Genomic DNA, 105,000 nt, shown 5'->3' with positions numbered 1-105,000 from the left:
ACGAGCCCGTCCTCCGATTTCTACCTCCACCAGCCTCCCCTGGATTGCAGTGACAGGAGCTATAGCCTAGAGATAAGGACGTGCTGTACAGTGAGAGAACAGAGAACACACGCAATTGATTGTACTGTGCTGTTCTGTACACACTCACAACAAAGGTCAAGTGACAGGCTCCATTAGCTGGTGACACAGTAATGTGGCTAACGCTGTTGATTCACTATTGTGGTAGCCAGCTGTGAGGAGGCTGTTCTATATCCTCACAGGTCTCAAAAGCTCCTTTCTCTCACAAACACACAATTATGTGTGTGACAATTAGCGTTAGCCACATTAAATGCCATAAATGTGAATGTAAATGTAATGTGTGTAATGTGTTGCTGTTGCTGTGTGTGGTAAACCATGGAAACTGAATAGGCATTTTAAAATGTTTCCTCTAAAAATAGACAATAAGTCTTGAATTTGACAATTTATGTCAATATGTATGCTCAATATGAATAGATAACCCCACTTTCATGCTTATGAGGAGACATGAACATGATCTTATCTGTGTTGACTATTTACCGCGGGAAAAAACCCTTCTCTATTTCCATGTGTCGTAGTAAAGGTCTACACTGAACACATATTGTTTACATTATATTCCATAATCTGTCTTGCGACCATTATTCATGCTAACAGACCTATTGTCCACACCCCTGCTCTACGCTGATAGGCCTTGATAGTAAATACCTTATGAACAATGGCTCTGACGTTTAAGATCATTTAGCGTGAGAAAATGTTGATGCTGAAAAGTACATGTAATCTGTAGTGTTTTAAATGTGTCCATTAATGACGTATATCTATCAGGGGAGGCTGGTGGAGGTAGACAATCGGAGGACGGGGCTCATTGTAATGCACGGAACGGAATGAGGAATGGTATCAAACACGTGAGAACCACTGAGAACATTGCAGGACCAAAAGAGAATATTACTAGTACCTATCCATACCCCCTACTTCCACAAACATAACTTTTATTTGTAGACAGAAATGTCATGAGATGCTCTCTCTGAATATATGCAAATGAGTGTGCATAGTACACACATCCATCTCCAAATATTAAACTGCATATTTGTGTAACCAACCACATGGTGTCACAGAAGAGGTCCAGCTCTCTCTTGAAACAGAGATTCTATCTCAATGAGACTAACCTGGATAAATAAAGCTTAAATGAAATAGATCTTTGTTGTCTTCTCTCTTCTCACACAAACTACGGCAAGAAACAATCTAATGTTTGTGAAAAATGTCTGTTTACTTAAACTCCCTATTCACACAATACATTCTCAATGGGCAAGCCTATTGTGTAGGACAGACTGACGGAAAACCAGTGCAAGGCATACTGCAAACATTTACATTACATTACATTTATGGCACTTAGCAGACGCCTTTGTCCAAAGCGACTTACAACAATACATTTGTTTAAGTAAGTGAATCATCTATCCAACAGTCATCATAAGACAAAGTAATCAATACTCACACCAGGGGCCATAGGCAGTCATAATGCCAGTAGGCTATATATATATATTTAAAAAAAAGTCAAACAATGCCTAGCCCGCCGTACTTGAACTTTACCAATCACAATTACATAACACTAAAGGCAACAGGAATGACAGAGTGACAATGTGATTCACTCAAGCTGTTGCTTTCTCTTGCGACATGGGTGGTGGGTGGCTGATGGCTTCCTAATTGAGCATACATTAGCATTAATGCGTTAGCAGAATGTCGGGAAGCCTGGTGTTCTGTTCTAGTGATAAATAGAACGGCCGTCACAAATGGAATAGAATCTTCTCTCTGACTGTTACCAAGCTGGATAATGAAGCCCTGAGAGCTCTAATGGACTACAGACGCATGTAAACATCAGAGCAACAACAGGCGTGGTGAATTACTCACACTTACAATCACTCAAGCCCAAACGTGTATGACAAACAAAAAGTGATATGAAAGTCTGTTTGTCATACTAGACATTATGAACTAATTCCCAATCTGTTGTACCGTAAATAGAACAAGCATGTTGTTGTTTCGTCAAAAGGTTACAAAACTAAATGTCAACGTGTCTCGAATTGACACTTGACCACAGAGTGGTGTATAAGCGGGTTGTGGACAAGCGTGGGCTGAAAGGACAATTACTCGGCCTTTTGGAGTGTGTGACATCTATTCTCAGAACAGACAAGCACTTTTTTTCCATTTCCATTTCTACTTCTAAATGACATCATAGATCAATACAACACGAGGGTTGGGCATGATCGGACGAGAGAGGTTTTCCTGAGTGGGTCGTCTCGTTGACCCTGAGCTCTGTTGAAGGAAAGAGCTCAGAGAACACTGCACATTGAACAGTGGGTACTACTACTGTGTACACAGGCCTGCCTTCCTTCCAGCGAGCCAGGCAATGTGTATTCAGTCTGTTTAAAGGACTCTGACAGCTACAAGCCTTCTATGGAGATGGCTGCGTGGAGCTGGATAGTTACAGAGACACACAGACCAGCTGTGTGTCTGAGACACAGTCAAATATGGCTCCTGACAATAAGCAGATTATACTGTTGGCATGAATTAAGGCAGGCCCATCTCAGAGGAGCACACTGATTATCCCCGCATGCCAGACTCATAAGCTGTGGAAAGAGAGAGACCACACTTCCGTCTGATTCTCCTCTCAAATATGGTCATGTTCATATGACTACAGAAATGTCATATCAAACGGTTTTTGTGTTAATATAACATCTATCTTCCAGACTCTCTATTTCTCACAATAGTAAATCAAAGTTCAATTATATTATACTCTATTCTATCTAATCCAGGTCTATCTTAAAGCCTAAAGCTGCCATCTTAAAGTTCATGTTCCTGAGAAATAGGAAAAGAAACACCACTACACAACTAGAAAAACAAGTTCAACACAGATAATTCTGTTCTAAAGTATACAGTACTGAGCCAAGAGTGTTGAAGCCAAACACAGTACACCCTCAGTCTGTATGAATCATCGGGCGAATGTCTAACACCAGTATCATGTGTGACCAGAACATGCTGGTGCCTTCAGGGGAGACGTGAAAGGCTCTGAATCTCATCAGACATGGACAGAGGGAAGGTTATTATGATATGAGGGACAGAGGAGGCTGGGGGAGGTAGAAATCGGACGACGGGCACATTGTAATACATGGAATGGAATTAGGAATGGATTTCATCCCATGCATCACAATGAGCCCGTCCTCCGATTTCTACCTCCACCAGCCTCCCCTGATGAGGGGGGTTATGTTATCTTTTCTAGACGTTTGTGTTGTTCAGCCTCAGAGCATGTCTAAAATATACCACACAAGAGGAAATGACCTTTAGAAATGTGTCTCACATGATCACAAACAAGACTAACCCATTGCAGTGGGCCTACATCCCTAAAAAGCTGCCTTCACAATCTCACTACCACTTAGTTATTGATAAGACCAAGCTGAAGGAATTTCACCCTTGTGAAATAAGATGTCTTGCAGCTCCAAAAGCGTTTAGTCAAGCAACAACTTTATTGTCCAGGCAAAATAGTATTGTATGGTACACCAAGTATACCGGGTAATGAAAGGCAGCTCAGATACAATTCCATGTTTGAGAGGCACACACTATATACGCAGGTGTGGCTACCCTGGAGGTGGACAGTGGTTAACAATGACAGGGGGCAGGTCAGTAGTGGCCTGTGCATGTCAATGAAAGGAGAACAACAGGATGCTGTCAGTCAGGATCAGGCAATCAAGTTGTTGGTCCTGCCTATCAATAGCCAGGCAACCCGCTGGTCCTGTTTATCAATAGCCAGGCCAGTTCTCATGTGACTGACTAGCAGACCCCTTTCTTATCCTAATGCCTGCAGATACATAACCATAATTAATATGAGACAGCACAGCCCAGCCCAGAGCCCGGAGAACCGAGCTCTGGGCTCTATTGCACAGGGTCAGCCCCCAACAGGCATCCCTGGAACAGTTAGGGGTTAAGTGCCTTACTCAAGGGCACAACGGCAATGGTGGTAGGATACCTTAGATATGATGCCAGCAACCCTCCAGTCACCAGCTCACATCCGGCCCCCTCCCAAGGTGGGGATCGAACCAGCTGTCTAACCTCTAGGCTACCTGCCGCCCTAAGCATAAATATAAACACGGCATTTAAGAAATCTTTTTTTCTTAACATGTAACTAATAAATAAATGAATTGGAAAAAATGAATTGTTAACTCACTCAGTGTGAGTATTACTGTACTGCATTACTTACAAACTGTATTATTAACTTAAATAAACAAGACATTACAAGGTCAAACAAAATGACCTTATTTCACTACTCCATATGGCTTTATGTCTAATACATTAGGCTGCACAACAACTTTGGCTGTGTGAGGCCGTCTGAGGCTGTCTGATACTCTGTGAGGCGGTCTGATGTTGTTGAAAGAGAATCATATTAAAGTGCTGTGTGTCTGTGTCAGACTCCTGTCTGAATGCAGCAGCAGACAGTGCTGAGCACTGTGAAAGCCTGGGTCAATATCTGTGATCAAATAACCACCTGGTGTGTACAAGTAATGGACAGAGATCCCTCTAGACTGCCATCCTGCATTTAGGATGTTTTCTATCAGATTAGTCTGCAGTTGTAGATGAAATAATCAATGTAGTTATTTTTCAACTTCAGGTCTGGGACATACTACAGTTCGTCCTCCAAACATCATTATGTACTCTAGACTATTACTGTGGGTTAATAACACGTAGGCTACTACATTTTTACAGTAACATGAGTTTTCTCCGTCAACCATGAGCAGATGAGTTCAGACTAAATTGGTAAAATAATAATAATAATACAAATAATTCCTTGGCCTATCAGCAGTGGTCTTAAATTGATAAGAGTTTCTTTATCAAGAGCGTTCTTTCACATTGCACTAAGGAGGATGTGTGTGTAATTACAATGTAACTACCGCTACCTGTAATTACTGTGTAGTTAGTACCAGTATCTGTCTGTATAGTAGGCATATTCATGAATATACATAAAGCCTAATCATGCAGCATTCAAACTAAGCATACTCACTTCCAAAGTATCCCCCAAATGTTCTAAAGTGATGTTGCCCTTGCTCTTGCTCTCGTTGTCACTGAGGACATCGTCCTCGGATTCTACAATAGAAGACCCCGTTGAGGAGATACTGGAGTTGGACAGCTTCCTTCGCAGGGGACCGTTCACATCACCCCACTCCTCCTGCTGGATCTCCCGGGAGCAGCCACCTCCCTCCGGGGTGAGGGTCACCTGCGGTACGCAGCGCACCTCCATCGCAGTCCGTGTTTGAGTTGAGTTGAACGCAGGTTGTCCTACCGCCGCCACCGAGGAGCTGACTTGTCCCGCCACCTGGGAGAGTTCATTGCAGATCTCTGATAATGTACGGGTCGTTTTACGCTCTTTAATTGATCCTTCGTTAATCCCAGCCCCTGATAGTCCAGCCTCCTTGGACGACTTTCTCCTTTCCTTCGGCATTCGACTGACTGACGAGCGCGCGATGGAGCGCAGTCGTCTCGCAATTATCCAAATGTGATTCTACCGCGCGACGTCAAATCTGGTCATCTCACACACTATACTTTAGATAAGACTTAATGTGGTCAATATTTCTAACTATTGCAATCAAATCTATGCTGTTTACTTTCCGAGTTAGAGAGAGAAACCTATAAGACGCACTCGGCGGTCCTCGCAGCCACCGTGCTTACTGGTTGGTGTATTACTATGGGGAAGCCCTCGCCAACCGTACCGCGCTCACAAAGCGTCAGCGCGGTTCACCATAGACAACAAGGTTGATCTTCCGCATTGGTTGCAATTCGCCTCGCTTCCTGACTGAATGGTAGCAATTGGCCGACCTAAGCCTTTTACTTTGAGTTTTTGATATACTTCCTCATTCAGTCTGGCACTTCTGTGTACAGTCTGTCCCTGGCTGTCTCAGATCCTACTAACTGCGCACCATCAGCAAGCTTCACAGCAGCAGCAACAGATAATATGGAAGACAACACCGTCTCTGGTCAGGCATACGCAGAAGTCTATGTTACACACACCTGAACAACTCAGCGCAGCTGAAGTAGAGCCATTCTGTCAAGAGAAGAAATAAACCAAATAAAATAGAGATTCAAAACTGACTGAGGAGCTGTTTGGATACATTTTACCTATAACTGTATATAACTAACTGTAGTGTACGCCCATCTATCAAACTGATACAAAATATAGAACATAAGATAGACAACGTTATAGACAGGTCATTTAGATACAATACATTTATTTGTGGTTTACTTAGGCTACCAGAAGAAAATGAAATGGGAAAATCGTGAGAATGAGTAGCCTGCGTCTAGCTTGCCATAGAGTCTATATTAAGGACAACCAATTTCCCATGTTTGTATGGTAGTTATGACAGACATTGCAGAATAATATTTGTCTGTCTCAAGCGCTGGCCCCAAGCCACCTATGCACCTGCCATGGAATGTACCATTTTTTATTTTCCGAGCATCCCACTCCGGCCCACAGGGCGGCGGTAAAGTACCATGTAAAAGCTAGTAGATCCACTTTCCCACCGTAGACGAACAGTGGAATTCCCTTCAAAACAGAGTTCGTAGCTACGCTTCACACCAGCTAGGCAATTGTGTAATTATACGACCTTCTTTTGGATCTTGCCAAACCAAAGCTCCAGTCTTGCAATAAACTACTGCAATGTTTGCAGTGAGGAGTGCATTGCGTCTCGGCTTCAGAATCTCCGCGCCCGTGGTGTCGAGACGGGGATGCGCTAATGCTATCCCGGTGGACGACATCGTGAACGGGCTCACCGAGGAGCAAATACAGGTAGATAGCCTTGCCAAGTGTGAAAGTTCAATGTTTATGTAAGCGGGAGGGACTAGATCAACCGTTAATGCTTTGTCAGTCGACAAACACTGCTCAAAGTCAGCTTTCTGTGGAAAGATATGAATTAACTCATCAGAAGGTTGTCAAAGGACGCGAGAAGCTAGCTGGCTAGCAGATGACACACTTGTTAGCAGCTATAGCCCGTTATTATCTGACAGCCTGTGCATATCTGTGTAAAACTAAAGCCAAGTTTGGCTTGCCAACTAGCTACTGCAATGTACGTGCAATATACAGTACTGTCAACATGAATAAAGCACCAGACACGCTGGCATGTTCACAACTATGGAGTGACAGTGACGTTTCAAGATTGTGTTACTGAACAGTCAGAGATTAATGTGTTGAAAAGGCTAACAGCTGGGTTGCCAGACCAACTGATCAGATGAACATCAGATGGGCATACAGTGTGATCATGGAAAGTAAGGTTAAATGAGTTCAGAGAGACAGCGTGTGGACGGAGAGAGAGACGAGGGGTGGGGTGCGTGTGCGGTCTTTAATTGGGTGAAAGGTGATGTGACGCCGTTCTCTTCGAAATGGTCATTGGTCATTTAAGAGAACGCCGAAAACAACACCGTAAGATATGAATATTGTGTGACAACAAGGTCAAATTGAGAACAAGGTCTCTTGGATGGGAGCCCTGCATACACATCATTTACAACAATTACAAAAATACAAGATTATAAAACACGGTCAGGAAAAGCAATGACATTTTTCAACGAAGAGGTCATCGATCAAAATGTTAAATAGCCTGTAACAATTTAGGCCCACCTGTGTTTTTATCGAGATGACATCTGTTGGTGGCAGGCAATTTCCTGTGTTTTGTAGTATTCTAAACATAAGAAGATAATATGTTGACACTAATATTCAGGTTGATGATGTCTTTTTTTCTTTCTTGTCCAGCTCAGACAGACAGTGCAGAGGTTCTGTGCAGAGAAGTTGGCCCCTTTCGCTGATGAGATCGACAGGAACAATGAATTTCCAGGGATGCGGGTAATATGCTGAAACCTACAGTACTTGTCTTCAGCTTAATACTTTGAAGTGGATTACTGCAAAAGCTGCCCCAGACATAAAACAAGTAAACATTGATCCTACCGTAATGCATGGTTTATTCAATTGACCTAAGAATGCACATGTTTAGGTCAGGGGAGGCTACGGGAGGCTGGTAGAGGCAGAAATCGGAGCACAGTATAATGCATGGAATGAGGAACGGTATCAAACACGTGTGTTTGATACCATCCCTCATTCTATCCCATGCATTACAATGAGTCCCTCTTCTGATTTCTGCCTCCACTGGTTTAGGCATACTCGATGCTTTGCATACACTTGCATATGTGTACCTGTGGGCTAGACCTGCATTGCAAACAGGACAACCTAGGTGATTGTTTGTGATGTTTAGTTTAGGTTGATGATGTTGACATGGTAAGTAAATAGTAAGTATAATATGTTATTTGTCATGCAGGAATACTGGAAGGACATGGGTGAAATGGGACTTCTTGGCATCACTGCGCCAGGTAAGGGATTAGTTTAAAGTGCAAGACTACAAGGACATTGTATTCAGTTTAAGTAGTCATCATTGTTATATAAAATTTTCTTTTAAGTTATATGCCATGTGTGATTCTAAATACTGTTTTGAGAAAATGAAATTGTATGTGTGTGGTCTTTCAGCAATAGCAATTGCTGAATCTTTCAATGATTACTACAGCATCTTCATAATTGTATTTCTCTTGCAGCGGAGTACGGCGGCTCAGAGTTGGGCTTCCTAGACCACGTGATCGTGATGGAGGAGATGTCACGGGTATCAGCGGCCGTTTCCCTGAGTTACGGGGCGCACTCCAACCTGTGTGTCAATCAGATGGTTCGCCATGGCTCCCAGAAACAGAAGGAGAAATACTTGCCCAAGGTGGGAATCATTCATGTCTCTTGTTGCACATTAATGCCGCACACATTAGTACTGTAGAGTACAGTCATTGATTAATTAGTCATCTGATTAATACGTTTTATTTTATTTAACTTTTATTTAACCAGGTAAGTCAATTGAGAACCAATTCTCACGACTAAGAGCTCAACATTGCAAAGACATTAGAACATAAAACAACAGCTTGGGGCTGTTGCCATGATAGCATACTCTAAACCAGGTTATGTTGCTGGAATTGGGGGCAATTAAAAAATAACTGAATTTGTTACTAGAAAACCAAATTGTATTGCTCTTAAACAGACTTTGCAGACTTTGCACTCACCTGAAATGCACATCAGGAGTCAACAGACAGTCAAAGAGGGCCTTAATTAAAGTGTTTCTTTCTTCTCACAATCGTTGTTGGCCTAAATGATTGAATTAGGACTGGTTGTGCTCTTAAACAGAGTTTGCACTCTTCCAAAATGCACTTATCAGGAGTCAACGAGATACAGACAGTCACAGAGGGCCAATATAACCAGTGTGTTCACTTCCCACCCTCATTGTATTGTCCCCACTCTTGTTGTGTCTGTGCCCAGCTGATGACAGGGGAGCATGTAGGAGCCTTGGCCATGAGCGAGCCCAACGCTGGCTCTGACGTCGTCTCCATGAAACTGAAGGCAAGGAAGCAGGGTGAGCTCTCCGGTCTAGAACATTCTCTCCCATGTCCCCCTTCCCCTAATGGTTTCTGTGTATGAACCACTATTTAAAAGTGTTTGTTTCAGCATCACTTACCTCAGTCCCTTGTCCTGATATTAGAAACTCGCCAAATACAGAGGATTGAGTGATTGATCAGACGGTTGATTGAGTTATTGATGTTTATTTTCCTTCAAGAAGACATTTTTAGTTTCTGACCTTTGATTGGCGTCTCTGCTGACACTGCTGACGGTCTCCTCTCTGTGTTGCTGTAGGAGACTATTACGTTCTGAATGGTGGAAAGTTCTGGATCACCAACGGCCCGGACGCAGACGTCCTGATTGTGTACGCCAAGACAGACCCAGAGGCTGTGTCCCGCGGCATCACGGCATTCATCGTAGAGAAGGCAAGTATTCGCTAGTATAGAAACACAAGGACATGGGTATAGAATGGAGACTGTTAACCTTTCAGCAGCATGGCCTTTATAATGACAAGTCTCTAGAATCACAAGTATTTGCCATCGGAAATTAAACCGACTAGGGGAGGCTGGTGGAGGTAGAAATCGGGCTTATTGTAATGCATGGAATGGAATCAGGAATGGTATCAAGCGGGCTTATTGTAATGCATGGAATGGAATGAAGCAACCAGACCTGAACCAAACACATTCCTTATTTGGGTTTTGATACAAAGGACTTCACCAGTTGTGGATGTGGCCCAGTTTGTGCACAGTGCTGAAAATGACCTGTCTAAATTGTCCCCATCTTGTGTTCCCCACAGGGCATGCCTGGTTTCAGCACGGCACAGAAGCTGGACAAACTGGGTATGAGGGGCTCCAACACCTGTGAGCTGGTCTTTGAGGACTGTAAGATCCCAGAGGAGAATGTTCTGGGTCCTCTCAACAAGGGCGTCTACGTGATGATGAGTGGCCTGGACCTGGAGAGACTAGTACTCTCGGCTGGACCTATCGGGTAAATCAATACTCTTGAATCAACATTCATAATGTACATTTTCATTTCCAATTTCCATTTTGGGGTTAATTATTATTCATGTTGGGTCTTTTTGAGTTTATAAAAAAATGCCAAATTATGAGCATATTGTTTGTAATTCTGTTCTTCACTGGTGGAAATGCTTTCTTCTTGCAGCATCATGCAGGCTGTGATGGACTTCGCTGTTCCCTACCTCCACGTCAGAGAAGCTTTCGGACAGAAGATCGGACACTTCCAGGTGAGAAACGCAGTGCAATAAGAGAGGCTACTCAAATCCCAGCTTTTTCAGACTAATTCATGTTTCTACCCTGAGAATTACAAGGCCATGGAGACTGCAGGCTCATTATGTTCTGGAATGAGATTTGAAGTGGGGGAGAATAATTGAATGCCATTCAAGGGTTCTTATGACTGAAGAGATGTGACTCTGGTGCCCCTTTCCTGAATAATTCATTCATTCATTTATTTCACACTTTTTTTTCTTCTCTTCTAACCCACCAGTTGATGCAGGCCAAGATGGCCGACATGTACACGCGGCTGAGTTGCTGTCGGCAGTATCTGTATAACGTGGCCCGAGCCTGCGACAAGGGACACTTCAGCTCCATGGTCAGTTGTCTCAACGCTCAACCACCATTCTGTGTGATTTGCTTTCTTCTGATCGATCAGCAATTCCTGTTTTTCAGACACGTCATCTACTGTATTTGTACATGATTGAAATTGACCTCATGTATTTTTTCCCGATTTGCTGAATAAGATATATTATTAGATCTAGTTTCTATGATGTTCTGCTGGCCAGTGTTGATTTGTGGTTTCACTGCAGGACTGCGCTGGTGTAATCCTGTATTGTGCTGAGAACGCCACACAAGTCGCCCTGGATGGGATTCAATGTCTGGGTGAGTGCCAAGCAACCCTCCCTGCATGCACCGCAGAGAAAAAACAACCCTGAGGTATCTCGAGGAACTGAAGTAACTGACATTTCTTTTCTTTGGTCCAATAACTGGAGTCATCGCCCAAGTCGCCCCTGCTGTATCTCTTTGTAGTAACACCGTTGGGACTTGTGTAATAACATAAAATGCTAAACTCCATGACAGTGCTACACACTTTTTTAACTGCAATGTTTCAGTGTTGTATATACTACACTGTTAGAGTATCTACAGTACTACACAGGTTACGGGTTACATCGAAATAGAGCCAACTGAATGTCAAGTGTTTCCTCAGTGTTAAACGGTGGGAAGAGGCAGGCTTGTTTGTGAATGGATTATTACATTTTTATGACGCAACAACATTTTTCTAAACCACCACCACATTCCCCTCCCTCCAGGTGGTAACGGCTACATCAACGACTACCCCATGGGCCGCTTTCTCAGAGACGCCAAGCTCTACGAGATCGGAGCGGGCACCAGCGAGGTGCGCAGGATCGTCATTGGTCGGTCCTTCAACGCCATGTACAAGTAGGCGGAGGCTGAAGAGGAAAGTAGAGAGCAGACAAACTAATTGACTGACTGGATCACCACACGCGCACACACACATACACGCACCCACCCATCAAGGCCTTACATGAGCTACTGCTGTAGTCAAGATGAGCAGTGATGAGTTCCCAGTAAGCTTTGTAGAGGTAAGATCACCTTACTCTAAGTCCATTGCAGGGGAGGCTGGTGAAGGTAGAAATTGGAGGACAGGCTCATTGGAATGAATGGAAAAATGATGTTAGTGCTATGACGCTTTTGGAAGACTCAACCCAGAACAGTTCTTGTTGAAGATGGAGGATGATTGTCTGACGTTGACCTGGATCTGTGCAGCTCAGTGTAGATGTGATGAATAGGCCAATCTCCTGGCAGCAAACAATTACATTAAACAATAAATCAGCACGTATCATACATGGAAAGAATAGGAAATCTTGTATTGGGGAAATGTGATCATTTTATTTGTGTATTATTTTACCTTTATCAATAGTGTATATTGTACATATACAATATATATATATATATATAGTGACATACCCTTACTGTGTCGGAATTGTGGATGAATTTAATAATAAAAAGGTTTCTGTTGAAGCAGTAAAATATAAGATACATGATTCTTTCTAATCACTCTTTCCAATCATGACTAAATACAGTCTTAAGTATTTAGGATTATTCTACCTGCTTTCCGTTTCTAAGCTCTTGCCTTCTGTTGGTTTCCTGGGGTATATTCACATGGTTACACACACATTGGGTTAGCATTAACAACTTCATGAAAACACACTGTACCTTTTTATCTTTTCCATGATTTGTCACTCATTGTAAACTTTGGATTTTGTATATAACTTTACCTGTCAACAGTATGGATTTCCCTAGTCTATTCACCTTGATGGTGTTGAGCTGTGTAGAAAACCACTTCCATCAATAGATGGAAAAGTGAAAATGTTTCTGATGGCAGCAGCAGGACAAGTGTGCTGGTACTGATTACTGATATTTCTATTGTAGAACCTGTTTGTTCGTTTTGGGAGCAAACATATTCAACTGTTATACCAACTGAAAACTGCCTTGCAGGGGAGGAGAAAACTCCTTCCAAAGTTTTGTCAACCCTTAAAAGGAATTAGTTTTTAACCATATGATATGGATCAATGATGATTTGTTTGTTTTGTTTGTTTGTGTAGAATAAAATAACTTCAATTTTGCACCTTTTCCATTATCCTCACTGACCCCTCACTGATATGTTTCTAGAGTAATGTCTTCATCATAAGCATTGTGCCCTTGTGCCTCCATAGATGAGATAACAATCAATGTTTTTGTTTTTTAAGGGATTAGTAAATATTCTATTAGTAAATAGAATTTAAGTTCTATCCAATAGCGTTGCTTGCATAATTTCTAGTCCCTTTGTTTCCCCCTGTCCCAGCCTTCCCCTGACATGAAAAGAAAATGTTAATTATAATTATAGGTAGAGATGACAGTCTTTATTACAACTCTGAGACATGAATGGTATCACATTCTCATTTGTTATGGATATGCGAAGGACATTAGTGGTCTACCTCTGCCCCTGTGTGATGTGTGTAAGCTTGTCAGTTTACTTCAAGCTATGCATGGGCTACCTACTGTAATCAATGCGCTGTCAAATCAGCAGTTATCCTCATTGAACATGTTCAATATGAGAATTCGTCATTTTAGAGGGCAGATGTTTCTATTACGGTGTAAAGTGACACGTGTAATGATGAAAATATACTTTATAGATGCAGTTAGACAGAAGGAAGGAGGAAGCCTGTGATAGTTATATGTTGAGGCTAGCCCAAACAGCCACAGTAGTAACCTCAAACCTTCGACATGATTTGTGCTGCTGCTTCTCTCCCTACCATCTCCCTCTCCCACTCCCTCCCTCTACCACTATCTCACTCCCTCATTCACTCCCTCTCCCACTCCCTCCCCCACTCCTTCCCTCTCCTACTCCCCCCTTCTCCCACTATCTTCTTCTCTTACTCTCTCACTCCCTCCCCCACTCCTTCCCTCTCCCACTCTCTCACTCCCTCCCTCTCTTTCACTCCTAGTTCGTACATCCTCTCCTCTCATATTGTCGAGGAAAGCTGAAACAGCCACAACTAGATTTGAAATGAATTGTGCTGCTTTTCTCCCTTCCTACCATCTCCCACTCCCTCCCTCACCCCCCCCTCTCTCTCTCTCCCTCCCTCTCACTCTCTCTCTATCTCTCTGTCCCTCTTTCTCACTCCTTCTCCCTCCCTCCCTCCCTCTCTCCTGGCTCTTACATCCACTCCTCTCATATTACACAAGCCTTTGACCAGCGCCTGTTCCTTTGTGCTTCTCTCAGCGTTCTAGAACAGAGGAAAGTGCTCTGTCCATCAGTAATGGAGTGCTGCTACTTACACCTGCCTCAATCAGAGACAGTCAGCGTGTTCCCACTACTCCCATAACTCCCATTACAACCCTCTCAGCTCGGAAGGCTATCATGACCTGACTTATCCCTGACCCGGAATGATGGAGGTGGTTTGGACCGAGAAAGAGTTGAAATTCTTATTTGCTCTGGAAAAGTGCTTTCCTCCTCTTTGGTGTCCTCCCAGGTGTTAACCACTGATTGAACCCACATGTTTTGGTGTCAACCAACCACTGGTTTATCTTGTATGTTCTGAGAGACTTCCATGACATCCGGCCAAACCACTTTTTCTCCCTCAGTCTGAGCCATAGCATCATCTGCATGTGTAAGAAGTACAGTCTCAGGGGCTTGATTCACTAAACGTTTCCTTTTCTTTTTTTTAAATATAAAATAACACCAAAAACAGAACTGAACATGAAACAGTCTTCATTTGTATATTGTATCCCAATAGGAAATAAAAACAGGTTGAATTTGCCCTCAGTCTGTACAGTCTTTTCAATTAATGATATATAACCATTGATTCTTGAAGAATATAACTTAGACATGCTTTATGAGCTTAGTTCAACTGTCTTACCCCAGCAGAACCCAAAATATAAGCATGTTTTACTACATTGTTTGTAAACAATGATATTGTAAATAAATGCTGTATAGCTTTAAAACATTTGATCTCATGGATAGTCAGTCCTTGCATCCATAGCTCCAACTATGAATTTGTGAGTGGTGACATTTCTACAGCCACATCCCTCAGCTGTTTAACAAAAAAAGTGGTGGGTGACCGCTTTGTTGTTGTTTGAATCCCAGATTCCCCTTTAAAGGAGCAGGGTGTAAATTTGTCGGAAATCCGCCACCTCAGCGAAATTCAGTTTCAAGCTCCAAACGTCTTCCCTAATAATAATATAAACCCCCGAAATGGATTTGCAGTGTCGGACATAAGCTGTTGTGTTTCTGCATGTGCGCACGATTCTAAGAGGCAGCCACCAGAGACAGAAAAGTGAAAATCGGTGAGTCCACTCCCCTAGAACACCCCTGGCCAGTAACAATATGTTTGTATACAAACCGAGTATCTGGTAGGACACTCCATTTTAGAAAGCACTTCCGCAGGACCAAAACAGCCTTCATAAATGAAATATTTATTTCAAGGGATCTCATTCCCTGATTGCTACCGATTAAACATAGTCATCCCAACCATTAGGACGCTTTTAGAAAGCTTGAATGTTACATACTGGACCTTTAAACATTTGACATTTACAAATGTTTCTCCCATAGTCATACACCAGTGCTATGCAATACAGTCCTGAGAGCTCCATTTCTTATTTCCTTTTATTCAGACCCTGTAGACCAATGACACCAGGTGAGTGAGCCCCTCTGACCAATGACCAATCTATTACACTAATGGACCAATACATGCGTCCCGTTTAAATGTCCGTGGCCCTTTAAGAAACTCCATGTTTTCGCAACATGTGATGCGTCAACATAAAAAGCGGATGATGCTGTTATGTAAAAAATAAAAGCCAAAAGTGAGTCGTGGTCCGTTGAACGGCAGGTAAATGCTCTTGTGTTTCATTTCTTTCCCCCACTAATATCTGAGTAGAAATGGCAAAAAGGCAGCAGTTATGCGGGTTGCTGTCCGTCGCCGCTTCACAGTTTTACAGAGGGTCTGTAACTGGATGGAACTAGATCTCTACGCAACTCCACGGTGCTTACTGTATGTTTTTCCTATACATTACATGCGGATACATGGGCTCAGTACACCTGACATTGTGGTCTTTTTTGTCGTATGAATAACTACTGTAATCGCACTTTTATACGGACTTCTTCTTACCGGTCGTTTTGTTTTAGTTGTGCGTTTCTTTTGACACTTTTTGCGCAGTTCTGGCGCACCGAGTTTATTTCGTTTTCCTTATTGAGTCTGACAAGGAAAAGAAAGCAGACTGACAGAAAGGCCAGTGACTGTAAGTTATTTTAAAATATATATATTTTGGAGTAGATTTGATCACACTGAGGAGTTGCTTCAGCTGTGTCATCATCAACTCAGCCCGTACTTGACAGGTTGACTCCGAGGGTTCATATGGGTGCGCAATCATTGTTTTTTGATCATTTCATTCGTTCATTTCATCAGTTCATCATTCCAGTCTTCCACACCTTCACACGTGTGTGCCGTAGGCAAATTGCAACATATTGAACAAGCACTTGATTCCAGATGACATCCGTGTCAACCTTCGTATTACAGGTTGCAACATTGTGTCCATGATAACACTCAACATTGTATTAATGCAACCACTCAACATTGTATCAATATCAACTGTAACCCTACAGGGTTAATGCATTGTAACAAAACCGAAATTCAGTTTCTACAGTACACTACAGGATGATAACTTGCCCATCAGACAGGTAAAAAATCTTTGATTTTGATTTTGTATCCTGCATAATTTTATTACCTTAAGTAGATGTTTTCAGTTCTGAATTGAAGATGTATTTATTATTTCTCATGTTCACAGTACTTTTCAATGTCACACATTAACAGCTCAATGAAATGGAACAAATGTGGGATAGTATGGACTATGGAGACTGTGGCCAGATGAATGGCCTAACCCTCACCACCAGCCTCTGCTCTGACACCCTCCATTCCAAATGAATGAGGTTCTTTTGACTATTGAATCAGTTTTCTATTGAAACACAACATGTGCAGATAAATACACGTTTCCCAGTGAGAGACAAAAGCCATGGACATTTCGTGCCTGTTGTATTTGCATCCCTTTTCCTCAGTTGCAAGATGTTCTCCTCAGTTACAGTACGGTGACGGTATTATCTGCTCCGTCTGCTCATCAGTTAATGCTAAGTTTTCATCCTCTTCAAATCTCACTTCAGTTAATGTGACCGCCCACAGATAGCTCATCTCATCCCTTTTATGAATGCCAGTGGTATTGGAGTCCTGGTGGAATACTAATGCGTCATAGAGGGAAGGACTCTGGAGAACCCTGAGATGTAGAACACTTCACAGTTCTGTCTCTGTGGTAAAACCATAGAATGAGAATTAGAATGAGAATCATTCTAATTCTAGAATCATTCTACTTCTAGGGCTAAACCTTGATTGACCCTTCTGCTGGAATTCAAAGTCATAGATAAAATATTTAAAGCATTTCGGTGTGAGAGATACTCCTTGAGTAAGCAACATGTTGTTAACCTTTCCCCCTCTTTCACGTCAATAAAGTCAACATCTCGACATTTCAGTAAGGTTGTTGTGTCGAGTGGTTGCAATAAATCACATTGAAAGTTCTCCGTCTTGAACACATTCAGCTCTCCTATGATTTGTCGAATGTAACTTGTTTCATATGGCCATTCAGAACCACCAACACATCAGACATCCAGCCACACTCTTTGGCTCAGTGCCAGGGGGCCACAGCTGTGAAATTTACTGGTCTTGTTTCGAGGAAGGAGGGAGGGGAGAGGAGGGAGGGGTAGAGAGAAGAGAACGGTCCCGGAGACCAGCCACCGAAGTCAGCTGTCAGTAGATCCACAGCTGCAGAAGATGTGAAGATTAGAGAGAAGGAGGAGGCGAGGGGAGGGGGGGGGGGGTCTCCTGCCTCTGTTATCACACGCCATTGTTGACTCTGAGGAGGGGCAGTAAATCCTGGTTAGGAGAGGCACAGATCCCTCCTGGTGACAGGGCGGCGTCAAACTGCCTCAGGAGGCACGGAGCACATGGCACTAAGTGTCCTTCAGTGAGACAGATGCTGAGAGTATGAATGAAACCCGGCACCTCCGGCCACATCTTGTGTCGGGACGCAGACAGCCACGGTTCTATCAGTGGGTCATTGTTCCTGATCTGTGAGAGGGCATGTCAAAGTTCTAGAGCAGAGAACCAGTCAAGTGAACTGAGATTGGAAGGAACCAGATTGGAACTGACGGGGAGAAATTGCCTTTGTCGGATGTGTTTTTTTTAAGTTTTGCCGTTGCAACTCAATGAGATCTAAAGTGTTTTGTTGAAAGACTCTTCTTTCTCTCTGTCAGTCTCCCTGGCATGATGCCTTGTATTCCCTCTTTTTCTCTCTCTTCTCTCCTCTCCTCTCTTGCTGAAGGCATGAATTCAGAGTCTGTTGTTGTGTGATCATTGACACACTCTCTCTCTCTCTCTCTCTCTCTCTCTCTCTCTCTCTCTCTACTTCTCTTTCTCTCTCTCTCTCTCTGTCTCTCCTTCTTTGTCTCTCTCTCCTTCTCCTTCTCTCTCTCTCTGTCTCTCTCCTTCTCTCTCTCTCTGTCTCTCTCTCTCTCTCTCTCTCTCTCCCTCTCTCCTCTCCTCTCCTCTCCTCTCTTTTGAAGAGGAGCCGAAGCAGCAGCAGCAGCTAACTAGACTTCCTGTGTCGTCTTCTATCTCGTCTGATCTGAGGTTGTGAACTGTCAACTCCAGATCTGTACGGCAAAGTGTACAAATGAGAGTACGTCTGCTGTCTGCCTGTCTGCTTTGGTGAAAGTCACATAACGTTTGAGGGATTGCTGTTTCGGAAGCACTTTACAGTACATTAAGTTGCTCTGTTGAATAACATTGTACTCCAATGCATTTTATAAGCTTTTGAAATGTCTCGTTGGATCTCATGCAACTTTGACTGACAAATGGCTATTCATTCATTTCTATGTTTCTTTTTTCTTTCTCTTAACTGAAATAGATAGATTTTAGAATAGTAAAATTCAAGATCCATCAAATATTTTAGTGAGGAATTCTGTTGTGGGAGAAATGTCTATTCCCCATCAGTAATAGCAGAGATTAAGAGACCCCACATTTGCACAAATTAAGCATTTTCCATTGATTTAAGAAAGGATAGGGCCCAAGTGTTAAATGTCTTGCTAAGAGAAGAGCCAAGTGCACAGAATACAATTACGGTGCTGAGTCAGTGAGTTTAGGAGGTCACACTCGCGGTAGCCTGCCTACTTAGCTTCCACCAGTTTCACGCTCCATTAAGTCAGACACACAGGCAGTTTACAGATGTTAATTACACACTCCCAAAGTTGATATTGATGAGGCTAATTAAGGGCTACAGTACCTCATAAGTGCTATTTTGACATTATATCATCACAGTGAAATCACCATCAAATTGCATAATTTTCACTCAGTAATGATCAAGCTATTTGCTATGCTGAATCTCTGTTTTCTGTCGGAATCACTTTTTTGAAAATATCATTTTAAGGTATATTTGTTCCACTGTTAAATATAGGTTACTGTACAGAGAGGCTCATGTCCATGTGCTCATCTTACCGTCTGTTTGGGTACAGTGTTTTGATTAATAGTGGTTTTATTATACACAAAAGCTTTATCTCAAAGACGTTTATGAAATCTATTGCCAGATAATTCCATGGTTATTGTGTGATTGTCAGTTGTGTTGGTCAGGACTGTAGTTAGGAGCACATGATCTCAACGTCGCAATTCAGAGGCAATGGAATCAAACAGTGAGGGATGGAATAAATGTATGGACATATGGACTTCAAATAATTGATGGATGGACATTGAATACAATACATCATGAACTGAGTTTTGCTCCTCTGGGGAGGCGTTATAAACGTGCTTTCATTGGATGAACAAGATGTCAAGACAGGAATACCATCGTTGCCATTGGTTTAAATTACACAACATTCAGTTGAGTTAAACCGGAGTTGCTCCGATGAGGGTCGAGTCAGGAAGAGGGTACGGTACCACATTTTAATTCTACATAATTGAGTTGCTTCAAAGTTTTAACTTGCTATCGATTTATCCAGTATTGGCTTTGGTATGACACTGTCAGGTGATTGATGCTGCAAGTTTGGAGAAGTAGTTGGAGAAAATCCCGACGTTTGAAGAGATGCATGATGATACGGAGAGTATCTTCTTGATGGGCCGTTAATTTATCTTACCGCTTAACTTCGATAGATTCCAATAATGTGTAAATGTTGACTATCGAGACGGTGTTGTTGCTCGATGTCCCAGCGCGACAGCGGACTCGCGAACGCAGCGCATGAATATTATCTCCAACATGCCACTTCGGAACTAGGTCACCGTTCCACCGTGTTACCGTGATGCCGTGTCTCAGCTGTGTTTGGTCCGCGTTTTATTTCTCAATTAAACGTCGACACATTGGTAAATCTATCATTTATACGGGAGCTTTGTAACCTGAATGAAGAGTGGATTTATTTAATCCGAGACGAACATCTAACGGGACGCAAGGCAAGGTAAACCATATTCTATCAACTCATAGGCTATAGGCTATTGGATTTAAATGTGTTGTATTAACTAGGTTATAACCGCTTTATTACGCTTGTCGCCACAGTGACCATGGTGTGGCTGTTCGTCGCTGGTCATCGTCCTCTCGGACCGTTACTTCTAATATTATAGCCAGCCGACCATCCTGCTATAGTCCTCCACCTCGATGCAGAACTCAAGGATTGAGAGCAGATCCGTAGGCTGCTGTACATGGTCAATTACCTTGTATAGTCCACCCTGGCTTCATTTTATCCCGTTTAATGCATACAATGTATTCGACTAATTGGTGAGCTGATACTGAACGCTCATTGAACCGTTAATGGGAGTTAATCAATTGTTAATGTGATTCGGGGCTCATGGTGCCTCGTGCTCATGGTGGTGGTAGTGGTGGTGAATTGGTCCGGTAAACCGTTCTGATTTCAGAGCGAATCTGGATTCAGTGATACGCCCTATGAGAGCTGAACTGTAACGCAATATTGATTTAGTCATCATATCCATGGTGCTTCCGCCTCTCTCCCATGTTTATTATTCTTATGAGGGTTTACATGGTGCCCTTTCTCAAAAATAGATAGATTATCATCAGTCGTGTCCAGGCTGTCCGAGTAGGACAGTGTTTGTCATCGTTTTCAAAGAGCGCAGATATTTTCCCCGCAACACGCACCCGACTTTTAGTCTGATGGACAGAGGTAAACTAAATTCGTTTAACTTTGTTTGTAGTGTGCCTGGCTACCACAACTGTACATTTTGGTTTGCACATCTAATCTCGTGGTCCGAATGCAAATAAACACAAAACAAAGGGTGTTGACACAGTTTATCTTCCTGTAAATGTTGTCTTCATAATTACCAACGTGCTTATTAGTTAAAATGTTGTCTCTGTAAACACAGATTTATTTGTAAATGTTTGATAATTTCTCCATCTTCAAAAGGGTAACTACTTCACGTCTTTATTCTCAATATATGGTCTGTTCCTGTGTCAGGCATTATACTTGGGATTGGAAAAAAGGCTATAAACTCTTAGACACATGTTTTGATTTCCATTTTTTACTGGAAAATCGTCATTTGGAAAAGCTGAACATGGTTGTTTGTGTATATCCACATAGGCCAGACACGAACAAACAATAGACAGTATTACAGTACAAAATACAGTATTTCTGTGGAATACAATGTTCTCCAATTACACGTTTCATTGATAGTAGGCCCTATACTCTCCTATATAATTGAAGCAACTTGATTTAATATCCATAGGCAGAAACTCAATACGTGTCTCCTTCTGTTCTCTCGTTATCTGTAAATTAAATTTGTCTCTCATTTTGGCCTATTGCATATCATGATTCACCGAGCTGGCCAGAAATAATGGCTGACCAAGTTGTGGGATGTTCGTAAACGGCAGGCAGGCTGAAAATGTCGTCCAGAATCAAGCCAGATGACCACTCAGGGCTGTCATTTAGAAATGAACTTCTGCAATAACAAAGCTGAAAAAAGTGAAGCTTTCTGTTAAGACTGTGGACTAGTTGAAAGGGAAACATTGTCCACCCCTGAGGTGTAGTTTGGTCCGTTTACAGTACCTTGTGAATGGGATAGGCTGTAAACAAAACCGTTTCTACTTGTAAGTCATATGATGATGGTGTGATATGTGATGTATTCTGCAAAGACCCACTTTGCAGAATCACAGACATGTGTTCAAGTATGTACAGTATGAGTCATGCCTTACTCTCATCTTGACTCAGTAGAGGGGAGGTTAAAAAAGGTTGTTGTTGTTTCGTTCTGAAAGTATGATGGTTAGGAGCTAGTGCAAGTAGAAAGGGATCTGAGGAATGCAGTCATCTGGTGAGTGGGGGGTCTTCTGTTTGACTGTTTTGCTGAACCACACTAGCACAGATGAGTAACCTTTTCCATGGGACCTACTGTAAAGACATGCATTAGCTATCGAGCCATTGTGTTGGCTTTAGCTCAGCAAGCTAACAAAGGCTTATTGTGCACCGATGTCCTGGGTTTGAACCTATTCAGTCACCTTGACGCTCCAAAAGGCATTAAGATCTTCTTATGATGTTTATGATCAGGCAATGATTATATCAGCTCAGAGTCTTTTACACAATTGCCATGTAGTCAGTATTGGAAAAAGTTTACAGTATTTGAATCCTGATTGAATAGGACTTCAGCATTGTGTGAGCCTGATCAATTCAGGTTTTATAAGCTTAGAGAGCTCACCAGCTGAAGTGGCACTTCTCTGGCGTGTCCATGACAGGGGAGGCTGTTGGAGGTAGAAATTGGAGGACAGGCTCATTGTAACACACCGGTGGACGGGCTCATTGTAATGCATACATGTTTGATACCATTCCTCATTCCGTTTCATGCATTACAATGAGCCCGTCCTCCAATTTCTACCTCCACTGGTCTCATTGTGTTTGCTAGTGAGCACTAACGTTTGAATGATCCTATGGGCTAGTGACTGTAGTGTCCATCCCTAGAGAGGGCACAGGATTTACCATTCTACTATGCCTCAGTTGATGTTCAAGAATCGTTGACCTCCTGAGAATATAGTTATAAGAAGATCAATACTTAAGCTTGTCATTTCACACCTCTTCTCAGGAATTAGATCGTCCCTTGAAGCGTTTTCCCCCATTGAATACCAAGCGAGAGAGACACTCAGATACTCCGTTCTCAGTCTGTTCGCATGGAAACTGAAGAGGCAATTGTGTAACAAGTGTTTGTGCACACCAATCTGGTTAAATGAAGCACAAACCATGAGTCACTCGACCATGATTGGGTATGCACCATTGGGATAGATAGTAGGGGAGGCCGGTGGAGGTAGAAATCGGAGGACGGGCTCATTGTAATGCATGGAATGAGCAATTGTATTAAACACACGTGCTTGATACCATCCCGGTTTGATACCATTCCTATCAAAACTGTACTTTTCTGTTCTGAATTCAAAATTAGAATTCGAAATCCCCTTAGGTGGAAGCACTGTATCATTTGTCAGTGCTGAATTCCAAATCAATCCCCAAGCCCCTACTCTCTAACTACTCTCCTGTGAATCTGTGAGGATTCGATAGTTAACTGCTGCTACCACCCTAGAGCCTAGGCAGTAGGTACCACACGTATTTGATACCATTCCTCATTCTGTTCCATGCATTACAATGAGCCCGTCCTCTGAATTTCTACCTCCGCCAGCCTCCACTGGAATATGTGTAAGCAGTAGTAGTTTCATCTTGCCTTCTGATTGGTTTGATGGAAATATTGCCATATTGCTTCCACCTATCAGTCGTCTCATCTACAGGAGTTGCTAGGGAGTAGGGGGCCGATTAGCACTGATGAATGATGCAGTGTTTCCACCTGAGGGAGAGAATTCCTCCTTTCAGATGGCTCTCCAGTAGAGTATGATGTGGACGTTTTACCCTTTTGATCGTGTGGCTAATTGAAAAATGCATCCATCCATCCATACAGACATACATGCAGTACATATCCCTTTTCTCCATGTTAATCGGTTTCTACAAGCTAAATCTTTAAGCCAATTACCACTAGCAGTGTGTCAGGCTAACCCCATGGCTTTCACAGGGAATTAGATGCTGCGGCCGCAGCCATATAAGGAAATCCCTATGGAGGCTAATGTTGTTAATGGGCATACATACATGCATGTCAGCATGTCAGCATCTGTCGAAACACATCAGCACCTGGTTGCTATCCACTAGCCACTCCTGTAGAGTAGATCTGAGAGGATTGGAAGGGTGTAAGCATGCATTAAGGTAATAGCTCCACCTTGTCCTGTGTGGTTAAAGAGCACATCCATTGGTGGGTTTACAGGGCAGGGAAAAGTCAGTATAGAATGAATAGAGCCCGAACACAAATACTTACCTGTATTAAACAAACAACCTTTCCGTCCGACAATGGATCTTCGTCGGGTCATTTCCCTGCTTCACCTTGCCGTCTGATGATCGTCAGCATGGACACTCCTCCATGTTTATTAGACTTCTATGTTCTCAGATCTCCACAAGTGTTTAGAGAGAAGGGAGAAGGGCGTCCGAGGTGGATTTGGGGTTGGGTGTGATACTAGAGTTATGCCACTCCGTTGATTTACTTTTGGTTTTGCAAGAGGCAGGGAAGACAGAGCCAGTCGCACGTGGGGATATATTTCTGACCAATTATCATGCAGTTATAGATTAGCGTTACTGACAGTTCTGTTGCTAGGATTGTGTCTTTCTCCTGCCGTTTCCCCTAGCAACGTGTGTGTAACACTAGAACGGGAGGCTAGGAAAGCTAGGACAGAGCGAAATAAAGTGACTTTTTAAGCCACGACAATAACTTTTAACAATCAAATGACTGCACAAAATGTTTCTACACACTTCAATGACATGAAAAACCGAATGGGAAAGTTAGGTTGGTAATCAAAATAATTTTGAGTGGAGTTTTTGTGGAATTTTTGTCCTGCCCTCCCATTTGTCTGACAAAACACAGTTTGGTCCCCTTGTTGAAAATAAGCGTCCAAAGAGGTGTCGACAAGATGGTGAATTTAAAGAGGCTTTGGTTGTGTTAATGTAAAACTTGCCCAACCCAAGCGTCTACCATTAGACCGAAAAGCCCCCCTAGTAGTCCTAGGGCGACGTTTTCGGGTTTACAAGGCAAGGTTACTCATCACACAAGTGTCTACTAAACTGATGACTGACCTCTGTGTCTCTCTTCCCCCCACAGGGCCTGTATGGAGGTGTGTGATGACCCATGCGTGGCAGAGAGACTCTCCGAGCAGACGTCACAGTGAACCCTGGGAGCTAATGACTGTGAGAGGTCTGTCGTATGCTGACACCATGAATGGAACCCTGGAGCCTGATCGCCCAACCAAGAGAGGGAGGCCCCGGAAGATAAATAGAGGCAGAGTAAAGGAGAGGAGGGATGACGGAGGGATGGAGGAGGAGAGGAAGCCGTATCCACTGAGGACCAGGACTCTGAGTGTGTGTGAGGGAGAGACCCTAGACTGTCGAGTTCTACTGACTCGCCTGGAGGAGAAGAGGCAGGAGGGAAGGGAGGAGAGGGGGAGGGGGATGAAGCAGAGGGAGAGGGGGATGAAGCAGAAGGGGAGGGGGAGGGGGTTGAAGGAGAGGGGGAGGGGGATGAAGCAGAAGGGGAGGGGGAGGGGGTTGAAGGAGAGGGGGAGGGGAATGGGAATGAAGGAGAGGGGGTTGAAAAGAAGTCAGGACAGAGGGATGTGCGCAAAGCAGAAAGGGGTGAAGGGTAGAGAGAGAGACCAGGGGAGGTGTGTGAAGGGGTGCGTAGAGAGGAGTGAAGATGAACAGAGCTGTAACTACCGGGTGCATGGAAAGACCCAACCCTCCAAGTCTAGACAGAAGACCGCTAGCAAAGCCTATAATCACCCAGCACCACAACCAAAACACACACAATCAAACGCCTTATGCACATCACCTGTCTTTGAGCCTCGCAAACGGAGGCTAGCCTCTCTCAACGCCGAGGCTGTGAACAGTTTACTGTTACATAAAGAGGAGCCTCACACATCCAGACTCGCAAGGAAACAACAACAACAACAACAACAACAACAACAACAACAACAACAACAACAACAACAACCCAATGGTGGCCCAGCTAAGGATGCAGATGTTTCAATAGAGGGACACAACACCCCAAGAGAACCGAAAGTCCTGAAATCAGACATCTGTGCAAGTCCTAAGAAACCCAAAAAGGCCAAGATGGAGTTTGAGGACGTCGACCTGTTAAGTCTGTACACCCCCACCCCCCGGCGGCAGGCGGGTCTCACCGCTGCAGCTCTGCTCAAGCTCACCAGCGCCCCCACTGGAGGCAAACGGCGGGCCAAGACCGACATCAAGCAAGTGTCTGACTCCAAGCAGGAGTGCGGCGCGAGGAAAGGAAAACAGCCACACTCCAGACTGACCAAACAGAAACTCAAACTCCACAGTCAGTCTCAGCCTCGGTTGACTCCGACCCCTCGATGCTGCAGTCTGTGTCAGAGGGGGTCCCTCCACCCTGAGGCTCAGTGGGAGGGGGCGCCCAGGGGGGGCCAGGGGGGGTTCATCAGACCTGGGTTCCAGTGCAGATCCATGCTGGGGGTGGGCTACCCCCGGAAGCCTGTGAAGGAGGAGCAGGCTGAGGCAGAGGTGACACCCTGCTACTGCTGCTCCCAGGAGAGGTCTGTGGAGTACTGTCACAGGCTGGCCTTGTTCCTGGACCAGAATAGCTACCAAGGGGAGGAGCCTGAGGGACACGCCCTCTCCAAAGGAGAGTACCTCCCCTCCCCCCACACCCTGGGCCACCCCCACCCAGCCTTAACCATCGGCCCCCACCCGTACCCCTGTTTCTCTGGCTACTATGTCCACTTTTCCCACCATGAAACTCCCTCCTCACCCCCCATGAGCGCCAGCCCCATGCCCTACCCCGCCTCCTCTGTGCCCCCCATCACGCTGTGCCCCGGGGAGGTCCAGAGACCCAAGCTGCGGCCCCCCCAAACATCCCCCCACCCCTCAGGAATGATCCCCCACCCAGTGTTCTGCAGCTCAGTGGGACCCTGTTATGGAGAACCCTGCCGGATCAGTGGCTACGCCTACAGAGCAGTACCAACCATCACCAACAGGGGGTGCTACAGCGCAGGGTGCACCAGCTGCAGCCACAACATCAAGATGGGTAAGAAAAAGAATACTTGTTAATTGATCATGTAGGGATAATGATAATGTGCAGTGATAATGCTAAGGGAAATAAATGCAGTGTGATGTAGCTGTGTGGTGATAATGATAATGTGCAGTGATGATAGTGGAAGTGTTCACCACCTGGGTGAGATGGCTCTGTGATCTATTTAGTCTGTCAAACCTGCAACCGTCTGAGAACACTAAACAGCCCCATTAGACCTTTTGAATTTACATTTTTGGAATTACAGAGATATGTCTCAGAGCGGATCAAGGGAGCTTCTATTTTCTCAGTTATGGTTGTAATTATTATTATTATAGTTATTATTATTATTATTATTAGTTTTTCATTTGAACAATCTCAAAGCGCATTATAGACTCTTAGCTTGTCTGTGGTTAGTTCTGTTCTGAGGGAATCGATGCTGAGCTGGTTTTGTGGTCAGTCAGTATGTGTGTGTCCAGGTCCACAGCTGAGCAGCGCTTTAGTCTCAACCTCATTACAGAGCTTCATTACAGATCATGATCGTCTATCATTGCACACTCAGGGGCGCTAGCGAAGCTATTAGCCGCGGTAAATTGGTATGTGGCCTGTTCTGCTGGCCTCTGTCACGCTGCCTTCCTCTGGAGTGACACACAAATTGACCCCTTTCCCCCTGAGAAGTGATTGAGCCGTCTGTTCTCTCCTCTGCTACAGCGATCTTTGAGATTGAGAACGAGTGTCTTATGATGTAATCTTGTTAAAGCTGTCATTTTAGCTGGCCTTATTGGTCAAGAGCTCTTACATTACACTGCTGTGGTTAACTCCTTAGGGGCACTTAAAAACTCATACTCTCACTCTCACACACACACACACACACACACACACACACACCACTCATACACTGCTCTTCATTTCAACCAGAAGAATCAATCGGTATGAGGAGCTGGTTCTTACTATCCATGTTGTCTTTTTATGGACCAAGCCTATCGGTCGATCTATGATGTCGTCATGTAAATCAGGGGAGGCTGGCAGAGGTAGAAATCGGAGGATGGACTCATTGTAATGCATGGAGTGGATTTCTCCTATTTCTACCCCTACCAGCCTCCCCTAATGAAAATACAGTTTCTCCTCCACTTTAGGTGTGATCTGTAATCAGAGTGCTATTTGGGAAAAACAAAACATGCCAGAAATTAATTGAAAGTGAATCAATACATACGAATCATTAAAACACTTCCATCTATAGGCAGTTTACTTGAAACATAGGCCTATTTTCAGAATCTTAGTTTTGTATAAATATTTTGAACTTTGTCAATTGTCATGGGGGCAATCATGCAACTTCTATTTCCAATATGTTAGCTGCAGTGGAGGCTGGCTTGAAGCGTTGTATGAACACTCTGTGCAGAGAACATTGAAACAATGTATCAACAAGCATTAAAACATGTGCCAACATTGCAACAGTGTAGCTTCTCAACGACGAAGCCCCAAGTTCCACTTTCCCGCGCCAGTTGGCGATTTCAAATGAGAGAGAAATCATCGGACTGTTAACAACACTAATTAGGCTAAAACATTAGGAATTAATTGGCCGTGTTTAGACATTAGGATCTGTTCTGGGAATGAATGTACAAACGGATATCAGAAGTGGGGATATACCGCGGGGGATAACAGGGACTGATCAGAGGAAGGGATGAGAGAAGCATGTGGGGGCGGGGGGGGCGGGGGGGGGATTTCAAAACTCCCATTTGGTTATTTCTTATTGCGTCTATTAGAAATATAATAATAATATATGCCATTTAGCTGACACTTTTATCCAAAGTGACTTACATTGCAGTGAGTGCATACATTTCAGTGTATATGGTCCCAGCAGGAATCAAACCCACAACCTAAGCGTTGTTAGCGCCATGCTCTACCAACTGAGCCACAGAGGACCACAAATATTACGGTAAAGATGGCCGACTTTGCCCCAATTGTACCCATTTTTGCCCATGCAAATTGGGCCCCCAGTCCGTAATGGCCTCTCCTAACCCATAACATCTCAACACTATTATTTGACACTGCTCGTCTGTAGCTCATCCAGCCATGACAATGAAATGGTCCTCTGAGTCTCTGGAGAGTAGTTGTATCCTACTGTGTCAGCTTGGTGCCTCACAGCTGTAACTAAGACAGTATCCAGAGAGACAGACAGTATCTAGACAGACGGACAGTATCTAGACAGACAGACAGTCTTCTCTCTCTTCTTCATTCTCTCTCTTCTCTTCTTTACTGGGCTTATAGAGACTGACTGGCACGTAATTACAGGGATTGAGAAGATGTGTCTGTGTGTGTTTCTCTGTGTGTGTGTGTGTGTGTGTGTGTGTGTTTCTCTGTGTGTGTGTGTGTGTGTGTGTGTGTGTGTGTTCATGGCACATGACTAGTTCAGTTCATGACCCACGGCATTCTATCCACAGAGGATTACTCATCCTTAGACGACCGCGGCCCCCCCTCCATCCCAGCGCCCCCCGCCCGTACCCGGCCCCTCTCGGGCTGCCCCGTGCCCAGCGTGCCTACCTCTGCCCAGTCCGTGCCCCACCTCCAGACGCCCCTCTCAGATCCCAGCCAACCCCAGGTCCCGCTGCAGGTGGCCAGGGAGTGCCCCCAGAGCGCCAAGCCTCCCAGCGGGTCTCGCTCTGGGTCTGGAGTGCGAGGCTCTTCAGTGTGCCCTCCCCATGTGAAAGACCAGCCGCTGCAGCTGGGCAGACAGGGGGGCATCACCAGCTCAGCTGCCAAGCAGCAGAGGATCAGCAGGCACAGGGCCACCAATGGATGGCTGCCCGTTGGAGTCCCCTTTGAGAAGGAAGTCTTCACTGTGGTATGTACTAGAAGAGGATACTAGTCATGTTGTAGACCTTGTAATGTTGCTGAGTGATACCATAGAATATTAAAATACAGCAGGAACAGAGATTAGAATTTGAATTGTCTGCCTCGAGTATTTATTTATTTATTTATTTTTTGCTGGTACGTTTTTATGCAGAGTTCTGAAAATGACACTTGTTTATATTTTTTCAAAACTGGCAAAGTTTATTTTTATATTGAGAACAGGAAGGAAGAATGTTCTAGTTCTAATCATAGACATCCAGTGCCCTGCGTAAGTAATGGGATGGTGAAGCACCTTTTCCTTCTTTTGGCTCTACACACCACAAGTTTGGACTTTAATCAAACAATGACTATGAGGTTAAGGTAGAGATTCTCAGCTTTTATTTGATGGCATTTGTGTACATATTGGTTTCACCATTCATAAATTACAACACTTTATGCATAGTCCCCCTATTTTAGGGTACCCAAAAGTAATGGGACAATTGGCTTGACAGGTGTTTCAGGTGTGTTCCGTCACATCATTTCTGCAGGCATAAGAGAGCTGTCAATGTCTAGTGTTGATTCTAGGCTTTGCATTTGCCTTTGGAGTTTGCTAATGGTGTCTGTCAACATGAGGACCAAAGAGGTGTCATTGAAAATCAAGGAAGCCATTATTAGTTTCAGATTTTTCAGCCTATCGGAAACATTGCCAAAACCTTAGGCTTGCCAAAATCTCCAGTTTGGAACATAGTTAAAAAGAAAAAAAGCACTGGTGAGCAAACGGGCTGGTAGACCATAATTAAGAAAACCCGCAAAACAACTGTCCCACAGATCAGAAACATTCTCTATGAGGTGGGCGTGAATGTGTCAGAGACTACCATCCACAGAATACGTCACCAGCCAAATTACAGACGTTTGACTGCAAAGTGCAAAACACTAGTTATCCTGAAAAAGGATGGTCAGGTTACAATTTGCTAAAAAGCCTGCAAGAGGTCTGAAAAAGGTCTTGTGGACAGATAAGATTAATATTATCATGTACCAAAGTGATTGTAAGAGGAAAGTTTGGAAAAAAGGATCTGCCCAAGATTTACAGCATACCACCTCATCTGTGAAACATGGTGCAGGGGCTATTAGGTTGTGTAGCTGCCACTAGAACTTGCTAACTTGTCTTAATTGATGATTGTAACTGCTGATGGCAGCAGCAGAATGTATTCTGAAATGTACAGAAACATCTTGTCTTACAAGCAAATGCGTCCAAATTCATTGGATGCAGCTTCATCGTACAGTAAGACATTGACCCAATACATGCTGCCATAGCAACTAGGGAGTTTTTCAGGGCCAAAAAGTGGAAAGGTCTTGACTGGCCAAGTCAATCTTCAGATTTAAATCCAATTGAACATGCATTTCATTTCCTGATGACAAACAACAACAGAAGATGGCTGCAGTACAGGCCTGGCAGAGCATCACCAGAGAATATACCCAGCGTCTGGTGGGGTCAATGGGTTGCAGACTTCAGGCAGTTATTGTACGCAACGGATTGTTGACCAAATAGTAAACATGAGTGCTTAATTTGAACAATCTGTCCCATTATTTTTGGTTACTCTAAAATAAGGGGGACTACGCATAAAAAGTGTAATTAATGAATGTGGAAACCAATATGTACACCATCAAAGAGTACTTAAATCCAAACTCCAGGAGTGTAGAGCCAAAAGAAGAAAAAAATGCTTCACTGTCCCATTACTTATGCAGGGCACTGTATGTCAATGGTTCTAAGTTGCAAAGGCTATAGCCTACCTAATTTTATTTTAAATGTACATTTTTGATCAATAAAACATTTGGAAAAGCAGTGTCTTCACACATTTTGAAAATCGATTAATCGAACAAAATACTAGATAGTTGCAGCCCTAATCTCTACCTAAATATTTGTTGGATGACATGGCAGTTATCATCCTCTAAACCCACTTCTTTAACACACGCATATGAACTCGATACAAAACTACTTTATTGTGCCCATGTGGGGAACTTCCATTGTTTCATTGCTCCCTCCCTCTCTTCCTCCTCACAAGAACATTCATCACTGGATTTATTTATTTATTACGTGTTTATTTATTAAGTATGGACTGTACACTGCAACTCTTAGCTGCCAGTGTTGTGCACCATGACAATAAACCATATTATATAATAAACCATAATTTATAATGTGGGGAACCTCTGATGTGTTTCAGAGTTTATTGTGTAGTGTATTGAATTGCATTCTGGGTGTGTTCCAGGGGGAGGAGTCGCTGGTACTGAGGAAGTGTTTTGAAGGCGTCCAGCGTGACAGTGAGGTCATCCGGGTCAGAGACACGGTCCTGCTGAGGTCAGGACCCAGGAAGAAGTCTCTCCCCTACGTGGCCAAAGTCTCTGCCTTCTGGGAGGAACCAGAGTCAGGTAGGGCTACGATGCTGCTCCCAACATACAGTATATCACACAGAGGGGAGGCTGGTGGAGGTAGAAATCGGAGGACGGGCTCATTGTAACAGAATGAGGAATGGTACCAAACACGTGTCGATCCGGTTCCTAATTCCATTCCATGTATTACAATGACAGCCTCCCCTCATATCACCTATGTACACTGCTGTATGTCACCTATATTTCAGATGGGACTGAAATGAAACAGATAGAAGTAGAATGTAAGCCATGTGACCAGAGAGCATTCGAATACAGTATAGACAAAGGCCTTATCCCTCACATGTGGATGAAATCTTATTATGCTAATTTGAATATGAATTTGAATTTGAATTTTCATTGATCAATAACCAACGAGGTGAGGTGTACAGCGTGATTGTTTGTACAGATTCTCAGTTGACAGTGAGCATTCAGTACAGAGCACTGATGTATGAGAGATATCCTCAATGGAGAATCATCATATCATTCACTAGGGGAGGCTGGTGGAGGTAGAAGAGAGTTTGATACCATTCCTCATTCTATTCCATGCGTTACGATGAGCCCGTCCTCCGATTTCTGACTCCACTAGCCTCCCCTGTAATCCACCCTCCTAATGTTGCCTCTGTGTGTTTACCCAGGAGAGATGATGATGAGCTTGTTCTGGTACTACCGGCCAGAGCACACACAGGGAGGACGCAACACCAGCACACACTGTGAGGTGAGGGATCTACACACACACACACACACACACACACACACACACCTCCCTGTCGTCGCCAATGTTTGCCCAGCACCCGCCTCACTCCAGCCCCAAACACAAGGCTTTTGCTTCCTTTAATTATGTATTTCCTGGAGAAATAGGCTGTACAGGCTTCCTGTTGTCAATATCCCCCAGGAACAAACACACTTTGTTTTCCGTCTAGCAATAATAAACCCCCCCCCCCCCCCCCCCAGCAGCCTCAGAGGGCTGAGAGAGCAGCACAGAACACAGCTAGCTGCCACTCTGGTGTTCTACAGGCTCTGTCTGTCTGAAGAGGGGGAACCAGCATGGATTAAATTAAGATTTGACTGCGTGAGATTTACGATTTCCCGTGACTGTGATTTTTTGGTAGGATTTTGGTCCCAGTGATAATAGCATCAGATAGATGTGGAGAGAGAGAGCGACTGTCTTGGATTATGTGAAGGATTTGTTTTGGATTATGTGAGAATTCATGCTTGCCCCCCCCCCCCCCCCCCCATGTCATTCTCTCTCTCTCTCTCTCTCTCACTCTCACTCTCACTCTCTCTCTCTCTCTCTCTCTCTCTCTCTCTCCCCCCCTCTCTCTCTCTCTCTCTCTCTTTCTCTAGAATGAGATATTTGCCTCCCGGCACCAGGATGAGAACAGTGTGGCGTGTATTGAAGACAGGTGCTACGTGTTGACACTAGCGCAGTACTGTAGGTAAGGTGGCGTCTGTTTGTGGACGGCCAGGTCGTTTGATAAGCAATGCGCCATGGGAACCACAGGCGGTGAATCATTTGTAATTGTTCACACTGCTTAAAGGGACACTTCACACATGTTTTAACATCACATTCATTATCTCCAGCACCATACCCGTGTCTACATAGGTATAAACGGGAAAAAACAACAACAAGATAAGCGATTTCTATAGTTCAAGAAATATATATAGAAAGTCAGATATTTTCAAAAAGCTACAAACTTCCAGCCAGTGGGAGTGTATAGACTGTAGAATATCACGGTTTTCATATATGTAGACACTGGTACGGTGCTGAAGATAATGAATGTGATGTTAAAAATGGGTGAAGTGTCACTTTTAATGTTGTCTCTATTCTTAGAAAAAAACTTCTTCATCAGCCTATTCCAACGGTCAAGTAAATAAGACAAAAACACTAACTGTAACTGATCTTTCTTGACCTGTCTGTCTCTTTGACCTGTGGTGTTGTTCCAGATTTTGTGCCTTGGTGAAGCGTCGTGGGGCAGGCCTTCCTGACAGCGCCCCCCCCCTGGTCCCCCCCTCTGTAGAGTACGCGCCCCCCGCCCACCGATGTGTGCCCGCCGACGTCGACCCCGACATGGTGTTTGTGTGTCGTCACGTCTACGACTTCCGCTATGGACGCATCCTGAAGAACCTGCAGTAGCAGCTGTGAGGGGGGAGAGAGAGAGAGAGAGAGAGAGCTGTGGAGAGAATCCTTACATTGAGTGAGGAAGCCTGAGAGACATCAATACTGGGGAGGCCGGTGGAGGTAGACGTCGGGAGGACGGACTCACTGTTAACGCACAGAGCGGAATGAGGAATGGTATCAAACACGCGTGTTCCATGCGTTAACAGTGAGCCCGTCCTCCCGATTTCTACCTCTACCGGCCTCCCCTGCCGTATGACCTCCTCAACAAGAGGGCGGTGAGGAGGCAGCCCCGGCTCGGCTTCGAGACGGAAGCGGAAGACAGGACGGCGTGTCCGTCTTTAGTCTGACCGACGTCCGGAGTCGTCGGGACATCCATGCCAGCGGCAGACACTTTTTTCTAAGCGAACAATTCTACATTTACAAAAACAACAAGACAAACCAAGAAGTGGATTTTTGTCATCCGGAGCACAAACCCGTTATTTTTAAACCAAACCAGTTTGCCAAATTATGCTTTTTTTTTTCAGCATCATCCCAGGCGTTGCATATATATCTATGTGGATGACTTATCTCTTATGTTTTGCAATTGCAGATGGTGTCAGTTAGGAGCACTTGTTTTTGTGTTGACAGGATGACTCATACGTTAGCATAACATTTGTATCTGTACCGATTAATTCCTGAGTTGGACGGTTGTATTAGCTCACGTGCGTAGAGATTGAGAAGTATTTATTTCTATATGGAGAATATGTAATTTATTTTTAAAAGTAAAGTTTTAAGAGTGGATAGCAATTTTTCTAAGAGAGGAGAGAGAAGATTATCCAAGGATTTTCATTCCTAGCCGGAACGTTTCCGGGCCTTTTCCGCCGTTGACTCCCTATAGCTGCACTGTCTTAGATGAGGTGGTGTGGCGTCCTGTTCCTCCACCCTTCTGCTGAAGTATGCACTTGTACACTTTCCCCCGCATGAGAGGGAATGGATTGGTCTAAGCGTCTATGCTTAGACCAATCCTAAGCTTTGAGATTCATGTGGGAAAGTGCACTCGTGCATCCTTCAGGAGAAGGGTGGAGAAATGGGACGCAGCATATAAACGACTGGAGGACCAAATGCCCCTGGGGATGTTTCCCCGGGGTTTCCCTGGCCCCCTTCATGCGAGTGGTTTGCCTCTACCCTGCCTTGAACTGACCAATGAAACGCAACACCCGCCCTGCCATTAGCCAATGATCTTGCCTTACATCCCACAGGTTGAGATTTAGACTGAGTTCCAAATCAGGCCCTAGTCCCTTTCCCTAGACAGGTACTTCTGAAAGGACTTGATCGATGTAAGCAGTATGCTTCATTCAAGGCTCATTTTGCCTTCTGCTATAGTAGGCTTGGTATTATGTTTGCCATATTGGATACACCTATCCATCCAGTCCTTTCAGATGTACAGGTGAGCCTGGAGAATAGGGTTCCCATTTGGAATTCAGAATTGATAGAATGCAAGCTCCAAACCCTGCAAACCTTCACCCACCAAACGCCCTGCCTTCTGAGTAAACCAAATGTTATCAGACAGAGGAGCAACAGTATAGCCCCTTATTACCCTCAGTACCACACCCCCCAGTGATCCACCCCCTAGTACCCCACCCCTCAGTACCACACCCCCCAGTACCCCACCCTATGACCCATCCTGCCACCTCCCCCAGGTTAGTTTGCACTAATTCAGGTGTTATTAGAGAATTGACTCTGTCCCAACCTGAAAATGCTCCTGACCTGTTACAATAGAAATTACACTATGTCTATCTATATACTACACGTGTACTATGAGGGGAGGCTGGTGGAGGTAGAAATCAGAGGACGGCCTCATTGTAATGAATGGAATGGAATCAGGAACGGTATTAAACACGTGTGGAGGACGGGCTCATTGTAATGCATGGAATGGAATGATCATTCCATTACAATGAGCCCGTCCTCCGATTTCTACCTCCACCAGCCTCCCCTGATAGGGACCCTCTGACCTGCTAGATTCCTTTAAATGTAAAATCAAGATGTGAAAGGTTTGTCTTACATGGCCTGCTGTGCCTGCCTGTCTTGATGGACTTCATTTGTCTCATCATTTTCCATGGGAAGTAGGCTTATTGTTATTGTTCATGTCTTTCAAAATGCATTTTTTTTTCTGGTAATTCTATTGATTTTATCTTGTATCAATGCTAAGAAATGTACGTACCAAAAAGGGGAGAGAAGAGGGAGTCAAAGGTTATATTCAACTCATTCCCAGGTGTACAAAAACTCTGTATTCCAAGTTTTCTTTTTTGTTCTTCTGATGTGAATTTATTTATGTTACGACTCTTAGCATGAAGGTTCTGAGACTTCTTGGATATAATATTCATAGCACAGAGAATTTGTATTATTTAACATGGACTTGTGTAATATAAGAAAACATATTTAAATGGAATAAATAATATATGAGTTTGAAAACATGCTTTTATTGTGGTCTGTATTGGTCACCCTACCCCGCTATGGGAAACAGGCTGCAGTAAGGCTAGTCTACCACATGGGGGCAGGCTAGGTCTACTTTCTATGTTACATTACAAGCACAACTCTGTCATCACAGGTAAAAGGAACTCAGTATTTGGTTGTAATTCTAATAGTTGCATTTAATTAAATGGATGTGAAACAGTACTCTTGAATATAAATTACTTGTTGACCCTCACACAGTTTCCTCACGTTATACAAGACCCTCAGTGAGACAGACTCATGTTCGGCCAGTGTTTACAAAAGCTTTATAATGTATTACTTCACAATGATTGAATATTGAACATACATTATGAGTCATGACTGATGTAACATTAGCCAGAATGGTTGTGATGAAGTCTGACCAATTAGGTTAAACACCTTCAAGTCTACTTTTGAAGTTAAACCCACCATTGACATTCCTGACGCACATTGTCATACACACCTATAATCCTCTACTAAAGCCTGGCCTGAGATGATTCTGTCTGTTGGTCAGGGGAGGCTGGTGGAAGTAGAAATCGGGGAATGGGCTCACTGTAATGCATGGAACGGAATAAGGAATGGTATCAAACACGTTTTTGCATTCCATGCATTACAATGAGCCCATCCACCGATTTCTGCCTTCCCTGCTGTAGGTGTCTTTAAGTGGCGTGGATGGAGTTAGAGATGCCTCTTGAAGAGAGTATTATGCATCTCAATAATCAGTTGGCGTCATGAATATTTATGAGTGTCGTTCCCTACACGACCATCTTACTGGGTTTGTCATGGTTACATCCGCCATACTCCCGGTTGCCAATGAAATGATTATAGAATTGAAGTTGATGCAGAAGATATTCAATCGCTTAGATGCTGGTTTGTGTAGTGGAGGTGGTTTGGAATCACGCTCTAGTTATGAGGTAGCCCTACCTGAGACATGTAAACCCAAGACCTTGAGGATGTCCTCCTGTGCCTCTGTCCAGATAATGTGTCTGGGTGACATTGAAAGGCAGCGTTGTTGGTGAGTTGTCCTTCAGTGTAAATAGAATTCTTGTTGTTCTCTCTCTGTTCATAGACAATGCAGGTGTTGTGATGAATGAATTACTGTTGAAACCGGCAGACACTTGAGAAATACACCTGCAAGGACACTCACTCAACCTACTTTCAGCTGTCCCTGAGTTCCTTTAAAAGTTTTTAAAAAAGGCTTCCTCGGCGGAAACACATTACTGGCCCATAATTCAATCTGTTTGTGAGTGCGTGCTGTTAAAGGATCTTCGAGAGTGTTGTTCTGCTGTAATTGAAAACAACATAATTGAATTTTCTTACACTTCATTTGTGTGCATAAACAAATGACGTGAGGAACAGAAGACACGGAACAGAAGACACGCTTGGGTTTGTGGTTTGTCTGTGTGCTTGTGCTTGTGCGTGCGTGTACATGCGTGTGTGTGTGCATGTGTGTGTACACATGCCAAGCGTGTCTTCTGTTCCTCACGTCAGTTCCGAAAGGTGACAGAGTACATTGACTGCTAACTCCATTCAGAAAGCTAGATTGCTCCTAGAATTATTCTCTGCAGGAGGCAGTACACCCTGTTCTGAACAATCTTCCACTGAACGGAGCCCCAAAGGAAGCAATTACGCTTTATTAAATCTGTTTTGTTTTTACTTGGGAGTGCAGCTTCTCCTCCAGGTGGATTATACAGCCTTCTAGGAAGTTAAAGATAGAGTATTTATTTTTTGTATAAGATTGAGATTCCTGGAATCCAAAAGCATGGAGTGGCCATATCGGAGAAATCAGTCCACACATTTTGCAGGATTGAGAACAAAATGTCACAAAATGTTATGTCAGTTGGCTCTTACAAGTAAACACATTTTTTGTGTCATCTATCATAATCACTCGATTTTTCCAACCTAGGAAATATGTCTGATAAAGGGAGTGTCTAGCTATTTGAACAATAACAGAGGGAAAGTTATTCAGTTTGTTAGAAATGGCATCTCGAGGGATCGTTCTTGTTGCATTTGACAGAAACTACCTCAAGGAGCTACTTGAGAGTTAGCTCATCATGAGCAATCAAGACTGCAATCAGGACGGGACTGTCAGTGTAAGTGCTCGTAGAGTATAGGAGCAGGGTGTGTGTGTAGAGGCTGCAGAGGCTGCTACCAAAATCAAAAAGACTGTCAACAATGGTGTGTTTCCAATGGTGTGTGTTGTGTCCCTGCTGTGCTGATTAACCCTTGACCCTGTTCATCTATACTGCAAATACCCTCCTTCTCCTTCTTTCTTCTGGCTGAGTCGGCCATTGCAACCTTGATTCGCTTGACTTGTTTATTCAGCTACAATGGAGCTATACTCCACCAGCCTCCCCTGTTCTCCACCTTCACCTAAGATTACTTAACCTCATAAATGGCCCCATTAGTCCAATTCTGTGAAGAAGTGTCAACAGCAGTGAATTACCATCTTCCCAGGGTATCACGTCACCGTGGCCACGAGACGGTTCAAAACACCCTCTCAGCTCTTTAGGGTGACTGACACAACTAGATATGGATTTTCTATCACAACACTCCCGACCCAATATTCCTGCGTTCTCATTATTCCAGACCCTTGCTACAACAGTATGGAGGATAAGTCACAGGTGTTAGTCAGGCTCCACTCTATGGCTACCTGTCTTCTTCTTCTGTCTAATGTGAAAACACAGACCCCTGTTATGGAGTCTCTGGCCTAATGGGCATTAGGTGGTGTGTGTTTGAAATGCAGCTCCCTAAGAGAGGGGGATGAGAAGACAAGTTGGCTAATACAGACAGATCGATTCAGCGAACAGGACTGGTCTAGGTGGGGTATATAGAGCCAAGCGATGTTGGTTGGTTTGTTATTTACGTCTGAAATAGAACAAGTCTGGGGTATACAGGGGTATACAGAGCCAAGCGATGTTGATTGGTTTGTTATTTACGTCTGAAATAGAACAATGGCTTACTGGTTGTCGGTATGAGCCTGTCGATATGAGCGGCGAAAAAAGCCTGCCAGAGACTGAACACAATCAAAAAGTGCCACTGTTGAGTGAATCCCACTATGAAAATGAAAGAAAGTGTTTACTTTGCTACCACATTTTCCAGACCTCCATGACACTCCCCAACCAGTTTGACTCAGAGTTGTGTTGTGAATAGAGAGAGGACGATGAACATTACAAATGCATTGAGTTTCTGGGGGATGGATGACTCACAGGGAATAACAGAGAAGCTGATTGGTCATGGCCTTTGCCAGCACTAGGCAACAGGTTTGGAGATTACAAAACAGATGGGGAGATTTTCCTGTTGTTGTTGTTGTTGGTCAGATTAACTGCTCTTTCACCTGTCTAATAATGAAGGCTGCTCCTGCTCACAAAATAATTTCAGCCAAAAAAATAGATACAGATCAGGGGAGGCTGGTGGAGGTAGAAATCGGAGGACGGGCTTTGATTTCTACCTCCACCAGCCTCTCCTGGGTCTGACTAATGGGAAACTGATCATAGGAATGACCCTGATGGCTCCTGTGTCTCACACTTCCCTAAACATCAAACAAAACAGACAGACATAAGAAATATCCTTATCAATCATTATCAGTCATACAATATCTGACCTGTGTTCTAACATTCAACAGTTTCAACATGGGTGGTTTAAACCTGTGGGGCCAATTTGTGTGAATATGAACTTGTCCACCTGTGTCTCCCACACTCTCCCCTGCCCCTCAAATGACAATATAATAGTAGTCAATTGCGTAGCTAAATCCTTGACCACCAGTATTAGCATAAATTAACCTTTATGTTAACACCTGAACCTTCATCTACCCTGCCCTTCAACTGTAAATTGTGTCATATAATTAGTTGGCCACTGGCATTAGCATAATAACAAAGCTGGGTAATAACCCAGTACCACAGGAAGTAGAGAGGGGGATGGCGGGAGACCGAGGAGATAATAGATGCCCTTTCCCTTCGCTGCCCAGAGTGTGCGGCTCTGCCTCCTCATCCAACCTTCTTGTCCCTCAGCCTCGTTATTCAACCCCGGTCCCTCAGCCTTGAAAAGGAGCGGAGTGGACGGGGAGGGGAAGGAAGTACAATAGTAAAATAGGCTTTTAGCGGTTTAGCGAATACATTCTCTCTTGATAAGCTCAATTTGTTTCTTTTCATTCGGTCTTTAGCCCATGTGCACACACACACACGCACACACACACACACACACACGCACACACACGCACACACACACACACACACACACACACACACACACACACACACACACACACACACACACACACACACACACACACAGGGCCCCCCATCTAATCACAGCTGTATCTGATTGCTGCCAATTTGAACTATTCCCAGACCCAGGGGTAAATTACAGGTAGGCTATTTGCTTGTCCTTCATGAGTAGAATTGATTGCCACTCTGCCGTTCAGCAATAACAAGCAGCTGCAGATGTCATTTGTCAAACATGTTGAGCATATTAGACAGGGATTATAACAATGCTAGTCTCTCTTGCCAGATTCCAACCTTACCATATCGTGGGTACAGCAAGGAAGGCTAGTGTAAGTAGTGTAGAAATCAGAGGATGGGCTCATTGTAAGGCATGGAATGGAATGAGGAATGGTATCAAACACACGTAGGAGTGAGTTGAAGCACTTTCATGTCTTAATCAACACTTTGTAATCCGGTCTCATCAAAGACATTATTCATATGTGACATTAGTCACCGCCTTCATTCATTAGTAAGTCAGGTGAATGGTGTCTTTAGAGTAGGAGGTGATTCATCGGTCTGTGGAGTGTGTCTGTGGAGTGTGATCCCCTATTCTGGTGCTTAGACATACCAGATCCATATCCATATCCATATCCCTATCCCTATCCCTATCCATATCCATATCCATATCCATATCGCAGATCTATCTCTAAGAACAAGGGCCCAGTATTTCAAAACTGTTAATCTCGATCAGAATGATCCAGGATTCTTTTTGGCAGGTGTTGAGGAGTAAAGGGGAATTCAGCCGGATAGATCTGATCTTGGATCGCAAAAAATAATCTGTCATTCTGATCCAGATTCAACATCTAGAAATACTGGGCCCAGAATACAGGGATTTCTAGCATGGTAAATAGATACTATACATACACCTGGAGAAAAAGGGTTATTCAGCTGTTCCCTGTAGGAAACCCCATTCTGGTGCCATGTTACACCGTCTCTGTGGAGAAACCTTTGTCAGAGGGTTCTACATGAGGGTTCTTCTAAAAGGACAAGCCGAAGAACCCTTTTGGGTATTAGGTTGTACCTTTTTCTCAGATTGTATGCATAGTATCTATACCTCTATGGTAGTGGGGGATGGTGGAGTACAGGCTCATTGGAATGCATGTAATGCACGTGATTCTGTTCCATGCATTACAATGAGCCCGTCCTCCGATTTCTACCTCCACCAGCCTCCACTGCTCTATAGTCATCATCCACAAGCGCTTCCTGGGTCAACGACTCAGCAAGCAACTAGTTGTTGCGTCTGGTTTGGCTGGTGCAATCACACTAGCTGGTATAATCACGTTTCCCCTTTAGGAATTAATAAAGTAATATCTCATTTTATTCTATCCAATGCTGGTATCTGTAAGAACAGAGAAAACTGCAGACAGATGGTACGGATGACTCAAGGGATGACTCAAGGGATGACTACTTATGTGAGAAAAGACATACATGGGAGGGTTTAAAGGAAGTGCTTGATATTGGATACTTGATACTTGATATTGTGACACTTGAATGTTCTTAAGTGTGCGCTTGCCTGTAGCACACTGCAAGGCGGTACATTTCATTTAAAGACGTCTAAATCCACTGTTTAATCTTTTATGTAAATCTTGTCGTGCAGGTAAAGTGGACCTAAATGGATATAAAGTGACAAGAAATGCTGGTGATTTGTAAGCTCATTTAAATAATCTGAATTTTTAAAAACAGTATATTTCATCATTCAAATGACAGGCAAGGCATTTCAAGTCATTTGCATTTGCTTAGAACATAATTAGAGTGAGTTAAACTTAGATTCTGGCACATTAAATGTCATAAGTGAAGTGAAAATCTCATGAGACATCTGGCTGAAGGATGTTATTTAGCTGGTAGTATTCACTACATTAGAACTCAGAGGACGCCTCTATTCACTCAGATGTCAGTATGACTTATGAATTAGCCGTGGAGGAAGAAATCGGAGGACGGGTTCATTGTAATGCATGGAACGGAATGTGGAATGGTATCAAGCACACATGTTTGATACCATTCCTCATTCCATTCCATGCATTACAATGAGCCCATCCTCCGATTTCTACCTCCACCAGCCTCCCCTGCTGGCCATATTGCAGGTCTCCCAGCTCAGCACTTCATGTTGAAAGAGAGGTCCATCAAACTCTGCCAAGGGCTCATGGTTGTTGTAGTCCTCCTAGCTAGGGTCAAGGTGGAGAGGTCCCGGACTCTGCCCAGGGGTCATGGTTGTTGTAGTCCTCCTACCTAAGGTCAAAGTGGAAAGGTCCATCAGACTCTGCCCAGCGGTCATGGTTGTTGTAGTCCTCCTAGCTAGGGTCAAGATGGAGAGGTCCCAGACTCTGCCCATTCATGCCATCATCAGAATGCAACAACTACAGTATGAGAGAGTCATTACTCAACAAAATAATGGATTGTCATAAATATGAATGTCAAAACAGTGTACAGCCCCAAGATGCATTGAGCTTTATTTATTTTTTATTTTTATTTATATTTTAACAATGTCATGATCCAACACCAGTAGAAACATAATTAGCAAATTCAGCACAGTGTGTATTGATGGGGGTCTTTTTAGCATACAGTTGTGGTATATTCAAAGTGTCATTTATAAATGTTATACATTCTCAGCATTACCCAGTAGACAAGCTTCAACCACATGTTATGCGTACACTACAAACTACTGAACAACATTCAGGAGTAAAACAAACACAGCTTTTCTCAAGATATAGCAGAAACAACAACAAAGCTTGAGCCTGATAAACAACCAACCAGATGTAAGCACTTAGCTAATCGGCAAGTCAGATTGTTTGGTTACAATTGGCCCCTACTTGTTAACAGCTGAACATGCATTGAGCATCAAATCCACATGTTGGGCAACAACAACACATACATATAATAATATAATATATATTAGAATATAATAATATAATATATATATATAAACACACATTTACACTACATTTCCTTTAGCTTTGGCCATGCTGACATATTACATTTGAAAGCAACAATTGTCATGGAGACATGGGTAAATGTGTTGCTGTGTGACAATATGTGACAACAAGTCTCCTCCCAACTTCCAACTCAGTAACCATGATTCAAACCGGTAATACTGGAGAGTGTTGTCCGGTTGACCAGATGTAGAACTTCACCAGCGCTCCCTTGTCACAGAGATATGTCTCTGAATAGGAATCACTTGTATTCATGATACAAACACAACTGTACCGTCCAGTCAGGAGATGTCCTGAGATATTTTGTTGCCGATGGCCGCCGGGATGTCTGCCAGGGTGGACGAGGTGGGCATGCGGTGGAGGCGGTGGGACGTGGTGAACGCTGTGAGGCTACCGGACCCCCGACCCCCCTCCCCTCCTCTGTGACGGGGCAGGAAGTGATGACACAGGTAGGACAGGAACTTGTTGTGGAGAGAAGCGTAGATGAAAGGGTTGCAGCACGCCGAGCTCATGGCCAACAGGTGACACGACACCTGGATGACGTTGACATGGTTCTTACCTGTTATGAGAGGAGAAGTGAAGAGAAGAAGACGTTAAAAACATGTAACACATACAACGTACACACGTAAATGACACGTATAGCACACGTATAGTACACGTACAGTACCAGTCAAAAGTTTGGACACACCTTCAATTCACTCCTCATTCAATGGTTTTTCTTTATTTTTTATTATTTTCGACATTGTAGATGAATATTGAAGGCCTCAAAACTATGAAGGAACACATATGGAATTATGTAGTAAACAAAAAAAGTGTTAAACAAACCAGAATATGTTTTATATTTTAGATTCTTCAAAGTAGCCACCTTTTGCTTTGATGACAGCTTTGCACACTCTTGGCAAGTTTGTGTCCAAACTTTTGACTGGTACTTTACATAACACACGTACATGACATGCCAATTGTGGGCTGTTTGGCCTTCCATACTAACCCAGAATAGAGAAGTCGGTGTCCAGGTCGCGGATGAGATTGACCACCTGTAGAGGGAGCCAGGAGAAGGCGAAACAGAGCCCAGACACTAACAACAGACAGAAGGTCTTCCTCCTCTTCCTCCCCCAGGTCTCCCGATGGTGGGAGTTAGGGCCCGCCATCAGCCCTGAGATGCTCCTCTGCCTCAGATGGCAGGAGATGGCGCAGTAGGACACGGACACGGCTGCCAGGGGGACAAAGTAGGAGAAGAGCAGGACAAAGCAGGAGTAGATGAGACGTCTTCTCTCCTGGCCGTACCAGAACTCCTCACACACAGCCATCTGTAGGCCCGTGGTCCTCAGGTCCAGGTAGCTTGTGTGAAGAGCCGTAGGAGTGGACAGCGCCAAGGCACATAGCCAGATACACACCACTAGACCCCAGCAGAACTGGCAACCCCCTCGCTTACGGATGGGATAGGCCACGACAACGTAGCGGTCCACCGCGATAGCCGTGAGGGACAGGACGGCCGCGTAGACCGTGGCGGACTGCATCAGGGTCACAAAGTGGCACATGAAGTGTCCGAAGATCCACCCTCGTTTGTCAAAGGCGTAGGAGGCTGTCAGGGGGACACAGAAGATAGACATGACCAAGTCTACCAACGCCAGGTTGCCGATGAGGAAGTTGGTGGTGCTGTGTCTCTTCTTGTTGAGGCCAATGAGGAAGAGGAGGAGCAGGTTCCCACAGCAGGCCACCATCACCACCGTGGAGTAGAGGGGGATGAAGAGGGGCTTCAGGTCGAGGAGGAGGTCCAGCCCCGAGAAGGAGGAGGAGAGGAGAGATGCGTTATCCCAGGAACCGTTCAGAGGAAACTTGTCGTCCATCACTGTTCACAAACACAAGAGGCGACAAACAGGTTAAAACAACACAGGCAAGGGTGGATTGTGTGTCACAACTCAAGCAGACGGTTTAATATAATATAATGGTCCTTTGTGGCTCAGTTGGTAGAGCATGGCGCTAACAACACTTGGGTTTGAACACTGGGTTTGATTCCTGCTGGGACCATATATACTGAAATAAACCAAAATCTCTGAGGAATGTTTCCAGCACCTTGTTGAATCTATGCCACAAAGAATTAAGGCAGTTCTGAAGGCAAAAGGGGGTCCAACCCAGTACTAGCAAGGTGTACCTAATAAAGTGGCTGGTGAGTGTATATTATAATATAAATGTTGTGGAACCATCCAGGGTTTATGATTACGCTGCATTCATGTTATGTCACTCTCGGTTCAATAAATGTGTTCAATAAAGATACTTACACCAGCTGCCAATTCTACAGTTGCATGGAGAGCACTGTACGACTGGCTGAACAGGCTAATTAGTTCATCATCTTCCTGAATGAATAGACTCAGGGTCTCTTCCATAATTAAATTCTTTCAAATGGAATGACCATTAACAATGGACTCATCCCTCTGTGTCCTCCTCTGCTCAGCTCTACCTCTCCTCTCTTTCATTGATGACTATGATTGGCTTTGCATGGATCTCGCCCTGGGAACACTCCAGTACGCACCGGTGCAGGCTGTATTGAGGTCAATGACCTGACCTGAACAAAGAGCTGCATTTTAGCAGGCCAATGACAGTCTTTAAGTCATTCAGACCCCTATCCTTGCTATGGTGGTGAGAGGGAACAGGCATTCGGTTCAAGCCACGGGGAGTGAAAAGTCAACAAGTGCATGTTCAGAGAAATGGGGTTGAGAGAGGATATGGAACGGACGCAGGGGTTGTCAAGCCATACCTGATTGACTTGACTATAGGGACAAGCATGGTGTACGTTCACAGCATTATGCAAATGTTCTTAATTAAATGTAATCAAAATGACGCTCAGCTTTGACGTGCGCTGTCCATATTTGGGTCACAGCTAAACAGATCCCAGAAACAATAGTGTTATTAGAGAAAGAAGGGCAGTTAAATGAGTACATAGCAGGGGAGGCTGGTGGAGGTAGAAATCGGATGATGGGCTCATTGTAATCCACCCTAGTTCTAACCCTAGCTCCAACCCTTACCCTAACTCCAGCCCTAACCCTACCTCAACCAGTCTCTACAGGAATGGAATGGAAATGTGTGTTTGATACCATTTCTCATTCCATCCCATGCATTACAATAAGCCCGTCCTCCGATTTCTACCTTCACCAGCCTCCCCTAGTACATATAGATATGAATCCATTAAGATAAGGATCTCTCTGAGCTTGTGAAAACAGCAGTATGAATCTTACAAAATCTCAATCAATGTTTGTTTTTTTCATTATCTATTATTAACCATTAATAAAACATGAGGATGTGTGATAAGAGAGACAGATGGGAGCTAATGATGAATGGAGGAGTGAAATCATTCATGAAAATTAGGATTCTCTGCAGGAGCATGACGTGTGCTGCACTTGCCTAGTTATTGAAACCAACCATGCAGCTTTTTCACAACAGGAACTGTTACATGTATTATGCATTGATCCAGCATTTCTGTCTGAAAACATCCCTCTTAGATGGACTAGATAGATCATAGGTTTATAATGTGAATTGATGGTTTACTAGGCTGTTGGGGACTCACTTGACAGTATTTGGATCAAAATATAGTTATGCTATTCATAAATAAATGTACATATACACTGTTCAATGATCAGTTGTGTAGCCTATTTGCAATTCAATCATTATTGACAAAAGGCAACTATTACATCATTATTTAATTTATTTTCATTAGGCATTATATGAAATCAAAACTAAAAACAACATGCCTACCTATTTTAGTTGACCAACTTAGATCCGTTGCGAAGTCCTCGTGAGAAACTTGTAGGCTAAACTGTCCGCCCGATCTTATTTGTCTCGTCTTCTGCACATAAGCAATCTCTGTCGCTTTTCTTTCGGCTGTATCCTAAATCAGAGTTTTAACTGAAGATGAGATTGGCCGCCGGTGGGAAAAAATGTTACATCATCAGAAACTTCATTGAGTGGGAAACATCACCCCGAGCCCCAGGTGGCTTGACATTCAGTGTGTGATAATGATCATCTTCAGAAGAGTGCGTCTCATGTCAGACCAGTCATTAAAAAGGTTTAACCTTACTAACGAATTCCTGCCTTCCCTTGATAAAGGTGATGGAGTTTTCGGTCGTGGAGAGTTGTAAACCCTCTAGGCTGCTAGACGTCTCCGTCAAAGATAATTCATGAGTGGCTGGGGGGCGGATTAGAGGGGGACCTCTGACTATTCTGAAGAGCCTGTGAATCGATTCCCAATGAGTAACTAACACAAATTCGATTTCATGCAAATGTTTTATCTAAAAGAAAAAAGAAATGTCTTTGAATTAAATACAACAATCTTCATCATATTTTGAATTAAGATTATTGCAAATTGAATACTAAACTAAACTAAACTAAACTAAATTGGACCAATTGTTGAAGGTCAACTCCATGTGAGCCACACATTGCAATTTTTTTTCTGATTCCAGGTGACGACAGTATAGGCCTACTACAAAGAAAGTGACATTTTAAAACAGTGTCAATGCTTGTACGGTCAATGGTATGGTGTGTACATCCGATTTGGATGGATATATCAGCTTCTGTAGTTGATTAAGGTATCGCACAGGTGCAACAGGTGGCGGCTTTATGTCAAATACATTTCGGCTCAGAGTCACTATGCTGCCACCTAGCGGTGACTATTCCAATGGTTGTGCAAATACTGTATACATGGCATACATTAGTTTGAGAAGAAGGCAAATTTAATATGACATGCTGGCATTTATTGCGTGCTCGCATACTGCAAAACTTTGTAATCTTGCATACTGAAAACGCCTACTAAATAGGTCGCAGTATGAACGTTCGACCACGGCCATGGTAAATGACATCCCAGTTCAGTCCTTATAACAAAACGTTTATTCAAGTTCCTTTCCAGGCTTTGTTTCAAAAGCTTCCTTCATACACATGAACACCTCCTCCTCCTCCTCCTCGCAGACACACATTTCAACAACATTTATGTGGTACATTATGTACACTACTTTATTACAATATACATGTATAATGGTTACTGATTAGCTAATAGCAGTATTGACTTCAGGACACACACAGTATGACGGTTTAGTAATAGTAACCTAATTAATTCAGCTAGTGTTTCTGGGAGATATTTTCCCAACACTAAAATGCTTTTTCTGATTGAATCTCACTATAAAATCGACACAATAATCAAAGTACTTGTAGTTGCATTGTTTGCAATGATATGTCAGAGAGAACGTTCTCCACTACTTGAACATGTATGTGTAACCTAGTGATAATGAAAACAGGAGAAACCAAACCATGTTCCTGTTGAATAATGCATTATGACACAGTATTGTCCTTGTTAAAATGTCTGGACACGTTTCACTGAGGGAGAGTATTACAGTACACACATTGGCTATTTCTCAACTGTATAGGAACACGACTCCTCGCGTCCTCCGTTCGCATCCAACTGAAATTGCATTGGAGGAGAAGATCTAGGTCCCTCCCCTTGCTTATCCTCCTCCAACACGACAACAAAGCGAGTGGAGGAGGAGGAGGAGAGTACTCGAGGAGTCGTGTTCCTCGCAAATGAGAAGAGGCTATTACGTTTTTATAACAGGAGCTGGACCAACAGGAAAAAACATATAAAAAATAAAGTAACGTCCATATTGTCTCATTCATTATTTCTCAGGTGAGTGAGTGTCGTCCTCCTCTGGGTTCTGAGACTCCGCCTCCCTGGCTGCTTCACTCTGTGATTGGTCTGTGGTGGTCGTCTCTCGGATGTGGGATGGCAGCAGCAGATATTCTAGTTCCTCAGCGCTAATGGCGACCTTGTCTGGTACCAGCCAGCGCTTCAGGTGCTCCAGGGCACTGTGAGGGACAGGAAGCTGGTTACTACACGTCCTGCGACAGAGGGGAGACTAGCCTGGGTCCTGTTGTGAATGTTTAGAACCAATAAAACATTCTGTAACATTCTTGAAAAGCAGATTTTATCTCAATAAGACTAACCCGGATAAACAAAGGTTAAAACAAAAAGGTGCCTCTAGTCATCTGCGGTACTTATATCTGCTTATATGACTGTAAATAGCTTAAACATGAAACACAGAGGACTATTTTCCCAGACCCAGATTAAGCAGAGTCTTGGACTATAGACCATGTAAACCTTCATTGAAAGTGAGTGCTTTCTAGTCCAGGGAGAGTAGGCTTCATCTGTGTCTGAGAAATTGCCCCATAGAATGCTCTCTGCCAGTGAAGGCTGGTGGAGGTAGAAATCACAGGATGGGCTCATTGTTATGCATGGAACGGAATAAGGAATGGTATTCAAACATGTGATACCATTCTTCATTCCATTCCATGCATTACAATGATCCTCCGATTTCTACCTCCACCAGCCTCCCCTGCTCTCTGCTCACCTCTGGTCGAAGTCTCCCCCCTCCTGGAAGAGCTCAGAGGTCTGAGTGTCATGGAGGAATCTATCCCAGCATTCCTTCTTGGCCTGAGTTAAGGAGCGTAGCATCTCCCTGGATGTCACCTCACTGGACTGGCCCTTTAGTCTCTTCAGACGGTTCTCTGAAAGATACAAAGTACACCATCTTTAAATATGTGCAGTATGATGTCAACAATGGGAATAGGATCAACAACACAGGCACTGTTCTAATACTTTTCTAATGCATCCTTCCCCTTGACCTCCAAACAGGTCAGTAGACATCATTGGGGATGGAGGGATAGATGGAAGAGTGAAACATTACCTAAACTAGCAATGTAGATGTCAGAGTCTTCCATGGGTTCCCATTTGATTTGTGAAGAACTTAAAGACATTTGGCCATTTGACTGCACTCCAACTTGTGACGACGGCTGGAATGAGTCGTTGAACTGATCATGGTCCCCTTGACCTTCCTCATCCTCCTCCTGCACCAGAGGCTCCGGCAGGCTGGAGCAGATCTCCGACCACAGCTCTCCGCTGGAGCGAGCCTCGTGATTCTCGAAGTCGTCAATCATCCTCGGGCACAATGGCTTATCTCTGTTCAGAGACAGACAGACAGAGAAAGACAGACGTGTGTCAACATCAATCAAAACTGACAAGCCAGCTGTTATGACAACAGCTAGGTCAATGAGGTGGCAGACAGTAAAACTATCCGTTTTTTTTTTTCTGACGAATTAGGAACGAAACATACAGAAAGCATGAATGACGAGCTATACGTCAAAAGCTTAGCTTGCTAGCTAGCTACATAGTTAGCTACAGATATATTATGGTGAGTGAGCGCAATGAATAATAGTCAGTATTAGCATTTTGACTATGGAAAATGTGTCATGTAATGCACCTTACCTTCCAACAAGTAAAGTCAAGTAAATCGTTGAAGCAAGCAGAAAGATTTAACAGCAAAGTTGGCTAGCTAACGGTATCCATTCTAATCTAAGCACAACAAAATCAAACTGGGAAAATCGTTTTCCGTGTTTACAGTGATCTGATTGGATGGCACAATTCATTCTGAGATGTTATTGGTCTTTAGTAGCTGTCTGTTATGTCTTCAGAATGTCATTGGTCACATAGGGTTGTCCTCTGAGTGTACCAGGAAGTGTGTAGTTGTGGGAAATTGTGGAGCTCGATGGTGGTGCTTACCCAGGTATGTTTCAGAATTAGCAAGGGATCTTATTATTGCAGTCACACATTGGTGTGAAACACAGCCTATTAAATAGCCAACACCTGTCAAGACTGGCTTGCTTTGCTGCCATTAGCTAGTAAACCTTTCTCAATTCAGAGGTTAGGAAAACTGAATCTGTGGTTGAACATAATAAACCAACAGTATGATAGGCAATATGATAGGCAGATACATCTGATCAAGTTAGTTAGCTATAGTCAAAAACATTGACAATAAATCAGTCACTGAATGAATCTATGATGGGTACCTTATCCTATCATTTGTCATTGACTGTGTTAGGGAGGTCCAGTGTAAGAGATGCAAGCGGTGTTGCGACTGACACTAGTGGCTGTCCCTATGGGTTTGCTGCTGTCCAGGACCATGGCGTGGGTATCCAGCGGCAAGACACACCCAGAACTCATCAGCCGACTGCGAGGTAGGACCGTAGGATGGAACAGTCTCAGGGCTGGTGGTTTCCTGGACCTGGATGACACCAAATCCTGGACTAAAGCCTAAAGCATTTTCTATGGAGAATCTTTTTTGAGAATCTCCATTAAAAGTGTGATTTAGCCCAGGATTTGGCATAATCAGTGCTTGGGAAACTGCCTTTAAGTTTGTTCTCTTTGACCTTATCAAATATCCTAATGATGTCACCTTTGCTCCACAGAACATGGGGTGATCCGCAGTGATCGGGTGTTTGATGCCATGCTTGCCACAGACAGAGGGATCTACTCCAGAGACTATCCCTACGCAGACTCTCCTCAATCTATAGGTACATTCAAGAACACTACATTTAGAATTGATTAGGTCGACCTAATACCTGTGTAGTAATTACACAAATAACAATACTGTATTAACATTGTTATATCATGATTTAGTAATTGCTTACAGAGCAACATACAGAATTGTGAAAGGTGACTGCAAAAATTACTGCTCACCTCTATCTATTGCGATATTATTATTATTATTATTATTATTATTAATAATAATAATAATAATAATAATACATTTATTTTGTAAAGCTCTTTTCTCAGTACTCCAAGACACTTCACATCCATGGAGAAGACAATCAATAATACAACTAAATAAAGTAATAAAAACAAAAAGTAAAAAAAAAAAGAAAAGAAAAAAGAAGCCAGGTATTCATAGATCTTCTTTGTTTTCATAGGGTACAGGGCGACAATCAGTGCCCCACACATGGTAAGCATCTCAGCACATACCACTGGCTCCACTGTGTGACACGGGCCAAGAGGATATCCTCAAGGTCCAAGGGTGACACTTGGGTTTCCATGTCTCAGACAAGGGCTACCTCATCACAAGAACATGTTTCCAAATCACCTCCACTACAACAGCATGAACTAGTTTGATGTGATATAAGAGTGATTTTGATGTGAATTATGGATGATGTTGTGTTTTCTTTAGCATGCCCATGCTCTGGAGGTGCTGAACGAGAAGCTGACTGACGGGGCATCTGCGTTGGACGTGGGATCAGGAAGTGGCTATCTCACTGCCTGTTTCGCTAGGATGGTACGTTCCAGAATCTAGTCCTACTTGAGGTGTTGTTGAATGTCAATATTGAGCAAAAGAGTTCCTATATACTACAATACTACATACGACTATACTACTCCTGTTATATCCACATAGTCCGTTCTTAGTTAGGAGACCTGCCTCAGATGTATGGTAGCTACCAGGGGATCCTGGAGGAGGCAGAAATCGGAGGGCGTGTTTGATCTCATTCCATGCCATGCATTACAACGAGCCCGTTCTCTGATTTCCACCTCCACCAGCCCTCCCCTGTCTCAGATGTACGATACAGCATCTACTGATGAGCCCATCTTGGCTGTAGCTACATCAGAGGCAGGTTTTCCGGCTACTTCTTCCTTCCCATGTGTTACTGTAATCTCTTCTGATTGCCTCCATGTCCCTGTGTGTCCTGCAGGTAGGACCCTCTGGGAAGGTGGTGGGGATAGAGCACATAGACGAGCTGGTGCAGACGTCTGTGAGGAACGTCCGGGCTGACGACCCAGAGTTGCTCTCCTCAGGACGGATCAGACTCGTCAGTAAGTCACGTGACCTCAAGGCTGTCTCATCAACTTGTGCCAGTAGTAAATGTCTCAGTGTTTCAATGTCCCCACTAGCATATATCACTGCACTGACAATGCATGGCCTACATTCAAGGTTCAAGGTTCAAGACTCTATTGCCATACCAATCGTAGATTGTTCGGAATTTGCTTCGGTGTAGCACGCACGTGAAAACAAGGACAATTCCACACAATAACATCCCTACATACTGTATACACTTAGAAAGGCTTACAAAATATGGTAGACAAATACAATACACAGTATAAAATCTAGATGTAATCTGAGGTAAATAATACTGGCTCAGTCCATAAAGTGACACTGATAAATACAGTAAGATAAGTGTAGTTGGGTTGAGTTCATACTGCCACTGCCTAGTCATCATGAGTGTTTTTTGGCTACATCACAATTGTGTTTAATGACCCATGGTGGGGTTTTCCCCCTCAGGGGGAGACGGGCGGTTGGGCTTCCTAGAGGGAGCTCCGTATGATGCCATTCACGTTGGGGCTGCCGCACCTACACTCCCCAAAGCTGTAAGGACTCTTTTGTTTGATACTTTAAAGAAAAAGTGTTGTTAGAACATTCAGAATAGATTAGAAGAGAATGAGAATGGTCTTGTTCGCACAGTGTGGAAACTTGCCTTTCTGGGCGTTTGCCCAGTAATTCTGAAATGTGGCATTATAAAAGCATCATCGTTATTTATATTACTGGGTGATTGGGGTTTACCGCCCATGGAACAGGGATCCAGTGATATTCTCTCTCTCTGTATGTCTCTTGCTCTCTCTCTTTTTTTTTTTACCCTCTGGCTTTCTCTCTCTCTCTTTTTCTCCCTCTCTCTATCCATCCCTCTGTGTGGTCATGTCCACAGCTCCTGGAGCAGCTGAAGCCTGGAGGGAGGTTGGTTCTGCCCGTAGGTCCTGATGGAGGAAGCCAAGTTCTAGAACAGTATGACAGGCAGAGTGACGGAACCTTCCTCAGGAAAGCCCTCATGGGAGTGGTCTACGTTCCTTTGACTGACAAGCAACACCAGTGGCCTGGGTATGTATAGAAACAGACATAGACCTTGCTGTAGTAAGTGTATAAATGGGGGAAAATATTGTTTATTTGTCAAATAAATTATATTGTTATTGTAAGACCTAACCTCTCATCTATCATCTACATCTATGTGAATTTTATATTTCTGTCACTATAATCTGACTTGAACTGTATTTATCCATGTTAGTCTCCTGTGAGATATACAATCTCTTTTTCACGCTCATCATCACCCATCCGAGTTGATTCTCCTAAGAGCTGCTGTGTGTCTCCTTCCCCAGAGGCGAGCTCTGACTGCAGTGTGGTTGCCCCTGCAGGAGGTGGCGCTGGTGCTGCAGCAGCTCTGGGGTCCTGTAGAACCTCCACCGTCTCCTGCTGCCTAGCAACATGCCAGCAGCAGCAGCCTGCTCTGTGACAGCTTCTCACTCTGCCCAGAGTGGTGTTTTAGAAGAGTGGCGCCAATGAGCTTCACATAGTTCCATATAGCTTTCTGGTTAAACTTCCTAATTTCCTCAAATATTAATATTGATATGTTTTTTTTTCAATATATTATTGATTATTGAACAACCGGTTGCCTGGCAAGATGCTCCGTTGGTGTCACATAAAGTAACTATTTGGCGTTGGCCAATGGAAAATTGACCCGTTCATTGGCTCCACTCTTCCTTATAGAACACTCTGACTGAAACTGGACCGCAGATGATCGTTGTTCGAGTGTGTCAAGGAGGCTTGTCATTGCCAAGGGATTAAAGAGTCTGTGGTCACTTTAAATGGTTCATGTTTTATACATGGAGGAAATGTATTCAGAATTGTATGCCACGTGTTAATATTATAGATTATTTTTCATATTTCTGGCTGAATGTTTGGGATATTCATGCATATCCAAGGTTAATAAGATACACTTGTCATCTTACAAAATGGATATGATATCAGTCTCAATGTTGCCTCTAAGCTGACCATTCATTGCGAGGCTGTCTTGATAAGAAAATTGAACAAATTAATGAATTTATTTCTAATGTTTGTTGTGAATTCAGTTAAATGTAGACCTTTTCCCTCTTATGACCATCTTGTGGTTCTGGAACAGAAGAACAATCCTTTCTAGTTGCACTTTATTTAGAAAAAATAATAGAATACAATAACACCATTGTTTATTAATAAAATTAACCTAATCAAAGTACCAGAGTCTATACAATTATTTACATATGCAACTGTGATGGTTGGGAAGTGGTTTTCAGTGTTTGCAGATGATGTTGCTTTAATCATAGAGGCATAGGTCAGTTCAGTTTAGTGTGAAATCAGAATGAGAAAGCATCAAATTATTTGTATTGAGTACAGAGATTAATTGGGTTTTTACACGATTTGGCTTCCCTCAACATTGGATGCTTTTCAAAGCATCGAGGCATTCTTGCTGTTTGCAGGACATTAGATTACCACATTTACAAAGGCGTTAGGACGGACAACTATACATTGGACTACACTGTGACGTAATCAATGAGCGTCGGTTTCACTGCAAAGACCTTTTTTCAATGACTGACCCACGGGGAGATGCATGTGAGTGTTTTCAGAGTATCTTATTTATCTTTAACCGGACAAATTGTGGTTATAAAGAGTACCCCTGAGCAAGCTTTAGAATCGCTCTTGAATTTGGTTTTACGTTATTTCAAGAAAAATTTGTCTATTCGCCAAGTCATTCAATCGGACAGGAGAGAAATAGCTGTGTGTCTCAGACGCTGTGAATGTGCTATATTGACAACTGGTAAAAATGAGAGAGACGCGATCTGCGAACTGACACAAGAACACGTTGCACTTAATCATACAGTAACCGCGATCTCTTCGGGCCTAAGGTTTCATCAACATCACACAGCGCATGCAATGGAGTCCAGTAAATTGACTGGGGCCTCAGAGGCAAACTCCCCCGAGACAGCTATCCTTAGCACTGACAACGACGCGAAAGAACCGTGCAAACGTAAAAACGAAGACGTGGAGGACCAGGAGAAAAGCACCCGAGGAAAGAGACGGAGAGGAGGTGGTGGGAAGAACCAACGTCCGGGAGAGAGATACATCCCCCCTCCTCAGAAACGAAACCCTGGGGTTAGCTTCAGCCAGGAGCACTTTGATGAGACCACTTACTACTTTGAGGATGGTTTGCGCAAAGTGCGCCCGTACTACTTTGACTTCAAAACGTACTGCAAGGGTCGGTGGATTGGGAAAAGTCTACTTGAGGTCTTCAGTAGTGAATTCCGGGCTGAGCCTTTGGAGTATTACAAAGAGGCTGCCAAGATTGGACGCATCCGACTCAACGAGACGCCTGTTGATGACCTCACCATAACGCTCAGGGTTAGTTAAATTGTGCTCCAATATGCAACACACTACTACTGGTATGCTGGTGTGGATAGTAGAACTTAAATAAGACAGTCCTAATACTGAATGTGGGCTATGACAATAATTTTTGGCTTTTGCAAAAAAACAACAACAATTATTTCTTGCTTTTCCCTTCAGAACAACGACCACATGCGAAACACTGTGCATCGCCACGAGCCACCTGTGATTGGACAGCCCCTGGAGATTCTGGAGGACAACGGGGAGGTGTTGGTTGTTGACAAGCCCGCCTCGATGCCCGTTCATCCCTGCGGACGCTTCCGCCACAACACGGTCATCTTTATCCTGGGGAAGGAGCGAGGCGTCTGTGGTCTCCACACCGTCCACCGCCTGGACCGCCTCACCTCTGGGGTGCTGCTCTTCGCTCGGACATTAGAAGTGTCCCAGAAGCTGGACCAGCTGGTGCGAAACAGACAGGTGAGACTAACACACAGTTCTTCTTATGTTCTTCTCCTTACTCTTTGGAACACTCTCCCAAACCACATCATAGAATCCAGCACGCTCTTCAAAATAAATGCATTATTATTATTATTATTATTATGAAGCAATAATGAACATTTGGATCCATATCAGGGGAGGCTGGTGTGGAGGCCGAGAAATCGGAGGACGGGCTCATTCTTATGCATGGAATGGAATCAAACACGTGTTTGAAACCATCCATGCATTACAATAAGCCCATCCTCTGAATTTTTACCTCAACCAGACTCCACTGATCCATGTACTCCTCATGGAAAACCTGGTTACATCAAGCATTCTAGATTAACCTCCTCTGTGTGGTCTCTGTATCATCTCAGTGACACTGTGACAAATATATTTATGATGCGTCTTCCCCCTCTTCCAGCTTGAAAAGGAGTACGTATGTCGGGTGGAGGGGGAGTTCCCTGAGGGCGAGCTGGTCTGTGAGGAGCCCATCCTGGTGGTCTCCTTCAAGGTGGGCTTGTGCAGGGTGCACCCCAAAGGCAAGGCCTGTCGCACCGTGTTCCAGAGACTCAATTACAATGGCCACTCCAGCGTGGTCCGCTGCCTCCCCGTCACTGGACGCACCCACCAGATCCGGGTCCACCTCCAGTTCCTGGGCTTCCCCATCCTCAACGACCCCATCTACGGCTCATCTGCCTGGGGGCCCGACAGGGCAAAGGGTGGCCTGGTGGGGATTAGTGATGAGGAGCTGCTCAATGCTCTGCTGGAGGAACATCGTTCCAAGGAGAGTCTTCACATCCTGGACATGCCTGATGACGCTGTCATGGGCAAGGCTGGGGCGGGGGTTGGTGCTGGTGTCAATGGCAAGGAGGCACAGTGTGTCAGTTCAACTAGTGTCCCCACATCTGATGTAACTGCAGGGTGTTCTGAAACAGGGAAGGGTGTGTGCAGCGCCTCAAAGAAACCAGAGATGTCCCCACAGGACTGTACTTCTATCTGTAAACTGAGTGAGGTAGAACACAGAGCAGCCCAGGGCCACAGCAGTGCAGACAGTTGTCCCACGCAGGACTCAAGCCCTAGTGGTGATTCGACTGGGAAACTACAATCACCAGGACCTGTGATCACCAGCACCAGGATGTCAAAAGATTTAAATGTGGAACAAACTGAGTCTAAAGACGTGGCTGCTTCTAATGTTAGAGACCCTCTGTGTGGCGAGTGTAAGATGGTGAGACCGGACCCCACAGCTAAGGAGCTGATTATGTACCTCCATGCTCTACGCTATAAAGGACCAGACTTTGAATATTCATCCCGCCTTCCTGACTGGGCTAAAGATGATTGGGTTGAGGATTGAGGCAGTAGTGTTCACTGATTCAACACAACTAGAGAGGAACATGTATGATGTACAAATTGTATTTGATCAGAGGGCAGAAAAAGTGGCCAAAAATGATGCAATGTGTCACATTCACATTTGTAGTGTGTCATGGAAGTGACCGTTTCTGGCTTTAAATGCATTGTATTAAAGAAACAACATGCTCACTCCAAAAATGTACACAAAAGTACTGTTTAGGTGCTAAATCTTGGTGGAATATATTTTTTAATTTGCATTGATTGCTTTATAACCATCATTTGATTGTGAATTCAGTGACTCAGAATACATGATTTTCCCTTTGAATTGTGCTTTGGATGGAATAAAATATGTTCTCCATTGGACAAAGTCTTGCTTGAGCACTTAAGAAGATATGTTTCCATTAGAAATCTTAATTTTATTTAAATAAATTTCGTATGAAATAAGGCTTAAAAAAAAAAAATAGTCTTTCCCCGATTTACCCAATATTTATATTTTTGTTGGACTAAGATATAAGTGGACGGGGGCTAACAAAACGTCAGGGGGAAAAAAAACAGTTTCAGCCCCAAAATATCATGGCTACTCAAATAAAACAATAAAACTACCGCACATTTGGAAAATCTCTACCTTGAATTGGTTTAACAACACAACTTTTAGTATGGCTAAGACGTTTCGCAGTTGAAATTACAGTGTCTATTCAGTTCGAAAAGTATCATCTAAGCTAGCAATATTTCTCAGACTGGCTACCCAGGCAAGCAAACGGTTGCCTGGCAACTTGCTCCATAGGTTTGCGTGAAGGAACTGTTTTAGTCTCCATAAGCGTTAGCCAATAGAAAATGTGCCCCTTAATTTACGCCACTATTCTATTATACCACTCTGGTTGCAACCTTCAATTTTTTAAAAACCCTTTCTTGAAATGTCATGAATTTATCTAAAGCAGTTATTTGAACGTATTGTTATGCGTGTACCAGTCGTCACTTTGTATCAGGCCACGTTAAATGTTATTAGATCTGTCAGGCGACAAAGTAGGATTCAACCGACCTCTATGAATCAGCTGTGAATATGCCTTGCTAAACGCAGCACTGTTAGTTCAATTAGAAAAACTGGTGAAAATGATTCGTCCGGTGGAATTCAATTGGCCAGACAGTTATTGTTAGTCCTACTAAATAAGCTAGAGAGGACCCAATATAATGTCGGTGAATCACGTATTATAGCTTTCAACGTATCTTAAGAATGGCGCGTGAAGTAAAACATCACGATAGTTTACATCCATCCGTAGTTTTTCTTCTGCTATGTTCCTTGTCAGTCCGTTTTCAATGTATTGGCTTTAAAATAATTAAGCCAGGAGTCGAACAAAATGCAACCGAAGGTGACTCTATAGGCGTCAGCGCAGGTAGGATTCTGTTTGGAGGACAGGAGTTCCAATCGGGACAAGAGGGCTCAAAACACATAGCCAAATCAAGGAATGGATCTCTCCAAGATGACGCCCATTATCAAGCGGATTCTACAGGTGAGAACTTAGTTGATTGTGATGGAAATATTTCAGTGAACAACAATAAACGATGTTTGGTCTCAGTTGAGAGTTTTAATGCATATAGAAAGTATTATACAACGATGGTCAGCTGGATCAGCATTCCTTCAGCAACAGTGTGGATTCAGATACTGATGCTGAGGAGAGGACCGTCCTTAACTCCAATGCTTGTACGTCATAGATCTAGGGGTAAACATATCTTGCACCTGTTTGCTGATAAAGAAGCGTAGGCGTTGTGAGCCACTCTTAAACCTCAGCCTGCAGTTAGGAGTGTTCCAAGGTCACACTGTCTATTGTATGACAGAAGAAGCAGTCGGCTTTGATTCTTCCTCAGTCACAGAATGGAAAATAACAAAGTACATTAGGTCACAACACATGTCATAAGACTTAAGCCAAATAGTACAACCTTTTTTTGCCATTACAGTATGCCAATAATTCTTCATGTGAACATCCATCTCTGGAAGTGCTTGAGCTATTGCATTGCTTAAGTGGATAATAGGGTGATGCCCATTGCAGAAACCTTTTAATTTCTAATATTTTATCAAATGCCTCTTGACAGGGTTGTTGCTGGGGCCCACACAGGATTCCAGCTATGCTGAGGCAGCATGGAGGCGCATGGGATCATCCTTACAGTGTAATAGAGACAGAATGAAACTTAGACTTACAGGACCTGGAGCTTCCTATTTGCAGTTTGACCAAGGTAAAGTAACTGGGAACCTGTATGAATTTACTTACAAGATTGAATGGAGTAAATCTCTCTCCATGATTTGAAAGCATGTCCTGTGCAGATTATTGACTACATGGTTCATTTCTACCCTGTCATAGGAAGTGTGCCCCCTAACTGTGGCTACTCCATGTTGAGGAACCCCCTTGGCCTAGTTTTGAATGCACCCTATGGTGGCTGCAATATGATGCAAGAGGTACATTTCAAGTGCTTGCTTGGCTTGTTTAATTGGCACAGTAACTTGCATAGTATGTTAATGTTTTCAACAATGCCTGCTTAACCTACTGATGTCAGTGAGTTTATTTGTTGGCCTACCTCCAAACCAAGTTGTTTCCTGGATGTCATTCCTGTTTCTGAAGAGCTCTGATCCAAGTGTTTCTCATTTCAGAATGGTGATTTTGTTCTACCAATGCATTGGCAAGGCAATCCAGTGACACTTTCCTGCCCCATCCCTCCAACTCCTGCTGCCACTACAACTGAGCCACCTGCTCAGGATACTGGCTCCACTACAACTGGGGGACCACAGATATTTCCTCCACTTCCTCCTTATCCCTGGTACATGATTCCACCTGCTCAGGATACTGCCTCCACTACAACTGAGGCACCACAGGGATTTCCTCCTTATCCCTGGTACATGATTCCACCTGCTCAGGATACTGCCTCCACTACAACTGAGGCACCACAGGGATTTCCTCCTTATCCCTGGTACATGATTCCACCTGCTCAGGATACTGCCTCCACTACAACTGAGGCACCACAGGGATTTCCTCCTTATCCCTGGTACATGATTCCACCTGGTCAGGATACTGCTTCCACTACAACTGAGGCACCACAGGGATTTCCTCCTTATCCCTGGTACATGATTCCACCTGGTCAGGATACTGCTTCCACTACCCCTGGTCCAACTGAGGGACCACAGAGATTTCCTCCTTATCCCTGGTACATGATTCCACCTGCTCAGGATACTGCCTCCACTACAACTGAGGCACCACAGGGATTTCCTCCACTTCCTCCTTATCCCTGGTACATGTTTCCACCTGGTCAGGATATTGCCACCACAACCCCTGAACCAACCACTACACCCAAGCCTACAATGGAGGGACCGCCTATGTTGCCACCTCATCAGGTTTATGCTCCTTGGTGGGGTTAACCCTCTTTTCAGCACTTGGGTCCCCATTGTGCCTAGGTTCCAGTTAAACTAAAACTAATTTGTAGTTTGAACCCCTAAGGAACTAACTGTATTTTAGCATCACTACATCTCAGTTATGTAAATGGCCTGATTCTGTTTCCAGTGACATTGCTTTACCATGATTGTCTGTTCACAAGATGCACGCTAATTTGTTGGCCCTGTTCCTTACTGTCTTCTAGAGGGGAGAGATGAAGTGTCCTTATGCAACATTGATCAATAAAGTGGTGTTTTACTGAGTTCTGTGTTTTACTTTGTTAACAAACAATTCAGAAACTGTCTTAAAATATTCAATTTGTCATGGGAAAGAAAAGTGCATCAGTTAACAAGTGAACACAGCCCTAGGCTCTAAGAATGATCACATTGCCTGATCAAGCAGCAATGGTGCTTTAAATGTGGCATCAGATTAGCAGCAGCTGAGTCTTTGGACAGTGTTAGAGACCATCTGTAAGATGGTGAGACCAGACCACACAACTAAAGAGCTGATTCTGTACCTCTATGCTATAAAGGACCAGACTCACTATTCAACCTGTCTTCTTGACTGGGCTAAAGATGATTACGTTGAGGACTGAGGCGGTCTTGAGTAGGCACTGATTCTACATGACTAGAGAGGAACATGTATGCTGTACAAATTGTGTTCAGAGGGCAGAAAAAGTGGCCAAAATGATGCCATTTCACATTTGTAGTGTCATGGAAGTGAGTTTCTGGTGTTAAATGCATTTGAATTAAAGAAATGACATGCTCATTCCAGAAATACTCAAAAGCACTGTTCAGGGGCTAAATTCTTGTGGACTATCTTTTTTATCTTTTTATTTGCTTTGATCACTTTAACCATAATTCAATTGAATTCAGTGACTCAGAATACATGATATTCCCTCTGAATTGTGTTTTGAGAAAAATAAAACTATTGAAATTGCATTCATTTATCTAAAGCAGGTTATTTCAATATATCATTATGCTTGTAGCAGTCGTCACTTTATATAAGGCCATGTTAAATTTGATTAGATCCATCAGACTACTGCAATGTGGGATTCATCCTCAGAATCACCTTGCTAATCACTGTGAATCACCTTGTTAAACACAGCTCTGTCAGTTCTATTAAGAAAACAGGTGAAAATGATTAGTCGGGTGGAATTAGATTGGCCAGACAGTTATTGTTAGTCCTACCAACTATGTGAGGACCCAATATAATGAATCACATATTCTGACAGGGCAATACTTGCAACGTGTGTTAAGAATGGCGCGTGAAGTAGAACATCACAATATTCTCCATCCATCCATGGTTTTTCTTCTGCTATGTTCGTTGTTGGTCCATTTTCAGTGTATTGGCTTTGAAATAATTAACGAAGGAGTCAAACGAAATGCAAACAAAGGTGACTCGACAAGCATCAGAGCAGGTAGGATTCTGTTTGGAGGACGGGAGTTCCAATCAAGGCAAGAGGACTCCAACCACATTGCCAAATCAAGGAGTGGATATCCCCAAGATGATGCCGATTATCAAGCAGATTATGCAGGTAAGAACTGTTGAAGCCGATCATTGGTCAATGTAGCCGACACTGAAGGGTGACATCTCAACCAAAACAGGAATAGTTGATATGGAAATAATTATTCATATGCGAACATCCATCTCCCTGATAGAAGTGCTTCAGCTATTGCATTGGTTAAGTGGATAATAGGATGTTGCCCATTGTGAACCATTTTATTTCTAATATTTTACCATTTGCCTCCTAACAGGATGGCTGATGAACGGGCTCAGGCAGGATCCAAGCTCCCCAGAGGCAGCATGGAGGTGCATGCAACCATTCTTGCAGTGTGATGGAGATGGAATGAAGTTTAGAGCTACAGGATCTGGAGCTGCATATTTGCAGCTGGACCAGGGTAAAGTAACTTGGAACCTGTATATAAATTTACTTTGAATTTACTTTGTCCTGTGCAGATTATTGACTGCACGCTTGCATTTCTACCCTGTCATAGGAAGTGCAACCCCGGTTCTGCTGACCCAGGTGCCCCCTAACTGTGGCTACTCCATGTTGAGGAACTCCTTTGGCCTAGTTTTGATTGCATCCTATGGTGGCTGCAATATGATGCAAGAGGTACATTTCAGAGGCTTGTTTGAAATTGGTTAATTGGCTGGTAACAAACATCCTATGCAAGTTTTCAGCAATACCTGATTAACCTACTGATGTCAGTGTTGATTTGGTTTTACCATTAAATGTTCCTCAATGGCTATAACTACCTGTCCAAACCAAGTTGTTTCCTGGATGTTATTCCTGTTTCTGAAGAGCTCTGATCCAAGTGTTTCTCATTTCAGAATGGTGATTTTGTTCTACCAATGCATTGGCAAGGCTATCCAGTGACACTTTCCTGCCCCATCCCTCCTTCAATTCCTGCTGCCGCTACCCCTGAACCAACCACGACCCCTGAACCAACCACGACCCCTGAACCAACCACGACCCCTGAACCAACCACTACAGCCGAGCCGTCAGCCAAGGGACCGCATGGATATCCTCAATTTCCTCCTCACCCCTGGTACACGTTCCCACCTGCTCAGGATACTGCCTCCACAACCCCTGAGCTGACCACGACCCCTGAACCAACCACAACCGAGCCTTCAAGAATGGGATCGTATGGCTATTCTCCAATTCCTCCCTACCCCTGGAATAAGTTCCCACCTGCTCAGGATACTGCCTCCACGACCCCTGAACCAACCACTACCCCTGAACCAACCACTACAACCAAGCCTTCAGCAATGGGACCGCATGGATATCCTCAATTTCCTCCTTACCCCTGGTACACGTTCCCACCTGCTCAGGATACTGCCTCCACGACCCCTGAACCAACCACTACCCCTGAACCAACCACTACAACCAAGCCTTCAGCAATGGGACCGCATGGATATCCTCAATTTCCTCCTTACCCCTGGTACACGTTCCCACCTGCTCAGGATACTGCCTCCACGACCCCTGAACCAACCACTACCCCTGAACCAACCACTACAACCAAGCCTTCAGCAATGGGACCGCATGGATATCCTCAATTTCCTCCTTACCCCTGGTACACGTTCCCACCTGCTCAGGATACTGCCTCCACGACCCCTGAACCAACCACTACCCCTGAACCAACCACTACAACCAAGCCTTCAGCAATGGGACCGCATGGATATCCTCAATTTCCTCCTTACCCCTGGTACACGTTCCCACCTGCTCAGGATACTGCCTCCACGACCCCTGAACCAACCACTACCCCTGAACCAACCACTACAACCAAGCCTTCAGCAATGGGACCGCATGGATATCCTCAATTTCCTCCTTACCCCTGGTACACGTTCCCACCTGCTCAGGATACTGCCTCCACGACCCCTGAACCAACCACTACCCCTGAACCAACCACTACAACCAAGCCTTCAGCAATGGGACCGCATGGATATCCTCAATTTCCTCCTTACCCCTGGTACACGTTCCCACCTGCTCAGGATACTGCCTCCACGACCCCTGAACCAACCACTACCCCTGAACCAACCACTACAACCAAGCCTTCAGCAATGGGACCGCATGGATATCCTCAATTTCCTCCTTACCCCTGGTACACGTTCCCACCTGCTCAGGATACTGCCTCCACGACCCCTGAACCAACCACTACCCCTGAACCAACCACTACAACCAAGCCTTCAGCAATGGGACCGCATGGATATCCTCAATTTCCTCCTTACCCCTGGTACACGTTCCCACCTGCTCAGGATACTGCCTCCACGACCCCTGAACCAACCACTACAGCCGAGCCGTCAGCCAAGGGACCGCATGGATATCCTCAATTTCCTCCCCCCTGGTACACGTTCCCACCTGCTCAGGATACTGCCTCCACGACCCCTGAACCAACCACTACAGCCGAGCCGTCAGCCAAGGGACCGCATGGATATCCTCAATTTCCTCCTCACCCCTGGTACACGTTCCCACCTGCTCAGGATACTGCCTCCACGACCCCTGAACCAACCACTACAGCCGAGCCGTCAGCCAAGGGACCGCATGGATATCCTCAATTTCCTCACCCCTGGTACACATTCCCACCTCCTCAGGATACTGCCTCCACGACCCCTGAACCAACCACTACAGCCGAGCCGTCAGCCAAGGGACCGCATGGATATCCTCAATTTCCTCACCCCTGGTACACATTCCCACCTCCTCAGGATACTGCCTCCACGACCCCTGAACCAACCACTACAGCCGAGCCGTCAGCCAAGGGACCGCATGGATATCCTCAATTTCCTCACCCCTGGTACACATTCCCACCTCCTCAGGATACTGCCTCCACGACCCCTGAACCAACCACTACAACCGAGCCGTCAGCAAAGGGACCGCATGGATATCCTCAATTTCCTCCTCACCCCTGGTACACGTTCCCACCTGCTCAGGATACTGCCTCCACGACCCCTGAACCAACCACTACAGCCGAGCCGTCAGCAAAGGGACCGCATGGATATCCTCAATTTCCTCCCCCCTGGTACACGTTCCCACCTGCTCAGGATACTGCCTCCACGACCCCTGAACCAACCACTACAGCCGAGCCGTCAGCAAAGGGACCGCATGGATATCCTCAATTTCCTCCTTACCCTTGGTACATGTTCCCACCTGCTCAGGATACTGCCTCCACGACCCCTGAACCAACCACTACAACCTAGCCTACCACAGTGGGACCGCAGATGTTGCCTCCTCATAAACATTTTCTTCCTTGGTCGGGTTAACCCTCTTTTTAGCACTTGGATCCCCATTGAACTGGAATCCAGACCCAACAAGTACTTTGAGCTGGTAAGAAACATCTTACCGCTACTTGACCATTTACATGAATGGAGACAGATTGTTTCCAGTTGTCTATTCAAAAGATGCATGTTCCTTTTTGCCCTGTGCCTTACTGTCTTCTTAGAGGGGAGAGTGTCATTGTGCAACATTGATCAATAAAGCAGTGTTTTACTGAGTTTGGTGTTCTCCTGTTTGCTCAAGGTTTAGAAATACTTTTTTTTTTCGTAACCTTTATTATTTATTAAAATTTCTCAAATCATGAGAATGAAAAGTGCGACTTACAATGGGATCCTTTCCTGTTACAGTTCTCTGCTCCCCTGACTGCGGGGTCATTAACTCATTTTTAATTTAATCTGACAATTAACTCGGGTGATTCTTCAAGCTTTGGAAGGCAGCCTGTGTGCTCCCTTTCCATAAGGGTGGTGATCCCTCTGACCTAGATGTTTGTCCAGTATTGAAGCTATCCTGCCTTTCTAAAGTATCCTGGTCAACCTGCAGTTAAGAACAATTTTAACTTCCCATTTATATTTTAAATGTGCACCCATCTGGCTTCAGACCAGGACATGGCACAATAGAAAGTTTGTGAATCCTACAGGGATGGTCGTTATTTTTGTATAAAATATTACAATTAACTTAAAATCTTTATCTAATCCCCAACTTGTAATAAAGACATTCCAAATAAAGGACAAACAAACCTTCATTTTTTATTTAACAAAAACTCAGATTTCATGTGTGCAAAAATGAGAACCTCTTCAGTCAATAGCTTGTGGCACCTCCATTAGCAGCGATAACTTGGAGTAAATGTCTTGTATAGCCACTAATCAGTTTCTGACATCTGTTTTTTGCCCACTCCTCCTTTATAAAACTCAGCCATTTGAATGAGGTTTGAGGGGTGTCTGGTATGAACTGTCTGCTTCAGGTCCTGCCACAGCACCATGATTGGATTTGTCAGAAATTTGACTTGGCCAGTCCAAAACACAAATCTTCTTTCTCCTGAGCCATTCTTTGGTAGATTTCCTTGAATGCTTTGGGTCATTGTCTTGTTGGAAGACCCATTTTCAGCCTGTCTTTACCTTGACTCAAGAATCTCCTGGTATACTTCAGAATTCATGATTCCCTTAATGATGTGGAGTTGTCCAGGTCCAGAGGAGGAAAAGCAGCCCCAGATCTTGACATTCCTACCACCATGCTTGACTGCTGGGATGAGGTTCTTTTGGTGGTAGGCAATGTTGGGTTTTCACCAAACTTAGTGGTTTTGGTTGCGACCAAAAAGGTAAATTTTGGACTCATCTGTCCAGAGAGCAGACTTCCAGAAACCTTCAGGCTTGTCCAGGTGGTCTCTGGCAAAGTTAAGACGGGCAGTTTGGTTCTTTTTTGACAGCAGAGGCTTCTTCCTAGCAACCCAATTAATACCATTTCGAGTCAGTGTTCTTATTGTTGAAGCATGCACAGTTACCTGAGATGCAGCAAGGGAGGTCTGCAAATCTCTAGATGTTATGTTTGGGTTGGCTTTCACCTGATTTATTATTTTTCTTGGGGATATTTTGGAAGGGTGTCCACTTCTAGGCTAGTTGCTGTCATGTTAAATGCTCTCCATTTGTAAATTATTTGCCTCACAGTGGAATGATGGAGCTCAAATCTTGAGATGATTTTATAGCCTTCCCCAGACTGATATGCTCTCACTACCCTCTTCCTGTGATCTCCTTTCCTCTCGGCATGGTGTGTTTTGCATTCACCTGTATGGGTAACATAAAACTGACCAGGTTTCTTATCTCTATATATCAGAGTCCCGCCCAAACTCTTTCCTAAAGATCTCTCCTTTCATTGGTTCATTTGGTACCCAATTATTTACCCACCTGATTCTACTTACCTACTTGATTTAACCAATGCAACTTGGGAGTTATTTTTGCACCTGCACTAATTTCTTTATAATTTAGTTTTTCTACTACACGCATGATTTCCTCTAAACCGACATATGGAATTTGTAAATTTAAACTTATGTCAGATAAAAAAGACTGGTTCTGATTAAATAAAGATTTCATGGTAAAAACAAAAAAAAAATCTATAATTGCACAAGGGGTTCACATACTTTCAAGCAGCACTGTATCAGCTACTACACTTGTTTTAGATGTTAAGTTGCCTAGACCGAAAAAATCATTGTGCTGCCTTATTCATAGACCACTCCAAGGCTTTTGATATGGTCAACCATTACCTACTTAACCTCTGGATATCTGAAATGTGACTTGACCAAGCTTCATATAAATGGTTTGAAAACTATTTAATGGATAGAACGCAATGTCTATTTTCTGGTGTCAAGTCCGGATTACTGGATATAACAAAGGGTGTCCCACAAGGCTTGATTCTTGGTCTTATCCTTTTTACTATTTATATAAATAATATTGGGTCTTCTGTACAAAACCCTAACCTCCATTTGTATGCCGATGATGCTGTCAAATTATGTTGCCCCTACAGTTGAACAGGCTTTTTTTTGAGCTTCAGGTAGTGATGGGCAAATGAAGCTTTTGTGAAGCACTGAACCACTTGAGCCAATTGTTTCGAAAATGGGTTCATTACTCGAAGCTTCAGTTACAGTGACCTCTCCTGGCGAAGTGCAAGGCTGCAGTCAAATTAGGCAGGCTAGTTGGTGGACAGGAGGCTTTTAATTACATGCACCCACGAACACACACCTCAATGAGCAGTGTTGGAGAAACTACTTTACTTTTGTAGAAAAGATCTTTTGTTCTGAAGCATCTTTGCTTTGATCACCCTTGGATTTAAAGTATTGTAACGACCCTATGAAAGGCCCGTTAGCAACTCCCCCAAGGGAGTTACCTCTCTTGGTGTTGTGGCTAGCGCGGCCGGTTTGTAAGCGAAAGATTGCGAGTTCAATACCCGCTTAAGGCAAGCTGCTCTATCCCGCCGTTCGCTTCAGTATCTTTGCTTTGATGAAATTCTTTGATGCACACACACACTAAGACTGAATATCATGTTCTATTTACAAATAAAGATTGATGAATGTGTGTATTGTGTTATTGAGGAGAGAGTGCTAGGGAAAATATGGCATAGGTTGGGTGTGTTTGTGTAACTATGGCAGGGGGTGATTATGTGGGATGGGGAACACTCAAAGATTACAAGAAGAACACTCAGAGAATACAAACGCAATACAAACAACTCAACAGCAACAACGCACCTACTACGACAATCCACAAATTGTGCATTGTTTAGAGCGGTTATAAAGTGTTGAGGCACTCAAATTCAAAACTGTCGCAACCTATCACCTGTCAGAATCGAGACGAGGCAGTGCCAGTGAATCACCTGATTGGACCGCGAACCAGTCAGGTGATTCATTCAGGCAACGAAGCAGTTGCTGCTTCGGACGTCATATGTCACATGATTTTTTTCGCACCAAAGCAAGCTTTGAAGCAGTGGTTCGATGGAATTGTTGTTCACTGTTTGAAGCACGTATCGAAGCTTCAGTGTCGCACTGCCATCACTAGCTTCAGGCTGCATTTAACGCTCTTCAGAAAGCCCTTGTTAAATTGAAATTAATGCAATTAATTTTCCCGATCACAGAAAAATGTGTCTTATGACTAATGAATATGTACTTTGGGTGGTGCCCCAATTGAGTGAGTTCCTCATTATAAATACCTGGGCATCTATACTGACCTTTCTTTTAAATTACATAAAAAAACATTGACTTAAGAAAGTTAGAATCAGGCTCTGCCTACTTTATAGGAACAAGTCCTGCCTCTTTTACGAAAGTGAGAAACGGATATTCCAAGTGACAATTTTACTTGTGATTGACTATGGTGCTCCCACTAGCACATTAAAATCCTTTGATGCTATATATCACAGTGCACTCTGGTTTATAACCAGCAACATGTATACCACACATCATTGTACTCTATACCAGAATGTGGGTTTGAGTTTCCCTTACTTACTTTTGTTTATAAAGCACTTCTCCAGAAACCAGCATTATACCTAACCCTACTTTTGAATTGGAGGCCTTGAGGAGGAACTAAAGCTGGATTCATTGATCACTTTAGGACAATTCAAGAGAATGTTAGTGGATTTATTAATTGAAAATGTTAACTGTTTTTAATCTAGGTTGTGTTTGTCTTGAGTTTATTATTATATTATAACATTATCATTGTTCTTTTCTTTTTTTCCATTCATTCTTTTATAGATTTACAAAAAAAAACGAAATATTGTGTCATTGTCTGTTTCTTTTATCCACATGTACCTTACAGGGCTCTTCTGTAAGAGACTCAGGTCTCAGTAAGATTTCTGTATAAATAAAGGATAAAAAGGGTTAGCAACGTTTTTGCGCTGTGCTTCTCATATGAAATAAACATGAATTTCATTTTATAGAAATTCAGACTTTTTATGTTAACAGTTAACTGACCTTGAATAAAATTAAACCCCATTCTGCAGGAAAAATACACTTTATTTTTGACTTTCCACCATGTTAAAAAAACAAAAAACAATATACATAAACATTAGCTCAAATGTAATAGTGGTTGCAACCTTCTTCCAGTTTTTCTGGTCTTAAAAAGCCTAGAATGAAGTTCATTCTTTTTTCTAAGGCAGGTTTTTTTTTATAGAGTGACTAAAGTGAACGCTCATTCAAGACTTGTAATCACAGTCAGCTGATAATAAAACACTTCTTTCAGTGAGACAGCTTCAGAATACCCCTGCTAGGCACATATGACAACTCATGTCAACTCTTGTCACGGTCAAAGCATCGAACCACATTCTCTCTCTTTCTCTTTCTTTATAAATAGATTACTCTGGGCTGCATACTGGACTGTACTGTACACCACATTGAAAACCATAAACACATCTCTGAAAACAATTTCATCACTCACAGTAAGGATTATGTCCCTTCTTGCACACAAAACACACACAAGCTTACATTGTTGACATGTAAAAAAAAATGACAATTGCAAAGATTTGGCACATGCTGCACTTTTAAACCATTATTCATATGGGTGTTCTGTCAACACAAACTTACATTTTAGCTGATGTTTCAGTTGGAGGTACAGTTTGATGAAGGTTTTCTGTTCAGCAATTTTGTTGATTAAACTTTTTTAATCACTCAGTAAAGAACTATTGATCATATTTTCCTACAAGAAATGTGACTCTCTTAGCACAGTGCTGTTATATGGATTATCTACCAATTATGGTTATTGATTGATTGATTGATTGATTGATAATTGATAATTCATGTGCATACAGAACTTTCTTGAAAGCCACCAAATTAATGTTACTTTTTTGGCATTGACAAATACAGCAATGAGTGGTATTTTCAGACATTGAAAAAATGTTACATAATGTTCATGACACAACACACATACGTCTGAGGTACAACTTTGAGTAACTGAAGGCCACAGCCTACAAAACCACTCCTGTATGTTGTTAGATGTAGAGAAGTGCCTCTTGGTGGTTGGTAGGTTAACATGCAGTGGAGGTAGAAATAGCAGGACAGGCTCAATGTCATGCATGGAACGGAATGAGGAATGGTATCAAAAAAATACCATTCCTCATTCCGTTCTGTGCATTATAATGAGCTCATTCTCCAATTTCTACCTCCACCAGCCTCCCCTGTTAACATGGTGGTGGTTTCCACTGACAGCATGAAATACTTATAGGCACAAACAAGTTTACAAACAAAACAGCACTTTCTCCTCATATACGTGTATCTAAAATGTCTTATAAAGTGTCCATCTTTTCTGTCCAATTTACATTAAAGTCCATGAATCTATCCAGATGGATATAGATCAGCAAGGTCCATACCAAGAGACGAAAACGCCAGTGATCATTCCTTAGACTTATCATTCCTTAGGCCTTATAATCCAAGTTCAGGTGTGTAGTTGCGATTTTCAGCAAAGTGTTCTTATAAATCCACAGGAGAAATATCAGGCACAAAGTAACACTGCGGGAATAAACAGCATGTGCAGTGACCATGTCAAACTGATGCACGTTGATTACCAGGCCCCAAAATAATCTTAAAGCTGCAGTAGGCAAGATCTTTTCATTATAGTTTGGTGAAATTGTCACTGCACATCGTCAGCTATCAGTATGTAAAATGTGCTTAGAGAAGATCCAGCTTCTATGACTGCCCCTCGCTCTGCAATCGCTCTCTCAAAAATGTCTGCGCTCCCGACTGGCCAGCTCTCTGCGAGGAGGCGTCCCGTGCAGGGATGTACGCGAATAATGAGATATTACTTTTCCATAATGTTTTTACTTTATTATAGAGAATTTCTTAGGAGTTTTGTCTGCAGGCAGAACACATGGAAAGCTAAAGAGAGAGCACACAAACACACACACACACACGCATGCACGCACAAAGCAGGCGGTGGAGCAGGGGGAGAAGCAACATTTTTCTTTTTGTTCGTAACATGCCTAATGTTTTTTCTTTACATTTTGTATAATGAAGGTTGTAAAGTGACTGATCACGCCAGATTTCCATCTAACTTAGCTCTATTACTAGTGAAGTCTGCTTTCTCCAGACTTGCCTACTGCAGCTTTGAAAGAAATGTTACTGAACTGTAAAGCAGTGGATCTTGATAGATCTGGATGAAAGTAAAGGTAATTGAATGAATGTTCTTTGCCTGGTAGTTTCTGACTAGTGAATCAAGCTTAGATTGGACTTTGACAAGAAACTGAACAGTCATGCTAAGATAGAAACGTAAACAACTCTCTGAATTAAGTTGCTCTTACACTTTTGTAATAACACTGTAATACTCTTGTAACAACATACTACTTAGATAGGGACTGTTCCTTATGTGAATGGGAACAGTCCCAACATGATCATATAATGTCAAAGCCTCTCAGAAGAGTAATTACAGCATTATTACACAAGCATAAAGCAACTTCATGTAAAGGGTTACCAATCTTTATTCTGAAGCCACAATCAGCTTGTATCCCTCTGCCCATCTCTTTTGATCCACACATCAGGCAGATCCGGCTTACTGTTTGGCAGGATCACCAGCTCCTCACTCTGGCTTGTACGCCCCCTCCCGCATCCCGGAGAGCCTGTCTCGTAAACAGTCTCTCTCAGTGACAGTCGCAGGGTGTCTCTCCTCCCATTAAGGTGCCCAGGCTGTGGCTCTACCTCCTCCTCTGCCTCCGCATCAGCAGAAGTCTCTGTGTTGGAGAGTCCTGGTTCTATGTCACTCAGACAGGTCTCGTTGGAGTCCTCCAGCCCATCGAAGGAGCTCTGAGACTGGCAGGACATCAGGCGTTTGTGGGGGTGGTGGCGCTGGGAGGGAATGTTGTCTATAGTGTTCTCTTCCTTGGAGATGGAAGGCTGGTCCATGGTCTCTAATGTCTGGCTGATGATGGTCCCCTCCATGCTGGAAGATGAGGACAGGGATGCGGTCCAGTGTTTGATCCCATCAGCCTGACCTCTGCACGTCTTACACAGCAGCCTGTCTTTAGCTAAGTCACCTGTGGGACCTACAGGCCGTAAGGTGTTCTCTTTATATGGGGACGAGGTCTGGAAAGCTGGGGGTGGGTGGCAGCCTTTATGGTGCCTGCTACAGATCTCCTCACTGTCTGCCTCAATGCTACCTCTCTCTACGTCCCTCCCACAGAACTGGATATCATCAGAGAGGACCGAGGGTCTGTTGGAGAGCTTACTGGTGCAGGTGCTGTTCTCAAAGCTATCGCTAAGTTGACAGGCTAGTGGCTGTAGCTCATACTGCTCAGGCTCTCTACCACCCCCTACATGCCGTGGCCTATGGCGCTGTTGGTTGGGGTAAAGAAAACCACCACCGCCGCCACCGCCATCTTTATTGAAATTCCTCCGGACTCTAGACCTCCCGAACGCCCCGTTAGCTGCAGAGGATGAGGCCCCTGGTTCCGCTGTGGAGCAGATGCCTTCGGCGACTTGTTCAGAGGAACACGGCAAAGTTATCTTTCCACAGTTTTTCTGAGGGCCGAAAAAGCAACACAGGGATTGGAAAAAGAAGGTGGCAAACCCACATGCTACACATTTCACCAGAAAGAAGAATATCCCCAGCTTCCTGAGCAACAAGGCAGTAGACGGCAGCATTATTATACCCACACAGCAGAAGGCTACGGTCCCTATTGCTACAGGGCAGCCCATCCTCTTCACAGAGTGGGCCACTCTTCCTATTCTATCAGAGTGCGGAGCTGAGCTGTAGGATATGCAGTAGTTGGCTAAGAAGTCAACCGACAGTCCAGCCGCAGCGGATATGAAGAGAGCCTCCACGCCACTCAGCTGCCATTCCAACAGGACTAAGAGGCCCACAGTGACAAAGACAGTTCCTCCCACGGCAGCAGTTCCGTAAACCGTCAGCGGAAAATTCCAGGTCGTCAGGAGAAGCAAGGCGAATGTTAATGCTACAGAGAAGCCAGCGATGACCAGGGTCTCTGAGCTTAGACACTGCTGTATGTCGAACAGTGTTAACTCGCTCACAAACCAGCCTCTCTCCAGGCCCTGCGGTGCCCCTGAAATCTCTCCATTAAACCATGACACAATGTTGTTGTAGAAAAGGGTGGTTTGACTGAAGTTAAAGCTATAGAGATGTATGGTTTTCAATACTATGACTAGGGCCACTACTCTGCCATCAGTTTCAAAGTACAGGCCTCCACTATTGGCCAGATGGCTCTCAGCATGTCTCTCTGCTACCATCATGCTGAGACACTGCTCAAACGTGCTGGGAGGGTAGGGGAAGGGAATATCATTACAACAGAAATGGAGAGCGTCTTCATTCTCCGAGCAACGTCGTATGGACACCCAGTGTATAAGCTGCTCAACTAGACACATGTTGTCCACATAACCCTCATCTTCGGACAACGGTAGAGAATAAAAGCTTTGGTTTTGAACTCTCCCACACAGGTCTCTAAGCCACACCTGTGCGTCCGGGCTACTCATGTTAAACTCTGGGTCCATCACTAGAGATCCATTACTTCTGGGGTTGAAGTGATCCCCGTTATCAGTAGGGATGACCCCCCAAACTAGGGTCACCGTCAGAGGCTTATCCTCCCCGTTCTTCAGCCGCTCAAACATGAACTGGTGGCGATACTCAGCGTCGTACCTCTCAAAGGGGTGACTAGAGCGGAATAACTGGAAAGCCCTGCTGTCCAGAGTAGGTAACTTCATACCAGGATCAACACATGAGATATACGTGCCCCCTGCAGCCAGAACTGCAAACCAACACACCCAGATATATCTGAACTTCACCACTCCACAAGGGAGGATTTTCAGGAAGAGTAGATTTGAGGTGTCGGCCAACCCTCGTTTTAACCCTCTCAGCTTCTGCCCCACGGTGAAGAGGCATCGCTTCCGTGAGCTCGTATCCCAGAATCCACCGGGGCTTTTAGTGCAGCAGGGCTTCCAGGTGGGAGCAGAGGCTACAGAGGTGGAGGACGCCACCGTGTGACGCTCGCGTAGAATGAGAGCGCAAGGCAGCCACACCAGGGAAGAGAGAGTATTGATTAAAGATGCGGTTCCCAGGTAAACAGCAAAACACCTGACCGCTGTTATGCTACTCAGGTAACCACAGAAGAAGGTGGCACTAGACGTGAGGCCTGAGGCCAATGTCAAATACCCAACTTCCTGGAGAGCGCGGTTAACTCTTTTCTCCAGGGAAGCAGGTGGATTCTGGGATAGCTGGAGGTTCCAGAAATCCATGAAGGTGAACGCTTGATTAGAACAGCTGCCTAATAGGACGAGAGCTGCTGCTAGGTTCAGCAGAGGAAAGAAGGTGAGCTGGAACGCTACTTTGTAGAAGAAATAGGAAGTCAGGAGAGATCCTGTGATTGCTACTATAGACAGAGTAGATATGAAGAGAGAGCGCAGATACAGAGCCATGGTAAAGAACAGGGAAACCACAGCCAGGACGGGGTAGACAGAGTCCCTAGCCAGGTAATACTTGAACAGCTTCTGCTTGATGCCTAGGTCCATCCCTGTGATGGTAGTGTTATTGTATGCCAGCTCGCGACCCTCAAGGTTGTTGATATAAATCTCCATCATGTGATCTCCCTTCTCCACAGGTAAGAACAGGAGGCTGTACTTCAGCGAGGGGACTTGGTATTCTATCGTCTGTGGGCCTAGGAAGTCCTTATCCACCAAGTAGTGTAGTATATGGAACACAGCGCGGGAGTGTTTACACCTGGTGGGCACGGAGGCACAGTTGCCATACTTGGGCCTCTCGGCGCAGGGCGCCACCAGGCTCCCGGCGTGGTAGTAGGGGGCGCAGTAGCGCAGGAGGCTCAGGGACTCAGTGACATGCTGGGGGGTCAGGCTGAGGCAGGACGAGGCATTGCTGAGCACAGCCAGGTAGTTCCCCAGTGACCAGCTGGGACAGCATCCTCCCCTGATCATTTCCCCGTCCACCTCCAACCTCACGTGCTGCTTGCACAGGTCCTGGAAGTGGGCTTGGGACCGAATCTGAAAAAGAGAGAAGAAAGATTTATATATATATATATATACACACACACTCTTATATGATTTATATATATATATATACACTTCTGTGTATATATACACTATATATACACACTTATTAGGAACACCTGTACACCTTCTCATGGTGGAGGTGGTGTAATGGTGTGGGGAATGTTTTCGCTCATCGCTTGAATGCCACAGCCTATTTGAGTATTGTTGCTGATCATGTGCATCCTTTCATGGCCACAATTTACCCATCCTCTGATGGTTACTTCCAGCATGATAATGCACCATATCACAAAGCAAAAGTCGTCTCAAACTGGTTTCATGAACATGATAATGAGTTCAGTGTTCTTCAGTGGCCTTCCCAGTTACCGGATCTGAATCCAATAGAACACCTTTGGGATGTGGTAGAATGGGAGATTCACAGCTTCAAAGTGCACTTGAAAAATCTGCAGGAATTGCGTGATGCAATCATGTCATCATGGACCAGAGTCAAAGGAATGTTTCCAACATCTTGTGGAATCAATGCCATGAAGAATTGAGGCTGTTTTAAGAGCAAAGGGACGCCCTACTCAGTATTAGTATAGTGTTCCTAATAAAGTGTTGCTGAGTATATATATATATATATATATATATTATAAATATATATTATAAATATATATATTTTTTAATGTATTTTTGTGTTATCTTTCTGTTTGTCTAGATATTAAAACTCAGAGACCCTTATCAGCATTTAAACACATTTGAAAAAGATTATTTAATTAGTAAATTAGTTCATAATAAAAATCAGGAAATTGACATTTCACATTCAACTTGTTTTGATCTACCCACTAAGGTTCACTATGTGAGAACAAAGACCGGCACACCATTTAAATATTTTAGGAATATCAGTGTGTGATCCAAAGATCAAAGATCCCAAGGGCCATCTTTTGCAGCAAACTATTTTATTTATTCAGTTAGTTCAATTCCTTCACTGATTTCATTAACTGGCCTGTGATGTTGGGTATGGTGGTGTTGTGTATGCCAGATGGTGCGCTGACTAAGCCAATGAGGACCTACCCTGGCCTGCTCCATCTCACACATGGAGTAGATGGCCTTCAGACTCCACAGACTAGCAGAGTTCCCTGAGCGGAAGACCAGCTGGGCGTAGCCCTCCCCTATAACACCACAGAAGAAGAACCACAGAAGGAGAACAACACATTAATCATCAGCAAACACTGTCTTTAATTATCTGGGTTGATATATAACAAGGGGGTTGTGGGGACTATTAACTAATGTTCTGTGTTTAACTGGAAATTAAATGAACATGAGGGGCTTGGGCACTGTCTTACAACAGATAGCGTGACTTCGTCCACACAGTAGTTCAGGCGAAGTGGCGTCACGCTAGAATGACGATACCTGACGTAAGACCATGATGACTAGGGTTGTTGCCCCTTGTGATGTAAGGGACCAGACCAACTGGGTTAGTTTTGATTTACTGAAATTGTGTCTGCTTTTCTGTGAAGTGTCTTATGCATTTTAAATGAAGTTTGATTTGATTTGATTGTTAGTTAGTTGGGTGCCTACCTGGAGTGTCACAGAGAAACGTGTCCTGAGCTGAGTCTCTGTCCAACATCCTCCTCAGCCTCTGTCTGGAGAGGTCCTGGGTTCCACTGGCCTCCCCGCCACTACCATCTCCATAACTTTATAGACGTGTATACACACACACACACACACACACACACACACACACACACACACACACACACACACACACACACACAGCAGAGAGAGAGAGAGAGAGAGAGAGAGAGAGAGACAGAGAAAGGTAGTGTGAGAGAGAAACAGAAAGAGAGAGAGAGAAAGGCAGAGTGTGTGAGAGAGAGAGAAAGAGAGGTAGAGTGAGAGAGAGAGAGAGAGATAGAGTGTGTGTGTGTGTGTGAGAGAGAGAGAGAGAGAGAGAGAGAGAGAGAGAAAGGTAGAGTGTGAGAGAGAAACAGAGAGAGAGAGAGAAAGGCAGAGTGTGTGAGAGAGTGAGAAAGAGAGGTAGAGTGAGAGAGAGAGAGAGAGATAGAGTGTGTGTGTGTGAGAGAGAGGGGGGGGGGGAGCTTCTGTTAGCTCAGGTTAGAGAGATCCATGACAATGACAGCAGAAGCAGCACCCCAGGCAACAAAGGACATGCGGGCTGCCTTTACAATTCATTAAATCAATTACTCTATTTGACCACATTTAACACATGGAGAAGACAAGCTGTGGGAATGCCTGCGTAATAATGAGCTGCTTCTAGTTTCATGTTTTATTGGGTTATTTCCATTCTAGATTGATTGCGTTCAATTGCAGCCATGTTTGTGGGAACAATAAAGCTTTTTTTTTTGCCTTTGAATCCTCCGTCTGTGGTCGTGCCTGTGAAATGTGCCAAATTCTTGCCCGTGTTAGTGAGTAATTACAGAATCTGGGCAGAGGATGTGTGTGGTGTCCTGTGGTTCTCCTTTGTTGTCGTTGCCATCTTGTGCTCTCAGGGTTGCGGCAGGGGGATGTCATCCATGTCTACACAGTACCAACCCAAGGGCTATGACACTGCCTATAATGAAAGGGCTCTATATGTTTTGGGATACATACCAGTAGAGGCTGGTGGAGGTAGAAATTGGAGGACGGGGCTCATTGTAACACGTGTGTTTGATACCATTCCTCACTCCATTCCGTGCATTACAATGAGCCCCGTCCTCCGATTTCTACCTCCACCAGCGTCCCCTGACATATACAGTGTTAGGGACTAGGGTATTCTAGGTGAAAATGAAAATTCGACGTTTCGACAAAAAAGACATTGCAGTACAATGAGCCCCGTCCTACGATGTCTACCTCCACCAGCCTCCCCTGCAGTAGGCCTACCTCCCTGCTGCCTTGTCCTTGTCCTTGAGCCGTGGAGGTGCCAGAGAAAGTGTTCCCCCTGGGCCTGTGTTCTGGTGAAGCTTGGTCAAGGCAGACTGACGGACACCTATGTATGTCCCCCGAGGCTCAAATCCCTGCAACATAACACACAGTAAACATCAAAGCTCATGGAACAACAACCTCTCCTGGTAACCACTGAAGCAGGGGGAAAACAATGCGCTGAATTAATAAGCATGTGGGATATAATGCAGGGTGTAAATTAATTAAGTCTGTTTGGGAAATGTTAGGAGAATGAAAAGGACTTATGCTAATGCTTGTTTAATGACATGTAATGCTGAGAGGGATGCTCTGGAAATGAGGAGGGGATTGACAATGATAGTGCACCTTATTGAAAGTGGTGTTCATTCTGGGGGGGAGGGGGAGCATGGGATCTTAGAATTATGACATGGTATGGTATCCAGTATTTTTCCAAGGATATTTTCTTCTCTGACACAATGTTCTCACAATGTATTGATGTACAGTATATTGTACAAATAGTAAAGTAACCCATTTCAGAGTATGTCACTGGAAATACCATCTATTTTGGTTCATTCGACAGACTGCAGTCTGGTTGAAGTGACATGGTTGATTAAACCCTAAGCTGAACCAAAAATGACATTTTGAAAGATGTTACAACTGCAGGGTTATTGAGGGGGCAGAGAGAGACAGAGAGAGTCTGACAGGGATCTGGCACACAGAGGGAGCCCTGGCCAGACACTCACCAATAGTGGGTCAGAGAAGTCTGGCAGAGGACCAATCAGCAGGCCGGCTAGGGAACATCCCAGGAGGACTAGCGCACATCCCACGAGCACCGCCAGAGGATATCTCACAATCACCTGGGAGTAGCTGTCAACGCACACCACAGAAGAAAACAATGAAGAAGAAGAAAAAGAAGAAGATGAAGAAGCAACTGTCAACCACCACCACAGAAGAAGGAGGTCTCAGTGACACATCCTCAATAGGCTGTCATGGGCCTAATAGGAACATCCTCTGAGGAAAATGGTTGAAGCATTGTGCATTGAAGTACTGTAGAATGTTTGATGTTGGTACATGAGTAGTAGGCCTTACTGTCTACCAACACCACAGAAGAAGAATGAACTGTCAACCACCACCACAGAACAAGAGGCTCTCTCAAACGCTCATTCCTAATGGGCTGTCAGAGTGAAGATAAGCGTCACATTCAATGGTAAAGTGCCCTCTTAGAAAATGGATCAAGCATTGTGCATTGATTGAAGTGAAACATTTAACTTATGTGCTTATGCTTTTGAAATATAATGTAAAAGCTGCCCTGACCGTGAATAGGCCACTTATACTTGAATCATGCAATTCTCTTTCAACCAGAGGATCATGCGAGCTACAACGAAGCTCTGTGAATCTGAATTTGAATGTGGTTGTCAAGGATGTCCAGTCAATGTCTAAATGACTGTCATGCACTGTAATACATTGGATGTGATGGACATGTTTATGGACATGTTGCTTTAACATAATGATCTTGTCATGAATACTGACTTTCTAGGGATCCAGTAGAGTCCCTCATCCCTACAATGGGAACAAAATAGTTTTGCATTATTGACCTTGTTTTAAGGGGAGATTTTGGGAGATTACGTAAGTACCGTACAGCATGGTTTCAGATGTGTCAGGGGAGGCTGGTGGAGGTAGAAATCGGAGGACGGGCTCATTGTAATGCATGGAATGGAATGAGGAATTGTATTACACGTCCTCCGATTTCTACCTCCACCAGCCTCCCCTGATATGTGCTTTAAGAAAATTGCCACCAACAGGGGAGTTGGCTAAAACACATACAGATCTGGGACTGCTATCTGCTATTATCTGTATTCAGTAAGACAATGGTGTGGGGTAGAGTTGCCCCTGGGTGCTGGGTTCATGTCAGTTCTTAATATTACCCTCCCATGGGTAAGGTTACCATATGTAGAGGGTAAGCTGATCCTAGATCACAACTAAGAGGGCAACTTCACCGCGGAGTATGTGTTAATAACACACACCTGACCGTCACTATGTGACGCTGCGTCCGCTTGTGGGCCCCGCCATCTTGTGACCCGTGCAGCCAATGGCAGCGGACAGCATTATGACACGACGCCACGTGGGCGGGGCTACAGCTATGACCTCCGCCAGGTGGCTTGACGCTGCCGGCCCCGGACGAGCAGTCCGTCCGAGGGCCAGCTGTGATTGGATGAGAGTCCGGACAGGCGTTGTTTTTGATGGGCTTGTGGTGGGTGCAGCAGTGACATCGCCTGGGCTGCGGCGAATGGTAGGCGCAGCCCTGGGCGACCTGGTGGTAGAGCTGGGAGGAAGAGGAGGAGGAGGGGCGAGGAAGGCTGCTGCAGCTGTCAGACGGGTCCCCGTCCGGTTGGATCAGAGTCACCCGGGCCTCGGTGGAAACGCTGTTGCTGTCAGGAGGGCACAGAGACACCTCTGGGATCTCACTGTGGAGAGGAGAGGGGACAGGAGGAGAGGCAGGGGAGAGGGGAGAGCGAAGGCAGGGGACAGGGGAGAGGAGGTAGGATAGGAGGGGAGGGGAGGCAGGATAGGAGGGGAGGGGAGGCAGGATAGGAGACAGGGGAGAGGAGAGAGGAGACAGGGAAGGGGAGAGAGAAGGCAGGGGAGAGGGGAGAGGAGGCAGGATAGGGGAGGGGAGGCAGGATAGGGGAGGGGAGGCAGGATAGGAGGGGAGGGGAGGCAGGATAGGAGACAGGGGAGAGGAGGGAGGCAGCATAGGAGACAGGGGAGAGGAGAGAGGAGACAGGAGAGGAGGCAGGGGAGAGGAGAGAGGAGACAGTGGAGGGGAGAGAGGAGGTAGGGAGAGGAGAGAGGAGACAGGATAGGAGACAGGGGAGAGGAGAGAGGAGGCAGGAGTGGAGACAGGGGAGAAAAGAGAGGAGAGGAGGCAGGGGAGAGGGCAGGGGAGGAGACAGGAGAGGGGAGGAGAAAGGGGAGAGAGTAGAGGAGACAGGGGAGGAGGCAGAGGAGAAACATGTGTGTTTATACCATTCCATTCCATGCATTACAATGAGCCTGTCCTCCGATTTTTACTTCCACCAGCCATCCTTGGTGGTTATGTGACACGCCTGAGCTCACCTCCAGCTGTCATTCTATCCAGTATAAAAGCACCCCAATATTTCTGACGAGACAACGTTTCAACCATCTCCCTCACAACAGCTATCATTTCTTACCCAGATACGAGTAGGCAAACAGAATTAATTGGGCTGAGGAATGGGGTCTGTGTAGCGTATTGTTGCAGTGCTCCAAGGCCCAATTAGAGGCAGAGAAAGCGGTTCTGTCAGCCTTGGCTGTCAACACGCATAAGACTAAGACAGAGCCTACGAGGTGGTGGGGGGTGGGAGTGGGGGTGGGGGGGGGTACAGTGTGGACCTGATCAAGGGTGACTGATGGCACCCATGACTGTGGCAGAAGTGCACAGCACAGAGGTTTGGGGGTGTGGATATGTGCTTCTCTTCCTCAGGGTTTAATGTACTGTAGTATGCAGTATGCCCCTATGGAGTAGAGGCTGGTGGAGGTAGAAATCGGAGGACAGGATCATTGTAATGCATGGAAGGGGATGGTATGTCATTGTAATTCATTCCATATCATGCATTAGAATGAGCCCGTCCTCCGATTTCTACCTCCACTGGTTTTATAATAATGTTACCAGCGCTTGTTTATGTGTGTGCAAGGCTAATTGCGTGTAAAAATTTTATAATGTTTCTGTTCTATTCTATTCTATTATGTTCTTTTCTATTCTGGAACTAATGCGGAACACTAGCGAGCTGAGCTGAACTGAATCATCACCACTAATGAGCAAGACTGTATTAACGACAGGAAACAGCAATGAATCAGAATCATTATTCACTGAACTATGAGTAATATTAATTTCAAAGCATTACCGTTATCAAGAACAGGACTGACCCAGACATTCACGCAGAGTGTTATCTCAACATGACTCACCAATTAAGGGGCGAGAAAACCAAAACAGAACAGTGTATTGCAGTTGCAGTTGTCACAGGTTACAGGATCAAGTGGCACTATGGGTAGTGCAGTCGTCTGTGTGAAAAAGGGACATGATGGGGGTCCCTGGTCAGACACATGCTTTGTTGTTTCACTGCCAGGTGGACCGAGGCTCACTTCCTGCCTTATCACCACGGCAACCGATTAAGTAAACACAGACCATAGGACCAGCCACTCAGGTGGCTTGTTTACAGAACCAACCTTCTAGGAGAGATGGCTGAGCAGTGCAGCAAGAGCTGAGTCACCACAAGGTAATAGTTTGTGAGGTAACGGTTAGCTGTCGAGTACCAACTGTGAGCAGCGAATCATTTCACAGCTTTACAGAGTGACATCACACATCATATAGAGGGAGCTGTATTGTTGTCAAGGAACATGTCTTTGGCATAGTGGTAGTCAACAACCAACAACACACGTGTTTGATACCATTCCTCATTCCGTTCCAGGCATTACAATGAGCCTGTCCTCCGATGTCTACCTCCATCAGCCTCCCCTGGATAGGCTTACAGATCTAGGACCAGGCCAGGAGCTTTTATACAAGCCAATCCTACGCAGCAGATGAGCAGAACCACATCAAGATGGCCTGTTTGTTTAGACTCGGGGAACCAATGCGTCTCACTCATGGTGGGCAGCTGTGACGCATCGCCGCCAGCTTGCCTCACCAGACTCACTAACAGGAAAAACACGTTGGTTACGGTTCCGTTTCCAATAGGGCCATGAAGACTAGCCCTCATACCAGCGGAGGCTGGTGGAGGTAGAAATCGGTGGACGGGCTCATTGTAAAGCATGGAATGGAATGAGGAATGTTTGGAACATGTTTGATTCCATTCCTCATTATATTCCATGCATTAAAATGAGCCTGTCCTAAGATTTCTACCTACACAGCCTCTCCTTATTATTTTTTGTTTCTTTCAATTCAATTAGACCTGTCATGTCAAGCTCTCATATTGGATTGTCTGTTTATGGTATTGCAATGGAAATGGAATGGTAATGGAGGTTTCTGTGGTAACAGGTTTCTGTTGACATGGGGACTGTCCTGAGGGGTCTCTTTCTCTCTGAGAAGTTCCAAACATCAACAATCACACAGACCACTGACGTTTTGTCAAGAACATTCTAGCCATGGGCTACATACTTCATCTATAAAGCACATTTCATACACAGATGCAATACAGTGCGCTTTACAAGAAGAGTAAATAACTATAGCCTTGCATGAGGTATGATAGATAACTGTAATGACAGAAATGCTCTCCTGAAAAAGAGAGGTGAGAAGTCAATAAATATTAGTAATGAGAATTACTGCATTGTGTCTGATATCGTCTCATAATGATCAGGTGCCATTACCAGTCATTTTCTATTAGATGGAAAAGAAATTGTACAGATAGACGTAACCTATTATGAAGACATTATAAGGCATCATACATGGCTACAGTATGAAGAGTTATAATGCATTAGTGTCCAAACAATCCACATTCTTTTTTTGTGGGTTGTTTGAAGTATATATGATTTAGGAATGGTATTGTTTCATCATACAGTATGGCAGAAAAACAAGCATCTGAAGTGAACCTTGACCCATCATTAGCCAGGTCACAGACTTTTCAATCATGGCAGGAAGAAGTTTAGTGACTAAACTTGAAGTGCACATAAAGACTGACACACATGTCACTTTCAACCCATGAAAATAACCACTGATAAAATATAAATGCTGAGCCAATACCCAAGACAAGGGAAATTATCTTTGGCAAATGATTTGTTTATATAGAAATGTACTCACATATACAGAATAGACACCCAAATGAGGTGCTGACTAATGGGAAATACTGTAATACTAAAAATAAAGACAATTTAATGTATTCATTTGTTAAATTAAAGTCACAGCAAGAGAGAAGACTGCAACATATATGGACAAATAAAGCCTTTTTTCTAAATGGAGTTCTGGTTGGCACTGAGAGCGTTGATTACCTCAGTAACAAAGAATGCAATAAAGTTCTATTTATAGTCCTGTTGTACTATTTCTCCAACATACAAACATGATGAAGCTATTGCTGGGTCAAATAGAATTGACCTGGATTAGCCGCGCTTTGAACGCGTTCCCCCAAACCGGACAATTTACTGGTTTACGTTTAATCTGTGACTGTGTAAATCCTGATCGCTCTGTTATTAGTTTAGTTGATTCGCAGTTAGTTGAGTTCGTGGAGAAGTTTTAACTAATGGTAACTGCACTTGTCTTCTTCTTTGATTCTGATTAGCTCCATGCGCTTGACAGAGCGTCGTCCACCGCCAGTGGGTGAAATACAGATTAGATTAACAAAAATGAATGCATGCATTTTTTAATGTTTTTTTTTTAAGTCTCGGAACCCTGTGAGGATACTTTTTTTTTTTTTTTTTTTTTTTTTTTTTTTTTACATTTCTAGCATTAGAAGCGCCTTGATTGTCATTTGGTGAAAGATGTTTGGTTTCCCGCTGAATAGTAACACAATCGAAAACGTAATTTCAAACAATAACGACGTCATATGTTGTTATAGCAACAAATAACTCTATCTCCATGGAATCATCCAATACGTCACAGTAGACTTCTATATTCTACAAAAACCAAGAAACGATTAATGCATTTATAAGACACATTTTGCTGATGAAGAACAGACGTGTGACAATTCATTCTGCGGAGTTGTTCAATTGCATGCTTAATTAGCTCTGAGAAATAGGTAGGGGTCTATTTTTTGTATTCATTTTTACAAACTTGATTTAAGAAAAAATCATAATCTTTGAATACTGTACCCAATTTAATTTGATTCTCTAATAGAATTATCACTTAGGCCTAATGTAATGTTGTCTGGAGATCTTACCTGCAGCAATATTGACTCGACTGTACTGTACAATAGCTCAACTATCATCTGGCTTGATCCCACCACCTCAAGACCACCCCGGTTCCTTTGGACTCTACTGGTCCCTCAGCCCAGAGGCTACTATCCCAACCCTCTCCTGCTCCATCTCCCTCTCCATCTCTTCAACATGGCAAACTCCTCAGGTGAAAGGGTCTCTTCCTAATATTGTGTTTATCTTGTGGAATAAATATGTATATCTAGCTACTACTGTCCAACTGCTGCTATCTGTTACCATATTGTCCTTTATCATACTGTTCTTTACTATCTAACAGCTGTTTCCTCTTCATTGACAGCTCGGACCTCGGCTGCAGATGGAGTGATAACTGCGAGCTCTGGAGGTATCTGTGCGCCCTGGGAGCCCAAGGTGATGGCCGTGAGGCCCAGGATGAGACCTGCTGGTCTTCTGGACAGAGTCTTCAGAGTCTTCAGGAAAGAATCTTCAGGACAGGTGATGGCGGTGAGGCCCAGAGTCGAGGTGATGGCAGTGAGGCCCAGAGTCCCGGTGTTGGCCGTGAGACCCAAAGTCCAGGTGATGGCCGTAAGGCCCAGAGTCCAGGTAATGGCCGTGAGGCCCAGAGATCAGGCCCACCACACCGACCAGGCCCACCACATCGACCAGGCCCACCACACCGACCAGGCCCACCACACCAACCAGGCCCACCACATTGACCAGGCCCATCACACCGAACAGGCATACCAGGCGGACCAGGCCAACCAGGACTACCACACCAACCACACCAACCACACCAACCAGGCCCACCACATTGACCAGGCCCACCACACCAACCAGGACTACCATACCAACCACACCAACCAGGACTACCACACCAACCAGGACTACCACACCAACCACACCACATCGACCAGGCTCACTACATCGACCAGGCCTACCACACCTACCGGGCCTACCACACTGACCAGGCCCACCACATCGACCAGGCCCACCACACTGAACAGGCATACCAGGTGGACCAGGCCAACAAGGACTATCACACCAACCACACCAACCGGGACTACCACACCAACCACACCAACCAGGACTACCACACCAACCCGGACTACCACACCACACTGGGAGCCCATGGTGATGGCTGTGAGGCCCAGGGTGCGTCCCGCTGGTCTTCTGGACAGAGTCTTTAGAATCTTCAGGAGACAATCTTCAGGACAGGTGATGGCGGTGAGGCCCAGAGTCCAGGTGTTGACTGTGAGGCCCAGAGTCCAGGCCCACCACATCGACCAGGCCCACCACACCGACCAGGCCCACCACATCGACCAGGCCCACCACACTGACCAGGCCCACCACACTGACCAGGCACACCACACCGACCAGGCACACCACATTGACCAGGCCCACCACATCGACCAGGCCCACCACATCGACCAGGTCTACCACACCAACCAGGCCCACCACATCGATCAGGCCCACCACACTGAACAGGCATACCAGGGCGGACCAGGCCAACCAGGACTACCACACCAACCACACCAACCACACCAACCACGACTAACACACCAACGAGGACTACCACACCAACCAGGACTACCACACCAACCAGGACAACCACACCAGCCACACCAATCACACCATCCAGGACTACCACATCAACCAGGACTACTACACCAACCACACCAACCAGGCCCACCACATCATCCAGGTCCACCACACCAACCAAGACTACCATATCAACCACACCAACCAGGACTATCACACCAACCACACCAACCAGGACTATCACACCAACCACACCAACCAGGACTACCACACCAACCACAACACATTGACCAGGCCCACCACACCGACCAGGCCCACCACATCTACCAGGCCCACCACACCGAACAGGCATACCAGGCGGACCAGGCCAACCGGGACTACCACACCAACCACACCAACCAGGACTACCACACCAACCACACCAACCAGGACTACCACACCAACGAGAAGTACTACATCAACCAGGCCCCACCAACCACACTAACCAGGCCCACCACATTGACCAGACCCACCACACCAACCAGGTCTACCACACCAACCACACCAACCAGGCCCACCACATCGTCCAGGTCCACCACACCAACCAGGATTACCACACCAACCATACCAACCAGGACTACCACACCAACCACACCAACCAGGCCCACCACATTGTCCAGGTCCACCACACCAACCAGGACTACCATACCAACCACACCGACCAGGACTACCACACCAACCAGGACTACCACACCAACCACAACACATCGACCAGGCCCACCACACCGAACAGGCATACCAGGTGGACCAGGCCAACAAGGACTACCACACCAACCACACCAACCAGGAGTACCACACCAACCAGGACTACCACACCAACCACACCAACAAGGACTACCACACCAACCACACCAACCCCACCAACCAGTACCACCACACCAACCAGGACTACCACACCAACCAGGTCTACGATACCAACCAGGACTACCACACCAACCAGGACTACCACACCAACCACACCAACCAGGACTACCACAACAACCAGGACTACCACACCAACCAGGACTACCACACCAACCAGGACTACCACACCAACCACACCAACCAGGACTACCACACCAACCAGGACTACCACACCAACCACACCAACCATGGTTGATACCATTCCTTTTTCCATTCCATACATTACAATGAGTCCACTGATTTCTACCTCCAGCAGCCTCCCCTGCCTCATATTGTATGTAGCCCAGTCTGCACTGCCCAGCATGGAGGAGAGCAGCAGCATGTACTGCAGACTGCACAACATGTTGATGAGTTATCCACTCTCGGGGGGGGGGGGGGGGGGGGTGCCCAACACATATGTATTGGACACTAATGGGGTTGCCCACATTGTTGTAATTGTGTATGATGTATGGTTGCAGATCGTGTTTATGCAGGGCTCCCTTGTAAAAGAGACCCTGATCTCAATTGGACTCCCTGCCAAAATAAAGGTTCAATAAAAACACATTAAAATTCCTATGGGAGTAGCTGGTTTGTTATGGGGGTGTGTGACCCCCCCCCTCCCTTCTCTTGAACCCCTGTCTCACCCTACAGTGTTACTACAGAGGTCAAGTGCTACAATTAAACACAGGTGTTACTCTGGGGATAGTGGTAGATATTATTAGCCATTAGCCATTACATCTGTCGTGGAAGGTATCATTCAACTAAAAGATTGCTTTTCTCAATGACAGCTTTTCATAGAGCCACGGCACGCAAGCACAGAAAGGGCAATTTGTGGAGCTGATTAATTATTAAAAGGAACATTACAAAAATACCTCAAGGAGGGGGTAATCAAGTTGCTGCCCACAAGCTCTGAAATAACTACCTCAGAAATAGCCTCTCTCACAACTGAGTTAACATAGGGAGAGCACTACCCACAATAGAACATTGGTAGGCTATTAAATGTGTCTTTAAAAGGATTTTTGAACATGGTTATCTTTAACGATGACACTGCTCTTCTCTCTCGCCTCACTTAACCACTGGAAACAAAAGCACAGAAGGCCACATTTTATTCATGGTATCAGCTTCACTGAGTCCGAATTCAATCAGTTCAATCACTTCCCTTTTCTTAACCCCACAACACATACAGCCTACAGCACAATTCTGTCAATTACAACACTTCTATAATCCAAGTCATATAGTTCATAGCAGGTCATTACTGAACTGTTTATCTTATCATCTGCCGATAGTTACCTAATCCACAGACGCGTACAATATACCAACTCATCATCAGTATCAATATTGACTGAGTGGCCTCACCGTGGATATCACATCTAGGAATAATACTATTAAGTGAATGTCAGAAGAAGCTGGTAGAGGCAGAAATTGTCATTTCCTCGTATGCACTGCACTGTGTGCGTATTGATCAAATAGGTATTGATCAAATAAGTATTGATCAAGCCAATAGTCGCAGGGACCGAAAGCATATAGAAGGATCAGGGAGCATGTGAGGCTTGCTGAAACCATACGGTTGTTGTTGTTGTTGCTACAGTAGCAAGCTACCTTATATGACCACTGCTGCCTGCAAGGCTGCTAGGCTGGGGCAGAAGGCTCTGGACTGACAGTCAGGTTGACAACTCAAACCGCACAGCCTCGGGCACCGTGGAGGTTCTTGTGGGCTTTTGTTGTGGTTTCATCTGATATAATCTCACATGACCGTGTCAGCAAACTGTCATGTTTTGAAGCAGCGTTTTGGGGATTCAAGCCCCCCCTGGAGCAGCATTATGCTGACTGAGATGTTCTGCAGGAGAGAGATGAGGAATACCAAACATCTCTGGATCTCAGGAGGCTATGGATGAAAGTAAACGGACGATGTGAATTGAATAGATTAAGTGTTTTTCTTTGCGGATCAAATCACATGTTACTTCATATCATGTGTGATTATAATCAATACATCTAATCAATACATGGCTGTTGATGGAGTCTTTTGAACACAAACCTAAGAATTAATATCTGGGGAAAAAAATGCATTGATTTTCACAGTACACAAACAAACAATACAAGCAAAATAAGACAGATCCCCCTCCAGCATATGGGATTGGCTTCTCTTGTTTGTTTCACATCCCATAGAAGGAGAGCAGTGAGAAAAGTGCGTGATTTTCATCATGTCAGGTCAGGTGGAAATCGGATATTTTATGGTGTGAAATCAAAACATCACAATTGACACAACTGCCAAAAAAAAAAAAAAAAAATCACACAGGACAATTGATTGATGTATTGACCAGAGACATTGCGACCACAATTGAGGAATAAATGAACCCATATACATTTACATTTTGGAATACAGTAGCCTAATATTCAATCAGTTGACAGGATTAATTAGTGCACTAAAAGGGTAACTCGCACTTAATGAAAAGACGTACCTCTGACAAGCCTCTTGTGCACGTCTCTCAGCCCGTGCAGGAGAATCCATGACTATAGCATCCGTGCTTTCCCCGGTGATAGAACAATCATCCATTCTGTATTAGCTTACACACCTATGTCACCGATAACACCTCATAGAAAAAACGCACCAGATGGAAAATGCTTTTCATCACACTCATGTGCACGACACGGGGAATGGTGATATCTGTTTTTATGCCACAACGCCAAAAGGATGTTTGAGTAAATCTACCACAAACTGGACTCCTATTGGCCGACGCGGTGTGACGCGCTCCTCTGCTGTTGAGGACACTGCCCGCCAATAGAACGGTCGCTGTCCAACCGACGGTGCTCCTGGCAGATGTGTGAAAGATAGGACGTATCATCAGTATGTTCTTACCTGTGCATAAACCATGTACTAATATGCCCGTTAAATTGCAACAACATGTCTCTATTGATGATCATTGAACTGACAGTTTTAGTTTAGTTTATTAGAATCCCCCATTAGCTGTTGTAGCAATTGTAGCAGTCCACACCTAACAAAAAAGCACACGACACAGTTCAGAACAGTTATAGACAAGAGCAACACAGTTATAGACAAGTTATAGACAAGAGTAACAAAAACAAAAAACACAACACAAAAACAAAAACAGAAAAATGAAAGTCATATGCTGTTCGAACACCAAGAGACAGCATCGCATGAACTTGTAGGTCTGAATCATTTATCAAAGCTGCAAAAATGCAGTATAGTTAGTCGCATAACTATTCAGGACACACTAAGTAAGCCTTAGCATGAGTAATATTTCACAGGTTTAGAACACAAATTCAGAGCGTGCCCACTTATTAAATGATAGCTCACCTGTTATTAGCACTCACAATACACTTATTAGCCTATAACTCTGTGATATTTTGTCAATGTTTTCACATGGTAACTATACTCTGGTGTTGGTTGTGCATTAAAACAGCTACCGCTGCAGCTCCCAGGCAGTGAAGCCATCAGGTGACCCAAGCCCATCTGCTGACAGATAACCAGTGAAACAGGACACCTGGGAGAGAGTGCTGCTGCTGCTACTCAGTCTCCATAAAGACTCATCCAGCCTTCTCTGATGTGCCACATCACTGGAACGGTAGCTGGTCTGGGTCTGATGAATCATCACTCAGACACAGGGGACTGGTGGAGGCAGAAATTGGACAGACTCATAGTAATTCCTCATCCCGTTTCATGCATTACAATGAGCCCGTCCTCCGATTTCTGCCTCCACCAGCCTCCCCTTCTACCTCCACCAGCCTCCACTGGTCAGACACCTCATCAATGATGCCCTCTCACCCATTGTCACAGCCAGGGGGAAGAGGAGACATGATCAACGGTTCTTTAGACAGAGGTGGTGCTGCGGTCTCAGGATTATACCATCTGAAAGCCTATTTAATCAAGCACTTGTCTTTGAATCTAAATGAATCATGATGTTCCAAGCAGTCCCTGTTTTAGAGAAAACCATCCTATTTTAGCTCTGTAGCAGCCTGATGTGTCCTCTTGTGCTCTGCTCTCAGCTTTTAGTTTTTAGGGAAACCTACGCAGAGCTAACCTCTTAAGCTGAATGCTTTATTTGACTAATTTCTACCTAAAGACCCAAAATAAACTCTAATCAAATGCAAAAGCAGGATGCCATTTTATAGGTAACACACTGACGTTTTGTGTGGATATGCTCAAGATCATAGTTCAGAATAACATACTACACATGATAAGGAGATAAAGTAAACAATCCTCAAATTAATAGTCAAATTATATGTCATCTCTCCTCTCTCTCCCATCCTTCCTGTCAATCTCTATCCAAATAAAAAGCAGAAATGCCCTAAAAACATATTTAAAAAAAAGTCAAATTAAAGCATAATTTGGGCCCAATTGTGGGCCTGTTCGGCTTAAGAGGTTTTTAATATACATGTATCAGCATCAGAGGACCAGTAATGCACTTGACAAGTGAATAAAATAAATATATTTTTCACCAGGGGAGGCTGGTGGAGGCAGAAATTAAATTCTATCCATGCATTACAATGAGCCCGTCCTCCGATTTCTGCCTCCACCAGCCTCCCATGATTTTCACTTCACGGATGGCTTTACATTCTGTATTTCCTTATCTGCTGGCGTTGAGTTGTAGGCTACTGTCACTACATCCAGTCTTAGGATAAGCCTGTAAGTTGTGATCATGTTGCAGTAGTGTAGCTAGCTAATGCCCCATGCCGCTCCCTCCATCCCCATCCTTCCCTCTCCCCATCCCTCCATCCTCACCCCTCCCTGTCCCCCATCCCTACATCCCCTAGCCCCAGCCTCCTCCCCGCCTGCTAGGCTTTGTCTGCACTGGATTAGGGGTGGTTCTCAACAGATAACCATGGTAATTTCCTGTGGCAGATCTCTCCCAGTGAGTAGCGAAGCGAGGGAAAGGGGTTATTTCTGGTCTGCATGCAGCTCAGGACTGGGAGGATGATGTGCTCTAATATAGAGGAGAAGATACTGGAGGAACCTCAAGGCATGATGCTGCTGACTGATGTGATGTGGTTAGCAGAAAGCAACAAGGCGTGTTATTTATCAAATGATTATTCATAAGATGGACCACATTAACTGGAGGTTCATCCTAGTGGATAATTGCATAAGAATGAAAGTGGAAACAATCAGTGGAGGCTGCTGGAGGTAGAAATCGGAGGACAGGCTCATTGTAATGCATGGAATGGAATGAGGAATGGTATCAAACACAAGTCCATTCCATGCATTACAATGAGCCCATCCTCCGATTTCTACCTCCACCAGCCTCCCCTGGAAACAATATTTCATTATTCTTGATGAACCTCCTTCTCATTTGACTCTGACAATATGGCTTGAGGACAATTGACAATAATCAGAGAACATTGCATTTATAACTTGTGACCTGACTGTTTCTGTTGCAGTGTTGTCAGTGCTCAGTGAGACGGAGAGTTCAGCCTGTAGGCTATGTACTGTCATGAATGCGTTCTATTGTTCACATGACATTTAGACACATGTAGGTGCTCTGCTGCCACCTGTTGAACTGTTTGAGTGTGTCAGAGACGTCTGTATACAGCGCTATCACAGACTATTATGATATATGCTGTGTTTGTGTGTGTGTGTGTGTGTGTGTGTGTGATAGAGATCCAGTTGTGACCAGTTGTACAGAGAAGGAGAGAGAGAGAGAGAGAGAGAGAGAGAGAGAGAGTCTAAGAGTGAACAATACATAACACTACTTTAATTCAACTTTTTTCTAGTTCTGTGGTAATGTTACATTACAATTGAAACAATTGTTACATTACAAGTGAAATCATGTTGATGCTGCTGCGGCTACAGAATAACTCAAAGGGGCGTGAATTTACGGGAACATACGCCTCTGGTGGGCGTGCCCCAAGAGGTGAAAACAAGGAGCTCAACCTTTCCATCTAATTATTCTGTCAGAAGAAGGCTTTCGCGTGAGTGGAGTGGACTATACATACAGCGCGTCTTCCACAGCCCACGACGCGACGCGACATGTCCGCGATGGGCGGCCCGCTATGCGCTGCAGCACTTCTAGCTGTTGTTGTCATTTCTTTAACAGTTGTTATGAACAGTTGGCACTTCAGAGCTCATAAAGGATACTTTCCCAATGGAACTGCTGATGTGGAATTTAATTCACAGCGCAGCGCGTTAATTCATGAACTCAGTGAAAGACACAAGGAAATTCTTCCATTTCTCATTTCATCCGAGGGGGAGAAATTATTGGATGAATCTGGATATTTTTCACATCATCAATCATATAAAACGAACCGTCTGGAGACTAGTTTGGAGAATGAGATGACTTTTGGATCTATCATAAGGCGTATGGGTGAGACTGGTTGCGATTCGCTCGTTGACATGAGAGCGGTGGACGTACTCGGCTCTGGATACACTAAAATAGTGTTGAAAGTAGTTTTATCCGAGGGGCAGTCCGTGGCGCTGAAGGCTGTGAACGACCAGGGAACCGACATGGGGAGGTGTCTCGAGGATTTTAAAGACCCAGCGGGCTGTCAGGAGCTCGTGTCTTTTAAACTGAAAAAAGAAATCGTTTTGTTACAGAGACTGAAACACCCAAACATTATCAAGGTAAGTTGAAAAACATAACAAAAAAAACCCGTCACCAACATCCAAAAATACCTCGCCTCTATGCGTGGCTGCGTGCGTAAAACGGATGAGAAGCCTCGTTGCCTCTCGCGGACCTTCCCGTGTAATTCAATTAAACCCCCTGAACCTCGCGTGACCTTGGGTCGAGCTTGGCATGAGGAGCTCGGAGGACACAATGACGGCTCTGTCCGGTTGACCCGGGGTCCCTCTAAATTCCTTGCTCTTATTCAATCAAACCATTATGTCCCAATTTGGAGCCTGAACGTAAACATCTAGCCTGAGCTGAAACCATGTATCTCACACTAATTATCCTGCCGGCTAATGGGTTAATGGCTTTATTCATGAACACACTTAAACCATTTCACAGTAATACGATTTTCCACTTAAAGTCCTCCTAAAACCATGGTAATGCATTTATACTGTGTCCCAATAATTTATCCCCCTAATAATGATAATGCACGCTACAACAGACAATGGTTTGATAGTTTTACTGCATGACGTTCATACTGTACACAGTGTCAGATAAGCTATACTGTATGTTAAAGCTCTAATGATTAGCATGTTTACTCACTACAGCTTGAAGGCCACTTGTTTTAAATGCGACTGTACGTTAAAGGTCCAGTATGCAACATTCAAGCTTTCTAAAAAAGCTTTCTAATGGTTGTAATGACTGTTTAATCATCAGCGATCAACAAACTGACGCCCTGCTCCTTTAAGGTTCTAATGATGTAGTCTGTATCGCCATTTGTTTCATACACACTGTCAGATAAGCTACTGTATGTTAAGGCTCCAGTAATGACAGCCTGTATTCCTGTCTGTCAGCTGCAGGGCCACTGTGAGGATGGAACAGGAGCTGGAGGCATCACTGCCATTCTAGAACAGGGCTCCCCTCTCCAGATGATCCAGCTTCTACAGAGCCCCTGGGAGGAACGCTTCAGGGTATGAGCAACACACTCCCAACACACTCCCCCCCCCCCCCCCCCCCCCCCATCTCTTTTCTTTGTGCAGGCATTTGAATGGGCAGCTTGTCTGACTATGTTCTGTTACCGTCTCACTCTAATGCTTCCACAAATCTGACTAGGAATGAGTCACCAGGCTCTCTCTCTATCTCTCACTCTCACTCTCTCATGCCCCCCCCCCCTCTCTTAATCTTTCTGCCCCTGGCTATACACTATCCCCCCCCCCCACCTCCTCCACATTAATCAGTGCTGTCCCACCCCCCATGACTCCCACTGGGACATACCTGGAGTGAGGGGCTGGAGCTGCAGTGACGGGGGTGGGGAGCTGCTAGCTAGCCCCGGGATGGGGTGTGCTGGGGGGGGGGGTAGGGTTGTGGAGTTGCTGCCTTGGCTGGGATAGGATGGGTTATGGTTGGGGGGTGGTGGTGGTGGAGGAGCTGCAGGGATGGGGTGGATGACATGACATTCTAGGCCTGGAGTGGATTAGCTTCAGAGCCCATCTCCATTCCACAACAGGGCTGATCAAATACGTTGAACGACAGATGTCTGCGGTCAGGGGGAGCTCAAATGTCTCCCCGCCCCCCCTCTGACTTAAGCCCTCGGGTATCTTCTTGTGTCTGCATACGTGCAGTGTCAAAGTGCCGCTCATCTTCGCTGTGTGTGTGTATGCGTGGGTATGCGTGTGTATGCGTGTGTCAAAGTACATGGCAGCATGTGTGTTTCAAAGTGCCGCTCATCTTCACTGTATATGTGTGTGTTTGTGTGTGTGTGTGAGAGCGTGCATGCTGCTATCTTGAAGATGCATGCAGCTACCAGGACACGTAGACAAGAAAGAATCCCTGGGTGTGATTGATGTCAAGCAAGTCTCCTACGACGTGGGAAATACGTAACTGTGGGGATAATGTGTGAAGGAAAACTTCTTTCAACGCACCCGGCCCCTTTGAGCCCTGCGCCCTCCCCTGGGTACGCTAATCCAGAGAGGTGTTCAGTTTCCCCTACCTCTGTTTTTATAGTGCTGCGAATGCACTGTGAGACGTTCAAGAGACCTACGCAGTTACCTAATGCTCCAGCTATGTTCACAGTGTGACAAAATACATTTCGGGCCCTGTCAATGCATAGCGAATGCGAGTTGCTTTATTTCCTTTTATTTCTTGGCCTAACTTGATACCCTTTTTCATCCTCTCATCCTTTCCATCTTTGTATGGATCAGATATAAAAATGATGGCATGCCTGTGTTCAATCTCTCCTGTTGAGGAATGAAGCACGAACAGCTCAAATGCCAAGTAACAGGGATACAAAGAAACCTTTGTGTAATACAATCTGCAAGTTTGGCAACATTTTACTTTAAGTCCACCCTATACCTGTGTATTAACATTGTAATGACTACGTATTGACACGTTGTTACATAGTACTTCAGTCATGGCTTAGTAATGACTTAGTAATAACGTGTGTTCTGTTCTTCCAGGTGTGTTTGGGCCTGGTCAGACTACTCCACTACCTGTCCCACTCCCCCTTGGGTTCTGTGGCTCTGTTGGACTTCCAACCGCGTCAGTTTGTTCTGGTGTCGGGGGAGCTGAAGCTAACGGACCTGGACGATGCTAGCATGACGGAGCCTGTCTGTCAGAGCGACTCAGACTGCCTCTTAGACTTCCCCCTGAGGAACTTCAGTCTGCCCTGCTCTGCCCAGGGAGTGTGTCAAGGACTCAACGAGAGGAGGAACCTCTACAATGCCTACAGGTAACACAGTCATCCTCCTGTTCTTAAAAACAAGCTGTCTTTGGCAAGGTGGGGGAAATGGCTTCACATGCTCTGACAGAACATTCTAAAGCAAAATGAACAAGTTGTGCTTTGCAGGGCGCAATGTAAAGGAGTTCTTATACATTTTTTAGCACATGAAATGGACAGGATGATTCATAAACTGAGATTTTAATCACACATGATTGGCTTGCCGGTTGATTTGTAGCCTTGTTTCATGACTGTGGCACTTTATTAGAGTACTCCTGATTCTGACAGGTTTACTGCATGCTTGCGTTAGCACCAGGGTGAAAAGTCGACATGTTTGGTGAACTATGCGATGGGACTTGTCTTGGATGAGAATGTGTGTTTTTCCCTCGCCTCAGGTATTTCTTCACCTACCTGCTTCCTCATCAAGCTCCACCTGCGCTCAAGCACCTGGTGGATGGCATCATGAACTCCACAGGTGAGGAGCAACACCATGACACAACAATCATGTGGACAGACAACCCTTTGATATGTTAATATAGTAATGAGATGAGGAAAAACAAGTGTTGCTTAGTCCAGTATAGTCTAAATAGAAGTTAAATTCCAGACAAAGGCTGCAACAACGCATTGGTTGTTTTTAGATGCATTACATCTCCCTGTTAAAAGAAAGAACCTGGAGTACCTGGATGTGGACCAGGGGGGGCAGGAGGAGGTAGAAATCGGAGGACGGGCCCATTGTAATGCTTGGAATGGAATCACAGCATTCCACACCTGTTTGATACCGTTCCTCATTCTATTCCATGCATTACAATGAGCCTGTCCACCGATTTTTACCTCCACCGGCCTCCCCATGATGTGGACCTAACTGCTTTTGTGGATATAGATGTCTCTTTGTGCTCTTCTTTGGGCAATTCCAGTTGATGGGATCACTAGTGCTGTTTCATGCTGACATGTCCTGTTCTATCTCTCCAGGAGAACTGAGAGGAGACGTCAATGACACTCTGGAGGCCTTTGAGGAAGTTCTCCATGTCTACAAGTCTGGTCTGCACCTGGACAATCTCCAGCCGGCGCAGATCAGAGGTAATGATCTATGAAATGAACTGCTCTCCTCTCCTTACAGCCTCCACTTTCTCTTATTATGTGGCCTAAATGGCTTTTACAGCGCTCTGTACTCTACTCCTAGAGAGAGAGAGAGAGAGAGAGAGAGAGAGAGAGAGAGAGAGAGAGAGAGAGAGAGAGAGAGGGAGAGAGAGAGAGAGAGAGAGAGAGAGAGAGAGGGAGAGAGAGAGAGAGAGAGAGAGGGAGAGAGAGAGAGAGAGAGAGAGAGAGAGAGAGGGAGAGAGAGAGAGAGAGAGAGAGAGAGAGAGAGAGAGAGAGAGAGAGAGGGGGAGAGGGAGAGTAATGGGAAGGAGTAGACTACAGAGCAGGAGAGAAAGAGAAAGAGAGAGAGAGAGAGTGGGAGAGAGAGAAAAAGAGAGTGAGTAATGGGGACTCACTCTGTAGTCTACTCCTCCCCATTACTCTCTCTCTCTCTCTCTCTGTCTTTTTCTCACTCTCTCTTACACACACACACACACACACACACACACACACACACACACATGGACACACCGTCTACTCTATAAAATCTTACTAATGGAATAACTGAGTCTGGCCCAGATCCTGCAGTGATATTTTCCATACTCCAGCTGCTGAATGGTTTATACAGAACATTATGAATATGGTCATAGTTTTACTGGAAATTGGACTGAGGTGTGTGTGTGTGTGTGTGTGTGTGTGTGTGTGTGTGTGTGTGTGTGTGTGTGTGTGTGTGTGTGTGAGTAGGAATGTTTTACCCAAAGAGTGACTTGTGATGTTAAACACTGTATGCTGTGCTGTGCTGTGCTGTGCTGGCAACACATATGTGTTAACTCTTGTAAAAAGAAACCACATAACTCAACAGTGTATGTCTTCAATTACTAACCAAACGGATTCAAACATTCACCCTAACGTTATGGAGCTTGTTGAATTGTCTCTGTACGTTCACATAGCGCTGCATCAGGTCCTATTATTAGCACAAGTATCTGGAATTCCATAGCCAGATAATAAAGGCCGGCAGAGTTCACTTACACCAGAGAAGGCTACGCTATCAAACACTCACAGAGATCTTCTTTCTCCAGAGGTGTTCCCTTCGTGGAGTATCCTTATAAAAGAACAGTGTGTGTGTGTGTGTGTGTGTGTGTGTGTGTGTGTGTGTGTGTGTGTCAGGAGTCTGAAACTTGTCACCATTTTCCCTCCTGTGACAGGCCCCATTTCCCCCCTCTAAAGCGAGCCTCTGTTTCCCTCTCTAATGCCACGACTGGAGTGCTTGTTCCCCATTAGTGTGTTTGTGTGTGTGTGTGTGTGTGTGTGTGTGTCTGTGTGTCTGACCCTGGCTGGTAGGTATAGGTGGAGGGATACAGATGGGTAACATGACACCCAGGCACCTCAGACCTGTGACTGACTAGACTGCTGCTCTGATGGGGGGGGGGGGGGTTGGGAGAGTGTGTGTGTGTATGTGTGTGTGTGTGCGCACGTGCGCGCGTGTGTGTGTCTGTATGTCCGCACACGCTCACGTGCGTGTGTCTGTGTGTGTGTGTGTGTGTGTGTGTGTGTGCGTGCGTGCGCGCGTGTGTGTGTGAATGTGAGGGGGCCTAATTCAGGGCCGTCTCTTGCTAATGTTTAGCAGATGAGCCTGGCCCTATGCATGCAGCCCCACTGGTCTCTGAAAGGAGCTGGTGTTTCTTCAGTCGCACTTGAAAGGAAAGACTACTTTTTCAGGCTTTAATAAAGCCTCCGTAAACCCCTCATAAAGCCTACTGAGATGTCTCACAAATCATTTATAAGCAAAATAACACGCCGGATATAAAGGATGAGATAAACCGCTTACGTCACATTTGACAAAGCTCCAGATATAAGGACCAGTTATAACACCTTCAAAACGCCTTATAACGTGTTCATTTGTCAAATAATTTGACCTATTTCTTCTTCTCTCCCCTGCAGATTACACGGTCATGAGAGGCATGGGCACCTCCGGGGACGTGGAGTACAAGTGCTGGCCCTCCTACAACCACCAGGGCTGTGTGTTGTCCGTCCACAGTGCCAGGGAGGCAGCCTTCATCTGTAACTCCCACCTCCAGTGTAGCAGCTTCAGCCTGACCGGCCAGAGGACATGGACAGGTGGGTACCAGCCAACGTTTGATGCTCAGTATTCATGGTTGTGGGTGGGTACCAGCCCTGGAGCACCACGTCAGCTGGGTGGCAGTTTTGTTAGAGATGGAAGGAAGACTATCGGAGCCTAGTTTGCAGTGTGTGGATTATATACAGTACCAGTCAAAAGTTTGGACACACCTTGCCAAAGCTGTCATTCTGTTTAATGTAAATGTAAATTGAATACCTTATATCAACCACGAAAATGCAACATCTCTGGGTGCTCCAATGAGCCATATGTGTGGGCCTAAGCCCGGCAGCCCCAAGTGTGCAGTCGCCACAGCTTTAAGCGCTCAGTAAACTCATTCAAGAAGGGCCTTGTTTTAATCTCTTTATTGAACTTCTGGCATTCAGAACAGTGAACACATTCAGCTATCTGGCTCCAGCAGGCTTAAAAGCTGCTGTAATTCTGTTAGCGACTTACAAGTCCTTACGTTGCATTTTCTTCTCCCCTCCCCTGCCGACAGGACGTCTGCTGGCCTCGTTCAGAAGCGGCTTCAGCCACCTCGTTCCAGATGGCAGCTCCGAGGTGTATCTGAGGAAGACCAAACCACCAGCAGGAACTACGGCGTGAGGAGAGGGACAAACAGGAGTTGGCGGAGTGCGAAGCGAATTCAGCTACCTGCTCGCGGACGGACGGACATCGAATGAATGAATGAGTGAATGTGTGAGGTTCTGTTCTGAAGTTCTGAGGTGTATCTTTGAAAGACCAAATAGGACGATGCAAAGCCAAAGCCCCAGGAACTACGGCATGAGCAGAGGGACAAAAAGGAACGGTTGGTTGGATGGAGATGGAGGAGGAGGAGGCAGAGGGTGTTTTGAAGCAAATGTACGTGATATATTTATAGGGCTTCTGCTCTCTGGCTGTTTGATCTCACTGCCAACTCGGTTCCCTACGCTGCCAAGAACTATTTAAAGGGATTTCCCTTCAGAAATAATTACGGAGCAAAGACAGAAAAGAAAAAAACAACGTCCTCACGGTGTCTCTGCTTCTTCTTCTTTATTGTTGTGTTGTTGTGCTAGCCAGACGGGGGCCGCGGGACGAGGCTGTGAGGCCGCGGCGTTAGCGACTTCAAGCCCAGTCAAAAGTGTTTGAAGCTGCCTGAGGAAAACCAGAAAACAAGCTCTTAGACAAATACACTTTGATGTTGATGTGCCAAGAAACTCAGTTGTTTCAAGTTGGGTATGTTCTAGTGTGTTCTTTGAGGCCTGCATAGTAAACACGCATTAGTGCTTATACATGTCACCGCTCAGCTTAGAGGCTTCGATGATTAAAAACCATTCCAGTGCAGTCGTCTTTCATTTGAACGTCAAATTACGTTAATGGCTGTTGTTGAAATGTAATTTACTGTTGATTGAATTTGTATGTGCACCTTGTGGGTGTGACTGTGTATTATGTTTTTTTTCCAAGAAAAAATCATCTGTTCAATGAGTATTCATTCTGTGCTTGTGGCTCTGTACTTTACATGATTGTTTTATAAGATAAATGCATTAATGTATTGTTGCCTCTTTGAGTCTTTGTCATGTGCAATTCAAATGTGACTGAATGAATCATTTGAACTAATAGCATATTCAGCCATCATTAACACCTCTATGAGAATAATCCCCTTCAATTCCTCTTCTGAAACTGCAACCAACCGACCAACCACACTTCACACTCTCTCTGACATGAGTATGCACTCCTCCTCTGTCCTCTCCCCCTCTCATATATATATGCCATTTAGCTGACACTTTTATCCAAAGCAACTTACATTGCAGTGAGTGTATACATTTTTCAGTATATATGGGGCCCAGCAGGAATCAAACCCCCAACCTAAGCATTGTTAGCACCATGCTCTACCAGCTGAGCCACAGAGGAACATATCTCTCTCCCTCCTCTGTCCTCTCCCTTCTCTCCCTTCTCTGTCCTCTCCCTCCTCTGTCCCCTCCCTTCTCTCCCTCCTCTGTCCTCTCCCTCCTCTGTCCTCTCCCTTCTCTCCCTTCTCTCCCTCCTCTGTCCTCTCCCTTCACTCCCTCCTCTGTCCTCTCCCTCCTCTGTCCTCTCCCTTCTCTGTCCTCTCCCTTCTCTGTCCTCTCCCTCCTCTGTCCTCTCCCTCCTCTGTCCTCTCCCTTCTCTCCCTCCTCTGTCCTCTCCCTTCTCTCCCTCCTCTGTCCTCTCCCTCCTCTGTCCTCTCCCTTCTCTCCCTCCTCTGTCCTCTCCCTTCTCTCCCTCCTCTGTCCTCTCCCTCCTCTGTCCTCTCCCTTCTCTCCCTTCTCTCCCTCCTCTGTCCTCTCCCTCCTCTCCCCTCTCTCCCTCCTCTGTCCTCCTCCTGACTATCTGTAAATCATTCATCCCCAAACACATACTGTGCTCTGCAAAGTTGACACAAAGCCCAGGAATGCATGCCAAACACTCCCCTGGCCGTGTCATTATGGCTTTAATTAATCCATGCAAATGCCTCTCACTTACTGACCCATTCTCATGGAGAAGGAGCCCATAACACAGAGAAGCATCCGGAACAATCAGGACTAAATCTCCTGTTAGCACACGAATGGCCTGG

At 44.6% G+C, this 105,000-nt stretch overlaps 9 protein-coding genes across 11 annotated transcripts in view; 5 read left to right on the top strand and 4 right to left on the bottom strand.

The window, feature by feature from the left end:
* Nucleotides 1-6,066, bottom strand: part of itpka (inositol-trisphosphate 3-kinase A) — a 13,033-nt gene extending 6,967 nt beyond the window's left edge. The window contains exon 1 of the mRNA XM_083683575.1: nucleotides 5,057-6,066. Coding sequence (XP_083539701.1) covers nucleotides 5,057-5,494 — 438 coding nt within the window. The 5' untranslated portion in view covers nucleotides 5,495-6,066. The remainder of the gene's footprint in view (nucleotides 1-5,056) is intronic.
* A 514-nt stretch (nucleotides 6,067-6,580) lies between these two features.
* ivd (isovaleryl-CoA dehydrogenase) lies at nucleotides 6,581-13,121 on the top strand. The gene is made up of 11 exons (XM_083683576.1): nucleotides 6,581-6,835; nucleotides 7,793-7,882; nucleotides 8,352-8,403; nucleotides 8,623-8,792; nucleotides 9,383-9,476; nucleotides 9,755-9,885; nucleotides 10,257-10,447; nucleotides 10,622-10,703; nucleotides 10,964-11,068; nucleotides 11,283-11,355; nucleotides 11,784-13,121. Exons 1-11 carry the CDS (start codon nucleotides 6,707-6,709, stop codon nucleotides 11,915-11,917), a joined length of 1,251 nt encoding a protein of 416 aa, XP_083539702.1. The 5' UTR covers nucleotides 6,581-6,706; the 3' UTR covers nucleotides 11,918-13,121.
* Nucleotides 13,122-25,711: 12,590 nt separating this feature from the next.
* bahd1 (bromo adjacent homology domain containing 1) lies at nucleotides 25,712-37,123 on the top strand (the record flags this gene model as incomplete). The annotated part of the gene is made up of 6 exons (XM_083683543.1): nucleotides 25,712-27,197; nucleotides 29,621-30,021; nucleotides 32,276-32,435; nucleotides 33,071-33,150; nucleotides 33,780-33,871; nucleotides 34,380-37,123. The coding sequence occupies 6 exons, from the start codon at nucleotides 25,712-25,714 to the stop codon at nucleotides 34,567-34,569; spliced, it is 2,409 nt and encodes an 802-aa protein (XP_083539669.1). The 3' UTR covers nucleotides 34,570-37,123.
* A 7,370-nt stretch (nucleotides 37,124-44,493) lies between these two features.
* prlh2r (prolactin releasing hormone 2 receptor) lies at nucleotides 44,494-46,059 on the bottom strand (the record flags this gene model as incomplete). The annotated part of the gene is made up of 2 exons (XM_083683542.1): nucleotides 44,494-44,771; nucleotides 45,201-46,059. The coding sequence occupies 2 exons, from the start codon at nucleotides 46,057-46,059 to the stop codon at nucleotides 44,494-44,496; spliced, it is 1,137 nt and encodes a 378-aa protein (XP_083539668.1).
* A 2,964-nt stretch (nucleotides 46,060-49,023) lies between these two features.
* On the bottom strand, nucleotides 49,024-51,641 carry ccdc32 (coiled-coil domain containing 32). Its single transcript, XM_083683027.1, has 4 exons — nucleotides 51,516-51,641; nucleotides 50,938-51,209; nucleotides 50,602-50,758; nucleotides 49,024-50,059 (listed from the first exon to the last, which is right to left on the bottom strand). The coding sequence occupies exons 2-4, from the start codon at nucleotides 51,185-51,187 to the stop codon at nucleotides 49,870-49,872; spliced, it is 597 nt and encodes a 198-aa protein (XP_083539153.1). The 5' UTR covers nucleotides 51,188-51,209; nucleotides 51,516-51,641; the 3' UTR covers nucleotides 49,024-49,869.
* A 118-nt stretch (nucleotides 51,642-51,759) lies between these two features.
* pcmtl (l-isoaspartyl protein carboxyl methyltransferase, like) lies at nucleotides 51,760-56,104 on the top strand. Of its 3 annotated transcripts, none has more exons than XM_083683268.1 (9): nucleotides 51,760-51,813; nucleotides 52,129-52,264; nucleotides 52,496-52,600; nucleotides 52,997-53,028; nucleotides 53,251-53,355; nucleotides 53,768-53,888; nucleotides 54,355-54,440; nucleotides 54,776-54,945; nucleotides 55,257-56,104. In XM_083683268.1, exons 2-9 carry the CDS (start codon nucleotides 52,147-52,149, stop codon nucleotides 55,294-55,296), a joined length of 777 nt encoding a protein of 258 aa, XP_083539394.1. In that variant the 5' UTR covers nucleotides 51,760-51,813; nucleotides 52,129-52,146; the 3' UTR covers nucleotides 55,297-56,104. The 3 variants fall into 3 exon arrangements, with proteins under 3 accessions (XP_083539394.1, XP_083539395.1, XP_083539396.1); XM_083683269.1 differs by having other exon boundaries at nucleotides 55,221-56,104; XM_083683270.1 differs by having other exon boundaries at nucleotides 51,785-51,813; nucleotides 52,206-52,264.
* A 385-nt stretch (nucleotides 56,105-56,489) lies between these two features.
* rpusd2 (RNA pseudouridine synthase domain containing 2) lies at nucleotides 56,490-59,443 on the top strand. Its single transcript, XM_083684151.1, has 3 exons — nucleotides 56,490-57,273; nucleotides 57,436-57,732; nucleotides 58,157-59,443. The coding sequence occupies exons 1-3, from the start codon at nucleotides 56,809-56,811 to the stop codon at nucleotides 59,084-59,086; spliced, it is 1,692 nt and encodes a 563-aa protein (XP_083540277.1). The 5' UTR covers nucleotides 56,490-56,808; the 3' UTR covers nucleotides 59,087-59,443.
* Nucleotides 59,444-74,230: 14,787 nt separating this feature from the next.
* disp2 (dispatched RND transporter family member 2) lies at nucleotides 74,231-92,513 on the bottom strand (the record flags this gene model as incomplete). Its single annotated transcript, XM_083683010.1, has 8 exons — nucleotides 74,231-77,737; nucleotides 78,797-78,894; nucleotides 79,304-79,419; nucleotides 80,606-80,739; nucleotides 81,367-81,490; nucleotides 82,154-82,183; nucleotides 82,648-83,088; nucleotides 92,419-92,513. 8 exons carry the CDS (start codon nucleotides 92,511-92,513, stop codon nucleotides 74,231-74,233), a joined length of 4,545 nt encoding a protein of 1,514 aa, XP_083539136.1.
* Nucleotides 92,514-95,942: 3,429 nt separating this feature from the next.
* pkdccb (protein kinase domain containing, cytoplasmic b) lies at nucleotides 95,943-103,960 on the top strand (the record flags this gene model as incomplete). The annotated part of the gene is made up of 7 exons (XM_083683175.1): nucleotides 95,943-96,533; nucleotides 97,374-97,490; nucleotides 98,976-99,247; nucleotides 99,631-99,710; nucleotides 100,205-100,312; nucleotides 102,254-102,430; nucleotides 102,928-103,960. 7 exons carry the CDS (start codon nucleotides 95,943-95,945, stop codon nucleotides 103,032-103,034), a joined length of 1,452 nt encoding a protein of 483 aa, XP_083539301.1. The 3' UTR covers nucleotides 103,035-103,960.
* Between the last annotated feature and the right edge of the window lie 1,040 nt (nucleotides 103,961-105,000).

This window comes from Argentina silus, assembly GCF_951799395.1.
Source record: "Argentina silus genome assembly, chromosome: 13".
In the NCBI taxonomy this organism is placed as follows: domain Eukaryota; kingdom Metazoa; phylum Chordata; class Actinopteri; order Argentiniformes; family Argentinidae; genus Argentina; species Argentina silus.
Note: the sequence above shows the minus strand (reverse complement) of the source record. Positions and strands in the feature narration are given on the sequence as shown.

Bases quoted from the DNA above. Each gene is read 5' to 3' on its own strand.
- ivd (XM_083683576.1), top strand. From the start codon at position 6,707: ATGTTTGCAGTGAGGAGTGCATTGCGTCTCGGCTTCAGAATCTCCGCG. The intron at 7,883-8,351 runs GTAATATGCTGA...TTTGTCATGCAG, and splicing joins ATGAATTTCCAGGGATGCGG to GAATACTGGAAGGACATGGG. The intron at 11,069-11,282 runs GTCAGTTGTCTC...GTTTCACTGCAG, and splicing joins AGGGACACTTCAGCTCCATG to GACTGCGCTGGTGTAATCCT.
- ccdc32 (XM_083683027.1), bottom strand. From the start codon at position 51,187: ATGATTGACGACTTCGAGAATCACGAGGCTCGCTCCAGCGGAGAGCTG. The intron at 50,759-50,937 runs GTAATGTTTCAC...TGTATCTTTCAG, and splicing joins CATCTACATTGCTAGTTTAG to AGAACCGTCTGAAGAGACTA. The intron at 50,060-50,601 runs GTGAGCAGAGAG...TGTCCCTCACAG, and splicing joins GGGGGAGACTTCGACCAGAG to TGCCCTGGAGCACCTGAAGC.
- pcmtl (XM_083683268.1), top strand. From the start codon at position 52,147: ATGCAAGCGGTGTTGCGACTGACACTAGTGGCTGTCCCTATGGGTTTG. The intron at 53,356-53,767 runs GTACGTTCCAGA...TGTGTCCTGCAG, and splicing joins CTGCCTGTTTCGCTAGGATG to GTAGGACCCTCTGGGAAGGT. The intron at 53,889-54,354 runs GTAAGTCACGTG...TTTCCCCCTCAG, and splicing joins AGGACGGATCAGACTCGTCA to GGGGAGACGGGCGGTTGGGC.
- rpusd2 (XM_083684151.1), top strand. From the start codon at position 56,809: ATGGAGTCCAGTAAATTGACTGGGGCCTCAGAGGCAAACTCCCCCGAG. The intron at 57,274-57,435 runs GTTAGTTAAATT...TTTTCCCTTCAG, and splicing joins ACCTCACCATAACGCTCAGG to AACAACGACCACATGCGAAA. The intron at 57,733-58,156 runs GTGAGACTAACA...CCCCTCTTCCAG, and splicing joins AGCTGGTGCGAAACAGACAG to CTTGAAAAGGAGTACGTATG.